This window comes from Strix aluco, chromosome 2, assembly GCF_031877795.1.
Source record: "Strix aluco isolate bStrAlu1 chromosome 2, bStrAlu1.hap1, whole genome shotgun sequence".
Classification (NCBI taxonomy): domain Eukaryota; kingdom Metazoa; phylum Chordata; class Aves; order Strigiformes; family Strigidae; genus Strix; species Strix aluco.
The window spans coordinates 6,971,117-7,098,595 of record NC_133932.1 but is presented as its reverse complement, the minus strand read 5'-3'; the positions used below and the strand labels follow the sequence as shown (position 1 = coordinate 7,098,595).

At 44.1% G+C, this 127,479-nt stretch overlaps 1 protein-coding gene across 2 annotated transcripts; it reads left to right on the top strand.

Annotated features, from left to right (window-relative positions):
• Positions 1-17,881: 17,881 nt before the first annotated feature.
• TBX15 (T-box transcription factor 15) lies at positions 17,882-115,651 on the top strand. Of its 2 annotated transcripts, XM_074816799.1 has the most exons (10): positions 17,882-18,070; positions 37,968-37,980; positions 65,667-65,676; positions 76,595-76,808; positions 86,004-86,105; positions 87,902-88,073; positions 88,427-88,594; positions 91,990-92,054; positions 99,615-99,712; positions 114,867-115,651. In XM_074816799.1, the coding sequence occupies exons 1-10, from the start codon at positions 17,889-17,891 to the stop codon at positions 115,649-115,651; spliced, it is 1,809 nt and encodes a 602-aa protein (XP_074672900.1). In that variant the 5' UTR covers positions 17,882-17,888. The 2 variants fall into 2 exon arrangements, with proteins under 2 accessions (XP_074672900.1, XP_074672899.1); XM_074816798.1 differs by lacking the exons at positions 37,968-37,980; positions 65,667-65,676 and having other exon boundaries at positions 17,882-18,090.
• The last annotated feature ends 11,828 nt before the right edge of the window (positions 115,652-127,479 follow it).

Below are 127,479 nucleotides of genomic sequence, written 5' to 3'. Positions count from 1 at the left end.
GTTCTCTTTAGTTTAAAATGTGTAATGTATCTGCAGTTGAGCATCAGCAGCTGAGAATTAACATAAATAGAGATTTCCTGTCAACTTCATAGAATGTTTTGCTACAGCTTCATAGAAAACAACAAAATGTGCATCAGCAAGGCCATTTTGGTCTTTGGGTCTTTTTAATCTGATTTGGGTCTTTGTCTACCTTACAGTATTATGTTGCTTTAGTATTATTTCTGCAGAAGAGTTTTGCTCTTTGGTTAAGCAAAGAAAATCTAAAAATATGTTTTACCTTCTATTTCCTTCATGCCTTTGAGCAAGTTGCTTAACTGTGCTTCCCCTCAGTTTCCTTTGCTATAATATGAGGCATAGCAGACTTCATTACACAGGTGTACTGGGAGGCCAAACTAGTATTTGCTGAGCATTTTGAGCCTTCCAGTTGGAGATGCCCTCACTTGGTGCAGAGTTACAGTATTTCTTCCTGAGATGCTCTATTAGCGGTGCTTGTGGCATGAATAAACAGAGTGAAATGTGCTGGAGGGCAGACAGTTCAATCCAGAGTAATAAATAATGGATCCAACGAGAGCGTCAAAGTTGTCTGCTTCGCAGAAACCTGTCGACTGTTGCTTTCGAACTTGATACTGTTTGTTCTGCTGCAAAAATGCCTGAAAATGGCCTGAAAGAAACGTACGCTGCGGTCTCTACTGCAGTTCCTTCATCTGTGTCTCCTCCCTGCAGCCTGAAAGCGAGGGCCTCTGGCAAGGATCTAATATCAAAAGAAGGGTAGTACCGCTACAGGGAGGGGAAAAATAATTACTAAATTTCCTGAATAGTAAACAGTTTGGGTTGTTTGGGTGTTGGTTTTTTGGGGTTTTTTTTAAGGAGCGGGTCTGTCTGCTCCTTTAGCCCTCGCACTGCTGGTGGGTGGGTGTCTCTCGGGTGGGGTCCCCCCCACCTGCCTTCCCGCTCGCCACCCCGAAACCAGGTTTGCCGGGGGAAGGTGTCCCAAGAGTTGAACAGCGGTGGCGAGCGATGCTGGGCCTCCGAGGGGGGGGGAAGGAGCTTCCCCTCTGCGGGGGGAGCCGCGTCCCGCGTGGGTTCCCCCCTCGCCCGGCAGGGGGGGGGCGCAGTGTGCGCCGGCGGGCGCCAGGGGGCAGCCGCGGGGGCGGCGACGAGGGGGCAGAGCCGCCCCCCAACATACACCCCCCCCCCCCCTCAAAAAGACCCTCCCCCAAGCCCAGGGCCGCGGTTTTCCGCAGCACAGAACCGGCGGCAGCTTTTGCCCGTGTCCGGCGGGCCCGGCGGGGGAAGATGTCCGGGGGTACAAAGAGGTGCAGCTCAGCCTTCCAAATGCAAACTACTCCCCACGGGGGGGGCGGGGGGGGGAGCCCGGCTCAGCCCGTTAATTGCGGGGTGAATGCAGGAGGTCTCCCATCAGCTGGGCTTCTGTCCCCGGGCTCCCCCGCGGCTTCTGGGCCCCGCCCGAGCCCTCCCAAACGTGAAAAACAAACAAGAAGCGTCGTGACGCTCAAGTTGCCCCTCGCCTTCCCGAGCCCCTTGTCCCCTCCTTTTCTCCCTCCCTCCCTCCCTCCCTCCCCCTGGGCCGGTGCTCGCCCCACGGCGCGGAGCCCCAGCGCTGAAGGCCACCCCGAGATCTCGGCACCCCGAAGGGCTCTTCCCTCGGCCTCCCCTAGGTTGCCGAGCAGAAAGCGGGGCACACCCTGCCCCAACCTTCGGGGTGGGAGAGCCCCGCGGGGGGAGAGGGGGGGTAGCTCCAGCCCCTCTCGGTGCGTCCCTCTCCCCACGATTATTCCCCATCGCTTTCCCTTAAGCGAGCCGGAGGCTGGGGGGGCGGATTTTTCAGTGGGTTGAAAGCAGACGGGAGGGGACTGTGCAGGCGCGATCAGCTCTGCTCAGCGGGTTATTTGCTTCCCTAAACACGTAAAACACGAGCCGAGCCGAAGCTTGGCCCCAGCCGTCACCGTAACGTGGTGGGAGAGGGAGAACCGTGCTCACTGCCCGGGAAACCTTTCATGGTATTGTTTTCAAGAGAGGGAAGTAGGATCCACAGCGCAAAATACACCTGATGCTGCTGATGGCAGCGAGGACAGAGGGAGTGTGTCGGCAGATTCAGGCTCCCGCCGCCTCTCGCTGCAGCCCGAGCACCTTCTCCCGGCTCCGTTCCTTCCCCGCTGCCTCTGCCGGGGCTTAACATGCCTTCGGAACAAAACCAGGGACGTGGGGGTTTGGAAAGCCACGGCCGTGGATCCCAAACCTCTTTCAGACTTGCGATGAGATGCATAACCTCGCGTGGCCCTGCGTCTCCTCGCCTCCGTGGGACCGGAGCAAGGCTCGAGCGTGGCGGGAGGGGTGACGGAGGAGAGGGGCTCAATCCGGAGCCCTTCGCTTCTGCCGTCCTCCTTCAGGCCCCACGTTCATGGGTGGGCAGAACCGCAAGCGTCTGTGTCCCCATCCAGGGGCTTTCGGGCGGGGGGCTGAAAGCAAGGCAACCGTTGCCTTCATCCTCTTTCGGCCAAAGCGAAGGCAGGGAATAAATCTGCGAGTTGCCGAGCACCCCATCATGTAACATTCCCCGCAGTTTGCGCTCTTTGGGATGAGCGAGAGGTTAAGCTCCGGGTTCACGTGAAAATACCCCGGAGACAACGTGCGGGGAGGTGGGGGGGACACACACACACAGCACCGGCGGGCTGCAGCGCTCGCTCTTTTCAAGCATCTCAGCGGGGAAAATTGCAGCAACTTCCCTACGACGCAAACCAATTTAGGGCAGAAAAGGAACCAGGGAGCAATTAGAGAGTTGATACGTTTCGAGAAGCGAAGCCTTGAGCGCCCGGCACCTCTCCGGGCCAGGGTCCAGCGTCAGTTGCCGCAGCTAAACCCCCCTCATCATCTTTATTCTTCTCTCCGCAAAGCCTGGGGAGCCCGGCCGATCTCCCCGCGGTTTTTCAGCGGCGGCTCCGGCGGCTCGGGGCTGCTGGTCTCTCTCCCTTGCCCCTCCCGGGGCTCACCCCGGCCGGGAGGTCTCCGCTCCCGGCTTCTCCCGGCGCCCCAGGGCTCAGCCCCGCCGAGCAGCTTTTCTGCCTCTTTTATTTCAGGCGACTGAGGCTCCTGCAGCAGCGACTCGCGTTGTGCCTCGCAAACTTTCCCCAAGCGTTCTTGTGTCCGAAATCAATTTTCTAAACAAGCGTTTGCCTCCCAGATACGGATATCATCTTCCTGGGCTCGCTTTTGAATGACTTCCATCGAATCGATGCTGCAAAGCTCTTTATCTTATAGCGCAATACGAATGTGGCGTTGTACACATATGGTTTAGTTTTTTCCCCCTAATTTTTGCGAGCTGGGCAGCTTTGAGCCGCGAAAAGCATATTTATATGTATTTGACTCCTTCCACATTCTAAGACTGCAGTGGTATAGGGTGCTTTGGGAGATCCGTTTGGGCAGAGGGATTAAACTAAGTCTCGGGCAAACGCACTTTCAAGTGGATTCCGAGGAAACGAGTCTATCCTTAAGACAGAGCTCAAAATGCCCTGGAAAATCGTTATTGCCGTTGCTGAAAACAGGCTAAGCACGGAGCGATCAATTGCCATGGCAAACAGATCAAGAATAAGAGTTAAGATCCCATGTGGAAAAAAAAAAAAAAAAAAAAAAAAAAAAAGAGAGAGGAGGAAGGGTAGGTGTAAAGCCGCTGATAAAAGAGGATGCGTGCGAGGTCGAGAGAGCCGCGGGGCGTGGGCGCAGGCAGGGCCCACTCACGCCAGCTGCGACGTGCCGTGGCAGGGGGCAGGCAGGGGTGCAGGGGGCAGGCAGGGGGGCAGGGGGCAGGCCGGCCCCGCTGCCCTGAAGGAGTCGGGGGCTCCCCGCCTGGGGAGGCGTTTTGGGAACCCCGCAGTCGGCGTGAAATCACGCCGCTAGGCCCCCCCTAAATCAACCCCTACCGGGCGAGCGGGGGGGCTGCGAGGGCTCCCATCCCCGCTGGGAGCCTGCACCCAAGGGGCTCGCGTGTGTGAGTGTGCGTGGGAGAGTCCCGGGTGGGTGTGGGTGCCTTAGGCTGCCGTGTCCGTGCCTGGTTTCTGTTTGGAGCATCTAGCAGTGCTGGTTCTGGTCTCCGCACGGCCCGCAGGCAAGGCAGAGAGGGGGTGAGTATGAGTGATGGAGCCCCTGGTTGTGACCCCTCTTTGTGCTGTGTCTGAGCTGCCAGGCCATCTTGTCTGGGGGGTGATTTTTCTCTTCAGCTGGTCAGGAAGAGTTTACTCCGCGTTCTCCTTCTTCCCCTGAACTTGACAGGGAAGCGTCGGTGCGGGTTTATTTCGTGTAAGGCAGTGCCTGCAAAAGCGATATGTGCTTTCATCCAAATAAATAAATCCGAGTGAACTCCGCTCTCTGAACTGTGTCACCCCTTTCCAGGCTGAACTCAAGCTCCTTTTCTAACTTGCAAAATCCGTCCGTGTCCCTGCCCACGGCTCTGTCCATCTGTCTGTCCGTCTATCTACCTTTGGGGTTGGGCTTTCTGGGAGAGGCAACCCAGGTCAAACCAGTGAGTCTCAAGTAATCCTTTGCCAGTCCTTTGCCGGTTTTGTATGGGTTTCCCCTCAAATTCGTTCTTATTTGAGTAATGAGACGAAGAAAGACCCGTCTCCTTCCTGAACAGCTAAGGCCCCCAAACCAAGACCCAATCACAGCGGTCAAAATTTAGAGAGCTTCTTTGAAGGAAATGTATTTATATTTTTATACACGAACATAGACCCGTAAAACGCTCCCGAGCCGCGCCGGCGTGTAAACGAGGTGTCAACCCCTGTACTGTGTGAAAACAGATAACGTTCATCTTCTTCTAGGCGCATTTGAAATAGGTTACCGGTTTATTGTTGGGTTGTTAGTTTTGGTTTTGGTTTTGGTTTTGGTTTGGTTTGGTTTGGTTTTGTTTTGTTTTGCTCCAGAAATAACCATGAACTGATTCCTGAAATCGTTTTCCCCCTGGCATTCCCCCCGTTTCTGTGATGTAGCTGCCGTCGCAAACGGGAGACGAACAATTTCGAAACCTCGGATCACGGTTAGAGGACGAAAAGAGTTAGTGCCGCCAAGCCAGCTCTGTTTCTAGACAGACGTATTTTGGGACATGGCAATGCGCTGAAGGAAAGGTGCTCTCCGAAAGGACGAGCCGCTCGGCGTTTAGCCGTGAAACTGTGACGGGGGGAAGCTCTGCAGCTGCGGGGATCCCCACCCCGAAACGTTTCTCTTGACGGTAATTATTTGCACCGAGTGCGGGAAGGCAGGAGGGTCGAGCTCTTGTTGCAGCTCTGCTCGGGTTTACGGCCGCGAGCCGTGAGGGGACCGCGCTGTAAAGCCGAGCCTTTGAGAACCTCCGCTTTGGCAGGGAAACACCCCGAGAGCTGGTGGGACTCCCCCGATTCAGGAGGTGCCGACCGAGGTGTCTTCTCTCCGGCGAGGCTTTGGGGCTTGTGCGCCGTGCCGGTCTCTCGAGGCGGGGGAAGGGTTTGCTAAAATCGTTTTCCAATGCCGAGGTTAAAACGAAAAGGCGGCCTTTGAAGCGTCGCTTTTGAGACGAGCCGCGCAAATCTGGAAACCGAGTCGCCGGGGATCGGTCTTGAAACCTAAAGAGGGGATGGGGAGCCTGGAAATGCTTGCAGCAGCAAAGAGGATTAATGGCACAACACCGGCTAGACGGCGTCCGCCCGGGCCCTGCGCTGAAAAATCAAAACGGGGAGGCGGGGGGAGGGGGGGGGGGGGGGGGGGAACCCCAATGCGAAAACCAGAGAAGATGCAGCTGCAATAAAAGCGAGTGACGTAAAACCCGCCCGTGTCAGGGCGGAGGGGGAAAGGTGTGAGCCGACCGTGTAGCCGGGGCCCCCCCCGCAGCTCCCCCCTCGCTGGGACGGGCGGTGGGAGGGGAAGGAGCAGCCCGGGGGCAGACCCGCAACGAAAGGCCCGGAGCCCCTGCCCCGGGTGAGAACTGCCTGTTCGCTCCTGCTGAGCCAGCTCGGCCTTTTTCGGTGCTGGAGGAGAGACTGGGAGCTGCTCTTGGTTTTGTTTCGTTTTATTTTTTTTTTTTTTTTCCCCCGAGCGCTGCCATCTCTCCTCCGCGGCTCTCTGGGTGATTCCTTCTCCCTCTCTGTTTGGCCATTCCCTTTAAAAGCTTCGCGAAGCTCTGGATGAGTCTCCTGACACTGAAGAGCCGCGATCGGCTTTTTCCTTTGGCAGGAAACCTCCCAGCCCCTCGGGGTTTCTTCTCCTCTGCTCCAAGTTCAAAGGCATGGTCCTGAAGTCGCTGAGGGGGCACAAGGGCCAAGTGCGGGGCAGGCCGAGGGGCAGGAGTGCAGGGTCGAAGCCTTTAGAGCCTCTGCGGGCTCGTCCTTTTCGGCCTCAGCATTTCGCTGCGGGCATCGCCTCGGCCTGCGGACCCAGGGGCTTAAGGGGCACGAGGGGAAGGGAAATCCCACGATGTTTCTCTTTGGAAACGCTTGCGGGGCACCGAGCTCCCGAAGAAGTGACCCCGGCGGGGAGCGGGCCTTGAGGAAAGCGCCGTTTCCCCACCCGCTCTCTTCTCCCGTCTTGGGATCCAGGATCCCCAGGGTCCCGGGGCAGGCATAATCCTTCCTAAGAAATGGAAAAAACCTTTCTCTGCCGCTCCCGGGACCTGCCTCTCTCCATCCCCTGCATCCCCTGTCAGCCCGAGGGCGTCTGCTGGGGAAATCTTCCCCTCGCCGCCGCCCTCTGCTCCTTCCCTCCAAGTTATTGGGTTACACTCGGCTGCTGCGTTATACGGGGCATGTGCTGGGTTGTTAGAAGCCTCTATAAAAGAATAAAGCCTTAGTGGCAGCCCGAGCCTGAAACTCGTTTCCCTACACGTTATAACACGGTCCGCAGACGCCGTTTAGTAGCGACGGGATTGGGGCTAGTAGAAAGACGAGTCTCGTATTATTTCTATTTGATCGAAAGAAGAAAGCCGTGTAAGGTGTTTCCTGTCTAGTTGAGATTTTGTACGGCCCTTTAGGCAGGTTATTTCTTTGGAAAACAGCCACGGAGCCCATTGTCTTTATCTGATGCTTGAAAGATTGGGGAGGAGAGGAAGGAGAAAAATCATTGTTAAAAAACACTTTGAAGTTGTGCAACTGTTGCTGCTCCAGTTTTTTTTCTCCAGTTTCCAGATGCACCAGAAATCGTTACTTTGATCTCACAAAGCAGCAATTTATATTTTTTAATTTTTTATAAAAAAAAAAAAAAAAAAAAAAAAAAGAAAAAAAAAGAGATGGTTGGGTAACTCGGAGCGTAATGGCAAACATGCCGTGAATGAGGTCATGGGGCGGCGCAGGGGGGGCCGGTGGGGCGGGCATGAGGCTGCGGGGAGGGCCGCGGCTTTCGCTCCAAACGAGCCTAGTCGCCGGAACATCTGCTCGGGGCGAGTTTTACATCCCGGCTCGTTCACCAGGGAAAAGTCTCTGCCAGTGCACATGGGGCTGGCTGTGGCGTGCGAGGGGATATTCCCTTCCCTTCCCTTCCCTTCCCTTCCCTTCCCTTCCCTTCCCTTCCCTTCCCTTCCCTTCCCTTCCCTTCCCTTCCCTTCCCTTCCCTTCCCTTCCCTTCCCTTCCCTTCCCTTCCCTTCCCTTCCCTTCCCTTCCCTTCCCTTCCCTTCCCTTCCCTTCCCTTCCCTTCCCCAAACCTCTTTGAGCGCTCCCCAAAAACAGGGCGCCCCAGACAAGACCACGAGTCTCGCTCCCAGCTCGGGGGGCCGTGGGGTGCTGTTGCCAACCCGAGCGGGTCCCTGCGCCGGGGTACCGGTCCCTACGGTCACGGTCACGGCCACGGCCGGGCCCGCGGGGATGGCAGGGGCAGCGCTAAGAGCGCCCGGAGCTGCGGGCTGCCAGATGCCCCCCCGGGAGGGTCTGGGGGGCTCCTCGGGCCGCCCCCCTCCCTGGCCGAGCCACAGCCACCTGCCACCTCCCGGGAGAGACCCACGCGTGCTGAGGTCGGAGTTTATTTTACTAAGGAAAAACAAATGCGAGGAGGAGGAGGGCGGGGAGGCGGGGGACCACACGGGACGGGGAACGAACCCGAGAGACACTCTCCCACTGGAAAACAGCGCCGTGTCCCCAGCGTGGGTCGTGTGGAACCCGGCGTTGAACGCGCGTGATTTTCTTGCCGGGCGATCGCTGGCCGCTTTTCCAGCCCGTAGGGTCAGGCCGCTGTCCCACGCAGAGCGTGAAGTGGCTCTCTCGGGATCCCGCCGTGTCCCCGTGGGGATGTTTCCAGAGCCTGCCGCCACGGGTGCCCACGCCGGAGGGAGCTGGGCCCAGGCTCCGCTTCTACCGTGCGCGGGATGCTCGGAGGATGCGCGGAGGATGCGCCCTTCTCCCTCGGCGCGAGTGGAGACGGACCCACAGCAGCCGCGGGCGAGCAGGATTTCGGTGTAAGGCCGCCTTGGCCCCACGCGAGCCACCGGCATCACGAAGACCTGGCTCCGATCCCGCTGCTGCCACGGGGCGAGAAGGCTCCAGCCGCCGGTCAGCGCGGGGCAGACACCTCCCCGCGGGCTGGGGTCACGCGTGGGCCCCGGGAGCAAAGGGTCGGGCGCTGCCGCAGCCCCCCCGCTCCCCTGCGCGGTGCGGGCCGCTCGCTGCCCCCAACCCCCCCACGCAGGGACCCCCGGGCGCGGCGGGGGAGCAGCACACGGCAGCGGGAAGGCCAGTTGCCCACGGGGGACAGGACGAGACCTGGCGGCCACGCACACGGCCGCCCCTCACCGCAGCCTCGGGTCGGGGGCTGCGGGAGGGGGAATATCTGTGCTCTCCAGGGGAGGGGACAGCGCGATACCGCTAGAAGTGTCCCTCCCCTGGGAAAGGGGACCGCAAGGACCCGCGGGTGACGTGGCGGGATCTGTCTCGACCGTTCAACCCCCCCTATTTTTAAAAGGGGAGCAGTGGCGGGGCGGGGGGGTGGGGAAGAAGCGACAGAAACGAGACGCTGCCACCGAGGAGAGGCAGGGAGACACCAAGAATTGGTGCCTATAGACCACATCAAAGGGCTGCAGAGCAACAATAAAACGCCTTGAAATTCTTCTTAATGCAATGTTTGCGTTGGGCAAGTCCGCAAATGACGCGGAATTTGCCATCACAGGGGAGAGAAAGCAGCAGATGAGGAGGTTTAGCCAACATTCCTCTGAAACCCGGTTTTAGAAGGAAAAGAGAGGAAGGGAGAGGGAGAGCTTTTTCTAATCCTGACAGGCAAAAGGAGAAACCTCATCCACGCGGAGCGAGCGAACGCGGCCGGGAAGGATTATCAGGGCACGGGGGGGATTTTAACAACTGGACTGATCTGCAACGAGCCGTCTGTTCATAAAGGAGAAAACGCCCCTTTAGGATTACGACGGGGGCGTTTTTGACTCTGAGGCTATTAGTCGGCCCTACTATTTTAAAAAAAGCCACGCTTGACCCCCGTGCGCCCCCCGTCCCCCGCGGGGATTTGGGGGCACCCTCAGCCTCCTGAGCTTTCCCGGGGCGGGATGTGGCGGTGCGGGACACCCCTGACACCGACGGGGAAGGAGGGGAACGGGGGCAAATGCGTGTGCTGGCGAGGGGAAAACCTCCAGGTTCCGGTCGGTCTTTTGCCAAACAAGCAGTCACACTCAGATGAGCGTTTAATTGCTATTGTGGGGGCTTTTTTTTTTTTTTTTTTTTTTTTTTGTTGTTTCTTCTCCAAAGGCAGAACCGCGATTCCCCGAGCGCGGCTGCAGTGTGGCCCAGGCTGGCTTTGTCTGGTTGCTGTGCGGCCGCTCTCGTCGGGCTGGTCCCGCCTGACAGAAGCCCAAAGCCAGGAGCACCTACCGGTGCTGGTACGGCTGGGTGCAGGCGTCTGAGACCCCCACCCCACCCCCCCCTTCACGGGCAGCGGGCCCGAACCCTGCAGCGGGTCTCCCTCCCTCGCTGCCTGCTCACCTCGGGGAGATGGAGCCGCTCTGCGAGAGCCTGAAAGGCACCATTTGGGGGGTGGAGTGGGGGGGGGGGTGGGCAGGCCGGCGTCCCGCTCCCGCCGGCCCCCCAACACCCCACCGGCCCTCGAACCCTCCCACCGGCTCCCGAACTCACCCAACGGCCCCGGCCACGAAAGCGTGGGGTTTTCTGCTCCCCCCCCGCGGGGGGAGGTAGGGGGGAGGGGGGGCTGCAGGCTCGGCCCCTCGGGCTCCTCCTCCGGGGGTGCCACACGCCGCCCGCTTGACCCCGGGCGACTCTGTGTCCCCTCCGACAGGGCCGCTCCGGGGGCGAGCGGGGGGGCAAGGAGAGGCCGTGCAGCGGGGGGAGCATCGCACACGCTGCCGGGGGATCGCGGGATCGCGGGATCTCCTCCGGGGCGTGGAGAGAGAAGATAAAATTCACTCGTAGCATCGATATCGTGACAGGAAAGCAGCCAGCACCGAGGCGGGGGTGCGTGGGGTGTGCTGTGTAGGTTTCTGCGCCTTTGCTGGGAATTACCGGGGTGGGGAGCCGAGAAGGCTGCGCCGAGGGTGGGATAAAGGTTCAGCGGGATCAGGGGGTGCCCCACGGTGACACGGCCCATCGCCCTCCCTTCGCTTCCAAGGTTTTTATCTTCCAGCCGGGAAAAAGCCCTACGGGGCGCACGGCAAAGGAGGGCCCGTAGGCACTAGGCGCAAGTCTGGGACAGCCCCAAACTTCGCCCAGTCCCCGGCAGCTTTTTGGTTACGAGAAACTAATAAAAACAGTATTAGAAACCAATCAAAGCTCGCTTGATAATCAATCTGGGTAAACTCCGGGCGCGGAGCAAGAGCGGGTGAGGTGTGCGGTGCAGTAAAGGGGCTCGGGCCGGGGCCCGACGGATCACGGCCATTTTGTGGGGACCCAGAGCCGGGTTTCTGGCGTGTCCCCGCTTTACACAGCAGTCGCCTTTCGCATGGGGCGAAAAAAGCCGTGTTTGAAGTTCCCGGGGTTGTGCCACGGCACACCGCCCGTCGTGGGGGCCGGGGACCGCTCTTCTGCTTTTGGGGAGGTGCCGAGCGCTGATAGCGCGGCGGGATAAACCCCTATTTTCGATAGCGAAGTGATCACAGCCCGCAGCCACCGCTCTTCTGAATAGTCCTATTAAAGTCCTCTGCGTTTTAGGATCGGCCTTAAACGGGATTGTTTACAGTATAACACACCACGTATGAGGTAGGGGAGCGCACAGACCTCTCTTGGTTCAAAGAGCTGTGCCTTGAAGAGAAAAAAAAAAAATTCCCCTTATATTTATTTTTTTGACTGAACACACATTGAAAGGCTGCGCGCAGCTCGGCTTTCTTCCCTGGAAAAGCGGATCTTGGATCCCGTCTGGGTAACAAGGGGCCGGTTGTCCGCCTGCAGCGCCCCATACGAGAACCATTGTGTGCCAGACCCGCAGCGTTTTTTGGGGGACGTCGCTTTTTCGGCCTGTGCGAGGTGTGGGGACAAGGGGGGAGCGTGGCTGCCAGGTGGGTCCGGCCTGGACCCGGGGGGAGGTGAAAACAGGCTTGGTCTGGCTCCTGTTCCTCCCCCCGGCCCCGCAGCCTCAGCTGGGGCGGCTGCAAGGCAGCGTGAGCCCCGTGTGCGGGTGGGTGAGCCCCCACATCTCCCCACACTCCATCCCGCGGGTGTGGGAGCTGAGGATTGCATTGGGGCTGGGGGGGAAAAAACAAACAACAACAAATCAAAACAAAAAAATCCCCCACAAACTTCAAAACCCTCAATCTACCCCAAATTATAATAGCGGCAATAATCTGCGAAGAAGTAGCTTCTCAACGCGCCGCCGTGGAAATGCTGTTTGCTACCGGTGTGAAACTCATTTATTTTTCTTTCCAGGCGGAAAAGTAGATCCGGGCGTCCTGCTGAGAACAGTCACCTTCTAGACTAAAATGTCCCCGCCGGGACTCGCGCGTGGGCTGCCCCACGCCCGGCCCCGGCCCGGCTTTCCCGCTGCTCCTGGCAATCCCCCCGGCGTGGCGTGGGGCGGTAAGGGGAGGCACCCAGGGCCCGATCCGGGCTGGGAGCAGTAGGTGCTGAGCCCAGCAGGGCAGGGGGGATCCCGCTCCGGGGGGGTGCGCGTCGCCGGGCGGGCAACCTCTCCGGGACCGGCTCATGTCCCCTGGCTCTGCCGGGGAGTCTCTTTAAAGCTCTTGTCCTACAGCAGCCCCGCTGCCGGTTGTCCCCGACTCTTTCCCAGGTCCCCCAATCTTCTAGATCTCCCCCGAAATCCTGTCAGGGCGGTGTATTTCTTGGGGGGGGGGGGGGGGGGGGGGGGAGAGAAAACCAAACAAAACAACCCCAAACCAAAACCGCCCAAAAAACCCAACAAACAACCCCAGACTCGAAACCCGCCTTGAGATGTCTCTCAGTCGGCCACCACCACCCCCGAGTCCACCCGCAAACGGGGGCAGGGGCAGGAAAAAGAAGGCCCCGAGGAAACCTCCGCGACCCACTGCAGATGGGGCCGGGGGAGCGCGCAGGGGGGCGGCGGAGCCCGGCCCCCCCTTCCCCTCGGCACCGGCCTTCCCCCGTGAGCCACCTCGTCTCGCTTGGCCACCTCTTCTCGGGCGGGGGCAGATGTGGCTGCCAGAAAGGTAAAGGTGGCGAGTGGCGAGCGGCGGACGGGCAGGCACGTCCCAGCAGACACCTATTTCCCTCCGCGTCCCGCTCCTGCTCGGAGGAGCCAAGCGGAGCGCAGCTTTTTTTTTTTTTTTTTTTTCCGGTCTCTGCCCTCCGTGGAGCCGCCTCTCGCCACCCGAGAGCTGCCTCCACGCGAATTCACCTGTCCCCAGCACAAGTCTGGGAGAAAATCAGCGGGGGAAGGTTTCTGCCCGAGGGGGAGGCGGAGGGGGGGAAAGAAATATCTTCTAACAAAAAAAAAAAGCGGGCGGCAGGAGCGGCCGCGAGTGGGTGCCGGGACGCCCGTGGGTGTGTGAAGCGGGGTGTCGCGGGTGGGACTGACTGCTGCGCGGCGGGAGCGCGGAGCGGACCGAGCGCGCCTCGCTATGTACCTGCGGGTTTTCCGCGAGCAGAGAAAGCTGAAAGCTGCGGAAGCTCCGCGACCCTGCTGACAGCCGGGCGAAGGGGGTTCTGTAGGCGGCGGATGAAGCGAGAGCTCACCCAGACCCCCGCTTATCGTTCCGGGTTATTCTGAAGTTTGGCTTGGTAAATACCGACTCATGGCTTTTAACTCTGCCCGAGTTGTTCCAGGTTAGGGGCTGGGAAGGCAGAAGGGTCTCTAGCAGGGACTTTCGCTTTTGTTTTGCGAAAAGAACCTGCTTTGTTGGAATTATTCATCAGAATTGCCTATTTCCAAACAGCTCCACGGGGAGGCTCCGATATGCAGCCAGGGCTGATCAGAGCCGCCAAAGAAGCGACGCCCGGAGCTGGAGGAAATTCAGGGACAATTTAAATTCCCCAATTCGCCTCCCCTCCGGGAACGGCGGGGCCGGGAGGGGTTGGGGTGGGGGGACAGACCCAAGGACACGGGGCATTTTGTTGCCTGAAGCCCAGGAAACCTGCCGACACGTTTCTGCTCTGCCTGGTCTCCTTCTGCGCCCCCCGAAAACTGGAGAGACGGGAATAACGTAACGCGCCTGGGTCTGCGGTGCCGAAACAAGCCGGGGAGAAGTCCTGGTGAAATGGAGGGAAAGCAGTGGCTGTTTTTTATAGTCCAAGTGTATAATCGGATTTTTTTTCTCTCCTGATAGAAAGCAGATAAATTTATGAAGGGAGAGCTAAGAGAATAATTACAGGGTGAAGGTAGTTAAATTTTATTTCGAGTCCCAAAGGCAAAACCTGACATTTTATTGCAAACATCTGGAAGGCTTAAGAGACTGGCATGGTGTTTGTTTAAACACTAATAGAGATTTTTATTCTGTAAAACACAAACAAAGCCCATTTAAAAACACTTGAGACTGTAAATATTTTGCGGTGGTTCAATTCTCAAAGCCTGAGAAAACTGGGGGAAGGGGAGGGGGGGGGGGAGGAACGAATCGACGGCATAATAGGGGTATAATTATGAATTAGTTAATAATACGCAACAATACCGTTTGTGCAGACCATAAAAATAAATTGCAGGCGTAATTTTTTTTTTTTCCGCAGTCACAATAACTGACCCCGCGCAGCCCGGGAACATCACCTCGCTCGAGTTTCCAAGCGGCGACTTGTGTTCGCTTTAAACTCGCCTCTTACGAGAGCTCCAGCCTCGAAATCCTCCGGTCCGTTTTAAAAGATAATCGACGTTGCATTAAAGTCCAGTAAATCACTCCCTCACGTTATCAGACAGCCTTCAGCCCGCACCCGCTGACTAGTTTTAACGTTGTTTTCAATTACTAACTTTAAAAAAATAATAAAATAATAAATCCCCGGGCTAGGTCTGGCTAAAGGACCTTCGGTAAGGTTTTCCTTGCTGTGTGGAGCAGGGTTTGAAACCGACTGGGTTCAGTCCCTGAGAGCAGCACATCTGGACAGCACTCCCGCCCCGCAGCCGGCTCCCTTATTTCTCTTTTTTTCCAAATATTTCCATACATAAACAAATATTTTCAGGCTCGCTCTGCGACAACTGGAAAGCAGGAGTGAATGATTTCTTTATAAACCCCGGGGCCTGGCCCTGCGACCCTTGCTCCTGCCACTTTATTCCAGGGAGCAGTTTCCTGGATTTAATGGGAGTTACCCTTGCGAGGAAGGGTCTGGAATAAAGACCAGGCAAAGGGACGCATTCATCTCTGGCGGCCGGGGGTCAGAGTGGGATCTGAATCCAGATTGCGCCCAGGCCGACTTCAGATTTACGCCACTCGCCGCGGGGAGGGGGGGACCCGGTCCTTGACATCGCTCCGGCTCGGGAGAGCCGCGGGTGCCGGCGGCGCGGCTGGATTTTGGTGCAAAGGCTGAATCGAAATCCCGTCCCCCGGCTTGAGGAGCGCCCTCTCAGCTCAGGGGACAGAGGTCCCTGCGGGGGGGCAGCGTTGGCTCCCCCCCACCCCACCCCGCATCCCCATCCCTCCCCTTTACCCCCCGGCGCATCCTCGTGTCCGTGGGGCCGCAAAATCGCCGCAGGGTCTGCCCTTGCCCTCCGCTCGCCCTGAGGAGCGGCAATGCCTTTGTGTTTATGACTTTTGCACCGCCCGGGGCAGAGGGGCAGAGGGAGGGCGAGCTGGGCTAAATCTCCCCGGGGCATCGGCGTCGCGGCGGGGAGGAGGGAGAAGAGCGGCCGACGGCGGCTGCGTGTCCCCACCGCCCCGGACACGGCTCCCGGGACCGCGGGGAGCTGCTCTCCCGTCCCTGGCGAAAGGGTCTAGTCCCTGGGGTCTGTCAATTAGGGGCCGTATTGGAGTGGAAGCTCCGCCGGGTTTCCGCTTGCTGCCGCGGAGGTTGTGGCCGGTTGCCCGGGCCCGGCGCGGCGCGGCCCGACACGCGCGGGGACCCCCGAGGTACGAGACCCCAAAGGGGTCGGGGCGACTTCGAACTGTCGGGTCGTAAAACCACGCTTGGCGAGGTGGAAAACGTATTTCTGAGCTCTTACATCAGCCCCCAAATTTCGTTTAAATCGCCCGGCCTTTCCAACACCGTTTCCTCTCGCTAAAACGCTGTAAATAATCCTCTGTTTTCTTGGGCTCTCTTTCTAAAATCCCCCTCCAGCCTCTTGAAAACCCTCCCTCGATGTCTGTCTCCCAGACGAGTGTTTCCGAGGCTTTCGAGAATAGGGAAAGGGATTTTTTTATTTGGGAGCCATTCCTTCGCCGGGGGAAGGACACACAGTCGGGGGACCCCCTGGAAAAGGCATGTTGTCCCCTCCGGGTCCTCGGGGCGGCCCCGCTGCCGGCTCCCCCCAAGCCCCTCTGCTTCTGTCGCTCCTTCTTCCCGCTGCTCTTCGCGGAGCCGGGGAGCGGGGCAGTGCCGGAGGGGGGTCACACACAACACCCCGTGTGGCAGTGCCGCCCCCCCGGCGCTGAGGGCCCGGCGAGTGACCTGTCAAAGGCGATGTACAAGAGGGGAGGGGAAAGGAGCAGCGGGGAGGGGGGTGTGTGTGTGAGGGGGGGTGTAGGACGGGTGATGGGGACGCACAAAACCTGCTCCTCGGCCTAGATACCAGGGCTTAGCTTTTCCGGGATTTCCCGAAGAAGCGGCTTTTTTTTCTCGCTGTTGATCCATGCGTGTGACCCCCGGAGGGCTGTTGTCCCGCCGGCCAGACCCAGCGCTTTAGGCCGGGGAGAGGGAGCTGAAGGGCTCCACCATACCGTGGGCACCGTGGGGGCACTCTGGCAGCTAAAGGAAGTGCCCCCCCCCCCGGCCCCCCTCCCCCCCCCCCCGTCTGCCCCCTTCACTCGTGTCCAGCCCCATCGCAAAACTTCGCCTAAGAAAAATCTCTCTCCCCCGGCACCGCTCGAAGCAGCTCTGCGCCTTCAGGGAGCATCGGAGAAACAGCAGCCAAAAAAGAATCCCTTCCTGAAATTTGGTGTGTATCCTCGCCTGCTTTTCCACCGTGGCTCGAGCCATATGAATTCCTTCCCTTAATTTATAGTTATTTATTATTTATTTTGAACCTGTGTTCGATCCTCGGGATCGAATTAACCCCCCGGCTGCTTTCCCCGCTGTGTTTTCCCTAAGACGGTGTTTCGCTTGGCTTCACCTATTTTTTTTAGCGTGGTCCCATCAGCTAACGAAAACACACGGTGCGTCCTTCACCTTCTCGAATGCAGCTCTCGTTCCTTTTCCCTGCGACCCCCCCGCCCCACGCGCGACCGAGTTCCGCGGGAGTCGCTGCGGCCCCGCCTCAGCCCGGAGGGTTTTTCGGGGCAGAGTGAACAGGCGAGCAGAAAGAAAATGCTGAACATCGTCCAGGCAGCCGGCCGGGATCTGTACCTAGCGGGTTTGTTCTCGCCGTAGCTAAAGTGGCAAAAAAGAAGCGGTGGGGGGGGGAAAAAAATTACAAAAAATAAAATTCCCCTTCCCAAAGAAGCTGCCCCTGCCCCGGCGTGACTGGGTTTATCTGTCCCGCCGCCTGCTCAGCCCCGCCGCTCCACGGACACGCATCGTTTTGAAGCGAAACTTCCACCCCCCCCCCCCCCCCCCTTTCCCCTCCCCGAGACGTTGCTGTTGCCGGGCCAAACACCCGATTCCGCCGGCAAGCGCAAGTAATACATGGCATGAATGACGTTTTAAAAAAACACCCTCTCATCCGGCACCCCCGGGCGGTGAAACCCCCCTCGGGTGCTTTGCGTGGGGATTAGCTGGCAGCAGCCCCTGGGAAACCTGGGTGCGGCGGGGAGAAGTGCGGGAGTTGTTACCTCTCTGCATTTAGAGCTATGGGTTTCCTAACGGCTCCCCGTTCTTCAAACAGTTAATTCTCCCGGCCGGTGCTCCAGGACTCAGATGCCCAAAATTGCTCGCCCTGAAGCCCGAGTCTCCCTCCCCTCGCCATTGGGTCGCAGCTTTTGGGTCTCTCCCGAGCTCTCCCTCCTATTGGCCCGGGACAGGTTGGGGGTTTTTTTTCTTTTTTTTTTTTTTTTTTTCTTGACAGGCGCACGCAGCCTGCCTAACTCTTGGAGGAAAAAAAAAAAAAAATCCCAGAAGTTTGGATCAATCAGAGAGAGACAGAAGGAAAGGGGAGAAGGAAAAAAAAAAAAAAAAAAAAAAGAAATCCAGCCTGCAGCCCCTCTGAGCAAGTGCTGGGGACCTGGGCTGAGCACACCCTCCCGGCTCTGCCTACGGAGTATCTGCAGCCTCATGTAGTGCCTTGAGGAGACTTGAGGGCTGGTTCTTCTGGGGGTGCAGCTGGGGAGGGGTGGGGGGAGAAAGAGGCGAGAGGCTCTGCCTCTGGTCCCCGAGCTCTGCGCTCCCAGCCACTGGTCGCTCATCTGCCCAAGGGTCTGGGGGATAAGATGAGTGAGAGGCGAAGATCGGCCGTGGCCCTCAGCTCCCGAGCTCACGCTTTCTCGGTAGAAGCCTTGATCGGGACAAATAAAAAGAGGAAACTGCGAGACTGGGAGGACAAGGGGCTGGATTTGTCCATGGAAAGCCTCAGCCCCAATGGCCAGCTAGGGGACAATGAAGACCCGACTCAGTGCCTGGACCTCAACCCCGGTTAGTGCAACTCTTTTTCTCTTCGGGACCCCCCCCCAGCCCCGCTCCCTCCCCGCCGAGCCCTGCTCGCCGGGAGAACGGCGCCGGGCAGGGCGGGCAGCGCCTCCCGGGAAACAGCCGGGACGGGGGGGAGAGGAAAAGCGGAGCGGGAAGGGGGAAGATTTTGCGGAGATTCCCTGGATTTTAATTTTTTATTTTTAAATTTTCGGTTTACGGGGACTTTTCTCCCACTCGCTGCGGCTCTTCCCCCCCCCCCCCCCCCCACTTTCCTCAACTCCACGATGTCCCGGGAGGGAACGGCGTGTGCCCCCCTCTTCCCCCTTCTCCCTCTCTCCTCCCGCTCCGTGCCTGCCTGTCGCGATAGTCCTTCCCGGGTGACTTTGTCCTTGTCGCGGCGCTTCCCGACCATCGCGGGGGTGCGGCGTGGGTCGGGAGCAAAGGAGTGTGGGGCACGACACTCGCATCCCCGCGGGGGGGATCACCCCTCTCCCTCTTTCGTGCGCCTTGCCGAGACACCGGCCACCACCCCGAGTCTGCCCCGCGGAGACCATGCGCCCTAACCGGAGGTTTCGGTGGAGGAGGAGGAAGAGGAGGGCGTCCCACAGCAGCGTTGCGCCGAGGAGAGGGGCGCCGGCTCCGTGGCGAGCTCCCACCCGAGGCCTCCGCGGGCCGGGCTCAGCCGGGCAGCGAGCGGCTGGGGGGGGCCTGATCCTTCCCCCCGGGATCGGGCCCGCCGGGGTTTAGCGGCGCGGCCTCGCTCCGCGCCCGGGACGTGGCGAGGCGGGGTGGGGTGTGGGGGGTGTCTCCCCTTTTCGTAGGGACGCTGCTCCCGGCAGGGAAAAGGGGCAGAAGGTGAGGGGGGGCTCCGAAGAGCCTGGCCCCCGCCACCGAGCCTGGCGCCTCCCGGGAACCGGGGCGTGTGGAGCCGCTCCGGGGGCCCGGCCCGCCTTGGCCGGCTGCACGGGAGCTGGGGAGAGAGAGCGCGAGGCTCTCTTCGTGCTCTTTGGGCTTTTCATTTTCAACTTTTATTTGCTTATTTATTTTTATTTAAAAGGGAGCCGGTAGCTGGGAGTGATCGTTTGGCTCCAAGCGAAGCCCTCGGGGTTGGTCTTGCCCCCCACGGCCGTTTTGCTCCGCTTTAAAACGACGGTCCCGCCAAAGCAGCCGCGGACTCGCGGCCTCCGCGCCCGCGCTGCCTCCGCGCCCCTCTCGCCGCCCCCCGGCCGGCTCCCCACCGCCTTAAAATGGGACGGGGGGAGCGGCCCCGCTCGCACAGTTATAGTGTACGGAGAAAGCGAATTTTAGGTAATTTCTCTTTACTTTTTCCTTTTAATATTCGGGGCGGGGGGGAAAGATCAAGCGATTTCTGTGCGCGACCCAGTAAGAGAAAGGGCAGAAATTCCCTCCACTCGCGCCAAGTCCACTCAGCCGCACATGGAGAGGAAAACACCTTTTCTATTTATTTTTATTTGGTTTTCCGTGACGTTCCTCGCGCTATCAATAAGCATCAGCTGCCCAAAATGCAGCATAAAAAATCTGAACCATCCAAAGAAATTAAAAAGAAAGAAAGAAAGAATTAGACACCGAGGTGTAAAAAATACCTACTGTAGAAAAAACCCTGTTAAGTGTTTTTGAAGGGAGCGAAAGACCGGGAGCTCTGGAGACCTCGCCTCGCTCCGCTCTCAAGGAACCGCATTTCAATTTGCTTGTAGCAGCAGCAGCCCTTCCCGGTGCGGATCCTAAGGAGAAGTAGGTAAAATCTGCTCCCTCTCAGCGGAGCGAAGGGGAGGGAACAGAAGCGATCAAAATATCAAACCTAAAAAAAAAAAAAAAACCAAACCTCACGGTTTCCGAGTCTTTCCCGTTCAAAATAATACGCAAACGAAACGACAAAAATCTGTTTTCTAATAACAGAGCAGATATATGCACCAGTCTGCTTTTTTAGAACTGTTTCTCATTAATTTTTAGCCGCAATAGAATATATTTTTGGACGGTCTAGAAGTTTAATTTGACCATTTCTCCATTAATTCGAAATAAAACTGGGAAAAACTTCCCCTGCGCCAGTCTGGAGAGAGGGAGAGAATGGCGGCTAATGCCTGAAACCTTAGAAAGCAAACGTGATGTTTTTCATAAAGCAAAGGAAATCAAGAACAGTTTGAGAAATCATTTTTGGGAGGTTGATAGACTTTAAATAAAGTCCGCGACTGTAATTTGCACAGTCACTTCATTAAACCTAAATCCTCCGCGGTGTACCTTTGCTGCTGTGTGAAAATTGATTAGCGGCTATATAATGGCCACCAAATTCCGTCTTTACAAGACCCAATTAAGAGCAAACTTTACACCTAAGGTATTTTAAACTTGCCAAATCTCCAGCGATATACTAAAAGAAAAAAAATGGGAAAAAAAAAAAAAAGATAGAAAAGGGAGTTTTTATAGCGTCCCAAAGGTTCAGAACTCAAAGTCGCTGCCCCCGAGTAGCGCAGGAAATAAGACAGGGCTGTTCCTTCTGCTGGAGATATTATTGGTACGGGTGGGCTTACGGAGAGGCCCCAGATATTATGGTACGCGCTAGGAAAATATGTGTTGATTTTGCGTGCGATAACATAAATCGGCCTAGCCCGATTTATCGATCTCTCCGCGTAAAACCCCCCAATTTCATCCCAGGAGGGTCTGAAAAGCTGAAAACCACTCGCCGCGGGGAACCCAACACCGCCAAGGGAAGAGTAAGGCTCCGCTTCTCCTGTCTGCGGTTCTTTGCCCTGTAGACGGGTCTCGGGATTCCTCTCCCACGCGTTGGCCGCGTCTCGCGGGGATATTCCTCTCCGTCCCCACGGCGAGTGGCTCTCGATGCCCCGGGGAGGGGGGCGGCGGCGGGGCGGCCCCGCTCCGCTCCCGGCGTGGGGGCTCCGCCGCTCTCGGTGCGGCTCCGCGCGGGACGTGGGGACCCAGCGCTTCTCGTTTCCCCGTTTTGGCGAAATCCCTCAAACCTTTACATGCGATTTTCCACCTTTCGGTGACAGTATTGGCCATCCCGAGTCGCCTCGAGTGCCCGAGGTGGCAGGCCGGGAGGTGCCGGGTCGGGGGGTGGCGTGGGGGAAAGGTGAGAAAAGCCAGCGGATAAATTTTCCCAGGTTTGTAAAAAAAAAAAAAAAAAAAAAAAAATCTCCCGAGCATCCGAGTTATTTATGTCTCAGCCATGAATCTTGTCGCCAGAGTTAATGTGCTGTTTTACGAGGCTCATTTAAAAGAGGGATAAAGCCGGATTTTAATCACGTGCGGGTTTTAATCACGAAGCTGTGCAAAGGAATTCGGCATTACAGCGGCTCTCCCCCTCTCTCCCGCCTCTCCCACTCGGGGCGCGCAGCGCGTGGGGCTCGGCGGACCCCCCCTTTCCCCCGCCTCCCCGCTGCTACCCCGCATCCTGCGCCGGCCCTCGGCTGTCGCCGCCGCCGATGCGAGGAGGAGGAAGAGGAGGAGGAGGAGGAGGGTGGCGGCGGGCGCCCCTCCGTCCCCTTGGCAGGTTTGGTTTCAGAGGGCAGCAAAACAATGGGCTCGGATGTCTTCTGGGTATTTATAGATTAAACCTGAGCAGCGGAAAGGTCACGGGGGGGGCAGGCGTTGCCTCCCTTGATGTATATATTCTTTACCATCTTTTACAGCGGGGTCTTTCGTCCGCCCTTCCCTCTGCCACCCCGGGGGCTCAGGGACACACCGAGGCGGACCCGAGCGAGCGCTTTTGCTCGTCCAAAGTTTAAGACCTTTTTTTTTTTTTTTGAGGGGGAGGGGGACACTCGTCTCCCCGCGGACGCCTTTCCCCCCTCGAAACCCGGCTGCTGCCTTAGGCGGTCGGGTCGCTCCACAGGCGCTTCGGAGGCAGGGCAAAACGGTGCGGCTAAAAAGTTATAATGTCGCGGCTTTGGGACAGTCCCGTTCCTCGCAAAGGAACCTGCTAGCGAGTTTGTAAACGAATTTCGCCAGCGCAGTCTTCGTATCACACATCCCATCGGTAATTTTGATTGAATATATTAAAAATGCACACATCAGTTAAAAATCAAACCAAACCAAACTAAACAACATTTTCGGGAGTTTCATTTTTGTCAATCTGCGAAGACATTGCATCGAGAATGGTTTTTCGTTCCGTATGTTTTTCGAAAGCTCCATTAACGAACTACCGCGAAGCTTTGCAACGAGAGAAAACACGGCACACATTTTGAGACCTACAACGTGTTTATTACAGCTGCTTATCCATAAGATTAAGATCCGATAGCTTGACAAAGCCTTCCACGGCTGGCAGGAGTAAAACCTCCGTCTCTTTTCCCATGGCGTGTTGTTCTCCTGCCCGTCCTGGGAGGTGGGAGGTGACACCAATACCCACCCCAGTCCCGCTCCGCCGTGGGGTACCTGCTCCCCCTCGCCCCCGGGCAAGCCCCCTCCACCGGCGGGGCTGCGGCAGCCGTGCCGCCCGCCGACCCTCCGGAGAGGCAAACAAATTTTAAGAGCAGGAGAAATGTAATGGATAATACGTGATTTTTTTTTATTTTTTTTTTTATATATATATATCACCACTTCTGAATGCTCATGTTGATGAATTCCCATTTTTTAAGCGGTGGCTGTTAACCTCGTGAGTAGGGAGTGATTTAATTTGGTTCCAGATGTATTCTCGCTTCAGCTTTTGTTTGAGCGTTCAGTAACAAGGATTTCAAGAGCTGGCAGACAACTTTTTCTCACCTCTTCCCTGAGGTAGGGTGAATTGGGGTACAATGTCCTTTGCATGGTCCTCGAGGCTCGCTAATGCTCAAAGCTCCGTTACAACGAGGTGTAAGACAGAGAGCATCAGCTTTGCCTTGGGCAGAAGTGCTTGGGACTGGGATTTATGGATGCAATGCTTTTCTAACAAATATGTGTGTGACTGGGTTCGTATGAATTCATTCCACCTGTTGGATCATCGGCTTTCCCCCTGAAGAGGGGATACTGAGCTCAGATCCATTGCTCCCTGGTGTATGTGATGGAAGGAAACGTGAAAACCTGACCCTCATAATGCCTCTGCTCCCCCCGTACTCTGGCCACAGAGTTAATGCTCTGCCGCTTCCCAGAGGAGCCAGTTGCAGGAGGCAGATGGAGCTGTCCAGAGAAGAGCCAGGAGAGCCCTGGGGGGCTCGGGAAAGGGTTGGCTTGGTCAAGTTTGTCCAACTCTGACCTTGGAGCCGGAGGAGACAGAGAGCGAGAAGGATTTGACTCCGCGGTAATATGTGTCTTACTGAATTGGGTGAGCTCCGGCTGCTGGGTTTGTGAAACTCTTCCTGCAGAGAGGTGAATTGCTCACGCTGTATTAAGAAGGCACATAATAGAATGATAGAGACAAACCTTACAGAACAGCAGAGTGTTAGAAAAAAGGCAGCGTGGCAAACAGGATCTTCCTTTCTTTTCTATGTATTTTAAACCTGCAGCATTTACTACACAGGTTTATTCCATCTGCTGCTATTTCAAAAGACTTTCCTTGTCTTTGACAAGAACTTTGGGAGAATCCAAAAAGCTTCTGTTACAAGCAAAAGTCAAGTAATTCCTTACAAACCATCAATCACTTCTCCCTCCTCCCACTTGGGACTGAGCGCTTATATCAAATATCAGCCCAGCTAGCCTCTCCTCGGGCAGAAGTGTCCTGCTTTATCTGTATCTGTCTTTAAGGAAAACTGATGCTTTTTTCAGATGGAAAACTTGAAAGATGTCTTCCAAGAGCGCTACATTCATGAAAGAGCATTTACATTGTCTTACAACACAGTCAGTGTCACTGAAGTCACCTCTATTCACACCGTTCCTATTTTAATCAGTTGGATTCTTGTATGAATCTTTGCTTGTAGTCTTACGTCTTCAAAGGTCAAAGCGTTTTGTATTTTTTTAACTTTTCTTTTTTCCTGCCTTCTGATCTAGATTAATAAGCTTACACTAGTTTAAAAAATGCACTAAAATCAGTCAGAGCACTCGGAAAATTCCTGGACATATTGAGACTGGCTCATATGGCATTTACATCAGTTCCTGTTGCAAGTCAAATCTATTCGAGTGTGATTTAAATCACCCCAAGCATCCATATTGAGACCCGTAGTTTACAGCGGTGATGTAAAATCAAGTTCAATGAAAGAAGCTTAAGTTTTCCAAAAATTGACAACGTTTCAGAGATCAACAGTCATTCCCAGAGTGGCTGAGCTTGCTAGTGCCTGTTGATGGAATTACAGGATTTTATGCTAACCCTTAGCTCTCTGACATCCTCCTGAACAATATGATTACTTTGCAGTGTTGGGATGGGGAGGTATGTTTAAGTCCGGACAGCAAAAGCAGGGTGGGTGTACACACAAATGGTCAGGATCTGCCAGGCTGGGAGCTGCGTGGCTCCTTGGGAGGAGCAGCAGCGGGTGCCTGGGCGTGCAGGGAAACGCAGGCAACCAGGGGCTTCCCAGCGCTCCACTGCCTAATCCTGCCCAGAGCAGCTCTGCCTAGCAGGACACTGAAAGATTTGGCTTTTCTGGCTTATTATTTGAACTAGAGTTTCCACAGGTAGAGAGAACTGTGCAGCAGTGCTGAGACATTTTTATTTTCAGAGAAAAAACCAGTGTAGCTTTTTGCTGCTTATTTCCGATACTGGTTAAAAGAGGTTCCAATTCCAACCTTTCTTCCTGCTGTCTCAAAACACAATGCCATTGCTTTTCTTGTGGTAAAAGCTGTAGCATGCTTTAGTGAGAAAGGCTAGGGAAAGATAACATGGTGTTACGGTAAAATGAAATTGAAATATCTTTGAAAGCAGATTAAGAAAGTTTAAAACTCTGAGAGGAAACATGTCAATTCAAGTTCTAGCAACAATATTCATGCTGGGGGCATCTTTTAATTGCTTTAATTCTGCAAGATCAGAAAACAATGAATCAGTAAATCAATCCAAGAAGTGACAAAAGCACTTGTTACGATAATATTTACAGTAATATTTCCATATGCCATTTGTTCAGATGAGCTATCGATCTGACAGTATTGTGAAGATGGTGAAAGGATTGAGTCGAACCCCTGTGACAGGGGGTTGTCCAACATTTGCTGCGTATTTGCAGATGCAGACTTACAGCTGCTAGAGGGAAGGCTGCACCTAGCAAACGTCTTCGGCCAGCACATCCAGATGTGCAGCAACAGAAGAATTCAGAGAAGGATTTTTCATTTGGGGACTGCGCAGAAAAAAAAATGAAGATGGTGAGGAGGCATTTAGGTTGGGCTGAATGACAGCTTTTTTTTTTTTTTTTTTTTTTTTTTTTTAGCTTTATTGAGAAACAGGAAAACTTAGGTTTTGGCCAACCTTTAAATATTTATTTTTGTCTCATCAAACTACCTCTCGTTTTTAAGTTATGCAACAATTTAAAAAATGGATCCCCAAACCTCGTTGTTTAAAATAATTTAAAAATATTTTTTAAAATATAAAATTAATTTTCACTTTAAAAAATATGACATTTTGATTTAGATAATAATGGAATTGAGCATTTGGACATTCAAAACCACTTCCCAATTTTTCTTCTTTTAACAATCAAAGTTGTTTTCCAAATTCTGCCGGATTTCATAAATAAGTTTTCCTTTCTCCAAAGCTGTATTTTCTTGGTCAGTTCACCACGTATATATTAAAAAGAAAATGTCCAGCTAAACTCTTGCAGGATAGAATTCAGTCCCTGTCATAGGGGACAGTTTCACTGCACTGCATCTGCACCTGCTCATTCTTCTTTAAGGCTTTTGCTTTTTGGGAAGGAAACCTTCTAGTATTGTTAAATGGACATTTTCAGCAATGTCCACACACGTAGCTCTTGGAAAGGAGCTTGGGAAGAAATTATTGCCAACCACCTTTAAAAGAACCGATTTACAGTTTCTAAAGAGTACTTAACCAACTGGTTAAGAACTGACACAAATCATATTAATAATCAGCACATTTATATGAATGCAGCCACAGCAAAAATTGTTTGAAAATCAGTGGGCCAGGGCACACAGAATAATTATGAATGAATGACTTACAGTTCTTTGACTTCACTCAGGGACGGGATGCACTCTTGGCTAACATTAACATTTTTCCCATGACCAATGAATTAACAAAACCAAGCCTCTACTTTTAGGAGCTTCAGGAAATAGAGAACTCCCTGATCAGAAATCTACCCCAAAACTAAGGGGGAAACTGAAGACACCAGAGTGTCTTTGCTTTTAATGAAAGTGAAGAATGGTGCATCGTAGACTTCTTAAGAAGATGCACCAGTTAATAGGAGTATTCCTAAATAAGATACTAGAAGTGCTGACTGACTGTGTGGATGCTTACAGACAGAAAATAATTCTAAAGAGAACACGTCATAACATTTAGAAATGTGTGGTGCATATGATGAGTAGGTTAGGGAGTCTTCAAAAATAGGTTCTTGATGTTTTATCCCTGAAATACCGGCAGATCAGTTCTGTAAGTTTGAGTTTGATGAGGAAGAAAGGACCTTGGGAATAGAGAGATTCACAGATAGACATTTTTCTTCACCTACTTGTTGCAATGGATTGTCCTCAATCCTGCTCAGAGAAAGATATTAAAATGTCAGTTATTAAATGTTCATAGGCGTTATTGTCATCAGTTCTAGAAACATCACTTAGTTTGATGAAGAAATTATCACAGGGCTGCCCTGTCATCCCTCTTTCAGCTTTGCACAGAAAAAATGTGAATGTATTTTTATTGTGCTTTAAGCAGTCTTTCTTATCAAGGCGAAAAAATGGTAGAAGACTTGTTGAGCACTACCTTGTACCCCCTCAGACCTTAGTGGATACACTCCCACTGTTTTTTTTAAAAGCAGACTTCAGCCCTGGGATTGTACTGGACTCTGCTGCTGCCTTGACTTCTAATAAAATACCACGCGATAATTGGGATTGGCAATCCTAAATTTTTAGTCTACATATCCTCTTGCAAAGATGTGTATTGCTCTCGAGTTCTTTTATTTATCGGGTATCCGCAAAATCAGAAAACCAAGACGTTAGAAGTGCCCCGTGACACTGCAAAATCCAGTAATGCAAAGGCTGTGCGGAAGCACGCTCACGAGGCAGCTGCTAAAGGAGGGCCTGATTCTGCGAGATGCCAAGCATCTGCATTTCAAAGGACTTTATGGTGCTGATTTTCAAGGGTGCAGCTTTTGTGACCTTATTTTCAGTGGTGTTAAGAACGTGTAATTGCCGCAGAGATCTTGACCTCTTGCTTGATTTCTGCTCTGAGATGCCCTAAGCAGACAGCGATAGCCAGAAAGCAGCCTCCCCCTCAGCACAACTGTCAGGATTGGAATAATTTTAATTTATATACGGGGATTTGTTTTTTGTCTGCTGGAATACTGTGTCAGTCTGTATGAGTAAAATAATCATGACAGTGAGGTTAATGCATGGGTGATCACTTTTATGCTGTGAAAGGATCATGTTTTCCTCTGCTCCTCAGTTTTTCTGCAAATGTCTGATAGTGTGAAAACTGTCAGGCTGGATCAGATACAAGTTTCTGGATTATGACCGTCTTTGCCATTTCTAAGTGCTCCTGCCTTTTTATTGTGTAATACAAGGCAATGAGGCTGTGACTTTTAAACTAAGAAGTTGTTGTTTTACTTCAAAAAACTCAATATTTTTATGCCAGAAGGTTGTAGGAAGCTGCGAAAATATAGAATACAACACATGGCTGTGGGTGCCTAATGGTTTTTATTTTGCTCTAGAATTTAAAAGATAAATAGAAGATTTATTATTGTAGGATTTAGGGGTTTCCTGTGCCAGGCTCCTTGGAGCAAATAAAAAAAAGTCTTCATTTACCATCAAACAACCTTAGCAAAGTCTCCATCTGCCTAGCGGCAAGCCAGTCACGTTATTCACTTCAGTGCTGGGGAGTGTTGCCCACATAAGACTGTAACATCACAGTTCTGTTATGCAGGTCCCTGCAACGCTGACGGAGCGGCAGAAAGCCTACACTGCCTCGTTAGAGACTGCTCGGATTATTCTGTACATAGCAATTCTGTTTACTCCACAACTCAGGAAATTGCGCCTGGGCTGGGGAAAGGGAGGGCGGCTGTGGAAGTGCCTAGCAGTGTGCTGTTACAGAAATGAACAATAATTTTACGCTTTTGTGAAAATATGGTCATATAATGCAGGTTCAGGGAAAAAAAACCTTGTTCTGTTTCTTGGAATGAAAGATTCGGTTTTGAAGCGGCTGTTTATTAAGAGTGTTTCATTACTGGTTGCTCGAGTTACATTAAGGTGATGGGCATCATTTATCCAGGGTAATTCAGGAATAATTGGTTTAGAAAAAATGGAGAGAGCCTTGACAGAGTACATACAGGGCACATGAGCGAGTAATCCAGTACGGCTACAGCCTTTAATAGAAAAGCAGTTCAGCACCAAAAGGGGATGGAAAATGTCTGGGGCATTTGCTGCCTCTGTTCTTTTGCCATATCGGATGCCCTGCCCCTGGTTGTGCTCTCAGACACCCACTGGACTGGGATGTCCCTGGATTTCCGTAGGTACTACCTCGTCTGTGTGCTGAGAAACTGTATAACTGAATAACAACTGAGGAACAGGAGTGCTGTAGCTCAGCGTGGATGAGGACTGGGTGCCCCTTGTTGCTCTGAGGGGCTCACTTGGCAGGGACAAGGGCCGTAGCGCACCAGTGAGTGGATAGGGTCACCTTTGTGTTACCTTCATTTTAATGTTGAGCCGTGTGTGTACACTACCCTCCTGGGGATGAAATGATGGTGAGACCAGGAAGAGAGGAGTTAATAGGGACAAAGGAGTAGAAAACCAGGCAGAAAGGGGCAACACTGTTGGGAAGGGGAGAATGAGGCAGGAAAGGGAGCGGTTCAAGGCCTCATTTCCTACCCACCAGCTGCTCGCGGCATGAGGAGGAATTAGAAACTATTTTCAGACTTTCTCCCTGCATCTGGGTACCCTCCTGTTTGGTTTGTTCCCCCCCCACCCCAAGTAATGAATGGCATGATTCCTATAAATGAAATATACTGTTAAAAATAGTTTATGAAGGTAACTTAGTACATTATACCAGACAAACGTAATCATTTGGTGTAGCATAGATATGTAAGAGGCCTGGGGGAAAGAAGGGAAAACCTCTCAAATGAGCAGAAGCTTTCAGGAAAAAGAACAAGGTTTCTTCCCATGGTCTTTGTTCTTCATGGTTTGAGGTGAAAAAATCTGGAATTTCAGGAAAAATTATAAAGACTCTTCTAGAAGAAATAATTTCTCTGACAGTGAAATCTACAGGCTTTTTTTTTAGAATAGTATTTAAAATCCTATTTGCTACTCTTTCTACTTTTATTCAGGCCTTCAGCCTTTTTATAATCAATAGGTGTTACAGCTGGAGTTGTTTTGTCTATTTTGTTATGCAGTTGCATTGGCTGTACATTATTGATTTCCATTGTGTATAAAAATCAGATATTTAAGTGCTTTGTATTATTAATATTTGTCAGTATAAAGAAATTTTTAATGTGCCTGAGAGAACATGTTAGTCATTACTGCGATGAGTGTAGTGAGTTATTATATAGGTATACCTAGAGGCAATTTCTAATTGCTAATTAAATTATACATAGCACATTTCTTATTGTTAAGGAAGTAATTAAGATAATCAACTGCTAGAGATAATTCAGTCTTCCTCTACTGGAAAATTTCTACTTGTTATTTTGTTTATTTGTATGTTTTTCCTGGGAGTGGAGGTGGAGGGAAGAGGGAGACAGCTTTTCTGCACAGCAGCAATGTTTTTTGCAAATGTCACTCTGGCTAGAGCCACATAATTTAAATGAAGAATTACAAATAGTAGTAATGGTTTCTTATTGCTTATTTGTAGTTGAATGAGAATATTTATTTGTGAACTGACCCTTAATAATTTTATTTATGAATATTCAGACAGTTGCTGAGTATTCATGAAAATACTTGACAGTCTGGAATTAAAATATAAATAATTACATCTCAGATAGTTGCTATTCACTGTAGCATTTATGCAGTGATGTTTGCCGTGCAGAGAAATGGGAAGAAAAATCTTATTATTATTGGTCATCTAATGAAGTGCATACTAGTTATTCTGTATTTTTTTCCTGAAAAATGTGTTTCTTTTTTAGTCTTTTTTTTCCCTATTTCCACTTCCTTTTTTCTTTATTCCAGATTCACAGTTGTAGTATTTTTGACTTTGAGTCATGACTTTTCTCCTGTAAACCAGGATGCTTATCTTTTATTTCTGAAGCAAGGGGAGATTCATTGTTAGCACTTGGGCTGTTGCACGTATTTAGACTGTTGTTGCACGTATTTAGACTGTCTTTGGGACAGCCCGATGATCTCCTTCGCTTACGTTTAACAGTCCAGTGGAGTGTCAATCCACATTCAGGGCTTCTGGACATTACAGTTGTACAAAGAATAATATTTTGAAGGTGTTGCTGGTTAGTCACCTTCTTTTAATAAGACAACATTCACACCAACCGTTTACACTGCGGTTGGCTAAATTTTTTCCCATGTACATAGTAAGATGTGATCTTCATTTTGTATGCCAGACTTCGCTTCTGGGAGCATAGCAGGTCAAATGCTCTTAACTCTTCCCTGGTATCTCTGTCATTAGGGAAACAGGGACTTCAGCCAGGATTTGTCATTATTTTACTTGTGGTCTTAGTTTGACACGATTTAGTAATAAATTCAAAGGGATGCTCAACAATATATGGTAGGAAGTCAAATCTTAATGCAATGGAAACTCTAAATAAAGAATGAAGAAATAATGAATGTAGACTTTTGTGAAGTAGAACAGAGATCTTGTGTTGTTTCAGTGCACAATAAATTACAGGTGAAATTTCCATTTTATAAAGGAATATTTTGTGGGAAAAAAAAAATAATTCCTGAGATATGTTTCTTCTTCTGCTGTCTAAGATGTTGGGAGAGAAACCCCTTCTTCCTGTGTATCTTAAAAACAAACAAGGGAATAGAAAGCAGTATTTTCTCATTTGTGGGTGCAGAGAGCAATCTGAAGCTGAAGGCTTAGTTTGCAGAGTTTGCAGAGCAATTAAAAATAACAGGATTCCCAATTCAAATTGTTGGCTCAGAAAGCATCCTGATTTAGTAAGGAAAGCATAGGAATCACTCAGTGATTGCATCCCTTACACAAGGGACTTGCAAAATTAGAGATCTAACAGTTTCATTTTCATCATTTAAATTTTGTCTATGCTCACACAGATATAAAGGTTACTTTTATGAGGACATGACTTAAAAAAGTTATTTTAAAATATTTGGTTTTTTTTGTTTTGCTTCGGAAGAGTCTGTAGATACCCATTTGTGGCCAGATTCAGCAAGCAGCTGAGAAATCTAGTCCATCCTGTTACTGTATTTAAACAAAAGCTTAACAGTGACAATGACTTACACCAAATATCTAATATTCCTCATTTTTAGTGAATGTACTTCTGCCTCTCTTTTTTTGTTTTTAATCCAGGATTTATTCTGTTTCAGAATTCAGGTTTTTTTTTTTGCAGGGAAGAAATTCCCACTGCTCTTACCAGTTCAGAAAAAGTGACTGTCTAATATTAAACAGCAAAGAATTTGGATTCAAATCCCATTTTGCTTGCTATATACTTTCTCCACATTGTGCGCATCTATAAGCCTCTCTACATAGATGGATTTATAATATGTACATGTATATATTGTACTAATAATATTTTGAGTATAATTTTAATTTTTTTTAATAAGACTGTAATCTAATCTTTTCCTAGGGCCACTGAACCCCTGAATTCAAACATTTAACATATTTTCAGTATTTCAGAAATACTGATCTTTTCTGTTCCTATTTTCCACTTACGGTTTGTTATAGCAACAAGTATTAGATACTGGTGTTACATTTTAGATACTAGTGTTACATTTGATGGCTAGAAATAAGAGAATTGTGCTCTGCAAGAGGTTTCTGGGATTTGGTAATGAAAGATACTTTCATTTTAGAATGGAATTTAAACACCTGTTTTTGTACAGGGCAGCAAAAAAATGTCTTGTTTTTTAATGGGAGAAGCATTTTTTATGCATCTATTTATACAATTAAGTTTGCAGCAAGTACTTAGTATTCAGGAGTTAAAGGTAGAACTGTCGGCTGTCTTCGGTGAGAACCACTCGACAACAGGAGCATTCCCATTTATCCAGCAGATATATTCGTGGCAACAAGGGTTTCCCTCCAGGCAAAAGTGGAGGTGAAATCCTCTTTTAGAAGGGCAATTCAAAAAATTCCCCGTCTTAAACAGAAGTGCAAAAAACTCTTTTAATGAAAGACAGATTGCAAGCGTTTGCCTAAGATTATCACTCTGCTAAACTGAAGCAGAGCAGCCAAAATTCCTGCATCATTTACATCCCATGAGCAAGGCAAGGGCAAAAGCTGGAGGGAAAATATTCGATAGAGTGGGAGCAAACAGCTGTGAGGAAGAAAAAGCTGCGCTTTTAGTCACTGAGTCTCTCAGCAAAAGAAAATAATAATTTAGTAAAAGCCAAACTAAGCAAACCCTGGGTTGTGCCATGCCATAAATCCTTAAAGGGACACTCTCAACTCGGACTTAAAAAAAAAAAGATCAGTTCTGAAGTCCTCCAGTTTCTGTTCCATTTAAATACTCTGGCTGGCATTTAAAGTGTATAAAACTATAATTTTTGTTTCTGGGATCTTTCCCTCTTTGTGTTTGCAAAGGTGGTTTCTGTTAGGCAGTTTCCTCCTTGCTATCTGAGGCCCTGATCCTGCCAAAATGTATTCATGTCCTTTATTGCGGCGAGTCTCCCATCAAAATCCCTCCCAGCAGGAAAGGTGAGCTCACATTTATGTGTTTGTAGGATCAGCGCCTAATTGTAGGGGAAATGGAAACTGCACAGAGTTCTGTCTGTGGCACAAAGTAAACAATAGAGAATATGGAGTAAAATAGATTTCTTTAATACTTCAGTTATAGAAACGCTAGATGTGATGTGTAACTCTAGTAAGGGACAGACCCTTCAGAAAGGAATGTAATTTTTCATGCTATAAGTATATAGTTTTAAGCAGAAATAGCTATTAAAATAGCATGTATTGAAATTATTGTAGTTGTGAGGTGAGGAATCAGGTTCTTTATTTTCATTCTATATTTTCCTTTCAATGTAAAACTGTCAAGACCTTTTGTTGTTTGCCACTGAACTCCAGTGGGACTTTGATTTTATTTCCCTGGTGCATGATCTTTTTTTGCATATTTAGCAGTTCTGATGATGGAACTTAAGATAAGTCCATTCAGAAATTGCAGTATTTATGAAGTTACCTTTTATGGTGGCAACACAAGCCAGAATGTTAAACAAAATGAAATTGTGACCCTGAGCTGGAAAATAGACCAGATACAATTTAGACATTTACTTGAACGTAAAAGCTTAAACTGCATTTGAAATTGAAAAAAAAAAAAAAGAAGAAATGTGCTTAAAAAATTTATATGCTTTCAAAAATGCTATCAAGATTTAAAGTATGATACTGGCATGCATGACCATAATTGAAAAATCTAGTCTAGACAGAGCATGTTACCTTTAACTTGTGCTAGAGCTGGTTGAGAAAAAACCTGCAAACCTGCTGTCATCTTACAGACAGTAAAGTCACTGCACAAACCTCTATCAGACCCAACATGAAGAATTAGGATAATAGGAGTCGTTAGGCAAGAAATTATCGTTCTTTCTAGGTATTAACCTGGGATAAAAGTTGGGGGAAGGTGTTTTGCTATTACTCAGTTTTTGGACTTTAATTGCAGGAAAGTTATGAAGAAGAGAGGCAATCTTTATTTCTTGTTCTCTCGCACGCTGGTGCAACTGTTTTGCTGAGAGCCATTTGCTGAGTGCAGGCGAGATGTTATTATTTAGATCTTGTAAAATAAAATACAAATCACTGCATAGTAGCACTTCAGAAAGATTTTTTAAAGCATTTTCTACAACAAAGGCCTAGTTTTCCTCTTCTACTGGGCCCTGAACTCTTGATGACTTTTAAAAGGTATTTTGGTGAAAGAAGCAAGCTTCTTGCAAGCAGCTTGACGAGTAACTTGCATTATGTCCTGATGTCCCCACCACAGAAATGTTAGTTCCTCCTGCCCCTTCCCCAATCCTGTTGTCTACCAGCATTTTCAGCTCCCTGAATATCCCATAGCATCCTGATTTTGGTCCCAGCTCCTCTACTACAACCAGGTACAAGGTAGCATTTTCTCTGTTTGGCTCCTGTCTCGGAATGTTCTGCCTGAATGAGCACATAGAGCAAGTAGCCAAGAGAGCCTCTTAGTTGAGGGTGCTAGTATATTTAGCCATTGATTTTCACAGAGTTTGTAGAAATTTAATTACTTTGAGACCTCTATCCCTCTGTCAAAGTTGGTTGTAGCTGACAGTGAGTCAGTTTGGATCAGTGGGTCCAGAATATTAAGGGGAAAGGGAAAATTGACAGCTGATGGCCTCCTGTGAGCCTAATTTCTGAAGAAATATAGCTAAAGTATTTGATGCATAGACAATCTATCCAGACTTAGGCCATATCGGTTTTGATTCAGTTCATTTTGTTTCTGCTGGTATTTGAGTGTTCAAACAATGATAAATAAACCTGTTTGTGTGTGAGAGACCTGTTATCTGATATCTAAAGTACACTCAAATATGGTGAAATAAAGATTGCCATTTGAATGCAAAGCTTCAGCCTTAACTCTTGTTTTGAGAAGTTCAGTGCATTAAACTGCATTATTAAAACACTTCAGGGTTTTATGAATGTCATTTTACTCGCTTCATTTTTCCGGAAGGAGATTTGAGCTGTTACACATTCAACTGATGTACTGTAACACTATCTTAATGCTGACTCTGACAAACCATTCAGGAGCATTTTCCTGGAGATCACTGTGCCTCTGCCACTGCCCTGTTCCTTGGGCTGTTTTAGAAGACCTGATAACTCAGAAGGAAACATTTCCCCTTATTTGGTAAATGTTAACATTTTTCTAATGATAATTAATACAGAATTAACCTTTCATAATTTTTTCAGTGGTTTGATATAAATAGTTACATCCTCTGAGTGAAAATCTCTCTGGCAGGGAAACCCAGATTAAGAACCCATTTACCACATAAGACTAATTTAAACCCTATAGTAAGGATTTAGCATAGTTTGCTGGCTCTTGTGTGGAACACTGGATATGAATTTCACCAGAATATTTATAGATACAACATTCCTCCTTTGTATCACCATCTGCTCGCCACCTCTGTTTCTCTAGCTGAGCTTCAGGGTCTGTACCAATGTCAGCGGAAGCTTTAAAATCTGCCATTAAAATAGCAACAACAGCAGAGATCTGCTGTTAAAATAATAGCAACAACATCCCTCTGTGGGATGCTAGGGAACACACGACTCTGGACAGGCCTGATCTAGCATTCCTTCCCTGCCCTGGGAGCTTTTTTGAGGGGGGAAAAAATAAGAAAAAAAATGAATGCATGGGCTGACTCCATCTGTGTATAGATAGATGGAAATATGGAACTGCTTTCTCCCATTGTCCTTCTAGCTGCACACTGGGGAGAGAGTGGAACAATGCATGGAAATGTCATGGAGGGAATGTAAAGAGATGCTCAGCAGATGAATTCAATATAAACAGAGATAAAACTATTGATAATATTCATTTATAAGTTTTTCAAATTGCTCTCCATGTGTGACTGAGCCATCTTCTAAATGTATTACAGTTAATGGTAGCAGGATTACAGTTAATGGGAGCAGTCATATCTGATAGCAGCAGGACTGAACTTATGGGTCATGTGTGAAACACCCTGAAAACACAAGTACAGTTGTGAGCAAGAGAACAAGATGTGAAAATGAAAGTAATAAACAAACATTAAATGTTTGGCAAATTTTTATTTGCTTGTAAGGGAAAACCAGTGTGGCAACATCATCTGGTTTTGTCCATGAGTTGTTCTTTTTTCAAAGGGTCTGCGTGGCCAATGATATAGAAGAAATTGGGAAATGTTACTGGATAGCATCTCAGCACATGCACCTGACTAATGAATTCACATCATGTTCAGCAGCACAACTTCTTAGCACATTTTCATGTGTTTGATTAGCAGAACTTCAGAGACAGTGTAATTCCTGACATGAAAATAAGATTGTGGTGGCCAGTATGAAAGAAAAAGATGATCACAGTGTTCAGTAATATATCTTGAGAGTCTTTACTTTTCATATTTTGATGTTGCTTTGATAAAAAAATAGTGTAACACTTTAAGGAGACAATCTGAAATGTAGCATAATGTGCTTGTTTGAACAAAAAGGAACTAAGGGCTTTAAAAATTGCCTTTTTCACAGAAGAATTTAGGACTGAGGAACTAAGATAACCATAAAAAAAGGGCAAAAAGGACAAATCAAAACAGAAAGTGCCTTTGGATGATTTCTTATCCTGAAAAATGTGTGAGTGACCATTTGCAATGGATATTAATGGTGCAAAATCAACGGGGTGTTTTAGGTGCCTGGGGTGGAATAGGGCAGAGGACATCTCTGGTGCAACAAAACCTGTGAATTCTCATCCTTCAAAAAAGAAACTTACTCTAATCAATTCACATATAGAAGTAGAGGAGGTTTGCTGATTTTGGTGCAACTATTTTCTGAATAACTAGGCAGAAAAACACTTCTGTGTCTTGTGGCGCAATTGCTGTGAGGTGTAATGCTCACTGGAGGAAGCATAAGGAATAAAGTCCGGAGGACCAAGGCTGTTGTGAAGTATCAGCTGTATGTCAATGAGGTGACTGTGTGGAAAATATTAGTGCTAATTGATAACCGGACATTTCAGAACAGCAGCATTGTTGGTGTTAAAGTGTTCAGTCTCTAAAATACTCAAGATCCTGCTCAGCTATTGCACGATACAAATAGACACTTGAGTTTCATGGCATAGGAGGAATACACACACAATTAACAAAGAGCAACACAAAATGGCAGTGTATTAAATAATTAATGTTTTAACAATGGTGAAGAGTAATGGGAATACTATCTTTGTATGCAACTTTATTTCCTCTTATATTGTGCAGGATTTTTTACCTTGCTTCCCTTAGGCATTCAGAGAACGCTGTTGGTTAAGCGGAACATCAGATGAAGGTGTGACCTGCTAGTGTCTCTACTGTCAGAGGGAAAAAGGCTGCTGCATTTTGTTTTCATCTAAACTGTGCAAGTCTGCCAGCAAGTATATGTGGAAATGAACAGGAGACCAAAACAGGAGGGGAAAATAAGAGATCTCCATAAGATAAGGGAACCCAAATTATTATTTTTAATGACAGGCATATGGAAGAGACATGTACACCACAGTAGTAACAAGAAACAGTCTACCATTTAATAACTGTAGAAGATAGCATTTATTTTTATGGCAGGTCAAGAGCCCGATCCACAAAACAGATGAAACTTTGCTTTTATGAACTCAGCAGGCCAGACCCATACCATGCAAGCCACGACTGCAGTTGGACTGGTCTTTGAAGTTAGTTGTATCTGCCTTTGCAGTATCAGGCACATGAAGTCCAAGAAGGTTAGCGGAAAAAATGTTTAAAAAATTACTGTAGAGAAAAGAGGAAGTAGCATAAAGGAAAACAAAGACAAAATCCACATTCTTGCGGCTATAAATCAGTTCCAGTGACCTGAGTGAATTTTCCCTTGTTGATACTATGTGAGGTTGACTCAGAAAGACAGAAGTACGAATACGGTAGCCAATTGGGCAGAACAGCAGTGAGATAGGTATTATCTGTGTAATCTGAGATAAATTCCTTTTATTTTTGTTCAGTAAAAGTAAGAATTGCACAGTGCAAGCCATACAGATGGGATCAAACTGGGCTGCATCTCTACTGTGTGCCTATGACTGCCTGTCAGTAATCTGCAAGAGCCCGAGACATGGGTTTGAGGCTTTAAATTTGATCTTGCACATCTAGTGCCTTTTACTTCCTTGATCTGTTAAGACACTGTAGGATCTCTCCTACTCACTCTGGGGTTTTGTCGAGAAGCAAATTGGGATGAAATGCCCAGAAGAAGGTTCCTGTCCAGGCACACCTTTTCTGTCAAGGGTGTACCTGCCTGGTTAGGAAGAAGTGTCCATCATTAAAACAGATAAGTTACTCGGATACATCAACCCTGCTCCTTCTTGCTTATTCTTGGCTACTTTAAGCTACTTTCTGTTCAGCTTGTTTCTTACTATCTTTTCCCCAATTGTCCAGCTTCCCCCTTTTGTTTCAGAATCCTCTTTCTTTGCTTTTCCCTAGGAAACTCACCATGCTCATATTCTTAGCCCATCTTGCCTAGAGCAACATTGTTGTTGATAATTCTCTCCAGATGTTGTCTGGCACATGATCATCAGGTCGGGCATTTCCTAAGCTATTTACCTTCCATTAAAGAAAAAAACAAAAACAAATACAGTTTTCTGTTTAGGCAACTAAAAAAACCAAACCAAAACACAGCCAGAACATGCAGAAATTGCAAAAGAAGATATTCAAGACTCACAAAAACATTAACATGATACAATTCGGGTAATGGGAGAATTATGCCTGTTAACAAATGTAAAGAAAAGTAGCATGTGAATAATATATGCAGTGTATGTGAATAATCAATATTATTAATAAAAAATATCATGGCTAAGGACTTGGGCTTATTACCTGGTGAATTTCTGCCTTTTGTGTAAGTAAAGAGCAGAATCTGGATTTTCAAACACTTTTTCCTCTTCTGTCTAATTTCTAGAAATGTGACCTGATGGGGTTCTGCATCTGTTACCAAGGCATCCCAGAATTAGCAGTTTGCATCTTTAAGGAGGAAAGGAGAGGGCCGGTTCAAGGAGGAGACTTGGTACCTTCTACATTTGATCATTTCACACATAGGATCTCACAGCAAGAGGGATTATCCTCTCTTCCTTCTGCACCAAGTGAACTCCATGCGAGGAGCAGGCAGCAGGCAGCCCAGCAGCTCTGAGAGGATATCACTGTCTGCTTACAAGGGTTAGGGCTCTGGTCAGGTCCGCTCAGAATGTTTGGGTCCCTGGCGCAATCCAGGGTGACAGAAAAAGAGCTTAAATCTCAAGAGCTTCTCTGGTGGGAAAAGTCACTGCCACAGAATATACATTGGATTGCTACTGAGACAGATATATAGATAGAAGTATCTTTCATTAAAGTTGTTTTTGAGCAAATCACTCCTGGAAGATCAGTAGCTTATGTGTTCTCTCTCTCATTCCTTATGCTAACATATCTATTTCTCCATTAAGAAGACATGCATTTTAGAAATTATTCCTTTTTTCCTTGAGTTCATTTATGTCAGTTGCTCAAAAGGGCAAAAAGGTCAGATGAGAGCTCTTACGCGGTTATTGCTGATTGCTATTGAAGATAGAAGAGAGCAATTCTTACTTTATTATCACAAATCTTTTCATAAGATTTGATATCTTCCGCAGAAAGAGTTAATCTAAATGGGTGACAGCTGTCATAATGCAAACAGAACTGTACATTAAATTGAGTGAAGAATTCTTTATTTTTTAACCAAGATGGTAAATGGGGAAAGATTAAAGGAAAAGAGTTTTTTCCTATTCATCTTTGTATATCAAAGAAGGCTGAGTAAAGAGGTGGCTTTAATTTTTTTGCCCTTAATCTCTTTCTTATGCAGCACTCATCTCAGAAATTTCCTTATACTGGAAGTCCTTATACTTACACATTCTCATTCTGTATCAGTCTACAAATATGGCTTTGCCCACAAGTATAAAACATCCTTCAACTGAGTTCCTTATTTCAGCTGAGCTCTGTAATAATGTGCCACTCTTTCAGCCCTGCAAGATTTCCCATTGTGGGAGGCCTCAATAGTACAGAGCTGTTTGGTTTTGGCTCTGTCTAATGCCAGATGAAATTCATGACAACAGCTTTTCAAGTCTCTAAAGTGCTGTCTGGTACACATACAAGTAAGTAGTGAAACAGGAAAAGAATGTGAGGGAGTATATTCATTTTCACATTTTTTTTTTTAACCCATCTCAGAAATCTCTGTTCTTACTCTGTTTCTTAAAGCTCTTTTTTAAAAAAAAGAAATTTAATATTTTGGACCAGATTAATACACTGTGACATATTAAAAGACCTGAGATATCCAGGTATCTCATTGAATCTTTAATCCTCAATAGTTTTGTATCTGAGCTTTTTTTGGGAAATGCAGAAACTCAACACTTTCCTTTTATCTTGACTAACAATTTTACGTGTAGAAGCTGTGCTGTATCTGCATGTTTGGAACACCACTGCTTATGACACATCCCAGGCTGAAGGTTTCACAGTTAATGCAGTCTCTGATCTGTCCTCCAGTTGCTTTATTTTGAGAATTCTGCTTAATTCCTCATGGCCAAAATGAACAGCCGTCAGCTGTCAGCAGGGCCTTGTAAACTGTCTTCCCCTTGAAGACATTCAATCCACTAACAGATGAGCTGTAGGATCTTTATAGAGCATAAGTGCAAGTCCTCAACTTATCTTCAAAATCATACTTTTAGTGCCATGACTATAAGTTCCTGTTATTTAATCAAATATCACAGAATCACAGAATCGTCTAGGTTGGAAAAGACCTAGAAGATCATCCAGTCCAACCATTGACCTAACACTGACAGTTCCCAACTACAGCATATCCCTAAGCGCTAAGTCAACTTTACTCTTAAACACCTCCAGGGATGGGGACTCCACCACCTCCCTGGGCAGCCCATTCCAACGCCTAATCACCTGTTCTGTAAAGAAATGCTTCCTAATATCCAGTCTAAACCTTCCCTGGCACAATTTGAGGCCATTCCCTCTTGTCCTATCACTTGTTCCTTGGTTCAAGAGACTCATCCCCCCTCTCTGCACCCTCCTTTCAGGGACTTGTAGAGGGCGATGAGGTCTCCCCTCAGCCTCCTCTTCTCCAGACTAAACCCCCCCAGTTCCCTCAGCTGCTCCCCATCAGACCTGTGCTCCAGACCCTGCACCAGCTTTGTTGCCCTTCTCTGGACACGCTCGAGTAATTCAATGTCTTTTTGTAGTGAGGGGCCCAAAACTGAACACAGTAATCGAGGTGCGGCCTCAAATATATTTCTACAGCCAGACACAAGAAGTCCAAACTGTATCATTTTCAAGCTTTGCAACTATCTGGGTTTTAAAATTTTAGTTTATTTGTTTCTTCCGGAAGAGAAACTACTTCTTCTTTGCATGATCTTGATAAATAGGTCTGATGACACTGTAGTTGGTCATAAACCCATCTGTTCCTGCTGTCTTATTTACATTCAGACTTTCGATAATAGTACTCACTCCTTTTAAGTGGGTTATACAAGAATTCTGTACTTTTCTTGTGGTTCTGTGGGAAAGAAGTCCTTAAAGCAATTTAAAAGTTGTTGGCTTTTGGAGAGTTGACCTGTGATCAATAAAACGTTTTGGTCTCAAATCACCCAGCATCTCTTCTCAACATGTTACCAGATGTCCCTTGCTGTCCCTTTTGAAGAAACTGCCATATTATCCACTTTTTTAAAAGCATGTCCACCATCTTTCCCTTATATAATGTTTTGGTTTATGCATTTTCAGGCTGGTTCTGTTTAACAGATTTGCAGGAAATCCAGTCCCACCGATCCCTGTGGATTTATGTATTTTTTAACAAAACCTTTTAGTACCTTTCTGCTTATCTCAAACTGAAAGGGATCCATCAGGCCTTTTTCTTCACTGGTGCTTGATTTTTAATATGGAAAGCTTTACTAGTAACTTTACCATTTATCCTTTCCTTACAAGAATCCCACAGAGTTTTCTTATCTCAATGAGCTTACTGTTTTCTTTTAGATAACTCTGAAAAAGCTATAGATATTTCTTTTGCCCTAAGTTATAAGCAGAGTTCCATCCATTTGCCATAGATATAGTTTGTTCTAAATTTCAGTCTTTCAAAATTAGGCACGAGGAGTGAGGATACTGACTGATTACATCCAGAGAGATCAAAGTAACAGGATTTAACAAGCCACTAGTGACAGGGAGCACATCAGTGCCTGAATATGCATCACATGGTTGACAACAGTAAGAGCATCCCCTGAGCTTACTGCTTTTTGAACATTACTAGAATCTAACAAGGTGACTAGCTTTAAGTTGACTTCTTATCTGCAAATCCTGATCACCTTGGTCTATCAAGGGCTGGATTCCTGAACTGACTACAATTCTCTCTCCTGTCCTAAATTTTATTAAAAATTCTTAATAAAAAAAAAAAAAAAGTGACATGAAAGAGGCTTGTCCCTGGATGGAACAGTATGGAGTATACGCTCTTTTAAGTCACCCTTTTAGAGGTCTTTGATCAGAATATATCTGCCATCTTCAAACACCAGGCTTTTAGGATGAAAAGGAGGTATTTGACTAATAAAACTGCCACCCCTTTTCCTTTTGCTGGCCTGAAGAGCAGTATGGTGTCTGTTCTCATATTGCATCTCAAGCAGCTTTCATTGTTGGTCTGCAGAGGAGCTTCTTGTAGTTGTACAGTTGTGTTATTATATATATATATTTATTTAATTGCTTGTAAAACTTGTTGACCTAAGCTGGTCAACCATTTAACATTTAAAGGCATCATCTGAATTGGTTCATCTGTTCTATTGGCTTTCCAGCTGTTCCTTTTCTAACATTTAAACTTAAAGGCTGTTATTCTACTCCTTTTATCTGATGCTTTTATAAACAATCCAACGCTGCCTGTTGCAATAGCAAGTATCACCTTTTATTGAGACACCAAATCTTCAGATAACTTTTCAGGCTTCTTACTACACTTAGTTTCCTTCCTTGCTTCCTGTGTTTCATACTCTACGTTGTTGCCCTATCATTCACTGAGTTAACTTTAGCTATTCTTATTTTCTTCTGTTTTAAATATCTTATTGCTGCCTTTCTGGGTCTCCAAGCACTGCTGTGTGCTGTGCCCTTTGCAGCCCAACTGCAAATTCGAGTGACCACAAATTGCTCATTAACAGAAGGTACTGACCACTAAAGTGGAAGGTGCTTTCAAAATGGAGAGAGATGCTGAGAGAATAGGGAAGGGAGGGCATCGTTATTTAAAAAGCTCTACTGGCCTGGCCAGCAGGGTTGATTGTTAGCCTGCCTGACAGTCTACACAAAAAGCAGCTGTTCGCCTGCCTATCTGTGGCAGATCATTCAAATCAAATGAAGGATAGGGTTTAAAACACTGCCTGAACCCAAGCTGCAGCATGCCCCATTCAAAATGGTGTCTCTGCACGTTGCGCACCCACTGACAAGAGGAGGGTGTCTGCTAGGAGTTTTATTTTGTACATATGGAGGGGGCCTCACCATCCGGGGTAACTTGGCAGTGCAGAAGACTTTGGGTGTCCCCAAAGCTTTTGCTCTCTTTGAAAGTCAAGGCAAGGAAGGCACCCTGCCTCGCTAGAGAGATTTCTGCTGCCCAGACGGGGGAAGTGCTGCTTGTTATTAAGTCTCTTGAAACTGAACAGTTGTGAAAGCGTGTTTGAAAGCAGGATATGCTCTACAGTGATATCCAGGGCTCATAAGAGATTTTAAAGGAGTTTAAAGAGGAAATCATACCTGATCAAGAGAGGTTGAAGACAGTAATTTAACAGGGGAACTCTACACAGTCTGAGGGTGTTGCTTTCCTGTGTATTGATTTTTCTGTGGTTCAGAACTAAAAAAAATGCATTAGGATATTAAAACCAGAGCTTCTGGAGTATGGTTTGGATGAAATCATGAAGTGGGAGAATGTGGCAAATTTGCCCACGCAAAGCCCAGTGTAAGCTTTTCCTTAAAAAGTCACATCAAAGGCATAAACATTGCAAGATGTAAAGCATGACAAATGTGCAAGCAGAAAAATACCTCTCCCTGTTCTTTCCAGCTGAGCCTACAGAGGAGAGTATAGGATAAGCTAGAACAGTAAACGGTCCGGGATGCAAAAGGGAATAGCAAACCAACCTAATTCAGGATCTAATGCAAACACTAAACTACTCTTGAAGGCTTTGCTGCAAATTTGCTGTCATATCCATCTATTTGAGAGCTGTCTTTATCATGGAAGCTGGTGCAGATGTGCCCTCCTGATAATACTTCTCCTGCCAACAGACATGCTCTGGTTTCATGCCATTTGCAGGGAAAGGTGAAGGGCATTATGGAATTTGGTCTGTCTGCATTGAAGGAAAAGGAAGTTGTTTTACCTCTCAGGGTTTTTTTCAGCTTTATTTCTGATTCAAACTTCCGCAGGTTTTGAAGCTCAGAGGAGCTGAATAGATTAGATAACTGATCACTCCTGTGATCTGTGATGTCTTTATCTTCTTTGTAGTGCAACTCAGAGAGAATTTTTGGCTTTCTAGCTTTAAGAACATTCTTCCACAGTAGCAGCTTTTTATTTTTAATACAGGTAAACACAAGTACATTATGTACTTTAACACTGCAGATCAAACCTTTTCCACTAGCAGCAGGGATATGCTGCAGACCACAAGGAGTGTAGACTGAATAACCTCCTGATCGCTTTTAGTGGCCTTTGTAGGATTTTTTTGATTTTATGCTGATTACCTATAGTATTTCACTGTTTTCTGCCAATAAATAACATTAGTAGCCTGTATGTTTCTTTTACAGTGCAAAATGATATTCATTGTTTCTATATTTGCTATCATATGGTATTAGGGAAAATACATATGTTGAACTTCTATTTCACTTTTTTTTCCTTTTAATATTAAGGTCAAAGCCTCATACAGAAAATGGGCTGTGAAGCTCCCACTAAAGGCATCATCGTTATCCAAAGCCAACAGCTTCTTCATTGTTCAATGCTTTAATACAAAAGCCTCTGAGTTCAGTGAGCATAAGGACTGAAAGAGTTATTCCTTCTTAATGAAATAATCTGAGATGCCTGTAGCTTTATGGTATCCTTCTGTGGAGTAAGGAATGATCTTTGGTCCTAACAACATTCTTGGTTACTTTGATGAAAATCCAGAGAGACCTGCTTACCTTCTAATCATGATAAGTAACAGCAGTTTAGATATATGGAGTTTAAGGACCAAAGAGATCATCACATTGTCTCATTACCTTTCCATCTATCACAGACTGCAGCATCTTACTTGGTCACCTTTTTGGCTAAAGAGTATCTTCTAGAAAAGCATGTAGGCTTCATCTAAAAGGTTCAGAAGCTGGGGAATTCAGCAGTGCCTGTAGCAGGAGATATCACCCCACTGCTAAGAACATGTGTCTTCTTTCCCTCAGAAAAGGGCTTCACCTTCTTGCATCAATTCTTGTCATTCCTTCCTCCAGGAAATTAAAGAATTCTCTTAGATTGCATGTTTTATACTGTAAGCATATTCCTTCATTGTAATAAACTCACCCTGTCTTCCTTCGGTATATAAAGCAGGCAGAGCTCCTTGCATCTTTCTCTGTAACACATTTTTCTCCAGACCAGAAGTAATTTTGCTGTTTCTTTTCTCTGTCCTATTGAGCTTTCAAACATCCTTTAGAAAACGTGTGCACAGGACTGTATACAGTATTCTAGTAGTAGTACTACTACTTTAAAAAACTAGATTAAAACTACCCCAAATCCCACTTAATACTCCCCAGTTTAAGCACAGTTACTTGCTTTTGTTCCAGAGCATTAGCCTGGGAGTTCATATGGTGTTGCTTGTCACTATGACCCCCCACTCCTCTTCTGACACACCACCATTCAAAACACAGTCCTCAGTTTGTAGGTTTGGCTCCCATTCTTCGTTCCTAAATATACAACTTTGCATTTGCTTGCTTTAGCATGCCCTGTTTAACAAGATTTATGTTCCATAGAATTATGTGATATAGTTTTATTTATATCTTTATTCTTCTGTTATTTTATGAATGGGATCCCTTCCCGGCTTTCACAGTCTTCTTGCCCAGAAGGAATATCAGGCTCTTCAGCAGAGCTCCTCTGCTCATCCCATTCACTTCATACTGACACTATTCTAGTCTTTCAGCGTTCCTCTGCATTTCCAAGATACGTTTAAGACCATCACAGCAGGCCAAAGATCTCTTCAGCCAAGTCTTTTAGAATTGTTGTGCACAAGCGGTCTTGGCCTGCCAAGTTGAATATGCTTACTCCTAGGGGACTGATCTGAATTTATGTAGCATCCTCCTCTGTTACTAATAAATATAAGTGTTCTTCATCATTCTTACATGGTGCTCTCTTATTTCTGAGTCCCAGGCATGAGTAATTGTTATTTTGTATTTATATTAATGTATCTGAGTGCATTGATCTTATTAATTCAGCATTCTTAATTTTATAGGCTACAAGCTAATATTCATTACTGGTTTCCAATGAAGAATGTTATGCCTGATGCATTTAACACTTACTAATGCAGACTTCCTTGCTGGTTTTGGCTAATTTATCCTTGACTCATTCAGATCATTTAAAGCTTTAGCTCAAATTGCCTCCTTTGCCCATTGCTTCCTTCATGCTATGGGTTTCTATGGACCCCTACTTTTTTCCTCCAAAATTGTATTGCGACATTGAAAGGAGTCACTTCTAAAGACAAATACCCATGCACATTTAATCAACTTTTCACAGGCTTGTGAACACAATTTGACCCTTAAACTGTTAACCACAAAAAGTGTTAATCTTCTGCCCTCTCCCTCAAGCAAACTATTTTTATGAAAGTGATTATCTCAATGGAAGCACACACACCTGCTATCAGGAAGCCTTGGTGCATGCTAATAGTTTGCTGTAATACTAGAATTGCAGCTGCTTTTGGACTGGGGGCTCTCAGTCCTGCTGCCATTTATGTGGACACAGGGCTTCCATTCTTTGGTCCTGCGCCCTGGGGTTGGTGACTACCAAGTCACCCCTGTTGTATGGTAGGGTGTTACCTCCATCTTCAAGCTCTGGAGGAGATCCTGGTGTTTGCTCAGTTCAGAGAATAATACTATAGGCTTGAATTCTTCCTAAGCCTGCTCTTCCCACCCGCAGTTGGGAATCAGAGTACCGCTATAATTGCACACATTTAAACACTTACGGGAGGGAACTGTTTTTCTTCAGGTCAGTGTTAGAAGAAAATGACAGGGCAATGGAAGAAATAGGGGAAACATTCAGTTACAGCTGACAACCACCTGGGGGATGCATGCTAATTTCTGCTCAGTCCCCCCTCAAAAAAATTGGGGAACAGAAATTATTTCTGACATTCAAGGCTTCGGAGGCTGAGAGACTGAAAAATTGCAACTACTCAGTGTAGAGAGAAAAGATAAAATACCAACAAATGAATAGGAGAATGAAGGTAAATATTTTGTTCTAGTAATACAAAACCAGGGAGACAGATTTAAGAACAAAATGCCTGGTGCATGCAGCAGGGATCATAACTGAACTGAGGGTTCCAGATAAGTCTGCAGTAAAAACCACAAAATATGCATAAAACACAGAATATAGTCTTTTTCCACATGAAACGGTTCAAAATGTTGGCACGTGACTGTGTGAAATATCATATTATATAAATACGTAAATAGGTGGCACCATGGTCTCTATTGTAATCCTAGAGAGCTGTTCTGAAATATACTGTGCTCGCTCTTTGCTCAGGCACGATTTTTTTTACTTTTCAAAACTGGACTAAAAATGGTTCAGCTGTTTGTAGAGACAAGGTGACGATCCAGTGAGCAGTTTATGCATCCTAAACCAGAAATCTCCCCCCCTTTCCCACAGGCCTGTAGGTTGGAACAAGAACTAGACATTTTACAGAGGGATATTTCCATTCCACTCGGATTTGGTACAAATTACCTCTGGCTCATGTTCATTTAAGGTTTCTCTGGGCTTGTCCCATGAGCACGCTCCTTTGGTGGGCAGACCCCAGCCATGTAACTCCTTTACCTTGCTACGGGAAGGAGCTTGGGAAGATGCAGCAGTGGCAGGGATATCTACTGCTGTTTCTCCATTTTCCATGGAGAAAGCAAGAACTAGAGAAGGGGAAAATGGGTGGTACCAGAGCTTCTCTTGCATTCTTTGGTTTGAACTGGATGTATGTCAGTGCATATGAATATACATACATTTTCATTTACACAGAACACTGAAATACAGAGAAACAAGTGGATTTTTCTGAGATTGTTTCCTTTACTTCATTAAAAATCAAACATTTCCCAATTTTCTTCCATGTAAAACATATCCCCAAGCCCCGCATTGTCTTTAGAAACAAGTATATGTTCTGCTCAAGTTCACTCATTTCACTTAAGAAAGCAACATGCGCTAAACCTGATCCAAAATGTAGGTTTTTCACAACACACACCAACATTACCTCATAAATCATGAAGGGCAGCACAACCAAGACCTTTTCCCATCTCCCTTAGCTGTTAGAGGTACTTACAGTGTAAGTGACTGAAAATCCTTATTTTACCAACAAAAACGTAAGGGTTCCTGAGGCTGCCAGAGTGACTAACAGTGGGCAATGAATGAGGCAGAGGACAGCAAGAGAAGATTGAAATTTTGCACAGGCAAACATACATCTGCCACCTCCAAAGCATTCAGAACGTGAATATTATCCCAATTCTTTCTGTACACACCACTGGTATATAGACGACTTGGTATGGTGGGATTATGTTCACAACACGGTCGTAAGAGATGGTGAAAATAAAGGAAAAACGATTAAAAGGTAAATCTGGAAAGAAGTCAGACATCCAAATGACAGGAGTGTGGGATAGCAGGAGCAAAAAGCTAGACGTGGATTTATAGTGATGTGCAGCTGGACTGCTCTGATGCCTTCCCTGCAGAAAACCAGCAGGCACAGTGCATTCCCAAGTGGACTATAGGTATGTGGGAGGGAGCGCAGAAGCGGTAGCCTAGCTTATATATCTGAACCATCAGAACAATTAATGCTTCTGTATGAAAAACTCTCTCTGCTGTTGCTTTTCCAACTATCCTCATGACTTGGGCAGTGAGCAGGTTGCAGATGAAATGAGCTGTTTTGGCAGCTTACCACTTGCAGTCTTCTTGTTGGACCTGTCTTCCTACTGCCTCCATCCTATGCATTTAGCTTGTGTGGCAAAGGGCCTTCTGATCTGCTGTTGGAAGCAGTCAAAATCACCACCACAGATGACAGGGTTTAAGGACTCTTTTAAATAGTCATGGTTTAAGCAGTGTATTTAGTAGTTTCTCTTCATTAACACAGTTGCTAGGTACTCAAATAGTTATTTAGGAGGTCCTGAAACCTTTTGAACTTTAATGGTAATACTGAAAGTACATTAACTAAGGACTTTGCTACAGAGGGATATGCTGGAAAGTTAATATGAATTAATTTTTAATGTGTTAGTTAGTTTACATGGAAATCCTGGGCAGCATTCTCTAGAGATGATGTAAGTTAAATCAGATCAGGTTCATTTTAATTTTTGGTAGGGATTTCCACTTAAGTGGCTTAATGGAGTTTAGCAAATCCACTTGGAATTACCAGCTACATTGGTTTAGTATAGTTTTCCTGAATGTCTCTATAGATAGTCCCTTGAAGAAGAATTCCTGTAAGGGTGGTCAGTTTTAAAGCAGCATGAATATTTTTCCCAGTGTTTTTGAGACTGATTTGAAAAATAAGGAGCTGACTTAAGGAAAAGTGAAGAAACCTACTCTTTACCTAGCTTGGACAGTTCCTTGTAAGGTTTAGTGTTGTCTTGCTCAGTAACATTGCTTAAATAATTCTTTCTAATAGAACCTTTCTGAAACCAAAGGAGGAGTTTTTCAAATACAGATTACATCCAGGCAAGCTTCTGGTGATCAAAGAGGGGCTAATATATGCAAGAAGGAAACCTTCTCTTACTGTATGAGGCTGGAGAAAGGAGGCTAAATGAGATGTTCTGCAGAGAGCCCTCCTTTGGAAATGCAGTTTGCTGTCCTGATCACTGCAATTAACATGTACAGAAGTTTTCATGATTAAAAAAAAAGTGATGATGGAAAGTGGTATGAAAAATAATATCATAAAAATAATGGAAAACAGGGCATTGGGAAGGTTGGAGAGCAAAACTACTCCTGCATAAGGGAAGCATCAGGAAGGCATAATTCAGGTCACATTGACTATGTAAGAGTGAATTACAGAGCAAAACCAAACCCGAACTGGAAAGGTTTTCTGTGCTAACTATACCAGTGGTTGCTGATGGCTCTAAATTGGAAGTCAGTTTTAGCTAATATGTTGCTAATTTTTTCCTCCTCTGTTAAAATGTTTTTCATTTTCTGGTGCACTGAAAATATCTCTGAATAGGACCTTACAAATATATGAACTTTTACCACAACCCATGCAGGCAGTGGTACGAAGAATGCTGGAGAAAATTGCTTTTGGCTTGAGGGACACAGAAGACAATGAGAAGCTTCTTTAAAAAAAACCCCAATCTAGTTTGCATTTTGTTGTGGAGTGGACCACAGGACCTGGTTATGGGAATCATCCCACAAAGAAACCAGGCCAGCATGTCTCACTATCAATTTGCACTATGCAGTGGAAGAAGCACCAATATTTTCTGCTATTGGTGGGGAACAAAAAGTGTAAGCGAACAAATTATCACATACTGCTCTGCAAGAGGAGGACAGCTTCACTGCTTCAGTTTTCCAAGGCGAAGTAAAAGGCTGGAATCCTTCTGTCCTCTGGAAGAGAAAAACTTCAACTTGCTTGCTATGTTAGAGCTGGAGAAAATGGTGTGTTGCTGGAAAAAATAGAAAACTAGCAGTTTATAGCCAGGCTGCACAGTCTATTGCTCATATAGATTTTCAGAACAGAAAATTTTTTTGTCAGCATTCACAGAATAACTATTATTGGCCTTTAATAAGGAGAAAAAGCTATTTGGAATAACTACTGTACAGAAACTAAATGTGCAGAGGCTTAAATCCAGACTTCAGCACCTGGCTTGAGCAGTTGGGCCAAGTAGTGGGCAGGGAAGTGGGGTGGGAGGAGCGGAGGGAAGGAGACCCTGGGGACTGCTTTGAACCTTCTCCACAGAATCCGCACAGTGTCTTTTGTACCAAACAGCAGCTAAGCAGGCCCTGCTGCCAGCAGCCTCTCTGTTTATCCTCCTTGCAACCTTTGTCTGCTTTTCTGCCAGACCTCACGCAGCCCCGGGTCGTGCATGTCTCTGTTTGGGCTCCTTTGAACTGAGCAAGTGCAGTGATGATACTGGGTGGGGATTTTTGCCCCTGAGTCAAGAAGCGCGACATTTACAATTCACCAAGTCCTTTTGCAATTTTTTTTTCTTCTTTTTTTTTTTTTTTTTCCCCTGAAAACTCTTGTGGCATTGTTTCTTTTTGCTGCTTTTCTGCTTCGGTTCGATCTTCCCATTTGGTAACGTACCTCAAGCACTTTTTTGTCAGCCTGGCTAACAGTTGCTTTCTGTGTCTTCTGTATGGTACAGGATTTCCTCAATACTTTGTGTCTTCTGCTGGTTTTCATCCAGAAGTTCTCCAGCATTTTATGGAAGGTGAACTCCCCACCTTGCACACACTAGCCTTCATGCATAGTCCTGAGGCTTCTCTTTGGAGGCTGAAAATTGAAAAATGAGGGCAAAAAACCTCCTTAGAAACAACTTCCTCAATCAATAAATCAAGGCACACATTTTTCAAAACTGCCTGTGGGTTTTTTTGGAGGAAAAACCTGAATCGCTGTGTGTGTGTATTTGGTTTGTATGGTGTTTTATAGATTTCTCAGTGTTTGCCTTAAAAAACCTGTTTTAATTGAATGCAATTGCAAAAATCATATAGGCAGAACACTGGTTAGACATTAAATCCTACTGTATGTCTGAACTGCCTTTGCGTGCAGTTGGATGAATGGTGATTACAAACAATTGTACAGCCAGCACACTGTGCAATGCTGAGAATTCAGACCACAGGGTTCACTTCTGAAATTCTCCTACTTCCCAGTTTTGGTAAGAGAAAAGAAAAGAAAAAAGAAAAAAGAAAAAAGAAAAAAGAAAAAAGAAAAAAGAAAAAAGAAAAAAGAAAAAAGAAAAAAGAAAAAAGAAAAAAGAAAAAAGAAAAAAAGAAAAAAAAAGGGTGAAGCTGTTGTTATGAATTGAACTGCTTGTGTTGCATATCTAAACTACGCCATGCTTCTGCCCTGGAGTCTGTAAGTGCAGCTTCTAATGACATTGTTCCAGCTGCAGGAATCTGCTCAGCGAAAGAGGAGGAGGAGAAGGAGGATGGCTGCTGGCCATTTTTGTTTTCTAACGTGCATGGGTTGAAGAAAGAAGAATCCCTTGTGGGATTTGATTTAGATGATTTTGGCAGCTGTAAATTACTCACAGCATGCTGCAGAGTTTGCGCTACGAGATATTTTCAGTGCCGTCAAAAATCTCATGCTAAAAAAAAAAAAAAAAACCCTCACTAAACTCGAACAAAAATAAGGCAGCAGGACAGAAGATCGCTGCAGATGACTTTCAGCTGGCTCATGCCTGCCTGCTCTACAGGAGGAGTTTTAAGGAGCTGGATTTACCACTTAGGGAATCCTGAAGAAACGACAGTGAATGAGACTGAAACATCGGGTTTCACTCTTAATGGCAAAGAAAGTGCTTTTCTTTGGACTTTGCATTACATTAAGCTACACTTACAAAGAATACTGTCTGTTTGTCTTAAGGTTATGCTGCAGCACAGGTTTTTAGAGGAATTGGGGAGTAATGAGTTAGTACTTTCTAAAACATTGTTTACTTCTGTGGTTATGTCCTGAAGGCCATTTGAGAGTGATTCTTAGTCAGAGGGCAGAGCCACTGCTTATAAATTGTACCTCCACAAATAAGCAAACAAACAAACAAAAACCTGTGCTAAAATTAAAAATATTTTATAATCTTAGGTGTACTGTGGGCAAATACCCCGGTTTTGTGGAGGGCTGCTCTTAGAGTAATTTTTGCTTAAAAAAAAAAAAAAAAGGGTGTATTTTTAGAACTTCCTATTTCTTCTGCTGCAATAGAGCCAGAGTAGTAAGAGAAGTGAGATGGCTTTTCATCAGGAAAGGTGTTGCTGTGATTGCAAGAATAAAATCTATTTCATTGGAGGGAAACCTCTTGGAAGGATCTCAGCTTGGCTGTCAAATCCCAGGCCAGCTTACAAGGTTGGGCCCTCCCTCTCCAAACACCCCCCCCCCCCGCCGCCCCCCCCCCCCCCAAACCAAGAGAAACAATAACAAACAAAAAAAACCCTCCCTAAAATTGCTTTGCTTGTACATTGGGAAATGGAATGGGTTTAACCTAGGAATGATTGAAGAGTGGGGAACACAGGTATCTCTGCTGATCCTTTAGTTTTTCAGACCAGTCGTGGTCTCTCAGGACGTTTTACACCGTAACAGACCTGCAGCCGTACAGCCTTCTGCACCAAATGGAGACGGCAGCAGGGCAGGGCACCTGCAAAATCAAGTGTTACGGTGGAAAAGGAACAAGAGCTGCTCACCTGTCCTTCCATTGGCTGGATCATTCCAACATCTGTTTTTACTCCACAGCTTTGCCCGGTATTTTTCTCTTTTCTGTATCACTGTACATAGTACAGAGGAAAATATTTCAGTAGGTGGGAATATGCAAGACGTTTCAGAAAATTATGCGGACTTTTTAATATTTATATTTTTACAAATGTCAGTACAAAAAGGGTTGTAATAATCAAAATGAAACGGGGAATTAGACATAGTTTCAATTATGAAACAAAAATAATATCTCTTTGATACACTTCTACTTTCACAAAATGTCTTTTTCTGAAGAAAAGCTATTTCATCAGTGTGTTTTGACCAGCTTCAGCCAAAGTTTCATTTTACCATCACTTTCTCAGATGGACTAGAACAACAAAGACTCAAGAAAATGCTGGTATGTTGTATTACTAAATCAGTGTTCATGAATGTCCAGCCTCCTTGCTGCCTTCCTTCCCTCAGTGGATCCTTTGCTGCAGGTACAAATGCACACATACCCCCACACTCAGCCCTGTGACTGGGCAGTGGTCAGCCAGCCAGCTTTTGGTCTTGTTTGATGACATGAACTGCTTGACTCCTGCAGAGTTCTTCTCCAGGTTGAACAAAAAGCCAAAGAAGAAAACACATGTCAGGTATTCATCCCACATTTTCCCCTCAGGGCCAGGGTAGGACTTCCAAAGTTAGTTTGGTACTGTGGGTATGGTGGCTATGCAGGGTGAGCAGGGTCATCACGGTTCATAGTTACAAGCTTCAGCACGGTGCTGAGGGTGCACAGGTATAAAGATAATTTTTGGCTTCCTGGATGTTTCAGTCACAATCCCTGTTTTACAAATGCTCCTAAATATTTCTGCTACTGACAGTCCCTGTATGATGCAAAAGGAAGGCATGTGTGGAGGGGTCATGGTTGCCCTGGAGCCTTGTAAGACGCTGTGGTTATAGGTTTCTCCTCAAGAGACTGATATTAAGAGAACCATGGGACCCAGCCAAGCCTTCTGCTGGCAGTCCCTCAACCTCCTTTGATCAAGAGATATTGGTGGTTGAGGAAACAGGGGACAAACAATGTGGACTGCAGTAAATTCTGTTGTTAATGTTCCTTTTGTGTCTTGACCTTCCCTCTCCCTACTACCAGGGGAATTTTGAAGGCTGTGCAAAATGTTTACTCCTGTTCATCTGTTGGATTAACAGCTGCAAAAGCTGGGGCAGCTAAACAGTTTTAATCCCTGGGTTCCTGTGAGTGCTTTCTGATATTGGAGGCTTCTGTTGGTGGAGAAGAGAGAGGTCATACCTCAGTTTGGGGACAAATGATATGACAGTGGTTTCCTGCTGTCATCTGTTGTCTTGCACTTTACCTTTGCATCTTTTTCAAATAAACCCATAATCACCTCTACCTGAGTGTCCACAGGACGGTAAGGAAAGTTCTGGCTTTGGTTGTCTGAGTAGGTCCATTCCAAGGTCTTCTGCAAGAGCTTTCTAATTTGAGATAGAGATGTAGAAATGTTTTCTTCAGTATATTACACTGGAGAGCTCATTCTCCTTTGGTTTGTGGTCTGGGTTATAGCTGTGTAGAAAGAGAGCACAATGGAGAATAATTAGAAATCTCTAGTATCATTGTAAAGGAGGAAAAATGCCATTAAAATAGATAATGTAGCTGTTGTGATGGAGAACTAGAATTCCTTTGTACTGAGTTAAAGGCACACAAAGAAATACAGCGGTAGATTAAGATTCAATATTAGATGAGTTTTATAGATTTCCTCCATAATCCAGGATATGTGGCTTTGTGCCCACCTGAATGTCTGTTTCATGCAATGTGGGCCTCTCACAGAAGTATAGAAATTATACCCAGGGAGCATTGGGAAGGTGTTCAAACCATTTAGCATGTCAGAGTAATTTCTGAATTTCAGCTTGACTTGCATTTTTTATAGTCTTTTTTCTCTTTATGTTTTTCTTTCATGTTTTTGTGTCTTTCTAACATCCCTTTAATGTCTTGATGTCTCTTTTGTTTTATTTTTTGCTCTATGTTTTTTTAAAGCTGTGCTGTTATAGTTCTTTACTGTCTTTTCTTCTCCTAATCTCTTTTCCCACTGATCTCTTTAGCTTTTTCCCATTCTCCTTCTCCTGTGTTTTCTCCCCTTTCTTACTGCTGTGCAACCTGCAGTGTTTCCTCTGAAAACATCTGGACTCAGGATGGTCTTAAAGAGTTTTTGGGGAAATATGAGCCAACAGATCTTTTAGGGAATCCTACAGCTGAAGCTTTAATTTTAGCAAATAAAAAGTATTGTAGCCTTCCCTGTGGCAGGAGAGGTGGCTCCTGAGTGTTTGCATTGGCTTTCAAGACACATAGGAAATTCTTGAGAATGTTTTCAGTGATTCAATTTGTTGGTTAGTAAGTCTGCAGTCACCGAATTATTATTGCGTATGTGTGGGCAGATTTTCTTTTTGCTTTATTTTTTTCCTATTCCTTTATTTAATTACATCTTTGGCTTTTTGTTTTTACTTTTCTTTTCCCCTCCCTTCAATTATTTTTCTCCCCATAACACCACCACATCATCTATTTCCATCTACTATGTCCTTCCAGGTCCTTTCATCTTGCTTCTTCTACCCTTTTTCTCTTTGTATTCTTATTGTTCCTATCATATTTTGCTTGCTCCATTTAAAACTACTGAGAGCAGAGTGACCTATGCCTCTAAGGAACAGGTTTTTATGATATTAAAAATTAAAATTTGGAGTGTTCAGCTTAGGAGGTCTGAAGGTTACCTCTCCTGAGACAATAACTGAATTGGACCTAAAATTCACTTGTGTTTCTCCTGTAATGGTCCCTGCTGGATGCTCTGACTTCTTTGCTAAGTGTTCAGGTAGCATGCAGCCTTAGAGAACATCAGGAGCTGTCGCTTGCCATTGCCTATGGCAAGGAAATGGGAAAGAACGTGAAGGGATACTGGCTGGGAAAAGGGATTTGCTGCCCAGGGTCCTTCTCTCCACAGTGGCTTTCAGATCTCTTTTCCCTTGGAGCCTGGTTTCTTCCTTCCACACCCAGGAGAGCACTGTGCAGGGTGGGATGTCCTTTCTCAGTGAAATGTGTGGGTGTGAAAGCTATTGAACTGGTGCTAGCGTTAACACGGTGAAATTGTTTTAAGACTACATGGTGGATCTATCTACTCTAAAGCCAATAGTGGTGCTGTAAGCAATAACTTGAGGTGGTTTGTGCAAGTCATCAGGCACTGTCTGTGAGCCCAACTCTGCCTTCTGTGTGAGGGTTTCATTTTGTATGGGAAGGCATTCTGGCCAATAGTGAATGTTAATGGATTTACTGCTACTTTGAGGTAGCAACTGTGGATTAATCATAGCCCCTATGAGGGAATGGCTCAGATTTGAGCAATTCTGGTAAGTGTGATTCAGCTTGGACTTCCCCAGGATGCTTCTAGCACAACTGAGCACAGGCACAGGGGAATGTTCCTGGCAGGGGTTTCAGTGCATTGTATGTAAGTAGATGTGTGTGTCTTTGCTCTTATGAATGTGTAACCCTTGTGTAAACCCCTCTGACCAACCTTGGTCTAAAATAAGTAAGAAATTTCTTGAGATCATTGAAGAAGCTGGAATATAATAGTTTCTGTGAGACATTCTGCATAGAATTGCTTTAAATTGTTTGCAGAAATTAAAGCATTTATTGGGATATTGGGGTCTGTACTAAAGCAGTCTGTGCTACCACAGCGGTTTTTGCTTTCTGGTGGTTTGTGCTATCAAGGCAACCGTGCTGCCTTATAAAGTTTGAAAGCTCTGTTCATTCTTAGGCAGACTGTGCTGGCCTGTGTGACTGATTTGTATGAACGGTAATACGCTTTTTGCTCAAGAGCTGTATGTTTCTGGAAGATTCTTTTGAGTGCTTTGCAAACCTTTGAAATAAAAAGTGGTGGAGTATTTGCATAAATAAACGGGAGGAAATCACATGCAGTAAATCACCAGGAGTGCATAGACAGCCTAAGGATTGTGAAAGAAATAGCAAAAAGTGTGAAATAGCAATGATACTGTAAAGAGATATAATAAAATCAGAAAAAACAGTGGGTCAGGTGCTAAGCAGCCTGGAGGCTGCTTTGCTCCACTCCAGCAGCTCAATCTAGCAGTTAAACAAACATTTTATAGCTGGAGGTACACATACTCTAGTTCCTCTGAAGCTGAGTGCTGTGCCACTCTCACTGTGAGAGTGAAATAGTAGCACACAGTTCTTGCATCAGCAGTCTGCAGGACCCATTCAGTGGGTCAGTGTGTGGGAATGGGACAGAAGCAGTATTCACTGCATGTAGGTTTTCATGTTCGGAGTTCCTGCTCAGTTCCTTTCCAGTTCCCAAGCTCCTCTGCCCAGTCCTGTGTACAGTAAGAGTGGGGGAACCAGAAAGGGATGTTGAAGTCTGTGGAGCACCTCCTGACATAACTGAGGCAACTGGGAAGTTATTCTTATCTTTTAAATACATTGCCTCCTGCAAGCAAATATGGGTTTTCATGCGCTAGTGGAATGTCACAAGAAATTAGGCATTAATCATCTTTCCCCTGCATTAGGCAAAAAACGCAGGGGAAAAGTTTTCCAGGCCAGTCTCAGCTCTGACCCCTGGTGTCTGTGCATTACAGCTGGACTCCCGCACCCCGGTACTTAATTTGTTAATTAATGAGACAGCTGATGTCCTTCACTCACAATGGCTGGTGTGCATGTGTGTTTATGGAAATTATGATTAAACTAGACTGTAGGAGTTTAGTTACAGAGGCATTGTTATACCAGAGTGTTTCCCCATTAGATGACATTGATCGGGGGGTGATGGTGGTGAGCTCAGCTGTACTGTAGCTGTTTCCAGGTCTTTCATATGGGTCTGGTGGGGTCAAGTCCAAAGGAAGGGTTGGAGAGAGAAGGATGACTTGGCTGTGTAAACGTCTCCTCCCATGTGTGAAAGGTGTCATAGGAGAAGTCACAGAGACACTTGCTGAGGTCTGTAGCACTCTGGGAATAGCTGCTGGCACTAGGAGCCTTTCAATATCTTCTGTGGGTTTGGTAGGGCAACAGAAAAGGTTGGGCAGGTCCTTGAGAAGATTTTCATTTTTGTATGATGTACTAATAAAAGGAAAGAGAGTGGCGGGATGTGATACAGTGGAGAGGTCAGGTGACAAGATGGGAATTTTATCCTCACAATGGTGTTTTACACAAATGTAATTGTGGCAAGATTTTAGGTCTCAGAAAAAATAATTTTGCAGTGAACAACATGCCAGTACTGACAAATCTTATCAATACTGGTGCTGACAAATCTTATGGATTTATCATAAGGTTTTGCTTATGCTGCATCAGTTTCACAATGCAGAAACAGGTTACTGGCTGTACATGGTTTTTAAGAAATCAGGTCAAAGAGAGGACTTCTCAGAGCCTTGAGAGAAATGTGTTATGCAGGAAACCCAGAGGAAGCTCCAGCCCTCCAGGGTGTCACACCTCTAGGAATGGGTAATCTTTGGTAATGGCTCATCACAAATCTCACAGACAGAGTGGGCATCTGACAGAGTTGGAAATGAAGTGAGATATCTGTCCTAGTAAAGCTCAGTCTTATTCTTTTTTCATGCAATCTTCCAGAAGAAGCATTTCAGAGAAGACATTTCCTTTTGTTTAATTATCTTCTTGTCTAATAGCCATGTACTGTGTACCACTCTCTGCAAGCTGATGTACACATGTCTTTTCTTGATGCTTCTATCACTGTTACATGAAAAGCAACAGATTCTTTAGCTCAGGTATAGACCCGAGACTGTTTTTTACACCTAGAGGCTTCCTTTGAACTCTTGACTGGCAGTCTTAACAGGACTTTATTATGTTTGCTCATTTTGATGTTAAATACTAGGCCAGGGGTAGAAACCAAAAATTTGATGCCCACTGTTTTCTATTGGTAGATTTATGCTTCAGTCATTGCAAAATGTAGTATTGGCCTGTTCATGTAAAGAGTAGCAACATACTTCTTACCTATTACTTGATCTGTTTTACCCTAGGAGTTAGAATAAAGTAGCTGTAAGTATAATTTCTTCTTTAAGCCCTGCTACTCTCTCTGTTCTCCTGAGTACGTTTATGTGAAAAAAATTGTAACATTCCTACAGCAATTATTAGTAAACACGTGAATGTTGTGCTAGGTGTTTTGTTTGCATGTATGCAGTGTCCATTTAAGGTTAAAGAGGTGGCAAACAGAACCTGAAGATGATGCAGTCTGTTATGGAAGACCATTTGGGTAGGCTCTTAGAATCTCAGCTTTGGTTCAGTCGATTTCTTCCCACAAAGCTAGTCTCAGTTTTGAGAATGCAACATTAGCACCAGCAGGTCTTTAGGACATAACTAGTGGGTTATAGAGTCTTTCAGCACCAGATCAGAATCTGGATCAAGTGCAGCTCAGGGTGTATAACAGTTATCCCCAACTTCGTGGATACACAGTGGTCCCTCTTTAAGGATGAGTATGATGAATCTCAGTTCCTTCTCCTACTGCACAAACTGGCTTCCCAGTCTTGTCCTCTGCAGCAAAGATGCTCTCTTTCTGTGAGGTTTAGCATAATGATTGCCTGAGTCCCCAAACCCAGGACATTGTCATATAGGAGCTCCTCATATCAGGGTCAAAATTGCTCCGTGGCAGATGTGATGCTTACAGAAAGCTATTCACACTTGTCATTTTACAACATTTGAATCTCTGGCCTGGTAAACAGTGAATATTTTGTGGGGCAGGCTAGGTAAATTATGTCAGAGAAAAGCTTTGGAGGGTGACTTCTAAGGGTGAATTTTTAAGATGTTTTTCTCCCAGTCAGATGATGTTTTCCTGTGGTACCTCGTGGATAGGATTGGGACACTTACTGGGTGTCATGGCAGATGTGTGCTCTTGCTGAGGAGAAGGCTTGTGGTGGACCTCCAAACAAAGCTTTGAGTGGACTTGCTGAGTCTGTTGAGAAAGACTTTGAAAGACTTTGAAAGACTTTTGGGTTGATATAGCACTGAGGGATATGGTGTAGTTGAGAACGGTCAGTGTGAGGTTAATGGCTGGACTAGATGATGTTCAAGGTCTTTTCCAACCTAGGTGATTCGGTGATTCTGTGATTCTGTGAAATCTGAGTTGTGTGAGTTTCATAAAGGAGGGGGAGCCTTGCAAAACAATGACTAAACATGAATGGCAGGAGCAGCTGTCTTGTAGAACCCTCTGGTATATATTTTCATTTTTTCTATGTATAGCTGACAGCAGTTAGTGCTGTATAATGGGTTACGTGGAGGTTGACAAGGGAACAGCATGATGCCATGTTCAGAGGTGGAGTGCATCTGGCTGGTTGCAGGAGGTGTGTGCTGGTGCATGTGCCTGAGCTATGTGCAGGAGAGAACCGAGGCCTCTTCTGGGGTGAGGAAATGCTCTTTGTAACAACCTTTCCCAAAGGAGAGGATTGCTGTGGCTCAGGTTTCAATGGGGGGGACAGCATGTGCCTCCTGGATGTGCCATGCACGAGTCCCTCCAGGAAATGCTGCATGGCCACTTGCTGCTCGAAACACAAGGGACCCAAGAAGTACAAGTTTTGGGGTGTGAGGCTGGATGAGTGTGGTGGAGGTGGGTGGGACACCATAGGTTGCCCTAGCAATATCCTGCTTTGTGCTCCAAGGGCTTCTCCGCATGGGAGGTTCTTACTGAATTTTTTTGATTGCCAATCAGTGTAAGGTATCCTTCACTCAAGAAAAAAACAAAACCAGAATCATGCTTGCTATCTAAGTAACCCAAAAGTATTTACGACCTATAAGTTCATGTGGAGATGCCTTACTGGATTTAGAAACACCAGAGTTATTATACAAAGCATGTCTCATGGATGTGACCTTCTCTGTTCCTTCCACTCAGTAAACGGTGGAATCAGTTATTATCTAGCTGTGTGCTCTCTGCAAGAAAGGCACATTTTTTAAAGATACATAAAACGAAGTTAGCTGTCTTTCTGTAAAATACTTGATACAATGAGCTTGTGGGGGGTTTGCCCCTGTTGCAGAGAAAGTAATGGAGAGGCAGGGGATGTAATAGATGTAATGTTGGATTTGCTTTGCTGCCTTCTGGGGGAAACTTGTTGCTCCTATTTTCCAGTGAGGCCACCAAAGTGCATTAGTTTACCTTTCTGTAAATATCCTGACTTGTTTTAGCAACAAAAAGACACCTTGAGATTCAGCCACGGAAATAACCATTTAATTTCAGCCAGCCACTTCTATTTTTTTTTTTTTTCTCTGTATGCCTCAGTGGAACTTGCCTGCAACTGTACTGCGTTGTTAATGAGGAGTGTTGTGAGACATGCTGTCTGCTCAGGGCTGGGAGAAGAAAGACTCTACAAGTGGGTGAAAGGCTTTTTAGTACTGGTTTCTATACACCTAAATGCTGTAAGGTTTAAATAAAGAACAGACTCTCCAGTCAGGATTCTGAGTGCTTCATGCAACAAAGGGTGTCTTCTTGAACCATTTCTCTATTATGTTCATATTTTCCTCCGTCATGAAATGGAAATGGGCAAGCAACCTGCTGAGATGGGTTAAGAGGTCCCTGCTTATCTGGCACACACAGGAGGAAATAAGCTGATCTGCCTGAGCAGATCACACCTGCAGCCAGCTGTAGAAAGCAAGACTGTCTGACAAGAGCTGTGGAAAGGGGGAGAAAGAATTGGATGGCATTGAGGACGTTAGCCTGGCTCACTCTCATTCTTTCTGCTCGGGTCTTTTGTGAGAAGGTGTAGGGTACAGGGCTGTAATGCTTCCTGAACTGTCCTCTCTTTACAACATTTGGTGTCAAGAAGCCAATTCCAATAAGCTGTCCTAATCCCTAGCCCCTTCCTTCTCCTTTCTTACTCTGTACATTTGTTTAACTTCTGTTTCATCCTTCTTTTCTTCCTTTCCCTCCCTCTCCTTCTCTGCCTTCCATAACGCATCTCACTGAAGAACAGCCCAGCTGCTTCTCAGACCCTGCTGGGCTCCAGGCTGGAAGGGGTGGGTCACAGTTTCGCTTTGAAGCATCCCTGTGGGGCTCTGCAACTGTACTAGGAGAGGAAATTGCTGCCTCCTCCTGTAGCCACATGGTCAAGCTCAGCAGCATTAGAGACAAGCTTGGGCTGCTTTTCACATCAAATTTTACCACACAAGAAGAAGGTGACAGAAGTATGATTGAAGGGAAGGTGGAGAGAGGGGGAGGAAAGTACGTTGTTTTGAAACTATCTTTTTCTTTTCCCCCATGAGAACTGGTGGGTCTCTTATTAGTTTAGTGCTTCTTTCCAACCACCTCATGCTGCCGGATGGGAAGGCCTGAAGGGATCTTTTGAGCCACAGATGGCAGCATTTCAGCAATAAGGAGGGCATGGGGGGATGCACAAAAGCACCAGAGATAATAAATTGATGAAATAATATGTTTAGAGGCCCAATAAGGGATGTGCTAATTGGCTGCTTGTGCACTTATGCCCCGCTCATAATGAAACCCCAGTGACAGTTAAATCTCTGCTTTGCCTCTCTACACTTCTTGAGCTGACCAGTAAGAAAAGTCACACACTTTTTCATTAAGATCTTTCATGTGGAATATGCTAAGTGGTAACAAACCCTGGTAGGACTGGCAGATACTGGATTCTTGGTATGTTGGTATCCAAGAGTGTCTTTCCATCTCTGGGCTCTAGTGTGAATGATTTTGAATTTCCATTCTGTGTTTTCTGCAGTAGCACACAGTTATTTGTGATGGAAACCCCTAAGTGCAGGAGGGGTGTCTCAGTGTGCAAGCTCTAATGCTGGATGGCAAGGTGAGGTTGAACAGGGCATTTTAGGAGGCACAAGGACACTGCAAATTCAATGTGTTATCTGTATATCTGTTTATTAATGAAATGGTTAATGACTTTATCACTACATTTTCCCTTCAGTTTCATAGTCAACAGCACAGTGAGATACGTGGAACAAATCACATCATTCAGAGCTGATATTCTAAGACAGCCAGAACCCTGAGAAATTGCTGTTATATTAAAGTATATTCATTTAACTGTCAGGGATTTTTGCACACTTGAGATCTGGAAATTTAATTATTTTAAAGTCATATCCTGAAGGCTAAAGTTAATAGTGATGTAAATTCTTCTTGTTTTCTACTTCAAAAATATATGGAATATTTGCATTCCTACCTGTAGTTGAGATTGAAAATCTTGAGAATTTTGCAGCTTTCCTTTCCACATGAACATTTTGATCCTCATTTTCTAACTAGAACTTACTAAAGTGATTCGGTAGAACGTATCACTTTTCTTCTTCTCATCTGCAGTAAAATACAGCAAGCCATTCTTCCTACTGTCAAAAAACCTAACTTTTTTAGACATGGTTGGAAAAAAACCTCAATAAACTCGAAATATGCATATAATTTTCCAAGTGTAGTACATGCTTTTAAAGGTTTTAAAAGAATGGGTTATGAAATAGTTTAGTTCTGCATGGTTGAAAATGTGTGGGTATTCATACACACAGAAAATTACTAGCCCTGTTCTTGACATCCATAAAGGATGCTATCTGAGGTCACAGAAGCCAGTAGGTTTCTGAGGTCACCACTGATGGACTGACATTGCTGGTAGGGGAATCAGACAAACCTGAGACCTTTGCAACTTCAATGCTTCCAGACTGTGTACTTTCCATCATATTTTGCTGTAAGGTAGAGTTTGCTGAGAACATGACAGTGGGGCATCCCATTATTTCCTGTGTGTTGAACTGAAAGCCTGGCAGGCACAAGCATTCTAAATTAAAGTATCTTTCATAAAATGTCAAACACAAACTAGTTTTTGCCCACATTCTTCTTGGACATATCTTTTAGATTAGATGCAGATGAGAGAAACAAAAGAAAACAAACAGGAAATTTCCAACATCCAGAAGTGCTGAATTATGCAAGTATCAAATTTAGTGTTAAGCAGTGGGATGTTTTTAAGTTAACAGATATCTGGATATTATGATGTGATTCTTCATTTCCTTTTATCAGTTTTATTCTTGCATGACTTCAGAAAGTGGAAAAGTGGGCCTCATAGCAGGTAAGGGCATGTAGGCACACAAACAGGTAAGACTGAGAAATAGAGAGGTGCATTTCTGTATGCACATTATGTGTAACACCTGTGAAATGTTTATGTCAAGAGCCATTCATGCCCTGTTATTCAGAAGGGACTAAAAGTGTGCTTTAAGAGTAAGAGTAAGCGCTTGGTGGTATTTCTGTGTGTGACTGAATGCCATGTTAAGAGCACATACTTCTTTCGGTGAAGTGGAAAAGGTTATGCACCTCTTCAGTGGATGTATAGATGAAGTGTTTGTGAGTTTTGTAAAGATGAATGAAGTTCATGGAGTTATTACAGTTAGCTTGTGATCACCAGATGTTGGAATATGTGTGTGTATGCTTGCTGGTGCATCTGCTGTTTGGATAACAGGATATACACATGTGGGACAACTGTGCAGTGTAGGTGCTATTACACTCAGGACCATGGCTTCAGCTGGCGTAAATCAGAGTGGCTCAGTGAAAGGCACTGAAGTCCAGCAGTGTGTGCTTCCTGGAATCAGTACGTGTGACTGCCTGTAGGGCCTTTGACGTGTGGGATTGCGGTTGGCAGAGTGTGTCAGGATGTGACTTTGGGAGCTTTGCTGAAGACAGTTAGTAAAAGAAAAGAGAAAAAGCCAAGCCACAAATACACATCCAGGGAGCATGGATGTTAAGCGAAAAGGAAAGAATACAGACACTGAGACTGATCCTCCAGGCTAAGCCACCAGTTTTGCTGCTGTTTCTCAGTGAAAGTAGGTGGAAGCTGTGGGATTTTAGAAGACTGATCTTTTACATAATTCAGTTGATGGCAATGTCTGCATTAACAAGCTATGCAACCTGACAGAAGCGGCCTGCAGGGTGAAATAATGGTTGGTGTTCAAGATCTGATGTTCAGACTGTCCAGACTGTCTGACTTTTGAGTAGGGTTAATTTAATTTAATTGCTGCGCTGGAGCTGGGGAGGACCTGGAGTCTCTCTCAGCCGTGACCTCATTCCTGGTAGCACTGCTGCTCTATAGGGTAACAGTTTATACCTGCTGTTGTGCCACCTCTGAGCATGGGCATGAAGCTTGTGCTCCTCTGTTCCCCGTCCATTCCTCATCCTGCCTGTCTGCTGGATTGAGGAGGAACATGACTCAGTGTCTCCTTCCTCTGATGTACATGAAATGGGAGTCTCGAGCTACAGGGCTTCCTCGTGCCCTGGTTGCTAAACGCAGCCACACCCGGGCTCTCACTGAAGCATTGTCTTTGTATGCACTGCCCAGAATTGCACGAGGTTATTTTACCTGGTCAAATGACATAGTATGGAAGTCCGCTCATCTGTCCTTTCTCACACTTAGGTCTCTTTCAGCATTCCCTTCCCTGTCTTCTGTCAATTATAGCAGCTGTTGATGTGCTGCCTACATCAATCTTCCAGCTCATCTGGGCAGTGGTTTAATTATCAAGATGTTCTTAAACATCAGTGCCTGGTACCACTCCCTGGATGTGGAGTGAAGCATCAACTTTTGCGACTTTGAAAACTTTTACAGTTTCAACACTTTCTGTGAATAACCTCATCCTAAGCGTTGTTCACTTTTGCAAGTTGCCTGCTTATTTTAAAGTTGTTAAGATAATTGTTTCAAATTGATATGAGGTACATTCTTGGTTGTAGTTGAAGGGGAGATTCCATTTATGGCTTGGCATGTGTGTCTGATATTTCGGTTTTCAAATTAAATTGTTTTTATATGGCATGGTTGTTTTTCACAGTGTAGGCTGGATTGAAATTCCTAACACATCCTTTCCAAGTCCATGCACCATACTCTCATAATGCCACACTGTAACCTGTTCAGTCTCTTGTGGTTCTGTCCCCTGTGAACTCATACCAACTCCATCCCCTGTTTTATCACTTTTAAAAGTAATTTTTTATGTTCCTGGGTCAGTCTTGAAACACTAGAAGTTAAAAAAATCAGCACGATGTTCAGGTGTTTCTGGAGAATCTTCTGTCTCAAACCTGCATGGCTACATAGTCAGAGGCAGGAAAACTGGCTGGTTTGGATGCAAGTGAGTTGTATGTGAAGCAAATAAAAGTAAGAATATGTTTATCACTTGTGAAAAATGCCCCAGGCTCATTGTTTAGTAAAAACATCTGGTCACTCTGCAGAGGTGATCAAAACAGCAAACAGAACATTAGGTTGCAAGAAACTTCCCAGTGGAAAGTACCATTGAAAATACTATAATTTCTGCTATGTGAGCCAGTGGCAGATCACTGATTTAAATGCCAAATACACTTTTAAGCATTCAACCCTACACATATGTGTCTTTGTATGTGCATGGATATAATAAAAATAAAACAGATTCAGAGTGACCAGTTGAAATGTTCAGGAGAAGCTTTGTTACGAATAAAATCTGAAAGGATTTGGATTATAGTCAAGAAGTTTAGATAGGAGGTGATCAAAATTGTACTAGGGCAGATAGTCTTCCCAGTCTGGTGGTGTGGAGGTCTGAGGACAGCTTGGCTAAGGTAGGATGTGGATGAAAAAAATGTAGTTTAATGATTTGTTGAACTATTACAAACCCAAACATCAGTTCAACAGGACTAGTCTGATAACTACTGTTTTCCCAATAGAAAATTGTAGACTGTGAACAAACTGAACAATTTAAACTTGAAACTTCAGCTTAATGGAGAGCTGCATTTTTCTTGTAAAGCCATTTCCATGGAAATTTCCTAATGATTTCCTTTTGAAATGGTTTCATTTAGAAAGGAAATACAAGTAACACTTAGGTTGGTATTTATCTTATTATAACACTGCAGCAAATGAACACTCATACTAAAAAGGCAATGCATTTTAAAATGAAGAAGGACTCTTTCTCTTCTTGTGTGCACAGTTATACAGTGGAACTCACCGCCATGTGACAGCAGTGCCAAGAACTCAGTAGGACTCAGGAAAGGGTTGGACATTTCTTGTTATTAAGATGCCAGCTGGCTCCCTGATACTGCTGTCATGATAACCACTATGGTATAGGGAAACATATGTAATGTCTCTTTCCCTGTGGTTTGTAGGCCACCAAATATTTAAAATGTTAATCTTCATTTGCTTGAGCTGTGTTCATACATGCAAAAAAGATGGCAATATTTTCTGGACTTTGCAGTAATTTAAAATTTCTCAGCGATTTCACACTGGTCTCAGAGAGTATAGATACCTCTGCAGCATTAATCTTGTATCATGTTTTCTTTTTTTACAAATGATTTTTTTTCCTGGCTGGCAGAGAGTGGTCCAAGCCACAGAATCCAGAAACAGACTGTCCCAGAGCTTTTGCCCGCTCCCATCAGGGAAGGGCCTGCCGCAGAGCTGGGATCTAGTTTCAAACTCCTGCACAATTTGTGGTTATTTAGAGCCAACATTTTGGTTTAGGTTGGTCTCTAAATATTTGTTGTATGGTTTTATTTATAAGAATAATGACTCTATGTTTATGGGCTACAGCATATAATGCATCTAATGCCTGGTCTCTTATTTTTTTAGCTTTCCCTAACTTTCAAGTGCATTTCCACTCTTTAATTTTACACAAGGTCTTGGACATTGGCCAGACAAATTCTTTGTAGTCTGTACAGTTCAGGATCTTGGCCAGATTAAAGTTGTCATCAATTTCACCTCCCTCTTCTTTTAATAACATGCCACTTTCTCCCTAGTACTTCTCATGTTTTTGAAGGTTGCTGTTCTCTGTTCTTCTGCATTTTCTTGAATATTATGGTCTTTTATTTTGTCTCCTAATTTCACTTAATCTTACTTTTCTGCATGTTCTTTTTAAGCCCTTTACCATTTTAAGTATGAGCTTTTTGAATATTTGCTACTGAGCAGACTTTTTATGAGGCTCTGATGGAGATTCCTTGTCCTAAAGCAATGCTGACTGACAGCTGCAGAGAGCCTCCTCAGGAAATTTTAGGAATCTCTTTAGGTTTCTTCTATATCGAAATTTCAGATTGTGTTTTCAACAAAGTTAGTGTAAGATACTGAAGACCCAAGCTATTTTTTGCTTTCTGGAAGACAATAATACAACATCAAACATTTTGAGTCCAAATTTTGCTACTTCAGTGGGGTTTGTTCTCCTGAAATATGATTGCTAGGAGCCTCTGCTGGGGAAAGGTTATGCTTATAAAATGCTGTTAAGTAAACAGGTTACCTCAATCCAGAGATGAGAGAGTTTATAGAACAGGTTTTTGGTTGACATCCATTTGACGGGATATTTTCAGTTGTGATAAATAGTCTAAAGCACAGACTGATGAGTTGCAGACAGTTTTCCTGACACAATATGGTGGGATTTGGCATGAAGTCTACAAAGAAAGTCCTATGCTCTGCCATTACTCAGAACACTCTTGGTCACCTATCTTACACTTCTGTAATGAAAATTTATATTTGCCAAGGATGACTTCAGAGCCCAGCAGTCAGCATCTCCATTTTTAGCTGATGCAGCTCGAAAGTGGAGCTGGCCTCTTGAGCGTCTAGTTCTGGACTGTATGTTGTCAAAATGTGGAAGTTTTCTTTATCTCACCATTCTTAAAAAATACCATTGATTGTGAGATAAAAAAAATCACTTTAAAGTTTAACTGTGGCTGATATTCTTTATCCTGGCTGGAGCAAGAGTTAACTTTTGAGGGCAAACCCCCAGGGCTAAGTATACTAGTAAACTCCAGCTGCTTTGTACTTCTTTGCCAATACTGAGAAGCCATAAACCCAATTTAACTTGCTGGTTAAACCAGGTTTACAGCTGTTTTGCATTGCTGGAGTGGAACAGAGCAGCTGGAGCATACCAGTGAATCAGGGTGATTTTTTCTTTGCTGGGTCTTGTGTCCCTTTGTTGAGTCTTACATGGAATAAGCCAAGGCAGAGGCAGTCAGTTCTTGGCAGTGCACAGTCAAGTTGATGCAAGACTTGCAGTTAGAGCCAAAGCCACCACGTTTTTTTTTGTCTTTGTGTTTGTTTTTATATTCTCCTACTAGTTGTTTTTACCATGGGGATATAGATGTGTAATAATTCTGTGTCATACTGGCCTTATTATATTCAGTCTTTGTTTTGGTAAGGGCAGTCATCAGCTTGAGTGTATTTTACAAGTTATGCTGGCTCAAGTCATCTTACGAAAACACCTTATAAAATTATAATTCAGGAGGACGAAGAAGTCTTTAAGGTTAAAGTGCCAGAGGAATTCTTCACTTCAGAATCAGCTTGTCTCTCATTGATTTCACTGTGACTCTATCAGGTCTCTTTATTTGTCTATGTCACATTTTCCCATCTATACAACGTCTTCTAGTTTTTGTCTCTTTGAGTCTTGCTGATGTTAGTACCATTTTCTGCTGTGGTTTCATAAAAGAGTCTTAGGCTGAAAATTAATTACTCAAATGCTTGTTTTGGCTGTCTGAGATTGCACTGTAGCATGAGTATAGATAGATTTGGTTTGGACAAGCTTGTACTGTCTCCAGATCAGTAAATCCTGATATTGGTTGCAATTTGTAGCATTGTAGCACTAATGTAGTAATGATAAATATTATTGAGGGATAGACTAGATGATCTTTAAAAGGTCTCTTCCAACCCAAACCATTCTGTGACTCTATTAGCAGTAACAAACAGGTTACAAATTCTAGCTGTAGGTAATGCTGGAAAAAGGCATGATTAATGTAGTAGAGTATGGCAATGAATAGAAAACAGTTCAGGGGGATAAGGCAGCATATAAGAACACCTGTAGAACTATCTTTGTGTTATTTGTTGTGTGTAGCATGTGTATATGGTTACAATTACCTGGGAAGCATTTAGAAACTTTTGCCTTCAGCAAAAGCCAGATCAGCTGCATAAAATGCAACCATGCTAATCTGCATGGCTCTGTTGAACTCCAATTTGCTTCACCTCTGGTGCTCCTGCTGTCTTTGCCACAGCCAGGCTTCCTGTGTAATTTTGAAGTTACTGAGGTCTTTGTTTTAGCTTCTGCTCAAGTATTAGTTATCAGAGGAAAAGAGTTGTATACCTGAAATAGTTGCACCAGCAGCCACCACACCATGGCCAAAATGAACTTCCACTCTTCGAAACTGTTCTGACTTAATGAGTTTCTGTTTTTTCACTTTCATAGGGTTGTGACATTTTGTACCCAGATTCCAGTAACGTCACACTGCTATATGCATGGATCCTATGCTGCTGATTTTGTGGGGTAGCAGTAGCCTGTTTTAAAATTAGAAATCTGAAAAGAACCATGAGATCTGTCTGCAAACAGCAGCAAAAGAAGGTGTCCGCTCTGTTAATTTCAGCTGAGTTCACAGAGAAAACCCCCAAAACAGTGCCCTCCCCCAAATTTTCTTTGCCCATGCACATCCAGGATTTAGTACCTTCTTTGTAGTCTTTAGATTGCCAGCAAATTGACTGTAGGGGAGAGGGAAGGACCACCTGTTGCACTAAATGTTCGCAAACCTTGCAAACAAAAATAAACAGTTAAAAAAAAAAAAACCGTAACAGCTTGTAACAGCTGCCACATTCCACCCAAGAGAAATATTTATGCAAATGGAATCTGACAGGATCTACATGAGATATCTACACGTATGCAATCAAAAAAAAAAAAAAAAGAGGGAAAAAAAGAGAAAAAGAAAAAAGAGAAAGACATTAAGTGTTTTTGGGCTCCTATGGGTAGGCAGTGTTTTATGTATGTAATGTTTTTGACATTGTTCTCACTCCTGTAGTTTACATTCTTTGATACCTTGGAGTAAAACATTTGTTGGGTACATGAGCTACATGATATGGCCAAGGACTAAACTGAGCTCTTTTTGTTTTATTGGTTAAATAAGGGGAGCAGTATCCCTGCTGTGCTCCAGCTGCAGAGAAAATTCTGCTGAAGATTCATGTATGAAGTTGCTTAGAAAATTAATGTCTTTTAATGTCTCACATTAAAAGACTGATGAAAAAGTAGGGTATGTATATGAGTAATATTAGGCAGCTGAGTTGTAGAAAGAAGTCCAGCAGTAGCAGCTCACTGTTTTGTGTATGAGGGCTCTGATCCCAGGACACATAGTGTTGGTGCAGGAATCCGGTTGGGGTTATTTTCCGTCATTTTGGGGCACTCAGTAGGGATGCTGACCTCAGAGTCACCATGCTTGTGAGAATGGTGTTTTCCTTCCTATCTGCCAACAAGAAGCCTGGGAATTTGTGGATCAAAAGAAATTATGAGCTGAGGATTTTCAGGGCGATCTGGAGATAGTAGAAATGGGAAAGCGATTAAGAAAGAAAAAATCTGAACTAGTTTAATGTTCCTCTGTAATCTCAGCAATGGCCACGGTATCCCTGGGCAATCTGAAAGTGACCCTGTGGTCTTGTTGGCAGGCTCAAAGGTTGCTGGAAGTGCTGAGAAATTTCCTCTTCTCCAAGTGCAATAGGTTAAACTGCAGTAGCTGGGTATGTGGTCAGTGTGGTAAGAAGGGATGATAGGAAGCCATCCAACAGGGCGGTAGAAAGGGCACAGTGGCAGTGAAAGAGAGCTGTGCTGCAGGAGTTTTTTTGCACATTGAACCCACAGATCTTCTCCATGAACTTTTCAGTAGTGTTGCATGAGATAGTTTCAAGCTCCTTGAAATACAATGCTTGCAAGAGCCTGTCTGTTTTTGACAGATCAGGCCAAGTCCCATGGTCAAAAACACTTGGTCAGTCTGTTTGTCCAGCAAGTTGCCTGTAACAAGGGACAGTATTTTAGGAACCCTGTATTGTCTCTGGTGAGAATATATCAGCCTAGAGGAGTTAAGAACTGACATTCCTCTGTGATTAGTGGGTCCTTCTCTGCACAGACTAAAATGGCTGTGTTTTCTTCTGGTTATACATCACTCCATAGAAGAGCAGAAATAATTGGTGGAAACAACAGAAAAAAAAAGAACATAAGGAATGAGCAAGAGTGGAAATGGATGGTTTTAGAACAGAAGGGGGAAAAGAAAGGGGCAGAGTGATACAAACTGTGCAGTCAGCAGGAGCTTTGGAGGTATTCACCTCAGTAGCTATGGTATGGCAGGGAGGGCCCTTCTTCAAGCAGACAGGTGAGGGGAAGGACTTTGTAGAGAAAAGTAGGTAAGATCAGAAAATGCAAGTTCATCCATGCCCATAAAAGCAATGAGGAACATTTTGATGTGAGACTGTCTCAACTGAAAGTCCAGTGGAATACCGTAGGTTTAGATATCTCAGTTGCACCTACTTCTACTTTTGCTAGTTACCAGCAATGATGAGCTTGGTTTTGAAATATCCTTTCTCAAAGACTACGCTACCCTAGCAAGAGAAAACCATAAAACTCTTTTAATTGCCATTTGCCTAGCATATGTCAAAAGTGGCATGGATTGCAACCTAACATGGCACCATAGAACCAACATTCATATGGCAATAGTCTGATAAGGTCTCCTAACTCTGAAAGGAAGTTACTGCATGGTGGGGTCTGCATTTCCCTGTGGCTGGACTTAGAATTCAGCATGTGGGCTTTTGTACAAGGCACCTCTTTAAGGAAAGGCAAATAATCTTATCTTGTCACTTTGGGGCTAAAAAAAAATATAGAAGGTTTATCTTCCTTAGAAATCCTTCTTCTTCAGAAATCCTTGTCCTTCAGTCAGACACAATATGTAGTACCAGCCACAATCTGCACCTCAGGATGTTCATAGACATGTTCTCTTTTGTTGGCGCTTCAGGAGCTATTCCCTAATTCCCATCTGCTTACATCAACGTAAAGTAGAAGTAATGTCTTTGAGCTTAGCAAAGTTGCACTCCACCAAAGCTGTTGCATGAAGAAAGCCAAGCTCCCAGTTCCCAGAAGAAAACTCAGATCTTCTTCCTGTTTTGTTTCATTGTGAGCAAGTATGTGCAGCAGAGTGGCTTGAGCTGTGCTAGCTGCCAGCCCCCACAATTAATTACTACATATTGAGACTGGTTCACTCTGCACCCCTCTGTATGTTGCTCACTTACAGATGTTGACACCTGTCTCTTGATTAGTTCAGAATCCTAACACATGCAGAGAACTCTAGTTAAGAGTCACAGAGTCTTATGCAGCTGGATGTCATTAGGGATGATTTTCATATGTCAGATGCACTTAAATTTCCCCAAATTCTCTGGGTCTGGAATGAAGTCAGTGTCTCCAACTGGATGACACCATTCAGGAGAGTTTAGCTCAGGAAAAGCTGAAGAAAACACAAAAGCCATCTCAATGCCTACTGAGAGTGAACTAAGAGCAGCAACACTAGTGACTCTCCCTCTCCCATTTCCAAAATTGGAGGAAGGAGATATAATTGCTGCACTAATTTGGGGGTAATTATAACTCATATTTCAGGGTACAAAAATTAGTCCTTGGAAGAAAAACAAGTTCTTTCCTCCTTTGTGTGGTACTGCATGGTTGGGTAGATACTGGCTAGTGAATTCCTTTTGCAATTTTTGATTTGTGCCAGCATGGCAAATTATATCCAAGGTTGTGCCTCTCCTTCCACTTCCATCATTGTCAAAAAATCCCTCCAAAAGTCTGTAAAGTCAGTGGAGTGATATCAGCATAAAATCAGTGAGAGGGAGCTTACGCCTCTGATATTTAATTTTCTGCAGCATGTAATTCCAGTCAATTTCCGGGGATCCCCAAGGCTCCAACCACATGCCCAGTTTGAAAGGCTGTCCAGGAAATGCTAGAATGATGCGGGGACAACATCTAGCCAAGTGCCATCTGTTGGCCATTTACCATACTGCTTCAGGGATGCACGGAGTTTGAGTGCCTGAACCAAACACAGGTGATATGTCCTAAACCTGTCTCTTTAGATTCAAACCGGTGGGTTGGTACCTCATTTCGGGAGGAGGACTCCATAATGGAAGCTTTTCCCTAGGTCCAGTCTCTTCAGACTCCCAGTATAGTTTACCTTTACTTTCTTAGGACCTCAAAGAAGATGTAAGACTTTTGGTTAATGGTTCAGCACATGAGTAAATATACAAAAAAATCTTACTGTGATTTGTGAAGCATATTCTTGCTTTTTGTTGAAGGATAAAGTGATTAACCATCACTAGGAAAACAAATGTCCTTAGCACTCAGGCTTATCCTCTCCAGCACTCTGAGATGGAATAATTTGAGCAAGAGGAAGCAGATAAGTATCACTTTGCTCCAGCATCACTGGACTCCTGAGGCACAGAGCAAATGTCTCGGCCCCTTTGTACTCCTAGATTGATTCTCTGTCTTGTGACAGAACCCCAGCAGGTTATCTCATCTTGTCTTGAATCATCTCGTGTCTAGGATATCAATTTTGGGTGTGATACTGGTCTCCAGGTAACAATCCTCTGTTGGTAGGTTTAGAGGGATGGATCTGTTATTGCTTCAGCCCAACTTGGAAGTCAGTGGGAGACATAAAGAACTCCATATTCAAAATGGATTGGGAGCAATACATACTGAACCTTTCTAATGTCCTACAGAATTGCTACATTGTACTGGCAGATTATCTGAATCATTGGCAAAGTTTACTGAAAATGTCCTTCAAACAAAATGTCCACTACCCAATGACATATCACCTAGGGTTCTCACAGAAGATAAATGCTTCCTGATGGCACCTGGGGCTGGAAGTTTCTCATATACTATCAGCCAAACAGATTATGTTTGTGCCACTGTGGCAGTATGAATTTTCCAGAAATGTTTCCCTGTTGCAAGAGGTGGGGGTGGTGGTTCTGCAGGTGACATCTTCAACCCCAGCCTCTTCTTAACTATTGCCCTCTGCAGTGATGTGCAAGCTGCTCCAGGAAACATTGTCTCTCAGAAATACTGTAAATCTGAGACTCAGTCTGCATGACCTCAGGGTTATTAAACAGTTTCTGGTATTTGCTTGGTATGGAAGGAATTTTAGCTGGGGTGATTTAATCACATTTTTAACACAGATAGTTACTTTTTGTCTCCTCAAGTTTCCCCAGCAGAGGTATCTCTTTCTTGAAGTGCAGAGAATACATATAAATAGCTGTTTCATTCCTTCAATGAGATGCTTGTACTTGTGTGATCAATGAGGACACTCTATTGTTTCTGTATCTTCTTTGAAATCCACAGAGCTCTTCTTGAGCCACTTGACCAAGTGCTTCACTCATTTTATTCATCTGTCAATCATCTATATAATACTAGTGCCAATTTGTTAAAAATCAAGTTCAAAACCTAAACACCTTGCTTTGCAGAATGTATTGTGAATTATTTTGATGCTGTGTGAGTGTGCAGCCTGTTGCAAAATAACACTGCTATTTGCAAAATTCCATCATAACCCTACCTTATGAGAACTAAGACCATGTATATACCATGCCTGCCTAATACATACATGACATATTTTTGCAAGGAAATGGCCATCTGACTCAACATGCCAACTTGGCCTTTTAAACTAGTCCAACCTCATTTTTTTGTTTGTTTGCTTATTTTTTGAGCAAGCTTTCTTCTTCTTCTTCTCCCCCCCCCATAGAGACGTGGTTGTCTCATATTCTCTTTTCTGCAGTTTGCTTCAGTTGCTTTCCTCAGTAACATATTCCATATGTTTACTATCTCCTCTTTTTGTCCTTCAGTAGCCTAGAGCATTTTCCGCACTAAAAGCTGCGTGGTTATTTTCCCAGGAAATATCATTGTTCCAAAGAAGATATTATAGGAGCAAATAAAAGACATTTCCAAAATGGTGCTGCCAAATAGCAAAATAAAAAAATGCTCATTATTTTTGATGACAAGCATATTAAAAGGAAAAAAATGTGTTGTTTAAAAATAGCCAACTCTTCAATAGTAGTGCGGGAGGATATTCAATTAAACGGAATGTAGTTTTCCAGTGAGCCCATCTAATCTTGGATTGAAACTATGGGTTGAATTAATTTTTTTTTCATTTCTATTTTTTTAATCTATATTTTGTACTCCATTCCCAGCATTGTTTGTTGCTATTTATATTTTATGTTGAATCCTTTTTTCAGCTGTTTCTAAAACTTTACAAAAATGCCAGATGTCATGTTGGAAACCCAAGGCCCCACATCAGGCCATAAATCACAACAAACCATAAATATATATGTGTGTTTATATATATAAAAGGCCATTGTACTGTTCTTTAGCACTTCCCTTGTTGGCTTTCCTCTTCCCTCCCTTTACCACTCACAGCAGGTAGAACTGAAGTCTCTTACCTGGCATGTTTACTTTGCAGACTCAGAGCAGAGCACTGGGTCAGACACAGAAGTGCTGGCAGAAAGGACGTCCTGCTCATTTGGCTCCCATTCTGACCTTACATCCGGTGGCTCAGGCCCTCAGCCTCCTCCACCTTCATCCATGGAAGAGATCCAGGTAGAGCTGCAGTGTGCTGACCTCTGGAAAAGATTTCATGATATTGGGACAGAGATGATCATCACAAAAGCAGGCAGGTAAGAGATCTTTGACTTTCCATCTAGTTAAAAAAAAAAAAAAAGATCATAACAAAACTATTTTTTTTTTTTTAAGAAAGAATCCCTTTTTATCTTCTTGATAAACCAAAGGAATAAATATGCAGGAAAAATTAAATGGCTGACAGTTTCACAGCTGTATCTCCTACTAGCTTTCTTAAGACAGGTAAAGTTGTTTCATATTGCTTGAATCAGTGGCTCCAAAGGAAAACTGGCAGCTGCAGGAAACTGTTGAGGATAATCTTTCCTTTGAGCAAATAAGTCAGGAAATGATTATTGTACTGCTGGCTGTACTGAATTTAAGATGAGTTATGAGTTTGGGGGTGAGCCATTTGAATTTCCTTTCAAGTTCCTATAGCACTTCATGATCCAGTTGACTTAATCTCAAATATAGTGAAATTCAAACTCACCTTTGCACCAAATGAATATCTTCCTGCAATTCTAAATAGATAAAATATTAATGACTTCCTGTATAAAAAATGTGCAGGTTTAATGTTTCCCTCTGCTATTGCAATGGATACCACATCAGCTGAGGTTGGGAAGAGTCACTAATAAGAGTTTTTTTTAAAAAGAATACCTCACCCTGTCATGCTGTTAGTCAAGGGTAAGATCTTCATTGCTGTCTACTATTAAAAAATGGCTAGAAATCTGTTCGCCAAAACACAACCTGAAGCTAGTTGTAAGTTTCTAGATACCTCAAACTAGGACTTTCAGCCATGTTTGTGTTAACATAATGTTCCTGACTTCCACCTCATGCCGTTTTAAGGCCGATTGATGCTGTGAAGGAAGTCAGGACCATGGACAGAGCCGATTAAAGCGAAGAAACCACGTGACTGTCCCAGGAGCTGTTCTGCCCCTTCCGCAGGCCTGCAGAAGGGAATTTTCCCCAAGTTTTGGGGAAAAACCACGGTGCTCTATTGTTTATAATTTTGTTTCACGTCTGCACTCCCAGAATTTGCCAGAACAGCTAGACTTGTTGTTTCACGTTCTTGTGAAGTGAGCGCTATTGCTCAGTAGTCCCAAGAAGTCCAGATAATTTGAGGAAAGTTTTATCAGACAAACAACCCAGATTATCCCTGAAGAAGATTATCAGAACCAGGTTAGCTCCCGGTTTTAGATATATGATCTCATTGACACAGGAAGCATCTTGCATCAGTACAGAGTGGGCTGTGGTTTTTGCCCTTCTGCTTCAAATGGAAGAGGCAAGTAATGGGAATTATAACACTGGTTACTATACAACACTTTTTCTCTGAAGATGTCAAAGGAGATGCAGAGAAAATTATTATTTTCCTCTTTTTATAGGGAGTGAAATTGAGATCTAAACAGATTAAGTGATCTGTCCAGCATCATTAAATATGACACTGGCAGAATCAAGTTCCTTGCTTCTGACTTTGTTGTCCTGGTGCCTGGGCCATGTTGTCTCAGAAAATTGAAATATAATGTTAACTGTTGGATTACCTACAATTAATTCTTTTATGATACATGGAGTAAATAGACTTAACAGCAGCATAAATATCTTGAAGTCCACCAACACCAATTCACACTAAAATGCCCAGAGCTTAGTGGTATGAAGATGATCTCAGCAGCTCACACATTTCTGAATGAAGTAGGTGACCTTTCTGGGATCTTAAAAAGCCATAGCCTGATTACAAAAAAAGTCACCAAAAAAGTTGCAACATCAATGTCACTGCAATTTTGCAAATAGTTCAACACAACTTCTCACAAAAGCCTTGACAGCATTGGCAGGGGTCCTGGAGAAGAAGGGTTCATAGAAAAAAACAGTGAAATATTCTGTGAAGATAGAACATAATGAAATTAAATACTTTGGATCAGTTCAAAAAATGAAAAATTTCTATTTGGTCAGACTGATGTATGTATACAAAAACCATTTTGTAGTTCCTTAAAAGTCTTTAAGAAATTACAATATTGAATACATTGCTTTTTAAAAAAAAAACCCAACTTTTTGTTGGAATTTGTCATCTGCTGTCTTCAAGCTATAAACTCTTATTTGTTGACTGGAACTATATATCTTGACACTTTTGATATAAAACTTTTGTTCTGACATCTATGAATTGAAATGTTTCATGTCAGCAATGGTTCATGGAACTTGCCATTCATGTTGCCTTTCTGACAAATATGGCTTCCCACATCACATATCATCATAACAAACAATAGATACATATACCTAATTACACAGTAATAAGAGGAAGCTAATTAAAAATTATTGTGAGATGTACATAGTTCCTTCCATGTGGGTACATGATGCGGCTGAAGTACAATTTCAGTGAAGAACCATGCCAAGAATAATGAGCCCCATTTAATAAAGAAGCATCCCAAAACTAAACATTCAGATTCTCTTCCCCCTCCTGATCTTTTCTTTTTGTTTCAACCTGGCCCCAAATAAAAAAAAAAATTGCTTATATCTTTACATTTTGGCTCAAAGATTTTGGTTTTCCTGTTTTGGAGGAGAGGTCTCTATACTCTCTGAAAAACCTTGGTCTGAATTTTCTGATTCTGAATATGTCTTTCCTTGTTTATGCAACTGTCAGAGGTGTTTAATAGCATATGTTAAGAAAGAAGGACACCCTAACTTTATTTTAAGGAGTCCAATACAATACGTATTTCCATAATTTTTAGTAGGGAATAGACATAGGGAAACCTGTAATGACTGTAAAGAATATTTTTCTTTCCAAGATTTTTTTCTGTAACACCATTAACAGAATTCTTAAGTGCCTTTGCAAGCTCCAATGTCAATAATTTTTCCAGTTACAAAAGACCATGTATCACAATACAGAGTTATAACTTACTGTGCAAATGATTCTTTACAATCCTAAATAATATTCTTTCTCTCTGAAAGGAGATGTTTATCATTACTTGAGTCCTGATGGCCAAGTGGCTCATCACTGGCCGCCCACACAAAATCTGTATAGCTACTAAATATATATATTTTTTCTGCTTAATGATGCTCTTCTCCAGAAGTGATGTTAACAGTATTGGAGGGAATTTTTTTTTCCTGCTGATTACATTTGTAGGTTAACCATTGAAAAGCATAATGAAGAGTTGGGCAGTTTCTTTAGGTCGTACTTCTGTATTGGGAATGGCCCTTTGAGATATGATAAAATTAATAAATTAAATATTTAACCTCTCAAGTTAAACATTTTTCTTTCAGAGAGGATGTGTCTGTGACGGGTGAGAGCTGAGTCTAACAGTCCTGCTTCTCCATATGGGATGCATGGTGAATTCCATAGATTAGACTATGATTTCTGGCAAAAATAACAGAACTGGTGTTATTTCCTGTAGATTTCCTACTACTTATCAAAATTGTGAGAGATGCACAGTGTAATTTGCAACTTCTTCCTTCCCCTGGGAAGATTTTTCTCTTCTTGTTGCTTTCTCTTTGGAAACCCTGTTTTGGGTCCTGTGAGGCCTTCTTGTTTTGAAAGCCATTATAATTACAGACGCAGTTGCCTATAACTACAGCTGCTCCTTAATTTTCTGTGACTCTTAAGGCACCGCTTCGTTCCTGCCTGACCCCACAATGTCTTTCTGCTCTTACTTTGTAATGCTAGTTTCTAACCTAGGTTATCATTTCAAACGTATTTCTGGAGCTATATCCTGCCTACGTCAGGCCTACTACGCTTTTTAACTTTCAGACTCCCACTCCCACTCACATTTAATTCTACTTGTCTTTTCTTTTCTCGATGCTATATTTATAGATGTCTTTTTTTGTCTGTTTCCATAAACCTACTTCAGTCCTCTTAGAACTTTTCCTTTCTTCCTTTCCATCAGAATGTTTTTATTCAGAATTTAATAAGATGCTTATAACAAAACTCCTTTGTTCTTTGTGCTAAAGATGCAAATGGCTTTCTGTCAGGTGCAACACATTCAAATCTGCAATCACCTTTATCTCCTTTTTGTGTGAAAGGCAATCTTTCTGCACAAAATAAATTCAACTTAAGCTCCAGGTCATACTGATTTAAGCAACTAGACCTAAACCCATCTTGAACTCTTTTCCACTACTCTCCTTCACCAACAGTGATCATGCATGTACCCTGGCAACATCAGCAGAGGAATTTGAGTCCCTCCCCACACCCCTAGCTGAAGTCAATGGTCACCTGAGCTGCAGGGGTAACTGTTAGGTGACTGCTGTATAAAAGTGCTGCCCAAAGTGGGAAGTGATTTGCACTTAGCACTGGGGAAATACACTATAAATCTTGCTTGGAGTATTGTTCTGGAAGGGAAACACTGACTACTGTTTAGGGAGGTGATTATATGAGTGTGACCACACACACAAACACAGCCAGGAGGTGTTCCTCTGCAGACCCAGGTTCTACCTGTCACAGAGCCAGGATCTCATCTCAACAGTGAGGGAAATTATCTCATCTGTCATATTATAGTTATCATATCTCTATTGTGGGATGGCTCCAACCTATGTGCTGAGGCCAGGCTCAGTAATAAGAGTGGAAAAAACTAATGGTGAGTGGAACAGGTGATCTTGCCCTGTCTTGACTCCTCTGTGCCTCCTGATAGGTTGAATGGTTGTCTGGAGTTTCTTTGCTTCCCTGAAACCATGAATCTGAGTTGTTTGAAACATGTACTAGGGGCTGTTTACATTACCAAATTTTTTTTTTTTTTTTATCTCCAGTGGAAGGAAGGAAGGGTCCCACAGTGCTCTTCAGTTAGAAACAGCAGCAGGATTTTGTTGCAAAGCTCTGTTGATGCTGAAGGGGCCCATGGAGAGGACTTCTCGAAGTGAGGGCTGGCAGGCTACAGCTACCAAAGTGCCACCCAGAGGTCCTGGTTCAGTGGGCCAGATAAGAGTTCTTCGGCTTCCAGGAAAAAAGTGCCCTTTGGGAGCTACTGAAAAGATCTGCTGGCCTCCCTATCCCTCATAAACAATACATTCTTTGCTCCCAGACCCTGCCCTCAGCCTTTTCTCTCAACACAAACATCTCCTCTACATGATCCCACTCTGCAGAGGGAAACAGAAAGGCATTCCTCCCTTGCCTTGCCTTGCCTTGCCTTGCCTTGCCTTGCCTTGCCTTGCCTTGCCTTGCCTTTCTTTCCCTTCCCTCATTTTCACTTATCACAGGTTTGTTTTTATGAAGAAATATATATGTGGCACCAGTCTTAAATGCAGGGAAATATGAGGTATAAAATAGCAATGATAACCTCAGGCTGCCCTGTAAACTCATGCACATTGTAAACACCATGCACACTTAATCTGCAAACCTAAATCAGATTATTTTGCAGTGTTTCTCAATCAGATTTTTTTATGACTGGGAAATGACTACTCTGTTGCTGTCAATGGACAAATTGTCTTTTGCTACAATTGAAGAGCACATCCGTTCATTTTAGGGTTTGTATTTAGCAGATGTCACCCTTAGGCAAATTTAATCTTGTTTAAGTTAAGTTGTTTCTTACGCAGAGCATAAATCATTACATTAAACAGGCATGAAAACTGTACAGTAAATTGTGTCAGGCCTTTTAAACTCTCATCTGACTTCTGCTCACTAAGCTGTCTCTACAGGAGTATTTCCAATGTCTGAAGAGCTTCAAGGAATTTTAATTTTTATCCCCTAATGGGGAATTGCCCTCTATAAAATTAAGCTGTGAAACAAAGAATGAATTTATGTTGGAAGGGATTTTTGGAGGTCACCTGGCCCATGCCTCCACTCAGAGCAGGCCAACTTTGAAGACAGATCCAATTTGACACAAGCTTCATATGTGCTGATTCAAGGGTCAGAGGCAACAGTTGGGACTTTGAGACTCCCAAGGGTTAGAAACTGAAGCTTTATGCTATTGGGGGAAAAAAAAATCCAGTTTGGGGATATACCTGTGATCCTCCTTCTTTAAACAGTTTTCACAAAGGAAAATTGAGCTATATTTTTGTGTTAAATGAAAATTTTAAACAACAACAACAAAATAATGCTGGCTGCCACAATCTAGTGACTTCTTTCTATTGCTGAAAGTTCCTAAACATGGTTCTTAATATATGTGCTGACAAATACTATTTTAATCAAATTTTAGAGAGCTTTGTATATAATTAATTTTCTTCACATTCAGAGTTTCATAAACTTAATTCTCATTATGGAAGGAGATGGGAATTCAGTAGACTGAGGTACATGGTTATTACAAAAATGCTTTTTAAAAAACTTTTAAGTGATCCTAAAATAATTGTAATAACTTATTTCATATCACATCATATTTCCCCTGAAAGGGTACTGTGTGTAAATTCACAGTCTAAGTTTAGGAAGACCGTTTTCCTGCTGAGTGGTAAAGTTGACATATAAATAACTTGATCATCCCAAACTGCTGCTGATATAAAACCTCCTGAAATCTATCAGATGTCGTCACGTGTTTCCTATGAAAACAGACAGCCCTCGTGTCTGTAGCTGTTGTCTATAAAGTTAGCTGATATCTTTCTAGATGAAAGGTTCTTGACTGTTTATTAATACAGTCATACTCAAATGGCCTGAATTCCTTCCAAACCTTCAAGCCTCCCATTTTCTATAGGGCTGGTGCCTCTGGGGAGCCAAGAGCCAGCCAAGAGGAAACCCAGAGCACAGGGACTTAGCCAGGATTATACCTGAGTACATCCCTAAATTGCCACTGTTTGCCTCTGCCTTTTCCATTTTCCCCTTTCCACACAGCAGCACTGTTGGAGACCTGCTGTGACAATTCCAGGCCACATCCTTATAGTAAAGAAACCTGAGTTACTCTTACATCCCCTGAAAAAGAAAAAAAGTAATAATTTACAAAACTTTAAAAGTACACTTAAACCTTAGAGAAAGCAGTGGGATCAGCGGAGCTCTCTCCGATCATTTTAGAGATTAGCCTCTAAGCCTGCTGAATGGTCTGTGGTAATCTTTTACAAGGTATTTCATAAGCAAACAACCCCACAGGCTATATGCAACTTTACACGGGGCTGCAGATTCAGAGAGAGCTTCTTGGGACATGCAGCGTTCAATTTTCCCAATACAGTGCACAGACTTAGACCCAAAGAGACTCAGATTTAATCCTGGGTTTCTCATCAACCCTCTGAAACATGACCTACCTCTTAAGCTGCTCCCAAGCCACTTCTCTCCAATTAAGGAAAGCTGGACTGTAAAATGCCACATCCGGTACCCATTTGGCTTGGCAGATTTAATGAGCCATTGTGGTAGAAAAAAGGTAATGCCCTCAAGACACTGAAGACTAATCCATTATTCCTTTCCCCCCCCCCCCCCAAATCATTCAACTAGCACACTCACACTATTAGTTGCACAAATGTGCTCTCTCCTTGAAGGGTTTCTGCAGACAATTTTTCTGACAGTTTTATGTCTCTCATAACTGTGGGTAGTCGTGCCCCAGCAACTGTGGGGTGGTGCTTTCCCTGCCCCCCATGAGAAATGCCTGTTTCTAAGGCAGATGCAGTTACTAATAAGTCAGAACTTTACTTCTTGGTGGCCTGAAATGGAAGAACTGCGGGTAGGGTGAAGGCTGAGCACCAACCTTCTCCTTCCCACCGTCTTCTGCAAGTAGGTATACGTGGCCTGGATGGGAAAGAATAAAATAGCTTCTCATGGTTACATCCCTTCAGTGCAAAGTTCTAAAGACATGTTTGGAGATCTTGACATAAGCTTTCTTGTTTTCTTCCTCCTTCAGGCTGTGTCCACTGGTAATACTTTGAGAAACAAAAATATTGGGAGGAGGTCTAAATCTTCTCTGACATTTCACTGCTCCTTACTAAATAGAAAGGAAAGTGTCTTGATGGTTTCCAGGGATGGACCCTAGAAACAGTGGACAAACATTTCTTGTACACTTTTCCACAATTCTGGCATTGTGATTTTAAATTCCCCTTTAATATCCTCCTGCCATCCCAACTACCCTCATTCCATAAAGATATATCTATTTATCAGAGGAGCAGAATGTAGTTTCATATGAGCATCCAGTACATTCAGCGTTTCTCCTACCAAAGCTCTGTATCTTCTGGGCAGAAGTCATGCAATCGAGTAACACCATCCTGTAGGACCTCAGCTCAAGATTTTCTCCAATAAAGGCTGAGAAGCCACTCAGGTAGAGCTCAGGTTTGAGTTAATAGTCAGTGAAACAACACAGGATTTCTTTCAGCGCTCTGCTGCTCATTTCCTTTCACCCAGTTCTGCTCCTCAGATTTTATGAAGATGTTAAAACACTGCATTAGTTGCAAATATAATATGGCATAAACAATTCAGCTCAGCATGCTGAGGAAAGTGTAGAATGGCAACTGGACTATTGGCAACCAGAAAATTTTTAAGGAGAAATTATGCCATAGCCACACTAACACTGACATGCTTTGAGGTTAACATTGCTGTTCTCTTCTGAAATAACTACCTAGCTACAAACACCTCCAGAACAGTGACTAGTGCACAGCAGAGTTAAACTTGTGCTCAGACAGGAAAAGAGAGGCTGGGAATTGATTCTTGCTGGTGTAAAGTTTCATAACTTGCCTATTAGGAGAAAATGCTTAAGACAGATCTGGATCATATGATGTAGAAAAAGCAACACTTATTAAAAAGATTGCACAAAATACTACCAGGACTTCAAGGAAACCATGATGACAATGCTAGTGTTTCTGTTAAATGTGAAATATGTGCCTAATAAGTAGACTAATTTGAGGGACATTTTTTCTTAAATAACTATAAACATAAGAATGAGAGGATCTTTCAAGATGATGGATTTGCTTTAAATATTACTCCAGTACTATCAAACTCTATACTGAAATGTTATTTTCACAAAAAAGAGAACTAAAGTGATCCTGTGTTTAATGGAATATGAGAGAATAATTATAGATGGATGGCCAGCAGGAAAAACAGCAGGAAGGATGTACACTGCCCACCCTAGAAAGGCCTAGAGAGGACATTTTGTGTGGAGCATAGCAGAACTGTCTGATAGGAGCTGGGAACAGAATGCTCGACTAGGAGTGTTTTACTTTTACCCACAGGTTGTTATCCTGCTACACCTTTTCTTAAGTGGTAAAAATTTGAAGATTCAAACCACTGCCAGCAGAGCCTTTGCTACCCACACCAAGCCCAGAGGAGTCATGCCAAGAGCTGGGCTGTGTAAAGTAGCGTACTCCTGGTGTCAGAGACAGGTCTAAGAAGCCCCTTCAGCTCCTTTATTCACCATTTTCTTCGTTATTTCTACTTTTCCTAGGAGAATGTTTCCAGCCATGAGAGTGAAAATTACAGGCTTGGATCCCCACCAACAGTATTATATTGCCATGGACATTGTGCCTGTGGATAACAAGAGATACAGGTAAACGTTTTAGGTGCAGAGGTAGGAACCTTGTGATAACTCGCTGTCAGTGACAGAAGAGGAAAGACACATGCCACTATGCACCATTGCAAAGGTGTGCTGGAGGACACCATCTTGATTGACACCAACGTAGTTGATTTGACCAGAATTGTGAGATACAAACCCAGATGTTGAATACACGCTCTTGCACTTCTGGATTGAAATCTTGCTCTTTTCAAATAGCAGTTTTTAATAGGGGAAATCCATAGCATACATTTCACAATTGATGTGATTAACAATGACTGTCTGAGGGAACTGATAACTGGAGTTATCAATGGGGAGTCTGGAGCCTCTCAAATTATTTCAGCAAGAAAGGAATGGGCAAGTAGAAGCTGAACTAAGGTGGGCACCTCCAGTTTGGCCTGAAATGAATTGCGTGATTTTTGTTTTAAAAGAGTTCACTGTCCAGCACAGCAGCCACAGGGGATATAGGCCCTGACCTACAGTGTGGAGCCATTAAGAAACTCTCTGGTGAATCTTCACCACTAAGCTGAAAGACAAGAAGAAGTGATTTTTCTGATATTAATGGGCTTCTGATCCTAAAAAGTAGTCTGGAAAACCCATGGTCCTCTGCATCCCAGAAAACTATCCAGACAGAGGCGATTTATCTATACTCATTAAAAGACCCCTGAGAGCAGGTCTTTTCCCCAGATAGTCTTGACTGAACCACATTTCAAGGATTCAAGAATTGATCCTCTGCTTCAAATACTAAATATTACATTTTTGCTCTCAGACTGTGCAGTGTTTCTCAGGAAAATGCTTTTCCTGGGAAGCATCAAGGTAGTGTCTTATACTCAGCTAAATGTTTTTCCGCTTTCTTTGAGTATGGTTCTGAACAGCAATAATGTTGAAAATAAATATGTTGTCTTACACTTTGTTTCTCTTTGTTAGCTTCTGTAGCAATATCGAGCAAACTAACAGTGAAAGGAACAGATTTATTTTTTTTTTTTTGGTTTTCTTATGAAAGTACAGGAAATGAGTCACTGTAGGTAAGGACTGAAATAGCTTAGTAGAGCTGAGTAGAGACCCAATGAGGGGCAGCACAGGGCAGCACAACTCAGAGACATTAGCAGGACTGTTTGTGAAATGCTGTAGGCTGAAGGAGCCACAGGACAGAAAGAAAAAAAGTGTCTAGGCAAATTTTATGGTAGAGAAATTTATGGCATATATAGAATGGCTAGATCAGGAACACAAAATTTTACAAAAGACCAGGAACACAAAAATTATTTTTTTCTGTAATCCCAACATCTGTAATACTATATGGAATTTCCTATTTTGCAACATTTCAAACCAGAAATTCTCTTTTATCAATTGTTTTAGTGGTATCCATTGGATTTTGTTCTTTCTGGGTGAAGACACGTGTTTTGTACAGTCTGGCATGGCAGCCAGTACAGACTTCCAGAAATTACAGGGCATTTATTAATGTTTTTGGAGAGGGCTTTGTTTACACATATTTCGTAGCCTCTTACTCTGGCTCAGAGAGGGTTAAGGAGTTGAGAAGGCACATGTGGCAGAGTTTTACAGGGAAAATAACTGCAAAGGTGGTTTTAATAAGGAATCAAGTCTGAACAAGTGGCTCAGGGGTAATCTGGCTTTCATTTAGAATGTAGGAGGTTGCAATAAAGCACATTCTCCACTGACTGCAAATGAGAGCTTGGGGTGCGTGCGGTAGGGTGGCAGGGGAGGGGGAGCCCTGGAAATGTTCCTCCAGTGAGTGAGTGGGAACTTCCCTTAGCCATCTACCCTTCCTCTTTCAGATATGTGTATCATAGCTCCAAGTGGATGGTGGCTGGCAATGCTGACTCCCCAGTGCCCCCAAGGGTTTACATCCACCCCGACTCGCTGGCTTCTGGAGACACCTGGATGAGGCAGGTGGTCAGTTTTGACAAGCTCAAGCTGACCAACAACGAGCTTGATGATCAAGGCCATGTAAGTTAGAAGCTAATCCTGGTGCTTGCTGCTCCAGCCTCGCTTCTCTCAGACTCAGAAGGGTGTTGCTGCTGCTTCGATGTCCTGCTGGGCATGCTCTCCAGATTTATGGGGCTTTTTTTCCCTACTTCGGTGCTTTTCCTCAAAATGTTGCCTGACCCTATAAAGCAATACAGAACCTTTCTCTCTGCACATAGCACAAACTTTGTTTCATACATGCTTGTAAGAAAAGGATATTTTTCTTCATATTAGACCTTACTCCATCCCTGCTTCCTTGTACATCTGGATGTAGTGTAGAATATTTGGAAAAAAATAAAATAATCCTTTTCCTTCTCCTTTTGTTTTCTCTTCAGATAATCTTACATTCAATGCACAAGTACCAGCCCCGTGTTCACGTCATCCGCAAAGATTTCAGCAGTGATCTTTCTCCTACAAAACCAGTTCCTTCAGGAGATGGGGTGAAAACCTTCAACTTCCCTGAGACTGTCTTCACCACAGTGACAGCCTACCAAAATCAACAGGTGAAGCTGCATGCCTTCGGTCTCCTTTTATGCTGGCTGTTCGTAAAAATATCAGTGTGTTCTTCATGTTTGAGACATTAACTTCTCTAAGAAATGTAGCTCAAGAAGAGTATACACTTTACAGGCTCACTGTTTTTTATTTTTCTGCACAAAAAGAAAATGCTTGTGATGGAGTAGTGTGTAGACACGAAGTATTTATCCAGAAAACCACCTTGCAGATAAGGTGTCTGTGGTTTCTCGTGTAAAGTAAGTAGGTAAGATCAACCATAAAGAAGAGGTGTTGTGTACTCATTTCCTTGCTGCCTCATGGTACATACTACAGTGTCCTGTCCCCACTGTAATTTTAAGGCAGTACAACTAGTCCAGATCTGTTATCTCACAGACAAAACACATAGTTGTGTTTTTTTTTTTTTTAACAGTGAAAGAAAGTTTTAGAGAAGCACAATTTTATCAGTTTGCTGACAAAAGAAGCCTTTGAAAATCATCAGCAGCAATCAATGTATTGCATCTGAACTGAAATTCTCATGCATGCTTCACGTTTGATTCAGACCTTGCACAGTTCCTAGTGAAGAGTGTTACTATTGACTCCAGATATCATAAGGAAAAGATGTTGCCACACCAGGATCCTATCTGTAGAGACCTTGACTACTGAGCTTTGTTACTGATCTGCCCTTTTTCTTAAACTAGACTTCATAGCACTAAGAAAGATAATCTCAGTGTTTGATTACAGAATTCCCTATCTATCTCTATTTTCCCCAAAGATATCTTTAAGAGGAAATTAATTGCTAGGAAAATGTGAACATTTGAGAATATAAGCATTTGAGACACCAGAAAAGAGATTTGGAAAGGTCCTGTTGTGGATCACACATGTTTGTTCCCCCTTTTTCTTTAGTGGCCAGTGAAAGATGGTGCCCTAGTCTTTAAAGAGGTGACCTGCTTCATCGTTTCTGCAGCCATGTTCGTTGCACACATTGAGAGCTCCTTATATTCATCTATTCTCTTTATAGTCTCCTTATGTATTGCTCATCTGCCTCAGGGATTCCCATTAACCTTCACACCACCTCTGTCACGCTTTGGGCTTAGTGTGTTCCTCTTCTCTTGTTCGTGTACACGTACTCCCTATTTTATTCTCAGGTGAGAGGTACTGTGCACATCACATTTCCCTTTCCTGCCATTCTCCTTCTTACTGGGGCGGGGGTTGTGATGGCATTAAAAGGTCTGTGGAAGGTAATTTTTTCCCAGCCACGTGAAACAGAATCTCAGTTAGCGAAGCTTTTTGCTGTATTAATAGTGTGTCTGCTTAGAGAGCACAAGGTACTGTTATAAACCCATCTTGGAATAAAAATAATCTGTTATCAAGCCTGTTAAGGAAATAGGTTATACAATTTTGTGCCATAAATTGCAGAGGAGTCTTGAATCAGAAATGGTGAAGTAAATATTTTTTCCATGACAACATCTGTGCTTCTGGAGAATGACTTCATGAACTCAGTGAATGTCATTATATTTAGTATTCTTGGACTGAGAGACAGACTCATGTCAGGTCAGTTCAGGGCAGATTGTAAGATTTAGCCAATACGTAACAATTGTGAATTGTAACAATTTAGTAAATTGTTACAGAGTTTTCATTGTGCAACATATAAGAGAGAGCACATATGCTTACAGTGCTCCCATGACTGCTTCTGGATACCCACTCCTAACTTTTTCTCTGACTGGTCCCCTTGAATTAAATTTGGATCCAAAATGGATCAACTTCCAGCAGAAAAAAATACTGCAACACAATGGTGGGTTTGCTGTCATTGCAGCATTTGAAATTTCCTGCCCCCCTCGCCCAAATGCATGTATGTACTTCAGAAACTTTTAACTATAGACCAGATATAGAAAGAGGATAGAGAAAGGAAAAGTAATGACAGGAAAGAAGCCTGTCATTCCTTCCTAATGACCAGACCTATAAGACATAATTATGCAGGTAAGGGGAGTGCTAAGGCAGGAATATCTGTCAGGCACTGGCTCTGTAAGGCCACCTCACTGTAAAGAAGCACTGAAATTTCTTCCTGTCACTCTGAATTCCAAACATTTGGGCATTTTGCACCTTCCCAAAATTGGGGGGTGGATTTTTATAATACAAGTAAAGAAGATTCTGATGGGTTGTAGAAACCTTTTCATTAGATATAAATTTAAATCCCCTCAATCTGCCTGCATGCCCTCCAGTGGTTGTAAAACTTTGCCTTACTGGGAGAAGAGTCTCTGGAAACAATTGTAAAATGTTAGCAAATCCACCACAGGGATTCCCTCTGCTGTAATTCCATCCTCCACAGAACATATCTGTCTCTGTACACACAAGTCCCAGGACAGCTGCAAAGTCAGGCTAGCGGAAATTAAGTTCACAAATTAAGCTTCTGCAAAAATAGGAGCTGCATTCCAGATCTGAGGTTAATATCTAGAGTAAAGGCTTGATCCTGACAGAAGCAAAACACCTGCAAATCCCCTTCAGATAAGTCTATATTAAACTAGTCCCTTTTGAGCTGTTTCAGCAAAACCACCTCAAATTTGATAGGATCTGGAGATCTCTCTCTCTTTTCACTCCAGAGACTCAGGGACAAGGTAAGGCTGGCAGAAGGAAGCTCTCGTGCTGCAGCAGGTTGGGGAATAGCCAGCAACAGGGAGTATGATACCACGGGCTGCAAGGTCAAAATCCCAGTATTATTTTCCATATTTACCAGCATGAAATTCACGTCTAAAAATAAAGCAGGAAGGAAGTTTCCCCAAAAGCACTAAAGTCTGGCTGTCATCTTCTTTGTTTAGAGGAGGGAAAAAAGAAAAAAATATGGTTTCCAGACCATTAAACCCTTGAAGGGCCACCCAGATGCTGACCAGAACAGCAGCACTTTGTGCATGGGACTGGGTGGCTAGCTGCCATCTTTGGAGACTGTAGCCTGTGCTTTGCTCGGCCTTTACTTCTTAGAATTGTTTAAAGGTCCATGAATGCATCCAGCTGCTTGATATCTAGAGCGTTGAGGTGGGGATAACTCAGATACCAGCCAAACCTGAGCGGTATGTCTGCTTCCTGAACCACATGGCCATTGATGAGTTATAGCTCCTGGGGTTTTGTACCTGGGTCCAAGGTGTGCTCCTCCTTTGGGAGCAGCTTCTCAGCACCAGTGTTGTGCCAGGTGTCCCGATGCTGCCAGATTTCTGCCTCTGGCACCATTCATTTGCTAAGCAGATAGTTTGTTTACAGCTAACAGAAGGGCAACTTTAATATAAGTCTGGGGAAATAAGTATGAAAGATCATTGTACAGGTGATTTGGGCAAGAGTTGTAATCATCAGTAATTTTCATTTGTTGAAAGAAAAAAAAATAGAGAGATCAACTAATTGTCTTTTTCTTCCTTTGTAGATCACCAGATTAAAAATTGACAGAAACCCCTTTGCTAAAGGTTTCAGAGATTCTGGGAGAAACAGGTAAGAGGAGCTTGTTTGTGTTTCCTCACTGATCTCACCTCTCCTTCCCCTGATAAGTGCACAGGGCATGCATCTAAGACTGAGGAAGGTGTTTTGTGATCCTGATTAATTTTTACAGAAGTTTGCTGTAGACTATTTCTTAGAGGAATTAGAAGGACTGTTTTAATTACCTGAACAGATCCAATGTATAATGATGGCTTCCTACTTTCCAGGTTAGCCAGCTAGACAGACCCCATTTCTTTTCAGAAGTCTCTTCCAGTGCTGGTCCTACCTCTGCCTGGGTCCTGCAGTCCCAAACCCTGACAGAAGGCATTAGATATTCTTAGACAACATATCTGTAAAGACAGCTTATTACTTTCCTGCTTGACAACATTTTTCTGTGACTGTATTTTTTTGCTGTTATATGTTTCATTTCCTGCTCGCTGCTACCTCAGTACCCCTTCTGTTACCAGTACTTTCAAGGCTGTTTTCTTCTGTATATATTTTGCTGTTGTTTTATTTCCTGCCGGATAATTTATTTATGCTCATTTCTATTATTTTCATGTTCCTCTGAGCTTTTCCATTTGTTGTTGAGATTAAAACATTCTTTAGGATCTCTGGTAAGTTACTAGTAAACTGTGTATTACTGATATGGTGCCACGATATCCAAAAAATTAGGTAAATGGACTTGTAAAGATACTGTAGAATTCTTTTTTTTTTTTGTTATTAAAATGAAGAACAGAGAGAAAAATAGAAAATTTCAGATTGTAAACCAGACTAATATGTCATAGACTAACATTCTGCAAAATAATGAAAGTTGTAGGTGAGGGGACCTAGACACTTTTCCTTGTTCTTGTAGAGCTGGCTGAAGGGCATTTTAAAATTTTAATTTTCACAGGAAATTCCAAAACTTGGAGCACAAATGCTTGCTTTACATTAGAAGAAAACTGAGTTTCTAATATGCTTGCAGGATAAAAGTGCAAAAATATTCTAGTTTCAAACAATTTCAGCTTTTCTCCAGTGATGTCAAATTATTTCACTTTGACCGTGTCACTTAATTTTGTCAGGACTTTTATGAGAAGATCAAGTAGAGTACCTCAAGCATTATTTAAAATACATTGTATTGTAACAACACAATAGTAAAACAGGAACTTTTAATCAAAAAAACTTTTGTATTAGTAAAAGACATTACAGAATTGTCAAAGAAGAATAAGAAAGTCCAAACAAAAAGTTTCAACTTTTTCTGCCACTCATGAACCCAGCAGTGTGTGCAGTAGATCTAAATATTTCAGATCTACATGACGTAGGTATCCTTTAAATCAGTGTGACAAAGGCTTTAAACATTAAATTCATTATAGAATTAGACATATATGACTACGTTACAAGAACCCTAGGGTTGTAAAGCAAGGCTCTGAATGTGCAGACCAGAGTGAAAGTCATGTGCGTAGCCGTCATTTGCTGTCCCCACGGGCACTGTAATTCAGTTTCTACTTGCATGCTCCTCTTGTGTGTGTTCGCCAGGACTGCTCCCTCACTCATGGTTTGGTATGGGAAGCGTTCAGTGAATGGGCAACTGCCCCATGTTTCCCATCACCTGTGCAAATGCTACGCTCTCCATGATCACCAGGAAGACATCTTACTGACCTAGCAACTTCCTAGCTCAGCTCCCCTGTTTTCATCTTGCTGGAGCTATACAAAAAGATGTTACTGCCCTTATTTAATCCCTGCCATGAACATTAGGTCTGATACTTGAGGCATATGTGATTTTTACTCTGATTTCCTCTCCTGAGTGGGAGAAGTAGTATGTGCTCTGGGTACAAGGTCTTCCCTGTGTGCAGAGATACAGCTGCACTGGAGGCTGGGCTTAGAAGAGGGATTGATGCAGTTCCAGGTACATGGTGGGCTAGATTAACATGGAAGGCATTAATAAGGTCCTAGCCCAGTGAATTTGGACAGTTTCCTGAAAAGGTTGGGAATTACTGATCTTTGTAGCTCATTGATTTAAGAAAGGGCAGGAAATTGCTACACGACTGCAGCTGTGGGGAGGGCTCAGTAAGGCTCTCTGCTGATGTAAAGAGGAATTAAAATCTTTAAGGTATTACACATCAAAGAGAGCAGCCTGAGGCTTTAGGAAGAAAAAACAGGCAAAGGTATTTGCAAGCACATATAGCAGTCAGGCGCCTGCCTCACAAGCAGTGGTCTGGCTAAGGTTGCACTGCTGTTGTCAACTGGTGGAGGACACTAACACTCAGTTGCTCCCCTTAAAGAGGACATGGACATAGATGTGCACATAAGAGGGAGAAAAGCATTAAGGTCCAAGCTGCATGTGGAAAGGACTCTCCAAACTGTGCTGGTTGGCTCCTCTTCCCCTCATGACTTTCTAATCTCATCAGGATCACTGGTCAACTGGAGTGATGACGGTGATGCTCTGTAACTTCCCACATCCCCACAACAACTTTGGTCAGCTATGGTGCATCAGGCTGGAGAACGTCCCACTGAAAGTGTAGGCCTCCTTTGAAAAAGAAACAGGGTAATTTGAAAAAGAAGCCATTTGTGAAGAAGGCAAGTGTAGAATATGTCTAAGAGGTTTTCTGTATAAGGTCTTAAAAGAAAAAAAACCAGTGTGGCAGCAACAGGGGCGACAGAATGTCTGAAGTTGTGCCAGGGCATGGTATCCCAGCAACATCGGGATACCGAATTAGCGCCATGGTTAGAGTTTGCCGGCAAATGATGGAAGAAAAAAACAAACACTGGAAAAAACAGAGCATGGTGGGAGAAGTGAAACTCTTAGGCCACCTCTTCCCTAGGACATTTCCTTTCTCCTTTCTGAGACTTTTCCATGAAAAGAGATGGATGTTTTTCCTTCACTTATTTCTTATTCTGATAACACTGTTGCCTGCTGCAGAAATTATGGAGTTGACTGTTGTTTTTAAAATTAGTTTCCATTTTAAACCTTTCACTTCTGTGAACTCACAGCCTTCCCGTATGTTTCCTTATGACTGTGGTTTCCCTTCACTAGTACAAGAGACTGCTAAAATCCTGCTGCCCTGGGGACAATCCCATCATGATGTAACTGCCAGTATCCACCCTGGGGAGAGATTTTTTTCATGGATCTCTTCTGGGATCTCCTTCAGTTTTTTCGCATGGTTGTCTCCCTTCACAGCTGACTGCCTCAGTCCTTGTGCTGGGAGAAGGAGCAGTGAGATATTTCAGAGGAAAGGATGCGAACACCTCAGCAGCTGGACATTGTTTTGCAGTCTTTGAGCACTCAAACCATATTAACTAATGGTGTTCAGCAATCTAGCCATTAGTCTTGATGGATTAGGGAGCTAGCCTGTGTTAGAAGGCCAAGTCTTAGTTCTCACTTACTAGAGATTCCCTCTACATGATTTTTGTTCCCTCTTTGGTTTATCTGCAAAAGCACGTGAAGCATCTGTAAAAGTGAAACAAGAGAACCAGTACTGGTGGTGAAAGAATACCTATGTAACGTACGTACGGGGCAGGTATCACCTGGTTGCTTTCCTGAACTTCAAGAGATTGAGAACCAGAGATTTTGACATATGGAGCTCAGCTACCCAAATGTTTGGGTAGCGAGGGTGCATGTTTAATGCCACAGAACCTATTTTTGGAGACTGAGTAAAGTTCATTTGACAGTGGGATGCTTGCGGGAGCTCCTTATCCAGGAGGAAGCCAGAATGGACAACAGTCAGGAAACTCAGCAGGGTGATGGAAGAAAAAAAACCCAAGCTGAAGGCAAGCAACAGCGCTTTCCTTTCAGATGTGGGCAGCTGAGGTGAATAAAAGTTGTTTGCGTTGGAAATGCTCTTTGAGCTTTTGTCTAGGGTAGGAGAGCCAGGAGGGTGCTTGAAGCCAATAGTTTGGCTTCCCCAGTGAAAAATGAAACAATGACCTGAATCCTGTATGCAGCGGGAATGTCAAGGTCGGCCATATGGGATGGATTATGGAGGTGCACAGATAGATAGTCCATCTTTTTTCATTTTTCAGACAATGGAACTGTTTCATTTATTGCCTATTATTAAAACTTTATAGCACTAAAAATAAAAGAATGAATGAAAAAGAGAGAGCGAATTTTGGATACCTTTTAAAGGACTGACCTTATTAAAATAAAGCTGGCAGTGAGTCCTCTTCTGATACTTTTTTTACTTCCTTCATAAAGATGGTGTGAGAGGGGAGGGTTTATGGCCTGATAGACATTTTGAAGTCAATCTTTCAGTGCAGTTCTTTGGAAGAGAAAGTGGATGCCACATGGATAATGTTCAACACACTTGGTACCATCAGCCCTCACCAAAGTCCAAAAGAAGTTGCTGAGATTTCAGAAATGCTGAAAACAATTTTTTTTGGGTTTTTTTTGTCAACATTTATTGCTGTCCCAAAACATCTCTTCGTTGTCCAGGTGGAGTTTGTTTTCCCTGTTATGGGCTGAAACACACACAGAATAGCACTCCAGTATTTTTGCTGACTAAGAGAGCACTACCTTTCTGTCCTGTCGTGGAGGCCTGTGATGTGGCTCTGGATATCTTGGTACCACACCAATGGATAAACTTCTATGGGAGAGAGGGCTGTTAGAGTTGACAGTGATAGAGTTTCTTGATTCCCACCTCCTTACCTCAACATTTTCTTTCAAAAATAGGAATACATCACAGACAGAAGAAAAAAATATATTGAAAGGCTGGGGATAGAGTTGTAAAATCAGTTACTCAAAGGTGGTGTGACTTCTTGCCAAAGCTGTTTTTTGCAAAGCTGCACATTCTTTTTCTGCAAGACTCCAGACATGGGGTGGTAGGTGCCTAGCAGGTTAGCACGTGAGGCTGCTGCCTCATGAATCATGAATTCATAGAAGGATGTGGAAGTTCAGTAAGCATGTGTTCTGCTTAGATACTATTTCAAAAATATTTGTTCTGGACAAAGAAAAAAAAACCAAAAAAACCCAACAGGAAAAAAAGATGATATAGTATATAGGGACCTAAATTTGTGCATAGGAGAGCTGGACATAACTTTGAGATCTGTCACACACATACTTAGAGAGGGTGTTTTATAATGCATGTTCAACATGTGTATACCTCTGGGGGAGTAAAGGACTCTCATTTGGGGCAGGAAGAGGAAAGAGGCTGTGAAATTTGGCATCTATTCTTCAGGTACCTGTGGCTGCAGTGTTGCCCGCAGCATTACAGGGGAGTCTGTGAATTTGGTGAAGCCATGGTGTTGCTGCCAGCAGTTGCAGTGTGGAAAGGGAAGGGTGATAGGAGCCATGTCCATAGCAAAGGGGCTGTTGTAGACCTTCTCCCCTGGAGTGGGAGGAGGTAAGACCCTGGTGGCATCCCTCCTATCCCTGGCATACAGGGCAGGAATACAGAGCAGCTTGCTTATTTACCATTTATATGCCTATTGCCCATTTACCATCACCTATTTATATAGCGCTGCTATTTACCCTCTATCAGCTCACAGGCACAGTGGAGTCCAACCCTTCAAAGCAGTATAATATTCCTTTTTTTAATCTTTTATTTCTTCTTTTTATTATCTCCTGACTATTCTCTTTTTTCCTTTCCTTTTAGAAGTACAAATTATACTGTACTCGCGAGAACTGTATTGATACAGGGGAAAGTGGTAGTGTGGGAGCTAGAAACTTTGAACTGTGAGTCAAACTGAGATGAGAGTGATGCAGGCTCCAGGAAGAGGCAGGGGTAATAGCTTTAACTTCCCTTTACTGTTTCCCTGAGCCACCTCCCATTAGGGGTTGGATTTTACTGGAAGGGAGACATAAGAGGAGACTAGAAGTCAGATGCTGGTGTAAAGTGGGGTTATGTGCACAGGGATCTGATGACTGAGCCATACTGTGTGAATACTGGTTTTAGTGAGCTAGCCTCCCTACTTCCCTGCACAATCCTTGTGGCAGACGCAGAGCAGCTGGATTAACACAGATGGAACTTCCAGTCTGTATTTCTGGATGTGTTACTTGGTTTTAATCATCAAGGCAGGTCCTACCAACAGCAAGTCTTCTTGCATTGCAACTTGCTCAGGGCATTTTATGCCCCCTGGATATAAAGTACCAGAATGCCCTCCCTTGGTGTTTGGGCTGGGGATTTTTTCATGAGAATGCAAAAAGGTACTGTTCTCTTCCCGACTGTGTGTGTCGAGAAGCAGATGGAGTCTGAACATGCGTGGCTTTCTCACACAGGGAGTGGAGGAAATCCTGGGGGTGGTACCAGTAGTCGAAGAGCTGATTCTGCACACAGAGCCCAGCTTAGCAGATGGGTTCGCATTCTGCGCTGCCTTGTCTCTGAGCTTCATGAGCTGGCAGAGGCCACTGTATTAACCAAATAGTTTTGTTGTAATGTGCTCAGCACTAGTGTGAGACTGCTATGCAGAGATGTCTTCTGTTTCTACTTCTAACAGCTTAGCAGCTAATAAACACCATGCAACAACCTCTCTTCTAAACCTCCTCTTAAAATACAGAGTTTGGTTTGCCAACTCCAATGTATTTAAAGCATCTGAGCTTCCGGGGAGACTTTGGAAAGTTAACTGAGTGAGTGGAGGCACGTGCAGAAAGACATTTTCAGAAGCAAAAGGCAGCTCCAGTATCAGCTCAACATCTGATGAGAGGCTCTGGGGATGTTAGAGCCTTTTGCGTTGAAAGGGGATATGTTCTCACATTTGACGAAGCATCTCTAGTCAAGTTCGGTCAGTGTGAGGTCTATAACCTACTGCTGGAAAAGAGGCAGGGGAAGGCAAGAAATGGGGAACAGAGCAATGTGCAGCTTCCACAGAGGAGAGCCTTTCCTGGGAAGAAACTCCAGGGGGTTGTCTCATGAAGAACATGGGGGTCTTTCCCTGATAATACACCTATGTCCTCTCTGAGCCTATGGAGTTAGAGACTTTCAGAAGAGCTAGCATTCTGTGGTGAAAATAAGAACAAATATGAGACCCCAGCCTTTTGAAAGGAAAAGTTCTCACTTGATTTTTGGCTTTTTCTCTTTGATACTGTCTTTGAAATGAGTTAGGTCCCCAAAGCAGAGACGCCACAGATCCTTCATAAAAAACTTCTTATGTATTTTTAGTTGAAGTCCAAAAACCAAGGAGATTCCCTTTTGGACAGCTTCCCGTAGCACTTCAAAGCAGTGTCCAGAACTAGGAGGTGGCAGGGAAACCAAATCACAAGATCTCTCTGACTCTGAAGGCTGAATCGCAGACCTTCCTCATTTGCATCACAGCTTGCATCCACAAAGTGTGGAAGCCTGCTCTATGATAAAGCATGCCTTGAGGAGCTGACGGTCATGTGTCCCCTGCAAAGCAGAGAGAAAATTGGGGTTCCTTGTTAAAAAAAGAAAAAGGTGCTGGAAGACTGTTAGGAGCTCATGAAATCCTGGGCTGGGGAAATTTTTTTTACTCTAGTGGCTAACACCTGTGCGGGAAGGCTCGCTTGAGGAATTCACAGATGCCAAGGTGACCTTTCAGAGGCCGCTGGCAGCCTGTCAAGCAAGGTCAGAGTCCTCTTCCCCCGGCACTGATACCCTTGCCAGCTGACTGACATTCTTCTTTCCTTGTTTTATTTTCATTGCACAGGACGGGGCTGGAGGCCATTATGGAGACCTACGCCTTCTGGAGGCCCCCCGTGCGCACTCTCACCTTCGAAGATTTCACTACCATGCAGAAGCAGCAAGGTGAGCAGACAAAGAGCATGCAAAGAGCTGCAGAATAAGCAGGAGAAGAGGGTGTAAGAGCAGCAATGTGCTCTGCTGTGCATCCAGTGGCTGGGATGGGGATATCACACACCTTGTTGAGCTCCTGACTGCTGTGAAAGGACACAGAGCAGAGAGGATGGATGGAAATGGTGGACAGGCCGTGCCTTATGAGGTGCAATGGAGCTGCTTCATCTCCCTGGTGTTCCCAGTGCTAGAGCTAGAGTCCTAAGAGCTGGAAGGAGGAGCAGGAAGGAGCGCAGGGTTAGGTGAACCAGCCCAAGTACCTGGCATGAGTTAAGCATGAAGAATGCACAGAGAAACTGAGGAAATGCTCCAGCATGTCAGACACTGTGTTCTGCATTTACAGTTAACATTTACCATTTGTGTGGAAACACAAGGGGAAGGGGTGTATGCCCTCTGGAAGCTTTAGGAGACCAGAAATGGGTCTTCGCCCAGGATCACGCTGTCTTGCTTTAAAAACCTGTTGGCCTTGCTGGAAAGACTTTCTGTTAGTATGAGTTTGGGAGGAATTATTGGGTAGGCCAAGTGTTTTCCGCTTATTCATGCCGTGTCTTTTCATAGCTTCTGCCCTTTACATCTTTCATTTGTTAAGTAGGGCTTTCATCTCTAGTTTCAGGATGTGTTACTTTTTTTTTTTTTTTTTTTTTTTTTTTTAGGAGTAGGGCTTCCCCATTCACTTCATTGCAGTTATTTCTAGTTAAAAACACAGTGATCACTGGGAATAGAGGTATTAAGGCAATCTGGTACTTTTTTTATTCCAATATACAAGCAAGAAAAGAAACAATCCAAAACTGTGTTCAAATGTGACACAAATGTTAAGCAATCAAAACCAAATGCATGCCCTGTGTAGCAGCTTCTCCAGCCTGTCACACTTGAGCTTGACATCACCCCAAAACTTCCCTCTGGACCTTGAATCCATCTGGGGATGGCGTGGTCTCCTCTAGAGGGAGGGGAGCAGCAGTGGCTGCCGGGGCTACCCATCACCAGGGCAGAATCAGAAGGGGATCCAGAGCAGGAATCTCTTCTGGCCATCCATCCCTCACCCCAGTTCCCCAAGCAACATGCCAGAACCCAGCTCACCCACTAAATCATTTTTCTGAAGTCACAGCACCAGAGGACAGACCACACTCCTGTCAGCTGTGTGAGACTCCCTATGCCTGGTCTTTCCACAACCACCCAACCCTTCTTAAACAGCACAGCATGGGGCAGGCAAGGTTTTGCACAAGCTCAGGGGCTTTTGTCGAGGAGCACTTGTGGTGGGGCGTGCGGTCAGAGATGGGTTAAAGCAGGGATTCAGAAATGTTTTCATCACCCACCTAAATAGAAACATAACTGCCTCTCCTCCTGGTCACGGTTGCTGAAGCAGCCTCTGTCCTCTGCCTCACCCCCTATTCGGGCTCACACACCTCCCCTCCCCTCCCATTGGTTATCAGATAACATCCTAGTGGCAAGTCCAGCTAGTGCTTACGTGGTAAGGTAATATTAGGAAAGGAAAATATTTAATGTATTTTTAGCTTGTTTTAATATAGTTTGGCAGCTGAAAAATCAGGAAGCAAGCCAGAACCCTATAACCAGCCAGCTCTGTGCAGACCACCACGGCCACACCACAGACCACTAGCTTTAGGGCAGCCCTTAACTAAAGTTGTGTCCACAGGTCAGTCTCAAAAGTTAATAACTCACTATAAAACAGTGCTCTCGAACTCTGTATTTAGCCATGCGAAATGACCTCAAGATAATGAATCAGAAATATTCCCTTCATCATAGTGCTCACCTCTCCAGTGGCTGCTGTAACGAGCTGACCCCTGGTTTCAGTGATAGGTGCAAAGCCAAGATACAGACACTTTTAAAAGCTCTTTTAATTTCTGGCTGCCAAGACAACCCCCAAGGGCCAGCACAAATACACTGGTCTGGAGGCTTGGAATTGCTGGCAGAAAGAGCAAGAAATGCTGAGGTGGCTTTAAGCCACATGTGATTCTTCCCTCCAAAGCTAAGATGACCAGGACGGATGGTGTCCATACCTCTTCATCCCCTTGCTTTCTAGCACATGAACTGTGTGACAGGTGAGTAAATCACTGGTGTTTAACAGCTGACTTCAGCATAAGCTATTGCACCTCAGATCCTCTGAGACTTAGCCAGTTTTTCAACGTAAGGGACTTGCCCGGGACTCTAGTCCTCTCTCCCACCTGAAGCATCAGTGCTCTGAGCTGCGTGCTGTTACCTTGTACCCTTGCATATTTATGAATTAGAAGTCTTCAGGGTATTATTTTAATAAACAGACACTTTAGTTCTAGATCACACTGTTGTCTCCAAAGCTGGGTGAATATGTGGCATTTTCAAATAAACACTCAAGGGATTGCAAGCCTCTATTTTATCCCTTGAATTGTTGGTTTCTCACAGGCTGCATCTAGTTTAGGGTGACATTCTTTGGGATTGACACCAAAATGGATATTTTTAGTTATGGCTATGGATGAGAAGCAGATCAGCTCCTGGGAGGCTGAACAGGAAGGCACCAGGAAGGTGCTGACTCTGGGAAACTGCTCTGGGGCTACAGGAGACTTTTAAGATGTGTGAACTATTCTTCCTCAATTCTTATCTCTGCTGTGGCTCTACATGAAGCCTAGATGTATCCACTGCAACTTAAGAGGAGGGCACACTTATTGCTGAGATGAGATGATGAGATGAGATGAGATGAGATGAGATGAGATGAGATGAGATGAGATGAGAGTGGCAAAAATGGCCACATGACTAGGAAGAAACATCACTGATGAGGAATGAGTTATGGTTATTCAGCTGGGAGGGGAGGGAGGACTTCATAGTACTGAAATAAGATGCTGTCTGTGAGGGATAGGAAAAAAGCAATAGGCTCCAGTTATATGAAATCTAGAGAAGTGATGGAGCAGATCCCCTGTAGGAACAGTGGAATTCAGCCCTGATTTTTCCTACCGTGGTAGGAAAAACGATGCTTTCTGGGGCAGAAGCTTGGGATTTCAGCAGCCTAAATATGGTACCTTTGCTGCTTTCAGTTAGATTTTTCTGTGCTATGGACTGCTATGGATTCTTAGCTTTTCTTTTGTCACTTGGTAATATTTTCATGAAATAAAAGTTATCTGCTTTTTCCAAAACAGTTTTGTCAAACAAATCCAACTGAATTATTTTGTTAGGTTAGAGATTTGACTGATAGAAATAACTGTATAGGTGTGATGGATTTTTGGAGAGCATTTAACTTATTGCCACATGTGCCAGCTTGGAAAAATTAGCATTAGTGTGTATTAAGAAATGAGTAGCTGACTGATCTCAAAGCTGATGTGATAACCGTGAATACACCATCCAGTGAGGACAGTCCCAGTGTTGCTCTGCAAGAGACTGGTTTCAATATTAAGTTGTCCAGAATGAAATGAAACAGTGCAGTTGCTAAAAGGTACAAATCTCATAAAGACTGCAACGTGGTCAGAAATGATGGGGACAAAGGTATGAAGAGCAATGGGGGTTGCTTGGTAACCTGCATGCATTCAAGCAAAGCGTGGCTTTTAGTTCAGGTGGATACAGTATTCTGTGTCTAGAAACAAAATTTAGGACATACATACCCACTCAGTGTGCTGGAAAGTGTTGGCACTGACAAGAATTTGGAGGTCTTGGTGGATAAGCCACAGGCAAGAGACAGTGTATGTAATACTGTGATAAAAAGGGACATGCAGTCTTTGGTGTAGAAAAAAAATAGTGGTAAGCAGTGGGAAGACAATTTCCTAACTGCAAACTGACATTACAATATGGTCTTCTACTGTATGTATTTTTAAAGGGAGGAGAGAGATTGAAGAGAATTCAGGGGAAAAAAAGTAGAATGATTTGTTGAATGGAGAAGGTGCCTGAGAACGAATACTCAGTTTGCATAGTTAATCAAAAAGAAGATCCAGTAATGAATCTTTACGGCTTATTCTACCTTGCAGAGAGAAGAATACATGGTAGTTTTGTGTCACCCATCCTCAATAGATTCTTGTGACTCCAATTTCCATGTTTTTATGACACAACTGTGTGGAACATGCTTCATTCAAGTGGTTCATTCTGATTCATTCTGATTTTCCTACTCTAACTGAATGTTCATCCCTTTCCGTGGGATGTTAAGAGAGAAGAACAGAAGTTCCCCCTCATCCACGTCCTTCATATATTTAATTGTTTTGCAGGTTTTTATGTCCCTCTTCTGTGCTTCTCACAGTGAATAGCACCAGTCATTTAATTTCTTTTCAAGTGGGAAGTTTTCCAGGTCCTTAATTGTTTCTTTGAAAACACGTCTGCACAGAGTATTCCAGATGTGTCCACATGATACAATTATCTAAAGGTATTAGAATTTTTTCCACATTATTCTTTCTGCCATTCAACATACATCCTAGTGCTTTGCTTATTTGTTTGGCCCAAGCTGTGTTGAGCAAGGGCCACAGTGACACACCGAATCAAGACTTGGCGTGCTGGTTGCAGCTGTTTCATACAGGGATTAAATAACTTTCTAATCTACAGAACGATAGGATTCAGCTGCCACACAAACTGAAGAGCCTGATATTATGACCGGTCACACAGATGCCTGGTGTGGTTGACTCTAGAAGTCCACAAGATTTATTTGCACATGTTGCCATTGAAGTAAAGCGCATCAGTAAGTCTCTGCAGGTCTGTGACCTGAGTCGTCACCATATTGTCCTACCAAGGAGAAGAACGTGCTGTTTCTGTCAGTAAAACCCTCTGGCCTGAGAACAAAACCTCTGTTTTGGAGCACGCAATCCGAAAATCATCACAGCTTTACAAGGGCAAGCGCCATGTTTGACACAATCACGGCAGATCTGCAGCCAACTTGGAAAAAAAAGTCCCCTCTGAACAAAACCTTTGCAAGAAGTGCTTAGAAAACAGCAGTCCAGGAGAGGCTGACCTTCTGGAGAATGATGTCACCCGCTCTGCAGTCTACTTATTACTAGGGAAAAAGGGGGCTTGGGATTATTGAATGCACATGGCAATGAGATGTAGGGAAAGCCAAGAATCTATTAAAGTCTTTAATTGGAATATATTTTCAAAATTTAGATTGAACCTCATCCAGATTCTCATTATTAAAAATATGTGGCTCAGTTTCTTGATTTTAACAGGGAACATAAAAAAAAAAAAAAAAAAAAAAAAAGAAGAGAGTGGGGAAAAAGAAAATAAGAGTTCCAGTAACTCTGGATTGTGTCGCTTTCCAAGAGTAAAAAGAGTCATTGCTGGCTCCTATGTGATATACAGTTTCCCACAGGATATTGTGATGAGCAGAGCACTACCAGTGACTGTAAATTTTGCCAGGACATAGAGACTAGAAAGGCACTGTGACAATGCTAGAACAGTGATCATTATCTGATCCTTCCTACAAAAGCTGCTGACTTATGCAAGAAGTAAAATTGAAGGTACCCTGGCAGCTGGCAAAACCAATTGCCTTCTAAGCAGAATTTCAGGACCAGTATGAGAGTCACCCAATGTGGTATTATCAGCAGGTTTGCAGCACATAAAATTTTACTTCACCATTAAAATTACTGTTTTGATACATGCATACCAAATCCACAAGAGTCAAGCATCTTAGCTTTGACTGGTGAGTTCTCAAGGCAGCTTTCTTTTAAAATGGGGTATCTTTTATTGAATAAGTGCTTTTGCTGAGGACTCTACCAATTGCTTTCAGTAGATTCAACCTGTTCTTCATCAACTTGAGCATCTGCATTGATCTTGGATTTGGAGACCTGAGGTAGAGATTCTGCAAAACTTTTAATGGTTGTTGAGATTAACATCAACAGCTTGAAATTTGTCTGGAAGGGTACTGGAGGCAAAGAGGAGTGTGCTCCTCACCAGTCAGACTATCTCTAGTACCAGTAAGTATCTCTGGTAGCAGCAAGTATGCTGCTCTCTCTAGAGCAGCATGTGTGTACAAACTGGTGATTGAGTATGGCTCCTAGTGTCTTCCTCTGAGAGGGAACATCACAACCCTGCAGTCTTACATCAACAAGAATATGCACAAAAGGCTCCCTCTTCTGTGTGGAAGAGGTTCAATCTTCTCATTTACTGCTGGAAAGGAACAATGTTTTCTTGTAGTAGCGATGGTTCCAGACAGACCCTAAGGCTGCATGATGTATCAGCAGATGGGAGCCAGATACCCTGAGCTGAGGTGTTGCTGCTTTTCCATCTTCCCTGTCTGTAAACATTACCCTTTTTGGGCAGGCATCACCTCTGTCTTGCCAAAGTTTGTCTGTACTGCTTGTTACTCATTTCTTCTTTGGTATAATACTCTTCTCCTTGCTGGGGTTGGTGCTGAGAGAGCTGCCCTGATTGCACCCATCTGACAACAATATCGTGAATGCACAAATGTGTATTGGTGTCGAGTGGAGGGAAGACTGAGATCTCTAGAACTTCATCTGAAGGCATCAGAGGCATCTTGAGACAGAAAGAAGCAAATAACTGTTAAGATCCTTTTGGCTTTATCTGAGATCCTGGAACCCTAAAATAGCATCTGCTAGAAGAGCGGAGCTGCTGGTGTCAAAGAAGGCTGAACAACCTACAAATACATCTGCTTGGCCACTTGCCTCCCAACGGCAGCCATCGGTTCTCTCAGCAATGCCACCAGGATAATCTGGATGCTGCTTCCCTTTTGAAATCAATTGTGAACGGTCTAGGCTATTGGCAGAGGTCAGATATCTGGGTTTGGTCTCAGTTATCTTCTTGATTCTTTTGACCTTGAAGAGGAGATTGGAAACAGCAGTTGTTGCCAGAGTTATTGGGATCAAGCGCTGATTTCTGCTGCATACTTCAAATGGCTCATAGATTGCCTCATTTAAACGAAGCAACAGGGAACAAACCGTTCCAGCTTCTTGGTTGAGCTGCAGACAGTTTTTCTTTAGGGAAGGGGCGTTTCTGGTGCTTCAAGGTCTCATCTTTCACAGTGAAAAGCTAAAATACCCTCCCAGATGTGACATAAGGGGCTGAGAGTCAAAGTCTGTGCCACTCCCTGACGACCTGAAAGGAGCCTGAAGCACTCTTGCTACTCCAGGGAAGTGTTTACCCCAAAGTCTAGTTACTGAAGCCTAAATCTCTGTTATCTCATGGGTGGTGATCATATTTCACATGAATGACTGGAGGGGAGCAATGATACGTTGAAGAGTCGCACAATTTGCTCAGAGCTGCACATTATTTTGTTACGAATACAAAGTGGCATGTGCTTTGAGCTTGCCACAATACTGTGACATTTTTCCTCAGTTTAGAAAGTTTGAACTACAGTGTCTCTGGGGTTTTATAGTTGTTTATCATATTTTTAATTGTTTAATGTGCTGGAGCTTCCAGGGCCTGTGTTGGCCCAGAACAGACTACATCAAGATTGGCAGTAGAGGTTTACAATTCAGTTTACTTCTGTCACCACCAAAGAAATCACTCCAATTTCAGTTAATCTCAGCTGCAAAGTTGCAGCAGCTTCTGTTGTGACCTCCTGAAGGATTTGTGCCACAGGGAGTCCTTTCCTGCAATCCTGCTTCCATTCAGTGTCATCTCCTGGGATAGCTTTTGGTACATGACCCCCTGTCAATGTCTGTGCCCAGATGATGGTTGTAAGTGTGAGGGACAGTGCATAATTATCACTGATGAGCAATCTTCTCTGCTAAAGTGAGGGGTTCATCATCCTCCAAACCTGAGATGATTTGATCTGTCTGTACTTGAAGAAGGGAAACAGGAGACATTTCTCTAGGAGCTGACATACAGCTCATGAAAGTGTGTACACTGCGTTACAAGTGTCTGCGCAAAAGACAGAAAATCACATCCAAGAGGCCTTTTCCTGAGACAGCATGGAGCTGGCCCAAGGATACCATGTGTTTATATGAAGATCAGAAACTCTTGTATTAAAGACAGTCTGGGGGGACTGGGAAAGGGTTGTTGTCTCTTACTTTTGGGTAAGATCTCTTGGTACTCTGGATATAGATAGGAACGGAAATCAGACATCCTGAATTGTACTTTTTGCCCACATTGGAAAAAAGGGTTGTTTTTTACCATTAGATCTTGAAAATATTTTATCTTCGAGGATGACTAAGGCAAGTTTCTCTAACTTTCTGACTGCTCAGTTTGTGTTACTAAAGCTAAAGGGAAGTAAAGTGTTATTCTGAGTTGTTCTAGATTTACCATTAATTCCAGTGATTCTTGTAATCTGAGGCAAACTTATAAAAAAAGGTCTTTCTCTATAATTTACTAAACTTAAACAAATTTTTCTTTCATTCCGCACTTTTGTGCCATACAGCACATACTTTCCCCCTTAAATCTATTGCTGTAACAATCTTTTTTGCGCTCTGTGAGCTGCATCTCAAAGAACTACAAAGCACTCTTTATGTTTCCTCTACCACCCCAGCAACTTGCCATGTGGTAGATTTCAGGTTTCATTTGGGCCTTTTAAAGATTTTACCAGCGGATTCATAATTTGATAATTGGCCAAGGGCTCTAGAGAGAAAACAGGCAGCTACACTCCATGAAGACAGAAACAGCTCTCATTCCCATGAAAGTGGAAAGTTTTCATTCCTAGAAATGTGGAAAGAACGAAGAGAGAGTCCAGCACATCACAGATGAGGTGGCCCTGCCCTTGCTGGGTGAGAGGATGAGGAAGAGGCATCAAAGCTGTTTAGTTTTCCAAGGTGGTGAAGAGGGAACTCAGAGGGGTAGTGATGGCGCAAGAAGAATGTGATGAAGAATCTTTCAGTCTTTCTGAAGTTTTAGGCTTGAGTTTTGGAAAGCTAGGAATGGGAAGAGAGACCTTGGTCTGTCATTTATACTTGCAAGGCAAAAGTTGTCATGATATTGCAACCAGTAGTGACACCTGATTTTGTGGCATTTAGATGCCTGGAGATGCAAGTAGGTGTTGAGTAGGACCGAGGCATGTGCTGCTTGAAGCAGAAATGAATCCAGATTTGTGCTAGGCCTGGCTCTTAAAGGACATGAGATCAGATGATTACAGTGGCGCACCCTCTGGCCTCATAATCTACCAGTCACGTCACCTGGCAATCTCCACAAACCCTCCCTCATTACTGTCTCAGATTTCCATCTTTGGGCAAATACTTAATCTTTGTTCTGTGACCAAAGGTGCAGTAACTTGGAAGACTGGGAGTAAGTTTCATAAACCATACTTGGGGTGCATGCATATACAAATGCACAGAACAGGAGTGGGATTTTTGTTCAAATTTGTTTTCTTGTATGCATGCCACCACATTTATTTACTGTTGTGTAGAACATTGGAAAAAACTGGGAAGAGTTGGTCACTCCCATGGTTTAAAAAGTCCCTTTACATATGTGTATGTCTGTATAGTCTTCACAAAACCCAGGCCTTTCAGGAGTGACTTAGAGTATGCCTGCATGGAAAGGCTCCTCCTCCATGCTGGCCAGACACATGCCAGCTCCCAGCCAGATCCATTTGGAAAGCTGGAGAGCTGCATTAGCATGGCTCTGTGCCCAAGTGAATAAAAACTGCCTCTCAGGAGGGCTTATTCGCTCAAGTTAATCGCCAGAAGGAGAGCCATGAGCCAGATGAATGGCTAGTGGCCACAGACCCTCTTTCCCACACACTCAGGTGCTCGGACACATGCTTATCACTTGGTGGAGATGCCAACATGTTGGGCATGTGTCACAAGAGGGGCCGTGGCTCCTCCAGGAGACTGATCAGTGAGGTTGTGCACCTATCACTCCCAAGCATCTGGCCTTTGGGCTAGGTCCTGATCACATCTGAAGGTGGGAGAAGATGGCTGGGCTGAGGTTGTGGGCCTGAAACTGTCCTGTTGGGCTGAGTACAGCCTATGGGCCATAGGCTGGCCATGCTGAACACACAGCTCATACGTGCAGCCTTGGTAAGCTAAACTAGCTTGTATGCAAGAAGCAGGCCGCTCTGTTTAAGAAGCATTTGAACTCAAAGAAAAAGAACTTTGTGCTGACTGACATGTCAAAATGTAAAATCTTAAGACAATTGACCTTGCTGTTCCCATCCTTGTTAGAAAGTCAAGGCACAAGCTCTGAGGACCCTCAGCCACATCTGTTCTTAACGAGACAGTGAATACCAGGTTATCACTGTCTGAGCCCAACCATGCTAAGAGCTGTAGGCTACAGATGTGGTCAAATAATGGCAGTGATCAAGTTGCCCAAGCTACATTAAAGCTCTCAGCTGTCGGATGAGACTTTGCTGTTGCACAGGGCATGGCACTTTTGTTCAGCTACCTTGTGCTGACTGCAGCTTCCACTTGCGTTTGCTCTCCTCCTCTGCCCTAAGCAAGGACTTCAAGGACTGAGAGGTTTGTATGGAGGCACTGCAGGTGATGGTAGCAACCGATGCCTGGAAACATTAGCAAGGGAAATACACTGCAGTGGAGTCCAAAGCATGATTTATGTGGTCCTTTCAGATAAAGGAGCTTGGGATAAGTTTTGGGTCAACTGACTAGTGTGGTGTCATTTGTAAGAGAGATCCCAGAAAATTTTCCATGCACAATTGCTTCAGACTCCCTTGACATTGATGCTCTCCCCCCTATCTTCCTGTTGCCAGAAGGCTCCCTTGGCTAATGTTGGCTGCTGGCAGATGTGTTTTCCATCTACACTCCAGCGTTAGAAGTTCTCTACGTGACCTGCCCTGTGTGGAAGAGGTCCCAGTTGCCTTTCAGATGCCCTGGCATGCTGAATGCTTCAAGAATACTCTAGTTCCTCGTTTTAAGGCACATCATACCCATGAACTGGGTATGTTTGGGCTTGCAGTTTACAGAAATTGTCCTTAATGCAAGCTCAGCCTAGGTGAAAGCAAAAGCCAGGGTCTATTTGGAACGTATATAGAGACAGCACCACTACCAAGACTTAGAAGGACAGAGGTGATAGGAAGGAAAGACCATAATAAGCTACTTGGGATGAATTTTTAATGGCAGTCTTACTTGTACCCAGATGAGAAGCTGTAGTTTCTTCCCTAATCCTTGTGGGCAGGTATTTGACACTGGTGCACAGCCAGCATTTCTATATGGTGTCACAAGAAGGAACGCTGGCATAAGGAAAAAAGTTTGCCTTTACATTGCACCCTCTCCACAGGGTTTCTCTGTCTTCCACCACGATTTCATTCTTCTTTTTCCCACCTCTCCTCCTTACCAATGACTCTCCAGTCCAGTTTGCAAGTTTTGACCTTTCTCGCACTAGATCATTCGCCACTCCCCCTCTTTGGAACTGTTCCTGTCCCTTTGATAAGGTCAACTGAGTTATCACTTGCATGCCCAGACAGAGCGCAGGCTCCTTTCAGGAGGGCACCAGTGCTTGGCTAAGCCCTGAACGTAACAGCAGGACACTGTGAGGACAGACACTTTGATCTGCCATGCAGGACAGGGTTCAGATGCAAAGGAGGTAGCTCTGAAGTTATGAACCTTGTATTTTTTTATACAAATGTGACTTGCTAACAACACATATGTAGGACTGATGTATGCAGGGCCAGAAATGATCTTTTGGAGACCAGACACAATAGTAATTAATCACTTTGGAATCATGGTAAGTGTGTTGGTGAGAGATACTGTGACATTACTGGTAAATGCTGTTGGTGTTGGCAACTATTTCCAGGGGGAACAGTGGGTATAGGAAAGGAACAGGGGAGAATATTGAGGGATTCATTTTGTTCTTGCTTAAATGTGGTTTCAGTTGACTTAAACCAGACCCAAACATAGCATTGTGTATCAGTTTAACTAGATTGGTTTGTATCCATGCCTTCCATTAAAACGACATACACATCTGTGTATCTGAGACCGTAGCATGGTGTGGATATACTTGCTGGGCTTGTTGCCATCTCTAGGGGTATTTGGCTGACTGTAACAACTATAGTCCAAGTTATAACTTCACAAAAGTCCAGGTTGTGTTTGGCTCATACATAGCACTGCCAGCAAAGAGGGATAAGAAATATAATTCAGAGTGGAGAAATATAAAGCAGAGTGGAGCTGTTTGCCTTCTGAAGAGAGTGAGCTGAGATGGGCCTTGCTTTGTACTGTTTTCCATTCCACTTAAAGGTGTAAAGATTATTCTGGAAATGATCAGGAACTTCAGGCTTCTGTGTTATGCTCTGTTGCAGCAGAAGTGTGGTGTGTTCTGGGCTTGTGGTTGACACCGGCAGCGAAGCATTCTTGAAAGAGAGTCATCAGGTCTGGCTTTTGGTCCCATTGATAGATCTCTCACTGCCTCATCATTTTAAAGTTACAGAGAAAAAAAAAAAAGATTTTTTTTTACTTTGTTTCCTAATTGCTGTGTTGTCACTTCAGGGTTTTTCTGTTGGCCCACAAACAGGGATAATTCAGAGCAGAATCACTTCAGTCCATTTTTGGAGGTAACATGAAATGTGCCGTTCTCAGTTTTGGAACCATTAAGCAACTCTCGCAATTGTTAGTCAGAGATCCCTACTTACTCTTATTCTGTGGAGCCAAAGCCTCCGTTAAGGTACGACTCAATCGTAACTCCTTAGCAGATGTTTAAAGCCTAATGCTTGAGGTAACTGGTGTGTGTGCTCTTCTGCATAGTTTTTAAAGGTTAACTATGGGGTAAGGGAAGACTGAAATGAAGACATTGCAGTTAATCATCTATTCTACGTATTTTATTTCAAACAGATCATTAAATGCTCATACATATACATATGTATTTTTACTTATTCTCCAGACACTGTCAGCAAGTAAGTCACCGTCTGAAGTTTGTTCATGAAATATGTGGTGTAAAGAATCAAGTGCGGGATTACTGTGGGTTGAATACATCTCACTTTGTGCTGTATTTGTTTTGTGATTATGTGACCTCTGTATTTTAAGCTTTGATAGCTAAGTGATGATATATGAACTCAGCTGTCTGCTTGCCCTCTCTGTTGGAGGTTACCCTCTTTAGTGCAGGGCTGACAGGAAAATGTGTGTCTGTAATCGTGTACCTCGGTTCAATCTCACCTTTATCAGCAATTTCAACTAAAATAGACTTTGCAATGAAATGACATGTGTAGAGACGTTTCCTCCTGCTGACCCTGCTTCAGTATTGACAACCTGTAACAGAGACAGGGAGAAAGGCTGGAGGAGGTACCATCTTAATTTACCGCAACAAAATTAGCCAGAGATTGTCTTTTAGAGACTTTAATGAAGCAGGGAAGTGTACCTTTAAAAATAAATGCTAAATTAGAAATTCACACAAAAAGTCTTTGAACTCTGGATCTAAAATACGCTAGCAAATTTGAGCATTTCGGTGTTGTCAAGGAGGGAATATAGGGAGTCTATGATGCCATTTGAAACATCAAATTTTCTTGTTAATTTTAATGGAGATTTGATGCTATGTTTCTCTTTTATGTTTCTGAATGAATGACAAAAGGAGTCAGTGGCTTAGCAATAAGCATTCCTCCCCATGGCTGGTAATGGGGATGACTGTTTTGACTTAGCAACACAGAAACATCCATTTTCTTGATGCTATCTAGGTCAATGACAGCCACTCCAGGCTATACTTACCCAAGGCTGTTTGTTTGGGTTTTGGTTTTTTTTTTTTTTTCCTGGCTCTTGTTTGGAAAAAAAAAGTATCCCAAATATTATTAATGTCAATGTCTCAAAGTTACATTTCCACTCTATTGCCCCACTCTGTTTCATCCTAGATGTGTCAGAAAGAGTCAGATATAATTTCATTTACATTCTCACCATCATATACTGACTCAGAACCTGTCTTTCTAGTGCATCTCTTAACCATCAACACCACCTCTTCTCTTTTCATCAAGCGGCAAACCTAGACTGTTCTCAAAATCCTGCTGTTTTTTTTTTTTCCCACAAGGCGATACAAGAGAAAGCTGTCCCTTACTTTTGATCTTCAATGTGCAATCTCTGGCTTGGTTAAATTTCAGCTGCCCACTCTAACGCCTTCTTTTCCAGTCTCTTCACCTCTCACCTGTCATTTTCTAGCTTGTCCAAAATGGTGCCTCACCAGTTGTCTTCCTAGTTCCTCTGATTCTATTTATCCCCTGGTCAAATCTCTTCACCACCACCTCTTTGCTCCTTTTACAAGAGTCTTCAGTGTTAGTTGCAGAAATGGGATCTTATGCAAAGAGAATCATTCAAACAAACAAACAAAATGTTTCACACCAGAAAACTGCATTTCCTTAAGCACAGAACTGATTTTCCTGGTTGATCAAGGAAACTTCCTCTAACTCAGAATCTTGCCTATAAGTAATCTCTTCTCAAGCTCAAAATTGTGCCATCAGCTTCTTCATATCACTTACTTTCAGTTTATTACTGTTCTTGGTAGAATTATTCAGTATTATTTTCCCAGGTCAGAACATGTGACCATTCCTGCTGTGCAAAAGAATCAATTCTATCATTCATAGCATAAATACTGTATAATACATCGATACTACCAACAGGCATATATCTCAGTATTTTGTTAACACCAGTGATACAACATATGGAATCCCTTTTAAAGCTAAATACATGATTTAAAAACCTGATACATCCTCTTTCTCCACCCTGTGGAACAGGCTATAGCCTGAAACTGTGTCCATTCATTTTAGTGTTACTTCTGACTTAAATCAGTACCACTGCACCATTTGAACCATCCGAAAAAACTTGAATGGTGCAGAAATCCAACATGCTTTCAGCCACTTCCTGCTGCAAGCCCCCTGAGCGGATGATAAAGCATGTTTGTAGCAGCACCATACAGCTCACTGACTGGTGGTTTTCTGCAGACCAGGAGAGAGGAGAAAAGACTTTTTTTTTTTTTTTTTTAAAGAAAAAGGACTAGATAAACATGCCTGGAAATGGCAGATTTCTTGACTGATGGAATAGTGGTTCCTCGCAGCTTTTCCCAGTGCTTTCCATTGCTCTGTGGCAGGCTTGCTGCCCTCTCCTATTTTAAAAGGGAAGAAAACTTCTTTTGAAAAACAAAGTCATAACAAAAAAGCAGCAGGAAAGATCAAGGCATGCTATTAATAAAGTGAGGGCCCTTGCCAAGAAAGGCTGAGCTTTCCAGCGGCCATTTTACCACCCTTGTTTCTTTATTAAACTAAGTTGTTTTTTAATGAGACTGTCTCGTTCTGCAGATGTTTATCCTGGGCCCTGAACATCCTCCTATGTGTTTTGTTTTGCAGGAGGCAGCACAGGCACCTCCCCGACCACCTCCAGCACAGGGACCCCATCACCCTCTGCTTCCTCTCACCTTCTCTCTCCATCCTGCTCCCCTCCAGCCTTTCATCTGGCCCCCAACACTTTCAACGTTGGCTGCCGGGAGAGTCAGCTTTGCAACCTCAACCTATCTGATTATCCCCCGTGTGCCAGAAGCAACATGGCTGCCTTGCAGAGCTACCCAGGGCTGAGTGATGGTGGCTACAACCGGCTGCAGAGTGGCACCGCTGCCGCCTCGCAGCCCTCAGAAACCTTCATGCCTCAGAGGACTCCATCCTTGATCTCAGGAATGCCGACTCCTTCCTCCCTGCCTAGCAACAGCAAGATGGAGGCGTACAGCAGCCAGCTGGGATCCTTCCCCAGCTCCCAGTTTCAGTATGTCATGCAAGCAGGCAACCCTGCCTCCACCTCCTCCTCTTCACACATGTTCGGTGGTGGCCACATGCAGCAGAGCTCCTACAACGCCTTCTCCCTGCACAATCCCTACAACCTCTATGGATACAATTTCCCTGCTTCGCCCAGGCTGGCGGCGAGCCCGGAGAAACTCACCACCTCCCAAAGCACTTTACTCTGCTCTTCCCCGTCCAGTGGGGCCTTTGGAGAGAGGCAATACCTTTCCACAGGGATGGATCACGGGATGCACATGATCAGCCCTCCCTCCAGCAACCAGCAGACAGCCAACGCCTGTGACAACAGACAGTATGGTGCGGTTCAGGGCTCCTCCTCACAGATGTCTGTGCACATGGTCTAACAAGCCATGCTTCTCCTTGGCATCGAAGGCAGCTGGACCTTCGTCATTGCCAGGAGTAAACCCATCCCAGTACCTTTTTGCCTTCAAACTTATAGTGGAACTAGTATTGTAATGATAAATAAGAATACAAGCCATCTAGGTATGTGCCACAGAACCTTGTGGAAAGCCTCAACTGACAGCCATTGCAGCTTGTAGCCCAGGGCCTCCAGACCTGGCATGGAGTGTTTGCTCTTTCTGGACATTGCAGAGAGAAGGGCATGACTTTAATGAGAAGCTGGAGAGAAGCAGCTAAATATACTGTTTATGCATTAACTCTCAGCTAGTGTGAGCTCTCGGCGTGGAGGAAGCCGTGCCCCTGTGCTGTCTCGTCTGGGTGTTGAAGAAAGGCAGTCTCTCAAGGCTTCGTCCTTTGAAGCTGTACTGCCCATAGCTTTAAAGACCTCCCTCTTCCCAGACCGTTCCTCACTGCTGGAGTGGCTTAGCCCATTTCTGAAGCCAGCAGTGGCCCGTGGGTCCTTCTCCCACTGTAGCACTGGAATGGCACTGCTGGGCTGGAGCTTCTCTTCCCAAAGAGGTTTCTGCATTTTCACCACAGCTCTGCCCAACCAGTGGTTTCTTTGTGAGGGTCGAGCTTACCAGCACCCAGCCTGCAGATGGAGATGGGAGAGAGAGAAGAGAGAGAAAATTTTTAACCCACAAGCGAGCCTCAGACATAAGAAGGGAATGATCTTCAGAAAGATGCATGGGGTAGAGAGGGCTCACGGTTGACGTGACCCGAAGTGATGCACCCAAACTGAATGGATGATGGCCTTTGTGGAGAACGTGTGTCCCACAGCACTCAACCCAGTGGAGGAAACTGTTCAGACTGAGCTCACAGGGAAGAGCAATAAGAAAAGAGAGCTCTGCTCTGCAGAAGTGAAGCCGGCCTCCCTCACCTTGCATGCAAGAGTTGCCATAGAAAACCATTAGCATTTCAGTAACAGTGAGGTCGAGTATTCGTCAACCTCCCGCCTGCCACATGATCTCTGTTTAACCAAATAGATCATTGCCTTTTGACATCTTTCTTTTCTGTTTTTTTTCTTCTTTTTTTTTTTTTCTTCAAATCCTTTAAAAATAAGAAAACAATTGTAGCTTGGTGCAAGCTATGCATTTAAGTTGTGTGAAAATGCAAATACCAAGTAACAGAATACAGATATTATTGAGATTTGTTGTGAGGTGTTGTAGATAAATGTATTTATATGCCTAGTGGGGGATTCAATATTATGAATATAAAAGAGGGCAATAAAAATGGTATGTAAAATATGTATGAAGAAAAAGGTGTATAAAGATTTGCCCTATGCACGGAACTCTGTTTCTAAGTGCCAAGCACAGAATGCGCTAAATAAATCTTTGCAATTGTTTCCTCTGTGTTTTTTTCTGTCTGTGAGGCTTCCCCAGTGGTATTCTAGAGAGAGACATTTTCAAAATACTGTCACGCCTGTTTGCACAAGAGAAGAAATGAAAACACGGTGCTGAATTGTGAAGTCCAGGCAATATTACAATAAAAATAAAAATTCTGTCTTCTCAAGAAATTTTAAAAGTTGCTTGGGATCTGTCAGGTGCCTGCTTTCACAGGAAGTGTGTCTTACAGAGAGCTAGAGTTGTTATTTTGATTGTTAAAGTCTAATAAAAAGCTCTTCAGAATAGTTTTTCATAGTCAATATAGAAAATAATACTTACAAATAACAGTATGATTTGTTTCTCATTTTTAAATGTCATTTCGGGATATGTGTCAGCTTTTCATTTGTACTACATTTCTAATACAAGATTGAGACATTAATACTGAAAGCAGTGGGGAAGCTGAAGCCCTAAATTTGGCTGTAAGTTATGGCTGCAGAGTTTGCAGCTTTCTTTGTGTCAATAAACTGTTTTTCTGAACTGAAAAAGCATCAGGAAAGTATAAAGACTTTGAAAGATAAATTCTGCAAGCATTTCTTAACTTTTATTTTTACAGGGGAAGATAAATATACCTATACCATTCCCAGTTCTGTGCCTAGTCTGTCCAACTGTATTCTGGCTTTTACTGTGCCTGGCTGTGGATGCTGCCAAAAAAGGGTTGGAGGCACTATGGATGGGAGAAAATCTGTCCCTCCCCTTGTTGTCTTCTGTTTACCCCTAAGAATTAATTCTTGGTTTAATCTTGTAACAGGGAGTTTCATAGACTTTCTAAAGGCCTTTCAGAATCTTTCAGAAGTACTCTTCAATCTGTGCTTTGAGGTTTGCCATGCTTTTGGGTTTGATTCCATCCTATGGCAATGATTTCTACAGGTTAATAGTATGTTGTGTGAACCAGTATTTCAGTCTGCTGGCTATTTGCATTAGATTGCATTTTGTTATTTATTCCATTTAATTCTTTGTGAATGAGTCTGTATTTCAGCTTTGATTCAAAATACTCAAAGTAATTCTCAGTATCAAAATATATGTTTCTAATCTTGAGTAAAACAAAAAATTAATTTTATCAAAAATTATCTCTGGAAAGAGTCACTGAAGAAAGCAAAAGACAGGTGTAGGGCACAGCCTTCAATATTAGTGTGAAGAACTGGAACCCCAGTTTCCATGCATTTTAATAGGAATCTGTGGGGAAGAGCTTTGAAATTGTCACTGGGACTCTTCAGCAATGTGGTCCTCCAAGGTTCTGAGCACCCTGTCCCTGATCCAACCAAGGTCTTCAGCGTACTGAGATAATGCTACTCCATCCAATTGCTTTCAGTATGAAACTTACTGACTTCTGGTGAGCATTTATTGACCATATGTATAGGCATATTTATTTAGCTCTTATGTGGCACATATATAAAATGAGATACTTGGTTAGCTAGTTATTCCTTCATTTTAGCATATGTTTAAATGTTTTTTTGACTCAGCATCAGAATATTCAGCATCAAGACTGAAAAAGAAGAGGAAAAAAACCTGAGAGACTTCCCTGTCCCAAGATGTAAAGTTGTAAGTACACAAATATGACTCTGTGTGAAATTTACACCGACAGTCTATGAGGATTAAAACCAAGCTAACAGTGAAGTGGAAAAAAAATAGTAAACTTTTTCCTTGGTTGTAACCGTGCAAAGCAAATGTAGATCAGTGTTTGGAGGACAGTAGCAAAAATAACAGGCTAAAGCATGTTAAAATCATGTACTTGGTGTTCAGTTAGGTGCACAGGTGAAATCCTCCCAGGATAGCAACTTCCCTGAGCAGACTACCTCCTTAAGGCCTTGACACCCCACCAGAAACATGAGGTGAGCATTGAATCTGAAGTGGACCCAGGTATGACAGAGGTATCTCAGATACAGCAGTGGCTTTCTCCCACTGCCACCCCTGTAGGGACACAAGGCTCTGAGCTATTTGTCCCTTTTTACTGAGGCTTCTCAGAGAAGAGATGATGGCAAAGGGCAATGGGAGAGATGCGCATTCTGGGCGATCCACCTGGGCCCAGCTCACCTACTGGGCAGCACAGGTTGCAGTACACATAGCAGCCACTGCTGGAAGACTCCCTTTCCTTGAGCGACTGCGTTAACCACAGGTCTTGAGAGCCCTCCTGGCATGGTCACACACTCATCCAGGAGCCTTTTGATTGCTCATTTGTGAAGCGTGTGTGCGTGGGGGGCAGAGGCAGCAGTTGTGTGGACCCTCTCCCCTTCCTTCCTTCCCTTCTTCACCACGAACATTTGAACCCGTTGCCCAATTTTAAGCAGCTTTGATAGCGTGGTCACAGTCGCAAAGATGTAAGTTCTCACATTGTTTCTTTAGAAGAGGCAAAGGAAGGAGGACAGGGACCGAATTAATTTTCTCAGTGCAGGGAAGACCACTGTATGACATCTCCTCATTCAAAGAAGCCACACAAGGAACAAGTATCCTGCATGCACACGTTCCCCCGCCCCAAGTTTCATCTGGCATATGCATGTTATTACCTGCCAGAGGATCTACTAAGAGCTGCAAAAAGCAGGGGGTCTTTACTCCACCACTCCTGGCCTGACCCATCTGCTCTTAGTCCATGCAGCCTTCTGGCTTCCAGTCCAGGAGAAGAGAAGACTCTGTATTTCCCGGTTAGATGCTGCAAATTTAAACATCATGTACCTCTTTGAAGAAGTACCCTTTCTTAAAAGCCTGATCCAAATGCCAGGAAGGGTACTGGAAATCTCAATGATAGGAGACCCCTCATCTTGCAGCACAGATGGTTCCAAATGCAAACCTGGCAACTTGTTACACAAATGAAAAGGATGGGGCAAAAATAATCAGAGTGGGTTTGGCAGCTTTGCAAAGTTTATTTAGCTTCATTCCTTAACACACTGAGAGGCACAGGACATAAATATTACTGTGACCACAGTCAGTACAGCTCAACAATACCAGAACATTGCACTCCTGTGCAACATAGTGTCTTGGAGGTAATGTAAGTACTATGTGCTAAAGCAAGGGCGCAAACATAAATACAATTAAGGTATACAGCCTATGACTTTATGTTAAATACACTACAGCAAAAATTACAGCAGGTGATCTGCTAGTGAGGCTGATTTATTGCATACTGGGTGAAGCTTTACTGATGTAGGTGAGGGCTGACAGTCATATGCCATTAAAAAAAAAAGTGTTCAGATTTTTTTCCCCCCAACACAACTAGGTGCATTGACCCAGAACACACATCCCATGTTAGACTAGGACTAGCAGATGAGTTTTGTTGGGTGTTGTTGCTTGTTGGGCATTGTTCTAAACAAAACAACAACAATGTGAAAGTGCACCCAAGGACTGGGCAGAGGAATGCCTGAGCATGCCAATTACATGCTACAGATGCACTAGAAACGCAGCTATAAAAGCAGTGACAGAACTTTACGAGGGGAGTGCTGGTGTGGCTAAGGGATAATTTGCCATAAATAAGCCAGTTCCCGTCCAAGGAACATCTGACTCCTTCAGCACTTTTTTTTCTTTAGAAAAGCAGCCTGCAAGAGCAGGCGTTTTGGCCAGGTCTGTAACCCAAGCGTTTTGAGTCCACTGATGGGACTGTTTCTGAGAGCTTGTCTGTTGGTCAGATGGGAGGGGTTTGTGTAGCTTGCTGCTGACCCACAAAACTTCTGCTGGAAGAGCAGCTCCTTCTAATTTGTCCATAATTGCTATCTAGGAAACTGTATAGGATACAGCTAAAATCGCTGGATCTCTTTTCAAGGGTTGTTTTTCCTTGTCAGTAACTGTTGCTTATCACTCCAGAAGAGTAACATGACCACAAATGGCAGGAACAGTATACAGAGCACACTTCTTTAAATATTAGCTCCTTTCTACAATAAAAATAATAACGCTAGCCTGCCTGAATGGAGGACTAGGCTGGAAAAGAGCAGTTCACATGGCTGCATGCTGTTGCGTTGCGACAGCCCAGTGATGAGCACAGCTTCTGTGCTGGATAGTGGTCAGCATAGACTGATTCAGGGAGGAGCAATAAACCTCCACAGCAGGGTTAATTGTGCAATAGTCTATCTCTGGAGCACTGAGCTTGTCTATTTTTCTGACTCAATGTGGAACTCATTGCACTCTGTGGGAGAGAAGGATTAAGAGCCTGTATAATTTTACACCGGTTGAAGTTCCTACAGATGCTGTTCTTGTTCCAGTAACGTTCTAAATTTGTTGAGCATTTTGGAAGCTCTGACATTCAGCTGGATAATGCCATTCTCTGCTGAGATAGGGTGACTTCTGCAGGCTCCTCTCGGCTGCTTTCACAAGCAGTCTTAGGCTCTGCTAGGCCATGTCTCTTCTTGAGCATCCAACACTGTACACACCTCAGGGCACTATTTTCCAGCTGACTGGATGCAGCAGCACCGCAGACACACAGTGTTGGCCCAAGTGGGGCTGCGGGCAGAGACCATCAGCCCTTCTCTTAGGATGATGGGGAGGGTGGCGCTGGTTCAGCCAAGAAGTCAGGCTGCCTGTAGTCATTGTCAGTGAAGGTGCCTGTGCCTGGGAAGGGCTTTTGCCTCCAGACTACACAGATAACAGCCCTGGGGACATGTTGCAGTGCCCACTGCCTTCCCAGTGTTTCCTTTGTAAGAACCAGGGGTGCCCAGGGAGTGGCGGGAGGGGTGACATGTCCTCGAGTTCCTCTCCTACCTGATCTGGTTTATAACATTTCCCTTAATGTCCAGTCAGGTAACTGCACATTAATACAGTTGCATTCTAAGCACAAAGGAAAACTGCAGTCAGTTTGTTATATTAAATAGATAATGCGGTCTAGTGATTGGAGACATGGTGTAATTACCTGCATCTGCCTCTACCAGTAAAGCTGGAACAAGCTGCAGTGCAATTAACCCAGCATAAACTTAAGAACAGCCTGCCAACCATTCAAACCAGGGCCAGCACTGTGCTCCATGGTTTATATTATGTTGCTATGCAAAGGTCTGTATACAGAAATATTAAGGTTAGTTAGAAAGAAGTATGAACACAGATGTGTGTGCAAATGCACTAGAGGAACATGAGAGCAAGGATTCAAAGAACGGCCTGTACCAATAGCCAGGGATATGATCAACAGCAGTGGTAAACACTGAGGAATATGTTGCTCTCACCAAAATCACAGCACTGATGACTCAACAGCAGAAAACCTGTAATCCAGTAACAGGAGAATGGTGACAAGACCGACAGCACACTGTGTGTGCCATTTTTCTTACTGTAACCCTAATAAGAAGCCAAACTTTACTTACCTAATATGAGGAGGGAGAAGACAATGTGCAGCAATGTCACCCAAGCTTTACAATGGGTAACTAACCAAGATTAGAAGATAAAAGCTCAATAGCTGTGACTCCTGAAACATATAAAAGACCCATCCAAAAACCAATGCATTATCACCAGTGAAAAGGAAGCCAGAAGATGAAGGGAAGGTTCAATGACAGTGGATCCTTGCATGCAAGTTACTCTGTCCAGAATACTTAGAGACATACATTTTGGAGCTTCTGAGTCCCATGTGTGTGTTGGCAGTGTCACGTTTTTTAGAAAACTAAATAAAAATCACTTCTACTTCTATGAGGTCTTGCATTTTTTTTACATGAGTTCCTACAGCTGTAGTATTACCCGTAAAATACTCCAACTCCTAATCCTGTGAACATTACAATATATACTATATAGAAATGAAAAATAAAATGCACACATCCAACATAAGAAAGAACTGGCCATGCACACATAGGAAAAGGGACAACATAGAATCTGTAAAGATGTTCTGTGAATAGCTCAGATACTTTTGGATAATCAATAATAAACTGCCTTCCTTCTTGAATGGAGAATTTGAACTTGTCCAAAGGAGCTTGCAATGCTACAGCTTCTGACCACAAACATAAGAATTGTATCAACAAAAAAATCAGCATTTGAAAAGAAACATATTCACCCCTTAAACATAAAATGTGCTGTATTAAATTTGTTGTTTGCATTGTATACACTATTCTATACCCTGCTACTAAATTCTTGAAGCAACTAATCACTAAACATTCACAATTAAAGGCACATAAAATTGTTTACATTGTCTATACACAAACATAAATGGTTTTATGCTATGCCTAATTGTTCTTTCTTTGTTTAGGGTGACACAAACACCATGAAGTGTTAGGGGCTATCATCTCATCTGTCTGTCCCTGTAACAGGGCACTTGTGAAGCATTTTCCATCACTGCCATGATCTGGGATGGAAACCATCTGATTCGAAGAACTTCTAGAGTTAAAAACCCATTTAATAGTGATTCTTGATTTATCATACTTGGTTTCTGTTGAAAAATGAAGACTCTGGCTCCTGTCTCAGGTTTACTCAGGCACAAATCCAAACTGGGGAACTCAATAATTCTGGGGTCTGTGTTTTCCACTACACAGAACATGGTGAAGAGGTTCTGTGATGGCATAGGAGAAATGTAAGGCTAGAAACATCTGTCTAATGTGACCCTAGTTCAAGCTGTCAACTAAGGCTTATAAATAGTAAAAAGTGAGAAGGGCAGAGAGGGGGAGTAAGTCTTAGCTGTCATACGGCCTTAGTTCTTTGCCTTCTGCTTTCTAATATTCAGCTCATATTCACCTTGTGAGTGTATGAGTGTGTGGTGATACCTGATGTGAAGGGATTTGTTGATGTCCATCTCTTTCAGGTCTGAGCTGGTTCAGTGTTCATTGTATTGGCATCAATGAACAATAGCTATGAAACGCAGTCATAGCCATGTACAAATCAGTGTGGCCTATGTTCAGGGCAGTTTGACACCCCTTGACACCGAGTTTCAGCAGTGATTTATTTTTCATTATATACAAGAGGTTGTGAAGAGAAGATATGGCAAGAAAAAGGAAATTCAAGGGGAATACCAAGTAAAGTAGCTTGACAAGCTGAATTTAGCTGTGGAACAGAGTCACAGCTCTAAAGCTTGGGAAAGTAATGCAGGAGCATTCCTGGGCGGGCTGTGGACTAGATGCCCAGTGTTAATGCTATTTTCCATTTCTAAGTCCAACAGTTCTACAATAGAAGGAGCACCATACAACATCCATGAGTTGTCCCTACAAGGCAAGCAGGGAGTTCACAATTTCAATTGAGCTTGAATCCAAACCCAAAAAATTCTCTAGGTCCATCCATCCATAATAGCTATGTTTTTTTCTCCCTTCAGCTGTTGCCACAATTGTGCCACTGGGGGGTTCTTTAATTCAGTTCTCCACTACTTCTATCCATGTTTCCCAGAATGCTAACAGCTGCAATATAATGAGATTATTTATGATTTCTAAATATCATCTTCTAATGTATCTCCCAGGCCAGCAAAGCGGCAGCCCAGCAAATCTCAGTGAACCAGAGCTGCCTATAACAATCCCAAAGTGTCCAGCCATCCATTTCTATTTCCTGGCTTCACTGGCTTCTCACTGCACTTTTTCAGGAGCATTTTTTTTTTTTTTTGCACAGCCCTAATGGAAAGAAAAATGTTATTGCCTGCTGGTGCTCAGTCCCCAAAGAGGCATTGCAGCAGGAGCCTCTCTTCTAGGACTACTTTGGTGTTGTACAGAGGGAAGAATAAAAGTTCCATCCTCAATGCTGTCCCCAGACATGGACACAGTGTCCCCTGACCCAACAGCCTCTGAAAGAGAGTCTGCAGTGACATGGATGGATGCACTTTCGCAACCTTCTGGTCTGGTCTCAACAGCTGGCGTTTCTTCCATTCCTGCATTTTTCTCACCCACTTTGGACCTTGCCCTTTCAGACAGGTACATACTTTAGGGTGAACACATTTCTAATGCTGTACATGAAGACTAATCTCTTTCAGTGTGAGAATGAGTTGACTGTTTTTCAGCAAACTTGTTTGGCATTTATGTCTAAATAAAGACTTTCATATATCAACAAAACATAATTTCAGAATTCCCATTAAATTCTCTTTTATGTTGATTAATTTTTCAGAGACCTGCTTTATATAGCCAGAAAAATACCTACAACCTCCTCTTTGTGATAGTACTTGAAAATTTATCCTCTGCTTTCCATGGCCGAGGCAGTTAAAGAATAACTATGCAATCCTTGTACCTCCCTTGCTGGTCAAGGCAGTGTAGCCCCATTTTACAGACAGTAAACTGAACAAAAGACTTGCCCTTGGCTATGCATACTCTACACCAGTCTCTGCTCCATTTATTGCAAAACAGTAATGACTGGTAGAAGTGATGAGAAAGTCCCCATCTTTGCCAATTTGGTACTGTATAAAAGGTAATGTTGCTCAATTTATACATTCAAAGTTTAAGTCAGATGTGAGGAAGAGAGTGCTGTGTGATGACTGACACCACCAAGCATAGGTAGTCTGAGCTATATTTCTCATGTTGCTGTTGCAACATCATCCAGACATGCAGGCTTAGTGGGGCCAAGCTTAGTATTTTATCACGGACCCATGGAAAGGCAGTGGTAAAAGAATTTCCAGCTGAGGCTGCAAAGCCTGTGGGTTGCACAGGCAGGAAAACTTGACAATTGCGTGTTGCTCCAGAGCAGTCCCGCTGCTGGCCAGCAGAAATCTCTGGGGCACAATTGCCAGCTTCTTACCAGTATGCAGAGCTGAAAAGTGCACCCCTGGAAACACAGTACTTGTGCCGATGGTGCTCTTCAGTTTGGTTTTACTCTGCCTTTGTGTGTGGGTAAACACAGCCCTGTGCAAGGAGCCTTGTGTAGGTGCGCACAGAAAAAGAGACAGTTGTCCAAACAATATGGTATGGAGGTCTGGGGTAAAGGCATGCTGAAAATGTAAAGGACATTTACATTAAAGGAAGGTGTGAGAGCTGTAGGAAGAGCCAAATTACAAAAAAAGAGAGTACTTCAAGCAGCCAAATTAAACAAGACACAATGGGGGCCAACTTTGCCTCCCAGGCATTTCACAAGCCCACACCCCAGAGTTCAGGGGGTGCTGGGGGGAGAACCATTCCTCCCTCCAGGTCTTATTTAACTTGGATATGTGTAAGGAACTTTAACTCTTTTGTGACTTCCCTGTCTTCACAGCACTTGCATCTTCCCTTTTAAAATCTTTTTTATTTCTGGGTGCTTTTTGTTGGATGAGTTTTAAATCCTTTTTGAAGACAAATAATTTCTTTCTATTTAGAAAAATAATCAGTGGAGGCAAAGCGTAAAGTCATTTTGGTCATAGTATCTTGGAGGAAAATAGATACAGTATTTTGGAAAGAATTTGAAATGAAAACACAAAGCCTGATGGGATTTAAATGTAGAAAACCAAAAATTCAGTCTCGCCCCCTCTTTTCCCTCCCCCTATTCATGAGGTCACCATTTCTCATCTCACAGACTATGGCATCTTGCCGGGATCCTGAGGCAGCCACCAGAAAAAGTGTTCTTGCTTCTGCGAGCACAAAGCAGGATTGAACTGGCCAAGCGAAAATAATCAGAGCAGTTGCTTGAAGCTACAAAGAGAGAAACTTTGTAGAACCAGCAAGAAAAAGACATCCAGAAAATTCAAGCAACCTTTCTTGTCCCCTCAGAAATTTGATGCATAAACATTTGAGAAAAAGGAGACTAGATGAAAATGTGTGAAATAGTGAATGTGTACTGAAATTCAACATTGTTGCTTGTAAACAGCTTAATTGTAATGGAATTGTGCGTGCATGCATACGTGTGTGTGTACAAAGGATGAAAAGCAGGAGAGGGTTCCTGCACATGCAGGATGCAGCAGACCTCAGTTCAAGTTTAATTCTGCTTGCAAGCATTTCACTTCGCTGCAGCAGGCTGGCTGTCTGAAGAGGGAGGGCTGACGCCGTTGGCATCTCAGCTCTACTCCTGCTTCTTCAGCTAATGACTTTTCTCACAGCGTTACTCCTACTGCTCCTGCTCAGACTTCCAGAGGTGAACCTTTGTTCATCCCTGGCCCGGTGTGAACAACACCTGAGTTTTGCATCCTGTGTAACTCTCAGTCCACCTGGAAGGGAATTGATCAGTCTAACACTGCATTGGTCTGTTTAGCTACAGATATTTCCCCTTTTTTTAATAAATTGTGACCCATATGGGGAGCAAACCAAGAGCATGAGGGGAGTAGGGATTGTGAATATTCTTCTCTCCTTGCAGATTGCTCTGCAGAAAGTCCCTGCTAACTCAAAGGACCTCCTGGCTGTATTGATGGCTCCTACTAACTCTGTCTCAACTCAGAATCATAGAATATCTTGAGTTGGAAAGGACCTATAAAGATCATCGAGTCCAACTCCCTGCTCCTCACATGACTACCTAAAACTAAACCATATGACTAAGAGCATCATCCAGACACTCCTTGAACTCCGACAGGTTTGGTGCTGTGGTCACTTCTCTGGGGAGCCTGTTCTAGTGACCGACCACCCTCTCAGGAAAGAACC

Coding starts and splice junctions, on each gene's coding strand:
- TBX15 (XM_074816799.1), top strand. CDS start 17,889: ATGAGTGAGAGGCGAAGATCGGCCGTGGCCCTCAGCTCCCGAGCTCAC. Junction 88,595..91,989: donor CAGCCTACCAAAATCAACAG/GTGAAGCTGCAT, acceptor CTTCCTTTGTAG/ATCACCAGATTAAAAATTGA. Junction 92,055..99,614: donor AGAGATTCTGGGAGAAACAG/GTAAGAGGAGCT, acceptor TTCATTGCACAG/GACGGGGCTGGAGGCCATTA.